This window comes from Macrotis lagotis, chromosome 8 (assembly GCF_037893015.1).
Source record: "Macrotis lagotis isolate mMagLag1 chromosome 8, bilby.v1.9.chrom.fasta, whole genome shotgun sequence".
NCBI lineage: Eukaryota > Metazoa > Chordata > Mammalia > Peramelemorphia > Peramelidae > Macrotis > Macrotis lagotis.
The window spans coordinates 69,698,967-69,843,145 of NC_133665.1; the positions used below are offsets into that span (position 1 = coordinate 69,698,967).

At 35.8% G+C, this 144,179-nt stretch overlaps 1 protein-coding gene and 2 pseudogenes across 4 annotated transcripts; 1 reads left to right on the top strand and 2 right to left on the bottom strand.

The window, feature by feature from the left end:
* Positions 1 to 6,766: 6,766 nt before the first annotated feature.
* LOC141494845 (nuclear ubiquitous casein and cyclin-dependent kinase substrate 1 pseudogene) lies at positions 6,767 to 7,485 on the bottom strand (annotated as a pseudogene).
* A 10,263-nt stretch (positions 7,486 to 17,748) lies between these two features.
* On the top strand, positions 17,749 to 107,264 carry IL33 (interleukin 33). Of its 4 annotated transcripts, none has more exons than XM_074197487.1 (7): positions 17,749 to 17,824; positions 89,379 to 89,523; positions 95,090 to 95,248; positions 99,019 to 99,144; positions 99,855 to 99,899; positions 101,817 to 101,899; positions 105,670 to 107,264. In XM_074197487.1, the coding sequence occupies exons 2-7, from the start codon at positions 89,454 to 89,456 to the stop codon at positions 105,859 to 105,861; spliced, it is 675 nt and encodes a 224-aa protein (XP_074053588.1). In that variant the 5' UTR covers positions 17,749 to 17,824; positions 89,379 to 89,453; the 3' UTR covers positions 105,862 to 107,264. The 4 variants fall into 4 exon arrangements, with proteins under 4 accessions (XP_074053588.1, XP_074053590.1, XP_074053586.1 ...); XM_074197485.1 differs by lacking the exon at positions 17,749 to 17,824 and adding an exon at positions 70,992 to 71,136; XM_074197486.1 differs by lacking the exon at positions 17,749 to 17,824 and adding an exon at positions 77,471 to 77,794.
* An 8,373-nt stretch (positions 107,265 to 115,637) lies between these two features.
* Positions 115,638 to 116,168, bottom strand: LOC141494846 (adenylate kinase isoenzyme 6 pseudogene; annotated as a pseudogene).
* Positions 116,169 to 144,179: the final 28,011 nt, after the last annotated feature.

Consider the following 144,179-nt stretch of genomic DNA (forward strand, 5'->3'; position numbering starts at 1 on the left):
GAGTTTTTATCCCAATAGCTAGACTCTTTGAGTTTATCAAACAGCAGATAACTATAATCATTTCCTGGATTTGCACCTAGTCTATTCCACTGGTCCACCACTCTGTTTCTTAGCCAATACCAGACAGGTTTGATGATTGCTGCCTTTTAATATAATCTTAGATCTAGTAGGGCTAAGCCACCTTCTTTAACACTTTTTTTTCATTGAATCCCTGGAAATTCTTGACTTTTTATTTCTCCATATGAATTTACTTACAACATTTTCTACTCATTAAAGTAATTTTTTGGCATTTTGATTGGTAGGGCACTAAATAGATAGTTTAGTTTTGGTAGAATTGTCATTTTTATTATATTAGCTCTACCTATCCATGAGCAGTTGATGTTTGCCCAGTTATTTAAATCTGATTTTATTTGTGTGAGAAGTATTTTGTAATTGTTTTCAAAAAACTTCCGAGTCTATCTTGGCAAATAGACTCCCAGGTATTTTATATTGTCTGAGGTTACTTTGAATGGGATTTCTCTTTCTAGCTCTTCCTGCTGTATCTTGCTAGTCATATATACAAAAGTTGAGGATTTTTGAGGGTTTATTTTATATCCTGTGACTTTGTTAAAGTTGCTAATTCTTTCCAGTAGTTTTTAGATGATTTTTTGGGATTCTTTAGGTATACCATCATGTCATCTGCAAAGAGTGAGAGTTTTGTCTCTTCCTTCCCAATTCTAATTCCTTCAATTTCTTTTTCTCTTATTGCTGAGGTTAACATTTATAATACTATATTGAATAGAAGTGGTGATAATGGGCATCCTTGTTTCACCCCGATCTTATTGGGAATTCCTCTAGCCTATCCCTGTTGAATATAATGCTTGTTGAGGGTTTCAGATAGATGTTGCTTATTATTCTAAGGAGCAATCCATTTATTTCTACACTCTGTAGTGTTTTTAGAAGGAATGGGTGCTGTATTTTGTCAAAAGCTTTCCCAGCATCTATTGATACAATTATATGATTTCTAATAGGTTTGTTATTGAGATAATTAATCATGCTAACAGTTTTCCTAATATTGAACCAACCCTGCATTCCTGGGATACATCCTACTTGATCATAATGTATTATCTTAATGATAACTTGTTGTAATCATTTTGCTAAGATTTTATTTAAGATTTTTGCAACTATATTCATCAGAGATAGGTCTATAGTTTTCTTTCTCTGTTTTAAAAAGTTAATCACATGATTGATTGCCAAATAGACCATACAAGCAGTAATTGTTAGGAGTTCAGATGATTGGCAGGAAGTCAGAAGAGGATGTCTCCTGGGAGTTCATATAATTGCCAAGAGTTCCCAAGAAAAATGTCTAATAGAGAATTGTTGAATTTCAGCCAGAAGACATGAGTTCAAATTCCATTTGTTTCTTAGAGCCTGTGTAAACTTGGGCCAATCACTTTTCTTGTTTGGAGCTCAATTTTCTTATTTGTAAAATGAGGAGCTTAGTTGGCCTGGATGAGCTCAGATTCCTTCCAACTCGAAATCTATTTATGACCCAACTATCTTGTGATTTATTTATTAAGTATACCTTCTATGTAAGGAGCTTGGGCTAGACCCTGAGATCACTTCACCAGAAGGGCAACTTTTTGTAGCCAAGATGCTTTGGTAAAGAATGGAGAGTTAAAGATAAAATTATGGGCAAAATTCAAAAGTTAGGAAATCATAGAAATATACACCACATACACACACACACACACACACACACACATACGCACACACACAATTTTTTGAATATTCAGAAGTTTCTTTTCTTCTTTTTCTACCATCCTTCAAGAACTAACTTAGATTCCACACACAATCCCTCCCCTTCTTGTGGTACCATCCCTTATTCCTCTGCACAAAAACAACCCCTCTAATCCTCCTCCATCAATCTATATGCTTCTGTTAATGCATTTATAAATCAACTATTTTCCTAATGTCATATTCTTTACTAGATATTAAGTTTCTTGAAAGCCTTATTTATCATATCTGGCAGTGTTCTGTACCTAATATTGAATGAAATTTGAAGTTTTCCTAGGCTAACAAGGTTGGCTAATATTTGAAATAAGAAAAGTAGAATTTAAAGGAAGCTTGTCAGGTCAGAATAATTTTCTTTCTCTGTTTTAACTCTTCCTGGTTTAGATATCAGCACCATATTGGTGTAATAGAAAGTTAGGCAGAATTCTGTCTTCACTTATTTTTCCAAAGAGTTATATAGAATTGGAACCAATTGTTCCTTAAATGTTTTATAGAATTCACTTGTGAATCCATTAGGCCTTGGAGAGTTTGCATTGAACTTTCTTCTTTATCCTAAGACCTTGTGTTGGGGAGGGGTTGGTTCACAGGGGTTTGGTGTTGGGATCCCTAGAGGCTTTACTCACTGAGTGCAATATCTCCAGATGGCCAGTAGGAGGGGTGCTGGTTTCTTTCTCTGGAGTGTCTGTGACCTGGATTGAGGTCCTCTCCCTTGGCCTGGAGAGAGTGGTTGAAACTGTTGAACACTTTTACCTTTAATCAGTGGTGGGCTATACCCTGGTATGATGTATTCACTCTCCCTGTTGACAGCTGAGGTAGTTTGGCTGATCACACACCTGTGCCTAGGGTGGAAGGTGGTCTATAACAGTGTTTGTTCTGGGAAGAGGCTTCAACTGAATTGAAGGCATGGACTCTGAGTTCTTCCAGACCATAGGAGCCTAGGGATCATTGTCTGCAGCTGTCATGTGCGGGAACTCTCCCTCCAACCCTTCCCACAAGCTCCAGATGGTCAGCGCCACAACCAATACCTCTGCTCTCTAGTTGGCTCTGCCCCTGTGGGTGACCAGGCTTTAGCCCACCGCTGATCAAGCCAGTCCTATTCTCAGACCCTCAGGCTCCCTGGTTTGCTGCTAATCAGGCTAATCTGAGGCTAATCCAGGCTCCTAGGCTGGAAGTCCAAATCTATGCTTTAAAAAAAAATATGACAAGTAGTTTTCTGTGGCTTTCCTGAAGTTGGAGGTTGTAGCACTATTTATAAGAAAATGTATAAATTGATTTATAAACTTTGGGGGAAAAGACCATAGATATTAAAGAGATTGGAACTTTCCTCCCTTATTTATTTCTTTATAAATCTAGGCTCTTCTAATTCTTAGCTGAGGTGCCTCTCTTGACAATCTAGACTCCTTGGGATATATCTCCTCTTTTTTCTGCCTGGTATGAAGTACACTTTGGGGAGTTCACCTATAGTAGACCATCTAATTATATACCTTTCCTATGGGCTTCTCTCTGACCTCATTCCTCAATACTTAGTATGGTCTCCTTTTGTACTACTCACCTCAGTAATATTGAATTCCTTGTTGTCAAAGAATAAACCCTCCTTCCCAACCCCAACTCCCCCATTTCCATTCACCTTAACCCTACTCATTCAATGATATCTGATCAGCCTTTTATACTACTTATCCCTTCTATTGTGCCTTCTAGAATGCCTGCTTCATAATTAACAAACTTCTTTTCATATTAAACTTATTTCTCTCTTAGTTTTTCCATCTTCTAGTTCTCACTGAGACCTAGCTGCTTCCCTGACTACCCTTTTTAGCACTGACTTTACTTTTGCTCATACTCTCTCCATCCCCACTTTTTGTCTAACCCTAACTTCTCTTCTAATCTCCAGTCTTACATCTTCACCTATCTAGACATCTTGAACTGAATGTTCCATAGCATCTTGATCTCAATATGTCCAAAACCAAACTGCTTATCATTCCCCCCCCTCAAACTATCCCCTATTCAGCTTTTATTTAACATCACATGAAATTTGTCTCATAGCTAGAATAAGACCACAATTTGCTCTGAATTCTATTCTTAGTGCTAGGTTAACTTCAGGAACCATGCAGATGATCCAACAGATTGTAGTTAACTTCAGAATGTAGTTAACTCCAGAACATCCCATCTGGCTTCTAGTGACAATAGAAATTTTTTTTCCAACTTAGAATCATAGAATTGTCATAGTTAAAGGGAATCTTCAGATTCAGATCCCTCATTCTAGGAGAGAAAGAAATTGAGCCCTCCACTCCTTTTTCATGGTTTTGTGCCTAGTTGGTGGAAGAACTAGGTTTTGATCCCATACTTCATCATTCCAAGTTTGTCAGAGTCCCACATCTTCGGTTGGAAACCTAGAAAATGCAGAAGGTCTCAGAAGGTGCTGTCAAGGATACAATTATGGCTAACTTTGTAACAAAACCCTTGGATGTGTTCTTGTAGTAAGACCCCCAAAATACATCTTTTTCAGAGAAACATATACTATAGGGTAACACCAACTCAGACAATAAAGATAATCTCCTAAAGTCTGACTATATATCATCTATCCCTTGATTTTCCTTCTGTCAAAGCAATCACTCTAGCCACAATCTGAGGGCTTATTTGCTGTCTATGAGGAATCTCAGGGTGGCAGAGAGGTCATTACCTCTAACAGTTCTATTGGTAATAAGGGTTACCTTCTACTCCCACAGATCACCTGGAAAGTTTTTTGTGAAATAGAAGAGTGTTGGGTTTGTAGTAAGAAGAATTCATTTTGAACTTAACTCTTATTATTTTCCATCTGCATAACATTACATAAGTCACAAAATCTTTTGGGACCTCAGTTTATCTGCAAAATGAGAGTATTGTATTAGATCACCTTTAACCTTCCTTCCAACTCTTTAAGTCTATGCCTCCTCAGTCAGGGCAACAATCCTTTGCAGTTTGACTTTTGACCTTATGACTCAAGTGAAAGTACTTTCTCCAAAGTTATGATCTATGATCAGTTACTGTTATTTTCTCATTCCAGATATTTTTTGAACTCTGCTGCATTTGACATTGTTAACCACCTTCTTTTCCTAGATACCCTTTCCCTTAAGTTTTCATGATTCTTTCTTATGGGATATTGAGATGACTCTTTTTTGTTTGAGTAAGTGGGAATGGTTAAGTTTCCTTGGGGTAAGAAGGATAGGTATGTTTTGAAAAAAAAAACCCAAAAGATTAGGCCAATGAGTATTGGGATTTAGATAGATCATCAAACTCCAAGGGGCTAAAATGAATGTGAAGTCAGCCATAGTAGTGGATTAAGGTTGACAGTTTAATAATAGGAGCATTGGAGAACTGATTGACTCAACTTGTATCTACCTAGTTTAGAATTTTCGAAGTAAGAATCCACCCTGCACTGATGTTCTAATATCACTCTGTCTTGTCTTGGGCAGGACAGCTTGGATATCTATTGGCATTTATTCATTCAAATAGTTATTGAACACAATATCTGCAAGGCATTGTGGAAGCATATAAGGATAAATAAAATTCAGACTGATCCCAAATGTTCAAATGCCCGAAGAGATAAGGAAAGAAAAAAATTAAATCAGGATCATGCTACTAAAATTTTCACTGGAATTTTGTAAGATACATGACCTGAAACTTGGTTCATTTCAAATTGAAATCACCTCTGGAAGGCTGAAATATTAGATTTCTGTAATATTATAGCCATGAGGAGATTATTTTCCCCAAAGTGCTAAGGGTTGGAATGTTAATCTATTTTCAAAACCCCAAATAACAAAAATCATCAGAATTCTTGATCATGACTTAATGCTAGAAGGAAGCTTAGAAATCATCTGATTGAAAATTCTTATTTAACTGTGTTCAGTCTGGGGATTAGCAAGGTTAAGAGAGATCACAAAAGTGGCAAGGGTGAGAGCTCAGAATTTTATCTGTTGACTCCAGATCCAATACTTTTTTTTCTATTCCATGTTGTCTCTCCTTTGTTTTTTTTTACTTTCACATTAGCTGGTTCTTTATTGGCTTAAGACCTAAACATTGTCAGTTTGAGAAGAAACCCACTGAGTGTGTGGTAACAGCAATCTTGCTGTTAAAATCTAAATTCCTCTTGATCCTTTGTAAAATTTATTCCAAGAAAAAAGAATAGATACATTTTTATTTTAAAAACATAAACCATGGATATTCAGATCTGAAACAAAGTCACTTAGATTTTGATGCACTGCTGCTCCCCTGATTTGTAGGTTGAGCATCATTTAACTCCCTAAATACCTTAGCAGAAAAAAAAAGGATTTACGTGTTCCTATTCTCTTTGAGATGACCAGGAGTTAAACAGAACAAAACAAAATAATAACAACAAAAACCCCACACCAAAAAGTCATGTGGCCTGGTTGTTCCCAAATGGGGTTAGAGATATGGGATATCTAAGGTGGTGTTCATATACATCGCCTTCTTGTCTAGCCAATGACAGTTTTAGATTCATGATTAAAAAAATTAAATATAAACATTTTTGTCTTTGCTGACGGTGATCAAAAAAAATTCACGTAAATAAAGAACAACCATTTTCATTTAGAATTCATATTGTTTTCTGGATTCCTGTTCACCTTGGTAACTTTTAGTAAAGTTAAAATTTCAATAGTGTTTGCCTCAAATCTTATTGCTTCATGTAGTAACCCTTTCATTTTTCTTTTTTTTTTAAAGTTAGATGGTAAATTCATTGGATATTTTGTCATGGCTTTTATTGGAGACTGGGAGAGGGAAAAGACAAAAATAATTTTAAAAAATGACCATAATCTTCTCTTAAAAAGGGGGAGTGGGGTAAGGAGATGTTGTTATCTCTCACCAGTGCAGGGCAGGGTAAGGAAGCATTCAAAGCCCATGAGTCAAACCATAGTCAAAACCATGTTCTACCCTAAATTAGAGTTTCTTTCTTTCCCTCCCTCTTTTTTTTTTAAATAAGATCTCGCCAAACCATAACTTTTTAATCTTCCCCAGACTGGGCTTCATCTTCAGACCCTTCATCCCCAGATTTTTCTGATGGAGGGCTGGTCGATTTTTTCCTTTTCTGGGGGGCTTTCTGGCTCCTCATCCTCTTCTTTGGGGGAAGGAGTCTTTTCCTTTGCTGCCTTTGATGCTGCAGGACAGCCCACTTTTCCTTTGCCCTTCACTGGACTTGGTGTCACTGTAGCCTTTAGCCTTTAGCCTTTAGCCTTTAGCATTTTCTTTTCTTTCCTTTCAGGCTTGGATTTCTTCACAATCTTTTTGTTTTTCTTTTTTGAACTTCCATAATCACTATCATCATCATCTTCCTCACTGCCAGAATCTTTCTCCTGGAATGGTGCCTCTTCTTCTTGTTGTCCTTCACTGCCCACATCTTCCATGAGCATCTCTCTCTGTTTGGAAGCTGCTTTGGATGCTGCCTGATGCTGTTGGCCAACATTTTTGTGATCTTCCTTTTCATCTTCACTGTCCTCTGGGGAGTGTGAATCATCCTTCTTGGTCTTCACATCTTTTTCTTCAGAGTCCTCACTATCTTCCTGTGAATTTTTCCCAGACTGCCTCTTGTTTTTAGCTTCTCAAGGTGATGATCGGATTTTCTTAGCTGGAGATGCTGAATCTCTTCCATAATCTTCATCTGCATCATCAGATTCTTGAAACTGAATAATCCACCACCTTCCTTTTTCTGACGGGCCGGGACATATTCGCAGCCAAGGCTGCTGAGGCCCGGGCCGTTGGCTTCTCCCGCTCTGCCGCTACCGGATCCAGACCCCCGGGATCTGCCGAGCCCCCCGTTCCCCCGTCTCTTCAAAATGGATCTGTCTCTCCTTTCTTAACATTCATTAAAAAAAAAAAACAGCAACACAAACCAAACCTGGATTCCACATCTTATAACTCCAAGAATCTCTACTCTTGGCAATCAGTTAATTTATATCCTCATTGCTTGTGGTTTTTCTGATTGCTTCACTTCCAACTTTGAATGAATGGAAGAAAGAATAAAAATGAATGAATGACAAAAGCATTTATTAATTACTTGTCAAGCACTGTACTAAATGCTGGGGATACAAATAGAAAAATCAAATCAGACTTGTCTTTCAAGGCCTTTCAAATTATTTGAGCAAGACAAGAGATACAAGAGAATCTGGTTTCCATCTACCCAGAAGAATGCAACTGCAGGATATATGGCAAGGTGCAAAGGTCTTTAGGATGCATCAATAAGCCAGATGCTGAGGGTTTTGCATGGAAGACTGAGGACTCAAAACTCATCAAACAGTGCCAACAGTTAACGTTGCTCTTCTTCTTCTAGCTCTCCTAAGGGATGTGAGCAACAGAGATTGGGAAAGCTTGAAAGCAAAGGCAATTTGGAAGGGTGTCCAATATTTTTTTAACTTTTTCCAGTGCAGAAACTGGGAAAAATCATGTTAATCATAATACACAAATTCTTCTAAACTTATGTATGACACTAAAACAAACATTTCCCCATCAAAACCCCAAACACCCTGATTTGTAGCTTTTAGGGAGAAGACCCCTTCCAAACCTGAGCTGTGGTTTCAGCCTTTTAGGGCTTCTCATTAAGCCATTCCCAGGCTCTGGGATGGTATTATGTTAGGATGGTATGGGGAAAAAAAATCTATCCTATTACATCATCTCACAGTCCTTCAGCTAGCAGGGGGTGGGGAGAATGTAGTCAAGAAATATTCTTTTTAAGGACCTAAGAAAAAGGGGTTTGGGAAAAGGTGTCTTCTTTTTAAGACACAATACAGAAATGTGCTCCCTAGCTTTAGAAAGATGGGTGTTTAGGAAAATCAGATGCTGGTGATGATTTGTACATTGATTTAGGGGGAGTGAAGAAGAGAAAAGGGAAGGAAGACCAAGGGCCATAATTCAGTCCCCTCTGTCCTTCAACCTATTCCCTACTCTCCTTGTAGTTTGGTGGGAAGGAAGGAAGGAAGGAAGGAAGGAAGGAAGGAAGGAAGGAAGGAAGGAAGGAAGGAAGGAGGACATTGGAACAGATGCTCAGAGATTGCTAAAGAGTTAGTGAAGGGTGTCCAAAGGAATGTGTCTTTTCTCCTTTTTAGTTTTTCTACTTCCTAGACTATGGGGTCTATGGTCTCTCTCTGGATCCCACCTGTTGTCTTCATAATTCAGACCCCTTATTCCAACTTTTATTATATAGTCTTGATATGATAACAACTCTCTGGGGAGATATAATAGAAATATTGCCATCTCCATTTTATACCTGGTAAAACTTAGGTTGAAAGAAGAAAGAAACTCAGAAAGTATAAGTTGAAATATAGACATGGGTTGGCAAAAAAAGTTAGTGTTGTTGGGACCAAGATGGCAGAGAGAAGACAGGCACAGTTCTAAAGTCTCCTGATCTCTTCCCCATCTATCACATGAAACAAACCTCTTAAAAGAAATCCAAACTAGGAAACCCAGAAAAAAATGCCAGGAGAGGAAAATCTACCTCAGGATTTGTCTCCCACAGCAGCTTTGGCTGAGTACTGGCAGGTGAGTCTGAGCTCCCAGGGAAGATCAGCCAGACCAACAGCTGAATCAGAACCAGGAGTCTGAGGGCCCGAGAGCCGGACCTGCTGGATCAGCGGTGGGGCTGGACGAAGGGGGCTTGGGTCTGCGGGGAAGCAGAGGTGCTGGTGTTGGTGCTGTCCCCCTGGAGCTTGGGGAAGGGGCTGCGGGGAGAGGTCTGGTGAAGGATAGCTACAGACACCATCCCTGGGTTCCTCTGGTCCGAGAAACTCTGAGCTCAGGCCTCCATTGCACTGAGGCCTCCTCCCAAACAAATGCAAATTACTTCTGCCTCAGGCCCAGGTGTGTGAGCAAAAGAACCAGCCCAGCTGAGGAATCACCTCAGGCCAGGGTAAAGTCCACCATTGATTGAAGGCAAAAGAATTCAATAGCTCCAATTCCCTCCCTCAAGCAAAGGGAGAAGGCCTCACAACCAAGGTCACAGACACCCCAGAGAGGGCAACCAGCACCTCCTACTGGCTAGCCAGAGAAACTGCACTCAGTAAAGCCTTTAGAGATCCCAAGCCCAGGTGAACCAGCCCCATCCAACTCAAGGTCTTAGCATAATGAAGAAGGGTCAGCGGAAAGGTGGATCCATAGAAAAATTTCTGGAAGGGAAAGACCCCAACCTAGAGAGACCTGGAACATCTGAGGAAAATACAATCTGGTCTCCAGCACTTAACGACTTCTTTGAAGAAATAAGGAAAGAGTTTAAAAATTAACTGGAAAATTTGGGGGAGACAATTAATACCTTGCAACAAGAAAACAAAACCTTAGAAAGTAGAATTGGACAATTACAAAATGAGAACAATTCCCTCAGATCCTCAAATGAGCAAATGCAAAAGAAATTAGTTCTCTCAAAACCTCAATTGGTCAAATGGAAAGCTCTTTCAAAAGTAGAATTGACCAATTGGAAAAGGTTAATGAAGAAAACTCCTCCCCCCCAAAAAATAATGGAGTCTACAGAAACTAATGACTCCATGAGACAGCAAGAGTCAGTTAAACAAAGTCAAAAAATAGAAAAAATAGAAGAAAATGTGAAATACCTCATCAACAAAACCACTGACCTCGAGAATAGATCAAGGAGGGGAAACCTGAAAATTATAGGACTTCCTGAAAACATTGAAGAGAAAAAAAGCCTGGACTTAATATTAAAGAATCTAGTGATGGAAAACTGCCCTGACATCATGGAATCGGAGGGCAAAGTAGTTATTGAAAGAGTACATCGATCCCCACCAGAAAAAGATCCTAAAATGAAAACACCAAGGAATGTTGTGGCCAAACTCCAGAACTATCAGATAAAAGAGAAAATCCTGCAAGCAGCCAGAAAGAAACAATTTAAATATCAAGGAGCCACAGTAAGGATCATGCAGGACCTGGCTGCATCAACTTTAAGGGATCGAAGGGCTTGGAACGAGATATTTCCAAGAGCATGGAAGCTTGGAATGCAACTAAGAATCTACTTTCCTGCAAAGCTGAGCCTTCTCTTCCAAGGAAAAAGATGGACATTTAACGAAATGGAAGAATTCCAAAAATTTCTGATGAAAAGACCAGAGCTAAACAGAAAATTTGGATATCAAACAGGAGGTTCAAGAGACACATGATAAGGTAAAAAAAAGGGGGGCAGTAAAAGGAAAAAAATGCAATCCAGCAAGTTGAAACTGGTTATATCCCAGCATGGGGCGGGGGTAGAGACTCTCATAAATCCTGAGAAATGTAACTCTAACAGAGAGAATATACCTAGCCAGAAATGATGGACATCCATGACCTATCCATGAGACTGATATCTAATGGGATGTAACTGGCTTTAACTCCACTGGGGAGAAAGACTCTAATAACTCTCAGGAATTTGGACTCTATTCAACAGAATATACTGAACTAGAAGGGACAGACACTCAGAATTTTCTATGACTTAGATAGAATGATCTAAAAAAAAATACACTACCTCCCTAAAAAGGGGGACAGGAAAGAGATGGGAGGAGGGAGGGGATTGAATGGGACAAATCTCATTACGCTAAGAGGTACAAAAAAACCTATGGTAATAGAGGGGAAGAAGGGAGTAGAGGAGAAGCACCTGAATCTTCTTCTCATCAGTCTTGGCTTAAAGTCAACCTACACATACTCAGTTAACTTATAAAACATCTAACCTTTCAAGAAGTAAAAGGGGAAGAGGGGAGGGGGGACAGAGAAAGGGAAGGGGAGTGGAGGAAATAAGGGGAAATAACAAAAGGAAGGGAAGGGAACAGGGAAAGGGGAAAGAAAGGGGAGGGTGTGATATAGGAGGGCAAACACACTGAAGGGGGTGGTATTCAAAAACAAAATACTGGGGAATATGGATAAAAGGGGGGGAAGGGGGGAAAATACAAACAGAGGGAAGATAGTGCAGAGGGCAATAAAGAATTAGTAATCATAACCTTGAATGTGAATGGGATGAACTCTCCCTTAAAACATAAGCAAATAGAGTGGATTAAAAACCAGAATCCTACAATATGCTACTTACAAGAAACTCATTTGAAGCAGAGAGATACATATAGAATAAAGGTAAAAGGTTGGAGCAAAATATATTTTGCTTCAGCTGAAGTAAAAAAAGCAGGGGTAGCAATCGTTATCTCAGACAAAGCAGCAGCAAAAATAGATAGCATTAAAAGAGATAAGGAAGGAAACTTTATCCTCCTAGGTACCATAGACAATAAAGTCATTTCAATATTGAATATATATGCACCCAGTGGGACAGCACCCAAATTCTTAGAGGAGAAGCTGAAAGATTACAGGAAGACATAAACAGCAAAACTCTACTAGTAGGAGACCTCAACCTCCCACTGTCAGATCTAGATAAATCAAATCATAAAACAAACAAGAAAGAAATTAGGGGGGTAAATAGATTGTTAGGAAAAATTAGATATGGTAGACTTATGGAGGAAACTGAATGGGGATAGGAAGGAATATACCTTTTTCTCTGCAGTATATGTATGTCATGGAACACTATTGTTCTATTAGAAACCAGGAGGGACGGGATTTCAGGGAAACCTGGAGGGATTTGCATGAACTGATGCTGAGTGAGATGAGCAGAACCAGAAAAACACTGTACACCCTAACAGCAACATGGGAGTGATGTTCAACCTTGAAGGACTTGCTCATTCCATTAGCACAACAATTGGGAATAATTTTTGGCTGTCTGCAAAGGAGAGTACCATCTGTATCCAGATAAGGAGCTGTGGAGTATGAACAAAGTACAAGGACTATTCCCTTTAATTTGGAAAAAAAAACCCAGATGTCTTATGGTTTGATCTGGTTACCTCTGAGAATTCTGTTCTCTTTAAGGATATGATTTCTCTCTCATCACACCCAATTTGGATCGAGGTACAACATGGAAACAAAGTAAAGACTGACGGAGTGCTATCTGTGGGGTGGGGTGGGGGGAGGGAAGAAAGATTGGGGGAAAACTGTAAAACTCAAATAATATCTTTAATAAAAATTTAAAAAAATTAAAAAAAGTTAGTGTTGGCTTTTTTAAAGCATCAGATGATTTTTATTTTTAGTTTTTTGCAAGGCAATGGGGTTAAGTGGCTTGCCCAAGACCACATAGCTAGGTAATTATTAAGCATCTGAGACCTGATTTGAACTCAGGGACTCCTGCCTCCAGGGCTGGTGCTCTATCCACTGCACCACCTAGCCGCTCTTCAGATGATGTTTAAAAGCAATGTGGTATACTAAGTAAGATGCTGGCAGTTTATGGGACTATCATTGAGATAGGTCACTAAATTCAAATCTAGTTTCGGACCAGCTGTGTGACCCAGAGCAAGTCATTTCATCCCTGTCTGCTTCAGTTTCCTCACAATATTAAATGAAGATAATAAATGCATCTATCTCATAGGATAGTTGTGAGAATCAAATGAGATATTTGTAAGAAGTGCTCATTGTAGGTCCTTAATACTTTATTTTCCTTAACCAGTTGGCTTCGAAAACTAAAATTCACAAACCTCTAAAAGATTATAAGGATATTGCTACCTAGAATTCATATTAGCAAGATGGTGGGAGATGTATGATAGTAAGGAGGGTTAATCACTCTACCTCTCTGGCTCCAATTTGCATATATGGTAAGTAACTACTCAGTCATTTATGCAGTCTTCCTGAATGTAACTTTCTCTTAAACTCATTCAGTAACTCTTCTGCACCCTGGAGGATGTGGTTTTCCTTTCAAACCTGCCTAGAAATAAGCAAGAGGAAGAGGATCCTCTCATGCCAATCCTAACTCTTCCTACACCAAAAATGACTAGGAAGATATAACTTTTCTTTCTTATTGATAAGGAAAGTAGCAATACACACACACACACACACACACACACACACACACACATATATAATTTTCTTTGGTTCAGTTAAAACCTTTTTTCAGAAATATCTCTTGTTGTAGTTCAGTTTTGAGATCTATTATTTATCCCTCCCCATCCCCATTTCCTTTCCCTTTTTCTGTAATCTAGTTGAGTAACAATGCATAGAGATCAGTAATGCAAATATATTTTGTCTCATGTGAAGAGACTAAAGGAAAGTGGAAATAAACAAACTTTTAAGAAAGGGAGATTCCAGGAGTAGTCACATTTCCCTTAATAAGAGAAAAGAGGAAGGAGTATGAAAGTAAAGAATGGTCATCTTGTCTCATATACAAGCCATGCCAGACCTAGAAGAGCATCTTCTACTTGTTGTCCTTTACCCCACCAGGTTCAATTTGGTGAATGTCATTGCCCAAATAACTAACTCTCTCTCTCTCTCTCCTTCTCTCTCTCTCTCTCTCTCTCTCTCTCTCTCTCTCTCTCTCTCTCTCTCTCTCTCTCTCTCTCTCTCTCATTGTCATAATTTCCCCTTTTTTCTCTTTTCCTTCTAGACAGCTTCTTGTTTCAGTGGATAAAGTGCTGCTCGCAGAGTCAGGAAGAATTAAGTTCAAATTTGACCTCAGATACTTACTTAACCTTTGTCTTCCTCATTTTCCTCAATTGTAAAGTGAGAATCATAATAGCAACTACCTTGTAGGGTTCTTATGAGGATCAAATGAGCTAATATTTGTAAAGTGCTTAGCATAGTGCCTGGTACATAAAATAAATATTTATTTCCTATCCAGAGAGTCATCTTACATAATAAATAGTATTTTATAAAGGCAAAAGAATAAAAAGAGAAAAAATTAGCATAACTGATCAATACATCTAAAAAATCTGAAGATATATGAAATGTCAATACTTATGGGCCTCTTTTGCAAAAGGACAGGGTGGGACCATCTTTACATTATCTCTTCTTTCAAGGCGTGCTTGGTTTTTTTCCCTCAATTTTATTTATTTATCTATATATCTTCTTTCCTTCCTTCCTCCTTCCTTTTCTTTCTTTCCTTTTTCCTTTCTTTCTTTCTTCCTTCCTTTATCTTTCTTTTTTATAGTTACATGCTAAGATAGTTTTCCACATTCATTCTTTTGCAAGCTATCGAGTTCCACATTTTCTGCCACTCTCCCTTCCCTCTGCATGGCAGAAAACAATCTGATATAGGTTGTATATGTATAATTGTATTTAACATATTTACAAATTAGTCAGGTTGTGAAAGAAAAATTAGAACTAAGGGAGGAAATCATGAGAAAGAAAAAACATAAAAGAAGTTTTTAAAATGACCCTGTTTTTTAATATTTTATTTTTCTAATTACATGTTATGAAAGTTTTTCATTGTTCATCCACATGCATATGCATATTTTTAAGTTACAAAATTTCCTTCCTCCCTTCCCACCTCCCCCAATGGTGAATAGTTGGAGTCAGGAGTACCTGGGTTCAAATCCAGTCTCAGACACTTAATAATTACCTAGCTGTGTGGCCTTGGGCAAGCCACTTAACCCCATTTGCCTTGCAAAAACCTAAAAAAAAAAAGTGAATGCAATATTCATTCATATTCTGTAAGGGTTTTTGGATTTTGTTTTTTTATTCCTCTGGATGTGTTTAGCATTGTCCATAGCAGGTCTCCTAGGGTTATCCTAGCTCTCTGAATGCCGAGTGGAGCTATATTCATCAAGTTTGATCAACTCAATGTGTACATTGTCCTCTTGGTTCTGCCATAATATTATTTGCTCTGCCTTCAAGATCAATAGTTTTTTATCTGGATGTGGATGGTATTTTCCATAGGTCCATAGGAGTTGATTCCAACATAGTTGATCATCTCATAAGGTTGCTGTTAATGTATATATGTGTTCTTCTGGTTCTGCTTATTTCACTCAGCATCAATTCAAAGGCATGCTTATTTTTATAATTTTGTAACATTCACTTTTTTGTGTATAGAGTTGTTCTTTCTGTTCATATTGTTATCCACCATTCTGTATATTGTTTCTTGACTTTACTTTCTTCACTCTGCATTAGTTCACATTGATCTTTCCATGTTTTCTTCACCCATCATTTCTTGCAGCAATTACATTAATATACCACAATTAGTTTATCCATTTCCATAATAATAGGCATTTACTTTGTTTCTTATTGTTTGCTATCATAAAAAATTATGTGAGTATGGGAACTATTTTTTAATCAATGATCTTCTTGAGGTATAAACCTAATAATAAAATCTCTGGGTCAAGGGTATGGGCATTTTAGTCACTTTATTTGCATAATTCTAAATTGCTTTCCAGAATGGTTACACTAATTCATAGGTCTACTAACAATGCCTTCAACAAAATAATGTTTTCAACAGCAGCATTTTAATGTGCTTATCTTTCCATAACTCCTCCAACATGAATTGTTTCCCATCTTTTGATATCTTTGCCAATTAACTGGTGTGAGGTTAAAAACAGGTTTGTTTTGATTTATGTTTTTCTTATAATCTAATTTGGAATATTATTTCATGTCATTCTTAATAGTTTGTAATTTTTTGAGACGCATTTGCTTATATCCTTTACTTTTCTATTGGGGAATGACATTTGGTCATGTATATCTATTTATCTATCTAATATGTGTGTTTAAATTTAAAGTCTATTATAAATCACTATCTATATCTATCTATACATGCACACATATCCGTATCTATATATGTGTATCTGATGGTTAGACATTAAGGGTAGGGAATAATAGTACTACATTTTGTTGATATTCAGGGATTTTTAATTGGGTAAAATTCAATTCCCCACTATAATACTGAGGCTCTGGCAAGGCAAAGTGAGGCACCAAATCAACCTCTTTTTTCAGTTCTATTCTAAGAATTCCAGGGTCTTGTCTAGGACCTGGTCACCAGGTAAATATAAGTACAAAAAAATAGTCCTGGTTTAGGAAAGGAAATCCTGATTTGGATTTTGAATGGGACTAAGGTTGATAGCTATGGCTAGATATAGCTAGAATCCATTTCAAACAATGTCCCTGGCCATAATGGGAATGGAATGGGACATTTCCTGAATCCCATGTGATAACTAGATTACAAAGCATCAGGAACAGATGGCCCATGAGATTCCTTCCAGCTCTAATTGTATGACTTCATGAACCATCTGCTTACTCAAAAGGAGCTTTGTGCAAAATAAATAACAATACTAGCATTTAGTTTGTTCAAGGACTAAGTACTGGACTTTTAACTCTTCTGAACTTGTCTCTAGCCTCTAAAACTTTGCTTTAGAGTTCATCATTCACACAGAACATTTTTTGTTCACTGCTTTATATTTTCAAATGTCAAACTTTCATGAAATTTTTCAGGCAATCTACTAGAGTCTAGAATATTCCCTTCCACATAACAGTAATCATAACTTCATTATATTCCACTAGAATATTGTAAGATCTCAGTGATGAACATAAATTGGACAAAATGCACAAAGATATTTTTAATAATCTTCATTTTATTTTTCCAATTACATGCAAAGGTAGTTTTCAACGTTCATCCATTTAAAAGTGTATAGTTCCACATTTTTCTACCATCCTCCCCCCACCCCATGGCAGCAAACAATCTGGTAAAAGTTGTAGATGTACAATCATTTTTAAAAATTATATTTCCTTTTGGGAAATTATTCCTTTTGGGAAGAGGAATTAAAACTAAGGCGGGGGGAATCATGAATAAGAAAGAAAAAAATAATAGAAGTTTTAAAAACTGAGCATACTATGCTTTGCTTTGCATTCATACTCCATATTTTTTTTTCCTCTGGTTGTAGATGGCATTTTCCATAACAGGTCACTCAGGATTGTCTTTGATCACTGAATTGCTGAGAGGAACTAAGTCTATCCTTGTTAATCATCACACAATGCTGCTATTAATGTGTATAATATTCTCCTGGTTCTTCTCACCTGAGTTGAACCTGATAGCTAGATACCATGAAGGCCATTTGTCCTTAGCATTCCTCTGAACAGAAATATATTAACAATTTGAAGTGGGCCAGAAATCCTGGGAGGTCTTTCCCTTTCCTCACTAAAGAGTTTGAGGAGTAGGTAGGACAGTTTGTCTCCAACTCCAGATGGTCACAAAGTCATTGACTTCCCAGAAGTTTTGAGGGTCAATTCTTCGGACAAGGAGCTTCCAAGAAAAGTAAGTGATTTAACTGTTCTTTGAGTATTTCTTGTCTGGAAAGGAACTAAATAGCAATACTGCTCTCTTTTAACCTCTTTTAACTTTTTCACCAGTTCAAATCTAACATAGATACCACAAGTCCATATTACAGTTACCTGTAAAGGTAATATTGCTGACACTGGCACAGGCTAATAGTAAACACAGATGTTTGCTTCAACATAATTTACTCCCCCCCTTCTGGAGGATACACTGAGAAGCAGCTGGAAGACATACAAGATTATAGAATAATAATAAGAATAATGATGATGACGACGACGATGACGACAACAACAACAACAACAATAATAATAATATCACAGTGGATAGAATTGGAATCAGGAGACCTGCTTAGATCCTGCCTTGGGCATTTACTAAGCTTTGTGTCTCTGGGTATAATCTCTCACAGCCTCAGTTTCCTCATGTGTAAAATGGGGATAAGAATAGCAGCCATCTTAGAGATTTGTTTTGAAAATCAAATAAGAACTTATGTAATATGATTTAAAAACCGCAAAGCATAGTAAAGAATTGGAAATTGAGGGGATATTCATCAAGTAGGGAGTAGCTAAATAAGTTGTGGTATATGAATGCAATGGAATACTTCTCTTTGATAGAAAATGATAAGTCTTCCATGTACAGATGCTGAGTGAAGTAAGCAGAACCAAGAGAACATTGTAAACAGTAAAAACAACACTTTGCAATGATTAACTATGACAGACTTAGCTCTTCTCAGCAAAACAGAGATAAAAAAAATTCTAAAAGGTAACATGGAAATGGAAATTCTAAAAGGAATGAGGAAAATGCCATCCATATCCAGAGGGGGAAAACTACGGAGTGACTGTAGATCAAATATTCTATTTTTACTGTTTTATTTGTTTTTTGTTTTTTCTTTCTCATGGTTTTCCCCTTTTGTTCTGATTCTTCTTTCACAACATGATTAATTTAGAAATGCATTTAACATGATTGTGCATGCATGGCTTATATCAGATTGCTTTCTATCTTGGGGAAGGGAAAAGGAATGAAAACAGGGAGAAAAATTGGAACTCCAAATTTTAGAACATTGAAAACTATCTTAACATGTATTTGGAAGAAATAGTAAGATAAAAAATAAAATAAAATAAAATGAATGTTAAAAAAACCTTGAATCTATATAAAAATGCTGGCTATGGTGATGATGATGCTGTTGATGCTGCTACTGATGCTGCTATTGGTGCTAATGATGATGATGTCAGAGAAAACAAAAAGAATGATTAGAGATGGAGGAGTATGGAAGAAGAAACAATGGAATTTAGATAGTTGGAAAGAGTTTCTTTCAGCTGGTAAATCTCTCCTAGTCAGTAGCCAGCATTATTTGACATTTGTGATTTGACTTGGCTGCCTGTCTCTACTTGCATGAAACAAGTAATTATTGAGTCATTTTTGTGAACTCTAGAGTTGGAATTCTTTCAGACCACTTACATCTGGAGACTGTTTAAGGGAAGTGTTAGGGTTATTCAGTTTTTACATCTATGATTCTTCACTTACATCTTTTTTTCTACTCAGAAGTTCTCCCTGATGGCAACTTTATAAAGTTTTGTTTCATTTAAATCCAGTTCATGAGCAAATCAAGACATCACCCACATGATGTCATTGGTTTTCTTCTAGAATGAAAAATAAATTGTGATTTATTATTATTTATACTTTTGCTTTATTGGACCCCTATTCAATATTATCAATTTGATATGATTCCATGGGATGATGATTATAAGTACTGCATATTAGACCCCAGAACTGTGAACAGGAGATTATAAGTTCAATTGCTTAATCAAAGGAAGTTATGGTAACCAAGTCTTATATGACAAAGATGACTCAATTAAGTGGAAAGCTCCCCAGCTGTTTTTGGCACCCCTCTCTCCCTTGCCATTCCTCTATTGCCTAACATGAGGAAATGACTACATGCATTTGACTAATGAGTCACCCTGGTTGTTGGACTGCAGCCTACCCTTCTACCTGCCTGGTGGCCATATTGATATTTTAACATTCCATATCAGCCTAACCCCAGAAACTCACTCATTAAGCTCTGATGAAAAGTCAAGATAGGTCTGTTAAAGTCTGCTCATCAACCTGTTTGTCAGTCAATGGGATTTTATATTTTGAGCAGACCTTCCTAAGGGGTCAAGGTCAAGGTCTATCAACCAATGAGATTCTATATTTTTGGACTGCTTCACCTGTATTTTCCAGATATCAAGTACTATAAAACTAAGGCCCTGGAGGAACTGGGTATCTCAGACTTCTTTAGAAGGAATGCTGAGCCCTTTAATTAAGTGCCATTGGCTCAGAGCTCTGCCTCTGTGGGATTTTTTCCTTGTAGATTAGACAATTTTGAAAATTCTTATAGGACAACGATAAGAACTAATTCAGGCACTTGTTACTTCTCATCTGTATTGTAATAGCCTCCTAATGGGTCTCCTTGACTCTAGTAATTTCCTCTCTTCAATTAATCCTCCATAGAATTGCTAATATTTTTCTTAGGGGTGTGTGTGTGTGTGTGTGTTTGTGTGTGTCTGCATTTGCATGCATGAGTGTGGGGACATTTACACCTATGTAAGATGTGTTTGTTCACATAAGTTTTGTTGTATTTTTTTAAATGAGAAGCATTAATAGAATACCTATGGAATCTTGCTCACCCTTCAGTAGGGAAAACTGCAGTTCCTGCCTTGAAGAATGCAGAAGGGCCACAAGGTTGGTCACTCCTGCAGTCTCTAAGAGAGATAGTGGACTAGAAGTATATCAACCTGTTGACTTAAATATTACTGGTTTATAGACACAGTTTTGATACAAAACAAAAGTTGTTTCCCTGGTCCCTAGGCCTTAGTTTACACTTAATATTTTGACTTCTTCCCACCAGATACTGGTTATGTAACCATCTCAAATAATGAATATTGAGTAAATCCATTTATCTAAGAAAAATAGCAAGCAAGTGATGCTATAGACTGAAATATATCAGAAAACATAATAATGATAATGATGATGATTAAAATATTATTACTAATTATGATAATATAATAGAGAGACTCGGAATCAGGAAAACCTGAGTTCATGAATGAGCTCACTAGATGGGAGCAAAAAAGAGATCTCAGCTCAATGAAGAGAAACTTGGAAAATTCCAAAGGAAAATTCCCCAAAGTCTGTAGAAAAGAAAGTAGGAAATTAGGGATATATTGAAGAAATTTCCAAAGTCCTTTTCTTACTTTATTTCTAGAGCTGATCTCAAATAGATCTGGCTATATAAGACTCTCCAGAAGATGAAAGATTTTTTCCTTCCAAAGTTCTCCCAACACTAGCATTTTTTCTACTAAGTGGAAGTCATGTCTTCTCCATATACATATAAAATGGGCATACAAAATGCCCTGGGTTTAGCTGGAAACCTGGGTTACATTCCTAAAGCAATTTTTTTAGATTTTTCAAGGCAATGGGGTTAAGTGGCTTGCCCAAGGCCACACAGCTTGGTAATTATTAAGTGTCTGAGGTTGGATTTGAACCCAGGTACTCCTGACTCCAAGGCCGGTGCTCTAATCACTGTGCCACCTAGCCGTCCCTTGTATAACTTTTTATGTATAATAGGTATCATATTTCTTGCCTCCTCATTGGGTGGAGAAAGGGCAAGGAAGAAAAAGAATTTGAAAATGAAAATAATAATAAAATTTAAAAATAATTGTATAAAAATATAATTTGATTTCAATTTATGCACCCTGTGTTCCAACCAATCTGATTTATTTACCATTCATCATCCATTCCATGTCCTGTCTCTTTGTATATATTGTCTCCGACTCCTGAAGTGCTTTTCTTTCTCATGAACATCTCCTTACTTCCCTGGTTTCCTTCAAGATTCAGCTCAAATTATACTTTCTTCGGGAAATCTTTTCTAGTTCTTACTTTCCCCACACAGCTAGTGCTTTCCCTCAGATTATATTGCATTGATAAAAAATCTGTATCTGTATATACTTTTTATACATATTTTCATTCATAATGTGAGCTCTTTGAACAGTCTCAAGGAACTGCCTTGAACTGAGTTTCAGAAATTGTTTTTTTTTGTTTTTCTTTCTATCTCAATATTTTGCACTGAACCTGGTACAAAATAAACTCTTAATGAAAGCTTGTCAACTGACTGACTAATGGATAAATCCAAGCATTACTCTCTGTATAAGCCTTTTTTATTTTTGCAAGGCAATGGGGTTAAGTGACTTGTCCAAGGCCACACAGCTAGGTAATTATTAAGTGTCTGAGGTCTGATTTGAACTCATTATAACACTGAGTATGAAATTAATGGGCCATAATTCACATACTGGTAGATCTTGTTCCTGAATAATGCTAGCCAATCAGATTACAGATTTTTTTTTCCTCCATGGAGGAATCATTTACTTTATTGTAAAGGACATCTCAGACAGCAGTCTTTGTTACTTTTATGTGTGAAATGTTTTGGTTTTGGCAGACTGTGTTATTTTGAGTTTAAGAAAATAAATTAATGAAAAAAAATTGTTCTGTTCATTAGCCTACATTGGTGTTCTCCTCAACCCCTAAATTACTTTGTTCATATTTTTCATTTACTGAAAAAGTGCTGTTTTTTCCTGTAGAATGAAAACTTTTTGAATACAGGTATTGTTTTGTTTTTGTCTTTATATCTCCAATATTTAAAACATTGCCTGTCATATAGCAGGGACTTACTACATGCTTATGGAGTTGAATTCAGTTTTAGTTAATACCTACTTGTATAAGTTATTGTGCTTCTCTTGGAACTGGCCCACTGGGGAATGGGTCTAGAACAATGTCTTATCTTGGGTAAGCAATTGGACACAATGGAACAAACATCAATTTGGACCAATCCATTGATCCACTTGTTATTATGCTTATTGTTATTTATAATTATATCAAGTTAAATCAATAAGAATTTATTAGGTTAAGCACTGAGGATATAAAGGCCAAGCTCTGCCCCATCCTTAAACTAAGCCCCTCTTTTAAAAGGTTCATAATCTATTGGGGGGGGCAAGGAAGGACTGTATATATATATATATATATATATATACACATACAGCCATGGACAAACATGTATAGTAGATAAACTGGTGAAAATTTCAGAGGGAAGGTGTATCTAGGAGGACCAGGAAAAGCTTCAAACAGAAATTTTAAACAAACAGGAATTTTAAATGGTGCTTAAAGAAACTCAAAGAACCTAGAAGGTCAAGGTAAGGAGGGAGAGAATTCCAAGCAAGGGGATCAGTCAGTGAAAATGCCTGAAACCAGGTTAATGAATGCACTGTGTGAAAAAACAAATAGAACAGAATCACTGGTGCAGAACTTGCAAGGAAGGAGAGTAAGGAGACAGGAAGTGTAAGAAGAGGCTTTAAAAGTCATATCTTCCTTTTGCTTTTCTAACACTGACTTTTATCATCTTTGCTGTTTTACTGGGTTTGAGCAAAACCTCAGAGTTGTTTCAATGGATATTTCTCTTATCATTACTATTTTGAATAAATCTTTCACCACTTAGTATGAATTAGGAGCATAATTGCATAGAGGTGATATGAATGGTTTCTGGGATCTGAGAGGGATCTTGTAGTATGAAACAGAGAAAATTTGTGCATTTAAGAGCCACAGAGTACCTCAAAAAAGAGTTCCCAATAGTTTTTTGGAGGAAGAGGAGGAAAGGTCAGGGGAGAAGATGCTCATATGCTACTTATACATTATTTCATTTAATCCTTTTAATGATAATGTGAGATAGAAGCAATGATTATCCCACTGTAGAGATGAGGACAAGGAAGCTTCTATAGATCAAATGATTTTACCAAGGTCACAAAGGAGGAATTCAGTCACAGGTCTTCCTAACTTCAAATCCAGTGCTTTTCCCTTGCCCCTTCTACATGACCCTTCCTTTCAATGAGCAGTTTATAATTCTTCAGTATACACACACACACACACACACACACACACACACACACATACACACACACACACGCTGTTTGCATGTATGTTTTGTTAAACACTTGCCAGACAGCAATGTCCTGAATGGAATTCAATTATACAATGTGGCATAATATTATATAGTTCTTTACTCATAATACCACAATAATTAAGCCACATGACTATGGCATAGAAGTACACAGATTTTTACTTAGAATCATAGGAAAACATGAGTAAACCCAGTTACATTAAATACTAAGTACAGGCTGGGCTATCTCCTCAGAGTTCAAATCATTTTTGGAGAATATTGACCAAGAATTAATGGTTTCCTTAGGACTGAGAGTTCAAGGACTTCAATCAATGATTAGAATTCCCTTCAAAAACATATCTGCAGCAGAAAACAGAAAAAAATTATTTAAATAAGGATCAATTTTTTTTAGCCTTTGCACATTTGATTTTTAGACATCAGAACCTGAAAGGTTATTTGGGAAAAAGCAAAAAGCAGAGAAATCCAGTGGTTCTCAAAGTGTGATTTAGAAACTTTTGGGAGCCCGAGAACATTTCAGTGCTGATCTCATTATTGCATGGTTATAAAACCTGGACAGTCTATCAATGCCATGCCAGGAAACTTAATTGCTTCCATTTGGATTGTCATAGAAGATTCTAAAGAACACCTGGCAGTATGGGGTACTGGACCCTGAAGTGTTTTCTCAAACTAAACTGTCAAGCATTCAAACTCTTCTGCAGGGAGAACAACTCTGCTGGGTTGATCACATTGTTAAAATACCAAATGTATACTTGCCTAAAAGACTGAAAGACAAGTACTCAGATGGTAGTCAGAAGAAACAATATAAGGATATTCTCAAGGTCTCTCTGAAGAACTTTAAGATTGATTATGTGATAAGGGAGACATTGGCATAGGACCACCCAGCATGACATGCCCTCATAAGAGAATACGTGAACAAAGCAGAATTGAGATAGCTTAAAAGAAATGTGAGATGCACAAATTTAGAGAATTCACCTCAAATGTTCACGTGATCTATTGTGCCCAACCCATTTGTGCCAGTGGTAGAGCATTCCAAGTTTGCATTGGTCTAATCAGCCATAGTTGAACATATTGTACCTTGACTCTAATGACGTTATATCATTTTAATCCTCTTTGAGAATGAACAACTATCACCACTATGATAAAATGGACATAATAATACCTTTCTCACATGGGAGGTTCAAATTAGGTAATGCAATGTAAAGCATGTAAACTTTAATACATTATTTCAAAGCTAGTTATCAGTATTAGTATTATAGATGGAATTTACTATCTACTTGTAGAGGCAGAGTAGTATAATGGAAAGAGAAATAGGTTTAAGACACAATCTGGGAGCCAAGATGGTGGCAGAAGTACATTCTCTCCTAAGTGCTCTCTCTAAAATATTTCAAAATCCTTAAAATTATGACTATAACTAAATTTTCAAGAGACAAAACCCAAAGAAAGATCCAATGAAGCAATTCTCCAATCCAAGGTAACCTGGGAAATAGTGAGAAGGCTTTGTTCCATGGGGTTTGAAGAGCAGCAGCACACCAGAGTGAAGGAACTTCATCCTCCCAGAAACAGCACCAGGGCACCTGGGACTCCCAGCTCCTGGCAGCAGAAGCAGTTTTCTGACCTGCACCCCAGGGAGCACCAAGTACAGTTTGGAAGATCAACAGAGAGACCTTTGCCAGAGTGAGCATGAAGGCCAGCGTGGCCCTCCGTGGTCCTCAGTGCAGTACAGATCCCAGGAAATGGAAGCAGGCCCACAGAGCCTCCCAGCAGGAACTGCCCAGAAGCTGCTCCCTGAGTGCTCACCCCATGGAAAGTAAAGGAGTGGAGGGAGACTGCTGAGGTCTGTCCTCTGTCCCTGAGATAGGACTCTAGGGTTTTGATCACATTCAGGCTCTGGTCACTGTCTAGGCTCCTTGTAGAGCAGGGAACCCCCCCCCCCCAACCCTGGGGCAGAGGGGTGCACTAGTGGTCATTCAACAGATCAGGAGTACAGTTCAGAGTTTCACATACTGGGGTCCTTTCAGGAGTTTCCCAATAACACTTAAAAGCTCAGAAAGCACCCCAAAACCAGGCACAGGCTGGGGAAATGAGTAAACAGAAAAGGAACCTGACCATAGACAATTACTTTGGTCCCATGGAGGATCAAAATACTGAATCTGAAGATGTGAAAGTTCAAGCTTCTTCATCTAAAGACTCCAAGAGATATAGAAATGGAACTCAGGCTATGACAGAGCTCAATCAAGTAAGGGAGATAGAAGAAAAAATGGGAAAAGAAATGAGAGAGATGCAGGAAAAACATGAAAATGAAGTCAGTAGTTTAGTCAGTATATCCAAAAAGATGTTGAAGAAAATAACATGTTAAAAACTAGCTTAGGTCAAACAGTTCAAAAAGTTATTGAAGAGAAGAATGAAATTGGTCAGATGGAAAAGGAGATAAGAAAACTCTCTGAGGAAAACAAATCCTTCAGATGCAGAATAGAGCTAAAGGAAGCTGATGACTTTGCGAGAAATCAAGACACAATAGCTCAACACCAAAAGAACGGAAAAACTAGAAGAAAATGTGAAATATCTCACTGAAAAAAACAACTGATCTGGAAAACAGATCTAGAAAAGATAATTTAAAAATTATTGGGCTACCTAAAATTCATGATCAGGAAAAAAGCCTTGACCTCATTTTAAAAGTATTTCTACAGGAAAATTGCCCTGATATCCTAGAAGCAGAGGGTAAAATAGAAATTGAAAGAATCCACCAATCTCCCCTGGAAAGAGATCCAAGAAAAAGACAACCCCCAGGAATATTATATCCAAGTTTCAGAACTCCCAAGTCAAAAAGAAAATATTACAAGCAGCCAGAAGGACATAATTCAAATATCATGGAGCTACAATGAGGATTACCCAGAACTTAGCAGCAACTACATTAAGGTCTCATAGGGCTTGGAATATAATATTCTGGAAGGCAAAAGAGCTTGGAATGCAACCGAGAATCAACTACCCAGCATAACTGAACATCCTCTTCCAGGGGAAAATATGAACTTTCAATGAAACGGGAATTTCAAATGTTCCTGTTGAAATGACCAGAGCTGAACAGAAAGTTTGACCTTCAAGTACAGGTCTCAGGTGAAGCATAGAGAGGGAGGATGAGAAGGGTAAATTATGAGGGACTAAATGATGAGCTGCATGTATTCCTGCATGGAAAGATGATACTGATAATATTCATATAAACCTTCTCATTTAATAGAGTAGATAGAAGAAGCCTTTATAGATGAGGCACAGGAGAGCTGAATTTGAAGATAAAATATATGGTAAAAATGGAGTCAATGGGTAAAAGGGGAAATGTACTGGGAGTAAGAGGAAGGAGAGGTAGACTAGGCTAACATTTCATATAAGAGATATTTCATGTAGCTTTTGCAATGGTATGGAAGGGGGGAAGGCAAAGAGGAATGAGGGAACCTTCATTCTCATCGGAAATGGCTCAGAGAGGAAACAGCATACACAACCAATAGAGTATAGACATCTAGAGGAAAAAGGAGAGAAGAGGGACAAGGGAAAGGGGGATGTGGGTGATAGAGGAGAGGGTAGATCATAGGAGAGGACAGTCAGATATAACACATTTTCTATTTTACTTTTTGCAAGGTGGTGTGATTGGGTGACCTATCCAGGACCACGGGGCTGGGTGGTTGCTGGATCTCTGGGGTGGCATGTGAGCTTGTGGCCTCTTGGCCCCAGGGCTGGTGGTCTGTCCTCTGCACCACTCAGCTGCCCCACAGCACATTTTTGAAGAGGGGCAAAAATGAAAGGAGAAAGAAAATATAATAGATGGTAGTGGGGAGGAATGGATGGAGGCAATTACAATCAACAACAGCAATTGTGGAAAAATTGTGGAAGTAACTTCTCTGATAGACTTATGATAAAGAATGTGATCTATCTGAGACAGAGCTGATGGTATCAGAACACAGAGTGAAACACATTTTTTTCTTTTACTTTATTTCTCATGAGATTTTATGTTTTTGTGGGGGCGTATTATATTCACTCTTTTTTCTTTTTAGGTTTTTGCAAGGCAAATGGGGTTAAGTGGCTTGCCCAAGGCCACACAGCTAGGTAATTATTAAGTGTCTGAGACCAGATTTGAACCCAGGTACTCCTGAGTCCAGGGCTGGTGCTTTATCCACTGTGCCACCTAGCCCCCCATATTTACTCTTAAACAAGAATATTTTAGTAATGTGTAAATAAATTAAAGAAAATTTAAAAAAAGACAAGATCTGAATTTGAATCTTTTCTCTGATATGTGTTCTTTAGCACATCATTGGGCCTTGGTTTTCAACCATTTTCTATGGCCTGGAACCTAAGTATTGTAGTTACCGTGTCTTGAAGATACAAAATGTAATGAAAAAACAAGTTTAGAAGGATATCCCCTTATGGGGTGGAGCTTTCTCCTTGATAAACTTGTTCTCTTGTGGTTAAATTCATAGATTTATCTGATTTACTGGTAAGAAAAGACTTTTAACATAGTAAATGAAAATAGGAGAGGTTTATCAGAGAGGTATAGCCTCTCAATTATATCTTTATTGGCTTTTGTCAGGTACAGCTTCACCTTTTCTATTCCATTCTGATCCTGGGAAAAGGGAACAATCATCAGTGATGTAGTAGTCAGTCAGACCTGGAATTGATTTATTATTTCAGGAAATGATCTCAGAGTTGGCTGGTATCTCAGAGGTCATTTGAAACAACTCATATTTGAACAAGAAATCTACCACCACACCCATACCTTTGCTAATAAGGTAGGGCTAGTTCGTTGTTTTGGTAACCCATTCCACTTGGGGATAGCTATGATTCTTATCAAGTTTTCTCCTGACATGAACTCAAAATTTGTCTCTTTGTAACTTCTTCTCATTTCTACTAATTCTACTAATAGGGAATATGAAGGGGATGTCCACAATTTGGATTTGTTCCTATGCAGCATAAATCCTAACAAATTCAGGTTCAAAGTCAGCATCACTGTTGGCTTCTGTTGGACTGGAATCCCAAGTGACCAAACAGAAAAAAATCTAAACTCCTTTCCACATAAAACCCTTCAAATACTTGAAAATATTTCTTAAATTCGTCCTCATACACTCTCCACTCTGCACAGTCTTTTCTTCCAAAACAAAGCATATCCAGTGACTTCAATGTTTTCATATAGTATTAATTTGAGACTCTTAAATGTCCATGTTCTCCTCTGAATACTCTCTAATTTATCATTATCCTTCCTATCATGTAGGGCCAAGAACTGAATAAAATAATACAGTTGTGGTTAGATCAGGGCAGATCACAATGTGATTATTGTTTCTCATTCTAGATATGATACACCTCTGTACAGGCTAAAACTCCATTTGCTTTCTTGGTGATCATTACATTCTGTTGATGTTCCTTAAATTTATAGTTCACCAGAACCACCAGAATTTTTCAGATGAACTGCTTAGGCACACTTTCTCCAGATTATACTTGGGAAACTGTTTTTTTTTTTAATTCACATTTTAATAGATTCTGTCCTGTCTTCCAATATTTATATACCCTTTTGGATCCTGACACTGTTGTCCAATATTTTGATTATTTTTCTCTGTCTCTGTCTCTGTCTCTGTCTCTGTCTCTGTCTCTGTCTCTCTCTCTCTCTCCTGCAAATTTGATAAGCATTCTATATAGTCAGAGTTGCAAATTGCTGACAAAAAATATTGTGTAGCATAGAGGCAAGCATAGATCCCTTGGTGGCTTCACTAGAGATTTCCACTCCAAATGACATAGAATTATTAAAATTATAAATATTTGGAAATGGTTATTCATCTACTTCCAAGTCCACTTAATTGTATTCCCTCTAGATAGATGAAGTCAAATTCAAGTAGAAACTTGTTCCTGGGGACATATATTAGCATAGAATAATTCCAAATGAATAGTATTTATTATATTATATTTATATTTTCTTATACATTTATATTTTCATATAGTATAACAAATATATAATTATAATCATATATCATAATTAATACATAAAATACATTTATTTATTTTGTTAACTATATTACAATTGCATTTTAATCCAATTTAGTCACACTTGGAAATTTGGTGGGCTGTTTACCAGGGGCTGAGAATTTGACACCTCTGATTCTGGTCCACAGCAATCTGATTTTTATTCAAGAACAGCATAAGAGATTTTAATGAAATGCTTCACTAGAATCTAGGTTGATTAAATCCATTCTCCTGATTTCCCAATCTAGTAAATCCATCCAAAAATGAGGTTAGTCTAACACAGGAGTTCTTATCCTTGAGGGCAACTAGGTGGCACAGTGGACAGAGCACTGATCTTGGACTTTCCAAAACACATGATGGCCCAGTGCAGAATGTTCACAAAGTTCCAATCCTTTAGTCTCCCAGAAGCAGATCCCCAGTGTTTTTCGGATGAATAGTACCATCTTCAGTGTTTTAGATATACATCATACCTTCCTCCACCCCTTAATACACACAACCTTTAGGAGTTGCTCTCTGGATTATGATCAGACCTCTCAATGAACCATTTTATATACACACACACACATAAACACAAACACACATCCACACATATACACACATGCATATATAAGTGTGTGAATTGCTAAATGGGAATGTATGATAACATTTCAGATTCTCAGAGTAGGAAGGGATCTCAGTGACCATTTCGCCTAACCCATCAGTTATCTCTATAGCTTCCCTAAAATCTCAGAATGAGATGTTAAGAGAGTTGGGGTGGGATATGATGAGAAAATGAATCAGAAGAGGAAAGAAAAATACTGTATAGCAAGTTTAGCATCTAAAAGGTCAGAAAATTTATATATTATCCTGAAAACCTACAACAGTCATTTCTCCTTAATTCAACATTATTAAACAATTCCTTTAACATGAAAAATATTCCAACCCTCCCACTTGAAATCCTATCAATTCTTATGCACATCACAAAATGAAACTAAATCTTAACAATTTTTGTTAGATAATAGAAAAGGGTTAGTTATATGGCAACATTGTATATCACCTTTCCAAACACCCTACAAGTATTGATTTTTTGAAATTCAATATTATTTTATTTTCCATTCCAAATTTTCTCTCTCACTCTTCTTCCCCAAAACTCAGAGAAAAGAAAAGAAAAACAAAACCTATTACAAATATGTATAGTCATACAAAAAAAATTCTGCATTAGCAATTTGCAAAAAAAAAAAAGATAAAGAAGTATCCTTTAGATAATGATCATTGTTGGAAGGGTTGTGGGAAATCTGGGACACTATTACACTGTTGGTGGAGCTGTGAACTCATCCAACATTTCTGGAGAGAAATTTGGAACTATATCCAAAGGGCAACAAAAATAAACATACCCTTTGACCCACCAATACCACGACTGGGTCTATACCCTGAAGAGATGAGGAAAAAGGGTAAAAACATCACTTGTACAAAAATATTTATAGTAGCCCTGTTTGTGGTGGCAAAGAATTGGAAATCATTAGGGAATGGCTTAGCAAACTGTGGTATATGTGTGTCACGGAATACTATTGTTCTATTAGAAACCAGGAGGGACGGGATTTCAGGGCAGCCTGGAGGGATTTGCATGAAGTGATGCTGAGTGAGATGAGCAGAACCAGAAAAACACTGTACACCCTAACAGCAACATGGGAGTGATGTTCAACATTGAAGGACTCGCTCATTCCATCAGTGCAACATTCAGGGACAATTTTGGGCTATCTGCAAAGGAGAATACCATCTGTATCCAGATAAAGAGCGTGGAGTTTGAACAAAGTTCAAGGACTATTCCCTTTAATTTAGAAAAAAACCCAGATATCTTATTGTCAGATCTTGTTATTTCTTAGACTTTTTGTCTCTTCCTTAAGGATATGATTTCTCTCATCACACTCAATTTGGATCAATGTACACCATGGAAACAAAGTAAAGACTGACAGATTGCTTTCAGTGTGGGGTGGGGTGAGGGAAGTAAGATGGGGAGAAAATTGTAAAACTCAAATAATATCTTTAATAAAAATAAATGGAAAAAAAGAAGTATCCTTTAATCAGCACTCTGAGTCTATCAGTTCTTTGTCTGGAGGGATAGCATATTTCAGCATGAGTTCTTGGAATTATGATTGATCATTATAATAATCAGAATAACTCAGTCTTTCAAAACTGATTATCTTGAGATTATTGCTGATACTGAATAATTTGTTAACCTGGTTCTGCTCACTCTGCATTACTTCACATTTTTATAAAATCATCCTCTTCATTATTTCTTATATCACAATAGTATTCCATTATATTTATATACCATAACTTATTCAAATGGACTCCCCTGAATTTCTAGTTCTTTGCCACCACAAAAAAAGAACTGCTCTAAAAATATTTGTACATATAGGTCCTTTTCTTTTTACTTTGATTTCTTTGGGCTATAGTACTATCGCTAGGTCAAAGTTTTTGCATACTTTATTTACTTGGGAGCATAGGTCCAAATTGCTTTCCAAAATTGTTGAACTAGTTCATAGCTCCATTAATAATATATTAGTGTAGGGCGGCTAGTTGGCACAGTGGATGAAGAACAAGCCCTGGAGTCAGGAGTACTTAAGTTCAAATCCTGGTCTCAGACACGTAATAATTACCTAGCTGTGTGGCCTTGGGCAAACCACTTAACCCCATTTCCCTTCCAAAAACCTAAAAATAAACAAACAAACAAAAATAAATAAATAAAAATGAAAAAATAAATTGTAAACCAAATGTTATTATGGGGTGACTAGGTGGCACAGTGGATAAAGCACCGGAACTGGAGTGAGGAGTAGCTGGGTTCAAATCTGGTCTCAGATACTTAATAATTACCCAGCTGTGTGGCCTTGGGCAAGACACTTAACCCCATTTGCCTTGCAAAAAAAAAAACCCTAAAAAAAATAATACATTAGTGTACCTATTTCCCCACATTCCTGCCCACATTTCTTTATTGTATCAATGTAATGAGTGTGAAGTGGTACCTCAATTATTTTAATTTGTACTTATCTATTAAGTAGTGATTTAGAACAGTTTTTCATCTGACTACTGATAGCTTTTATTCCTTCCTCTGAAAACAGCCCATTCATGTCATTTCATCACACTGATCAGGAAGGAGTTTTTATTCTTATAAATTTCACTCAGTTCCCTATATAATTTTTACAAGACTTTTATTAGAGAAACTTCCGACAGAGATTTTCTGTTCCCCCTCCCCGCCCCCCACACACATCTAGGGTTCTCCCAGTTTTTTTTCTAACTTTATCTATATTGATTTTATTTGTACAATTGTTTTTTAAATTTTATGTAATCAAGATTATCCATTTTACCCTCTATGAACTCTTCTGTCCATAAACTCTTCCCCTGTTTATAGATCTGACAAGTATATTTTTGCCAAGCTCCAATAATTTTCTTTTGATATATCATCTTTTATATAAGGCTTATCTTGTTGCGTGGCATAAGATATTAATCTCTGCCTAATCTCTGTCATGCTACTCTTTAATTTTCTTGACAGTATTTTGTCAATAATGAGATCTTGCCCTAAAAGCTTTGGGATCTTTGTATTAAGTACTAGGTTACTGGGTTCTTTTGCTTCTCAATTTTGTCTAATCTATTCCATTTATCTTACACCTGACACAAACACTATGATCCAGTGATACTGGTTTTTCCATGAACAAAAATATTCCATCTTTTCATTTAGGTTCTTTTTATGACTGTCCCCCCATGCCTGGAATATGATCTCCCTCCTTTACTTCAACTCTTGTCTTCTCTTCCTTTAGACCCAACTAAAATCTCATCTTCTTCAGGAAGCCTTCTTTAACCTCACTTAAGTCCAGGGCTTTCCCTCTTTAATTATTTCCTACTTATCCTATATGTAATTTGAATATTGTGAATATTAGTTTTCATATTGTTTTTATATTTTTTGACTCTTTTTTAAATCTCAAGTGCTTAGCATACTGTTTGACTTATGATAACTTTTAAGAAATGTTTATTGAAAGAATGAATTAATAATTCTACCCAGAAATAAATTTTGATGATTTTGGTTTTGTACTATATAGTTTGATATCTGATACTGCTAGGATCCTTTTTTTTCTTATTTTATTTTTCAATGATTCTTTTGATATTCTTGACCTTTTTTTTCCCAGATAAATTTTATTACTATTTTTTCTTGCTCTATAAAGTAATCCTTCGGAAGTTTCATTGATATGACCCTGAATAAGTAAATTAATTTAGGTAATATTGTCATTTCATTGTAGTGGCTTGGCCTACCCATGAGCAATTAATATTTATCCAATTATTCAGATCTGTATTTGTGTGGAGTGTTTCCTAATTTTATTAACATAGTACCTCTGTATGTCATGGTACTATATATTTTATACTATCTGTACATATTTTAAATGGAATTTCTTTTTCTATCTCTTCTTGATAGGTTTTGTTGGCAATATACAGAAATGTTATTGATTTGAATAGGCTTATTTTGTATACTATAGCTTTTCTGAAGTTTTTAATTCAGGTAGTTTTTTAAATTGACCCTTTAGGATTTTTTTTTCACCAGGCAATGGAGTTAAGTGGCTTGCCCAAGGCCACACAGCTAGGTAATTATTAAGTGTCTGAGGCTGGATTTGAATTCAGGTACTCCTGACTCCAGGGCTGAAGTTCCATCCACTGCTCTACCTAGCTGCCTCCTTTAGGATTTTCTAAAGAAACATTTATATCATTGCAAAAAGTGATAGTTTGGGGTATTTTTATTGCTTAAGTCTATCCCTTAAATTTTTTTTTTATTGCTTATCAAGTACATGATTTAATAATGAATATATTTCTGAAACAAAATTGAATAGCAATGCTGATAGCGAACATCCTTATTTTACCCGAATCTTATGGGTAAGGCTTCTAACTTATCTTCATTAAAGATGATGCTTACTTTTGGTTTTAGAAATTACTTATCATTTTAAAGAAAGCTTGATCTATTTCTGTGATTTCTAGTGGGTTTCTTTTTGCAAGGCAAATGGGGTTAAAGTGGCTTGCCCAAGGCCACACAACTAGGTAATTATTAAGTATCTGAGGCTGTACTCAGGTACTCCTGACTCCAGGGCTGATGCTCTCTCCACTGTGCTTTTAGTCACCCCAGATTTCTATTTAGTAGAAATGATTATATTTTGCTAAAAGCCTTTTCTGCATTTATTGAAATAATCATATGAATTTTGTTGGTTTTGTTACTAGTAGGGTCAATTATGCTTATAGTTTTCCTAATATTAAACCAGTCCTAAAATTCTAGTATAAATCTAACCTGATCATGGTGTATGATGATTGTTACATGATTCTAAAATCTTCTTGCTAGTATTTTAAATTTTTGCAATAATATTCAATTAGGGCAGTTGGTCTATAGTTTTCTTTCTCTGATTTTACTAAGACCATATTTGTATCATAGAACTTATTTGGTAGAATTTCCTCCTTTCCTATTTTTCCAAATAGTTTATGTAGTACTGGAATTAATTTTTCTTGAAGTGTTTGGTAGAATTCCCTTGAAAATTCATCTGATCCTATGATTTCTTTCCCCTTAGTGAATTCATTTATTATTTGATTAATTTTGATTAATTAATTTTTCTAAGATAAGTTATTTGACTATTCTATTTTCTCTTCTGTTAAACTGAGCAATTTATATTTTTGTAAATATTCACACCTTTCCTATTTTAGATTGTCAGTTTTATTGGAAAAATGGCTCCTGATAATTGCTTTTATTTCCATTTATTAGTTGTTAATTCACCTTTTTCATTTTTGATACTGGTAATTTGGTTACCTTCCTTAAAAAACAAATTATTTGTTTTATTGGTTTTTTAAAAAATATTAACTCGGGGCGGCTAGGTCGCGTATTGGATAAAGCACCTGCCTTGGAGTGAGGAGTAGCTGGGTTCAAATCTGGTCTCAGACACTTAATAATTACCCAGCTGTGTGGCCTTGGGCAAGACACTTAACCCCATTTGCCTTGCAAAAAAAAAAAAAACCCTAAAAAAAATAATACATTAGTGTACCTATTTCCCCACATTCCTGCCCACATTTCTTTATTGTATCAATGTAATGAGTGTGAAGTGGTACCTCAATTATTTTAATTTGTACTTATCTATTAAGTAGTGATTTAGAACAGTTTTTCATCTGACTACTGATAGCTTTTATTCCTTCCTCTGAAAACAGCCCATTCATGTCATTTCATCACACTGATCAGGAAGGAGTTTTTATTCTTATAAATTTCACTCAGTTCCCTATATAATTTTTACAAGACTTTTATTAGAGAAACTTCCGACAGAGATTTTCTGTTCCCCCTCCCCGCCCCCCACACACATCTAGGGTTCTCCCAGTTTTTTTTTCTAACTTTATCTATATTGATTTTATTTGTACAATTGTTTTTTAAATTTTATGTAATCAAGATTATCCATTTTACCCTCTATGAACTCTTCTGTCCATAAACTCTTCCCCTGTTTATAGATCTGACAAGTATATTTTTGCCAAGCTCCAATAATTTTCTTTTGATATATCATCTTTTATATAAGGCTTATCTTGTTGCGTGGCATAAGATATTAATCTCTGCCTAATCTCTGTCATGCTACTCTTTAATTTTCTTGACAGTATTTTGTCAATAATGAGATCTTGCCCTAAAAGCTTTGGGATCTTTGTATTAAGTACTAGGTTACTGGGTTCTTTTGCTTCTCAATTTTGTCTAATCTATTCCATTTATCTTACACCTGACACAAACACTATGATCCAGTGATACTGGTTTTTCCATGAACAAAAATATTCCATCTTTTCATTTAGGTTCTTTTTATGACTGTCCCCCCATGCCTGGAATATGATCTCCCTCCTTTACTTCAACTCTTGTCTTCTCTTCCTTTAGACCCAACTAAAATCTCATCTTCTTCAGGAAGCCTTCTTTAACCTCACTTAAGTCCAGGGCTTTCCCTCTTTAATTATTTCCTACTTATCCTATATGTAATTTGAATATTGTGAATATTAGTTTTCATATTGTTTTTATATTTTTTGACTCTTTTTTAAATCTCAAGTGCTTAGCATACTGTTTGACTTATGATAACTTTTAAGAAATGTTTATTGAAAGAATGAATTAATAATTCTACCCAGAAATAAATTTTGATGATTTTGGTTTTGTACTATATAGTTTGATATCTGATACTGCTAGGATCCTTTTTTTTCTTATTTTATTTTTCAATGATTCTTTTGATATTCTTGACCTTTTTTTTCCCAGATAAATTTTATTACTATTTTTTCTTGCTCTATAAAGTAATCCTTCGGAAGTTTCATTGATATGACCCTGAATAAGTAAATTAATTTAGGTAATATTGTCATTTCATTGTAGTGGCTTGGCCTACCCATGAGCAATTAATATTTATCCAATTATTCAGATCTGTATTTGTGTGGAGTGTTTCCTAATTTTATTAACATAGTACCTCTGTATGTCATGGTACTATATATTTTATACTATCTGTACATATTTTAAATGGAATTTCTTTTTCTATCTCTTCTTGATAGGTTTTGTTGGCAATATACAGAAATGTTATTGATTTGAATAGGCTTATTTTGTATACTATAGCTTTTCTGAAGTTTTTAATTCAGGTAGTTTTTTAAATTGACCCTTTAGGATTTTTTTTTCACCAGGCAATGGAGTTAAGTGGCTTGCCCAAGGCCACACAGCTAGGTAATTATTAAGTGTCTGAGGCTGGATTTGAATTCAGGTACTCCTGACTCCAGGGCTGAAGTTCCATCCACTGCTCTACCTAGCTGCCTCCTTTAGGATTTTCTAAAGAAACATTTATATCATTGCAAAAAGTGATAGTTTGGGGTATTTTTATTGCTTAAGTCTATCCCTTAAATTTTTTTTTTATTGCTTATCAAGTACATGATTTAATAATGAATATATTTCTGAAACAAAATTGAATAGCAATGCTGATAGCGAACATCCTTATTTTACCCGAATCTTATGGGTAAGGCTTCTAACTTATCTTCATTAAAGATGATGCTTACTTTTGGTTTTAGAAATTACTTATCATTTTAAAGAAAGCTTGATCTATTTCTGTGATTTCTAGTGGGTTTCTTTTTGCAAGGCAAATGGGGTTAAAGTGGCTTGCCCAAGGCCACACAACTAGGTAATTATTAAGTATCTGAGGCTGTACTCAGGTACTCCTGACTCCAGGGCTGATGCTCTCTCCACTGTGCTTTTAGTCACCCCAGATTTCTATTTAGTAGAAATGATTATATTTTGCTAAAAGCCTTTTCTGCATTTATTGAAATAATCATATGAATTTTGTTGGTTTTGTTACTAGTAGGGTCAATTATGCTTATAGTTTTCCTAATATTAAACCAGTCCTAAAATTCTAGTATAAATCTAACCTGATCATGGTGTATGATGATTGTTACATGATTCTAAAATCTTCTTGCTAGTATTTTAAATTTTTGCAATAATATTCAATTAGGGCAGTTGGTCTATAGTTTTCTTTCTCTGATTTTACTAAGACCATATTTGTATCATAGAACTTATTTGGTAGAATTTCCTCCTTTCCTATTTTTCCAAATAGTTTATGTAGTACTGGAATTAATTTTTCTTGAAGTGTTTGGTAGAATTCCCTTGAAAATTCATCTGATCCTATGATTTCTTTCCCCTTAGTGAATTCATTTATTATTTGATTAATTTTGATTAATTAATTTTTCTAAGATAAGTTATTTGACTATTCTATTTTCTCTTCTGTTAAACTGAGCAATTTATATTTTTGTAAATATTCACACCTTTCCTATTTTAGATTGTCAGTTTTATTGGAAAAATGGCTCCTGATAATTGCTTTTATTTCCATTTATTAGTTGTTAATTCACCTTTTTCATTTTTGATACTGGTAATTTGGTTACCTTCCTTAAAAAACAAATTATTTGTTTTATTGGTTTTTTAAAAAATATTAACTCGGGGCGGCTAGGTCGCGTATTGGATAAAGCACCTGCCTTGGAGTGAGGAGTAGCTGGGTTCAAATCTGGTCTCAGACACTTAATAATTACCCAGCTGTGTGGCCTTGGGCAAGACACTTAACCCCATTTGCCTTGCAAAAAAAAAAAAAACCCTAAAAAAAATAATACATTAGTGTACCTATTTCCCCACATTCCTGCCCACATTTCTTTATTGTATCAATGTAATGAGTGTGAAGTGGTACCTCAATTATTTTAATTTGTACTTATCTATTAAGTAGTGATTTAGAACAGTTTTTCATCTGACTACTGATAGCTTTTATTCCTTCCTCTGAAAACAGCCCATTCATGTCATTTCATCACACTGATCAGGAAGGAGTTTTTATTCTTATAAATTTCACTCAGTTCCCTATATAATTTTTACAAGACTTTTATTAGAGAAACTTCCGACAGAGATTTTCTGTTCCCCCTCCCCGCCCCCCACACACATCTAGGGTTCTCCCAGTTTTTTTTTCTAACTTTATCTATATTGATTTTATTTGTACAATTGTTTTTTAAATTTTATGTAATCAAGATTATCCATTTTACCCTCTATGAACTCTTCTGTCCATAAACTCTTCCCCTGTTTATAGATCTGACAAGTATATTTTTGCCAAGCTCCAATAATTTTCTTTTGATATATCATCTTTTATATAAGGCTTATCTTGTTGCGTGGCATAAGATATTAATCTCTGCCTAATCTCTGTCATGCTACTCTTTAATTTTCTTGACAGTATTTTGTCAATAATGAGATCTTGCCCTAAAAGCTTTGGGATCTTTGTATTAAGTACTAGGTTACTGGGTTCTTTTGCTTCTCAATTTTGTCTAATCTATTCCATTTATCTTACACCTGACACAAACACTATGATCCAGTGATACTGGTTTTTCCATGAACAAAAATATTCCATCTTTTCATTTAGGTTCTTTTTATGACTGTCCCCCCATGCCTGGAATATGATCTCCCTCCTTTACTTCAACTCTTGTCTTCTCTTCCTTTAGACCCAACTAAAATCTCATCTTCTTCAGGAAGCCTTCTTTAACCTCACTTAAGTCCAGGGCTTTCCCTCTTTAATTATTTCCTACTTATCCTATATGTAATTTGAATATTGTGAATATTAGTTTTCATATTGTTTTTATATTTTTTGACTCTTTTTTAAATCTCAAGTGCTTAGCATACTGTTTGACTTATGATAACTTTTAAGAAATGTTTATTGAAAGAATGAATTAATAATTCTACCCAGAAATAAATTTTGATGATTTTGGTTTTGTACTATATAGTTTGATATCTGATACTGCTAGGATCCTTTTTTTTCTTATTTTATTTTTCAATGATTCTTTTGATATTCTTGACCTTTTTTTTCCCAGATAAATTTTATTACTATTTTTTCTTGCTCTATAAAGTAATCCTTCGGAAGTTTCATTGATATGACCCTGAATAAGTAAATTAATTTAGGTAATATTGTCATTTCATTGTAGTGGCTTGGCCTACCCATGAGCAATTAATATTTATCCAATTATTCAGATCTGTATTTGTGTGGAGTGTTTCCTAATTTTATTAACATAGTACCTCTGTATGTCATGGTACTATATATTTTATACTATCTGTACATATTTTAAATGGAATTTCTTTTTCTATCTCTTCTTGATAGGTTTTGTTGGCAATATACAGAAATGTTATTGATTTGAATAGGCTTATTTTGTATACTATAGCTTTTCTGAAGTTTTTAATTCAGGTAGTTTTTTAAATTGACCCTTTAGGATTTTTTTTTCACCAGGCAATGGAGTTAAGTGGCTTGCCCAAGGCCACACAGCTAGGTAATTATTAAGTGTCTGAGGCTGGATTTGAATTCAGGTACTCCTGACTCCAGGGCTGAAGTTCCATCCACTGCTCTACCTAGCTGCCTCCTTTAGGATTTTCTAAAGAAACATTTATATCATTGCAAAAAGTGATAGTTTGGGGTATTTTTATTGCTTAAGTCTATCCCTTAAATTTTTTTTTTATTGCTTATCAAGTACATGATTTAATAATGAATATATTTCTGAAACAAAATTGAATAGCAATGCTGATAGCGAACATCCTTATTTTACCCGAATCTTATGGGTAAGGCTTCTAACTTATCTTCATTAAAGATGATGCTTACTTTTGGTTTTAGAAATTACTTATCATTTTAAAGAAAGCTTGATCTATTTCTGTGATTTCTAGTGGGTTTCTTTTTGCAAGGCAAATGGGGTTAAAGTGGCTTGCCCAAGGCCACACAACTAGGTAATTATTAAGTATCTGAGGCTGTACTCAGGTACTCCTGACTCCAGGGCTGATGCTCTCTCCACTGTGCTTTTAGTCACCCCAGATTTCTATTTAGTAGAAATGATTATATTTTGCTAAAAGCCTTTTCTGCATTTATTGAAATAATCATATGAATTTTGTTGGTTTTGTTACTAGTAGGGTCAATTATGCTTATAGTTTTCCTAATATTAAACCAGTCCTAAAATTCTAGTATAAATCTAACCTGATCATGGTGTATGATGATTGTTACATGATTCTAAAATCTTCTTGCTAGTATTTTAAATTTTTGCAATAATATTCAATTAGGGCAGTTGGTCTATAGTTTTCTTTCTCTGATTTTACTAAGACCATATTTGTATCATAGAACTTATTTGGTAGAATTTCCTCCTTTCCTATTTTTCCAAATAGTTTATGTAGTACTGGAATTAATTTTTCTTGAAGTGTTTGGTAGAATTCCCTTGAAAATTCATCTGATCCTATGATTTCTTTCCCCTTAGTGAATTCATTTATTATTTGATTAATTTTGATTAATTAATTTTTCTAAGATAAGTTATTTGACTATTCTATTTTCTCTTCTGTTAAACTGAGCAATTTATATTTTTGTAAATATTCACACCTTTCCTATTTTAGATTGTCAGTTTTATTGGAAAAATGGCTCCTGATAATTGCTTTTATTTCCATTTATTAGTTGTTAATTCACCTTTTTCATTTTTGATACTGGTAATTTGGTTACCTTCCTTAAAAAACAAATTATTTGTTTTATTGGTTTTTTAAAAAATATTAACTCGGGGCGGCTAGGTCGCGTATTGGATAAAGCACCTGCCTTGGAGTGAGGAGTAGCTGGGTTCAAATCTGGTCTCAGACACTTAATAATTACCCAGCTGTGTGGCCTTGGGCAAGACACTTAACCCCATTTGCCTTGCAAAAAAAAAAAAAACCCTAAAAAAAATAATACATTAGTGTACCTATTTCCCCACATTCCTGCCCACATTTCTTTATTGTATCAATGTAATGAGTGTGAAGTGGTACCTCAATTATTTTAATTTGTACTTATCTATTAAGTAGTGATTTAGAACAGTTTTTCATCTGACTACTGATAGCTTTTATTCCTTCCTCTGAAAACAGCCCATTCATGTCATTTCATCACACTGATCAGGAAGGAGTTTTTATTCTTATAAATTTCACTCAGTTCCCTATATAATTTTTACAAGACTTTTATTAGAGAAACTTCCGACAGAGATTTTCTGTTCCCCCTCCCCGCCCCCCACACACATCTAGGGTTCTCCCAGTTTTTTTTTCTAACTTTATCTATATTGATTTTATTTGTACAATTGTTTTTTAAATTTTATGTAATCAAGATTATCCATTTTACCCTCTATGAACTCTTCTGTCCATAAACTCTTCCCCTGTTTATAGATCTGACAAGTATATTTTTGCCAAGCTCCAATAATTTTCTTTTGATATATCATCTTTTATATAAGGCTTATCTTGTTGCGTGGCATAAGATATTAATCTCTGCCTAATCTCTGTCATGCTACTCTTTAATTTTCTTGACAGTATTTTGTCAATAATGAGATCTTGCCCTAAAAGCTTTGGGATCTTTGTATTAAGTACTAGGTTACTGGGTTCTTTTGCTTCTCAATTTTGTCTAATCTATTCCATTTATCTTACACCTGACACAAACACTATGATCCAGTGATACTGGTTTTTCCATGAACAAAAATATTCCATCTTTTCATTTAGGTTCTTTTTATGACTGTCCCCCCATGCCTGGAATATGATCTCCCTCCTTTACTTCAACTCTTGTCTTCTCTTCCTTTAGACCCAACTAAAATCTCATCTTCTTCAGGAAGCCTTCTTTAACCTCACTTAAGTCCAGGGCTTTCCCTCTTTAATTATTTCCTACTTATCCTATATGTAATTTGAATATTGTGAATATTAGTTTTCATATTGTTTTTATATTTTTTGACTCTTTTTTAAATCTCAAGTGCTTAGCATACTGTTTGACTTATGATAACTTTTAAGAAATGTTTATTGAAAGAATGAATTAATAATTCTACCCAGAAATAAATTTTGATGATTTTGGTTTTGTACTATATAGTTTGATATCTGATACTGCTAGGATCCTTTTTTTTCTTATTTTATTTTTCAATGATTCTTTTGATATTCTTGACCTTTTTTTTCCCAGATAAATTTTATTACTATTTTTTCTTGCTCTATAAAGTAATCCTTCGGAAGTTTCATTGATATGACCCTGAATAAGTAAATTAATTTAGGTAATATTGTCATTTCATTGTAGTGGCTTGGCCTACCCATGAGCAATTAATATTTATCCAATTATTCAGATCTGTATTTGTGTGGAGTGTTTCCTAATTTTATTAACATAGTACCTCTGTATGTCATGGTACTATATATTTTATACTATCTGTACATATTTTAAATGGAATTTCTTTTTCTATCTCTTCTTGATAGGTTTTGTTGGCAATATACAGAAATGTTATTGATTTGAATAGGCTTATTTTGTATACTATAGCTTTTCTGAAGTTTTTAATTCAGGTAGTTTTTTAAATTGACCCTTTAGGATTTTTTTTTCACCAGGCAATGGAGTTAAGTGGCTTGCCCAAGGCCACACAGCTAGGTAATTATTAAGTGTCTGAGGCTGGATTTGAATTCAGGTACTCCTGACTCCAGGGCTGAAGTTCCATCCACTGCTCTACCTAGCTGCCTCCTTTAGGATTTTCTAAAGAAACATTTATATCGAGGGGGCGGAGCCAAGATGGCGACATGAAGGGATCCAGTCTTAGGAGCTCTCTGATAAAACCTCATAAACTAAGGACTCTAACTAAACTTTCGAGAGACAGAACCTACAAAGGGACCCAGTGAGGCAGTTCTCCTACTCAAGGTAACCTGGGAAAGAGCAGAAAGGCTCTGCTCCCCAGAGCCGGAGGGGCGGCCCGCCAGAATTAAAGAACTTCAGCCTCCCGGAGGCAGCCCCAGGGCGCTGGGAGCCTCAGCTCACAGCAGCGGGGGAGTCTCCTGAGCTGCACCCTGGGGAGCACCGGCACAAAGTAGGGGGACCTCTGCCAGAGCGAGCATATGGTGCCCAGCCCTCAGGGCACACAGCCAGCAGCTTGGTCTTTTGGCAGCCTAGACCGGGAAACAGAAGCAGGTGGAGCTGGTAAGCAGGAGCTCCCAGGGCATGAGCCCATTGAGCTGAGGGAGGGGAGTGAAGAGAGAGAGAGACTGCCGAGCTCTGTCCTCTGCCCCTGGAACAGGACTCTGGGGCTCTGACCACATTCAGATCCTGATCCCAGTCTAGGCCCCCTCACAGAACAGCAGCCCCACCACCAGCCCTGTGGCAGAGGGGGGTGCTTATGGTCATTCACACACCAGGAGGGAAGACAGAACCTCACACACTGAGACCCTTGTGGGAATGTCCCAAAAGTTCAGGAACCACCCCAAAAAACAGGCTTAGGCTGGGAAAATGAACAAACAAAGAAACAAGAGGAAGACCATTGAGAAATATTTTGCAAATGAGCCCAAGAAGGATCAAAATACTCAGTCTGAAGATGAGGAAGCACAAGCTCTTGCATCTAAAGACTCCAAGAAAAAACAGAAATTGGGCTCAGGCTATGATAGAGCTCAAAAAAGACTTTGAAAATCAAATGAAGGAGTTAGAAGAAAAACTGGGAAAAGAAAGGAGAGAGATGCAGGAAAATCATGAAAATGAAGTCAGCAGCTTAGTCAAGGAAATCCAAAAAAATGCTGAAGAAAATAGCATGCTAAAAACCAGCTTAGGACAAATGGACAAAACAGTACAAAAAGTTATTGAGAAGAATGTTTTAAAAAGCAAAATTGGCCAGATGGAAAAAGAGACAAGAAAACTCTCTGAGGAGAATAAATCCTTCAGACAAAGAATAGAATTCAGGGAGATTGATGAATTTACCAGAAATCAGGAATCAATACTTCAAAACCAAAAAAATGAAAAATTAGAAGAAAATGTGAAATATCTCATTGAAAAAACAAATGATATGGAAAACAGACTTAGGAAAGATAATTTGAAAATTATTGAAATACCTGAAGGTCATGATCAGGAAAAGAGCCTTGACATCATTTTCAAAGAATTACTACAGGAAAATTGTCCTGATATTCTAGAAGCAGAGGGCAAAATAGAAATGGAGAGAATCCACCAATCCCCCCGAGAAAGAGGTCCCAAAAAACCAACTCCCAGGAATATTATAGCCAAGTTCCAGAATTCCCAAGTCAAAGAGAAAATATTACAAGCAGCCAGAAGGACACAGTTCAAATATCGTGGAGCTGCAGTCAGAATCACACAGGACTTAGCAGCAGCTACATTGGAAGCTCGTAGGGCTTGGAATACAATATACCGGAAGGCAAAAGAGCTTAGAAGGCAGCCAAGGATGAACTACCCAGCAAGGCTGAATGTCCTCTTCCAGGGAAAAAGATGGACTTTCAATGAACCAGGGGAATTTCAAATGTTCCTTTTGGAATGGCCAGAGCTGAACAGAAGGTTTGATCTTCAGATACAGGACTCAGGTGAAGCATGGAGATTGGAGGAGAGGGGGGAAATATGAGGGACTTAATGAGGATGAACTGCATGTATAGAAAAATGATACTGATAATATTCATATGAACCATCTCAGTTAATAGAGCAGGTAGAGGGAGTTTTTATAGTTGAAGCACAGGAGAAAGCTGAATTCGAAGATAAAATATGGTGTAAAAATGGAGTCAATAAGAAAAAAGGGAAATGGAATGGGAGAAAGAAAAAGGAGAGTGGGAATAGTCCAAGCTATTTCACATAAGATTTTTTTTATTACAATGAGCTATTGCAATGATATGGAAGGGGAGAGGCAAGGGGGAAATGAGGGAACATTTGCTCTCATCAGAGATGGCTAGGAGAGGAAACAGCAAATATACTCAATGGGGTATAGACATTTGGAGTAAGAAGGAGGGGGGGAGCAGGGGGAAGGGGTGGGGATGGGAATAAAGGAGGAGAGGATGGACCATGGGGGGACAGTGGTCAGATATAACATATCTTCTTTTTTTACTTCTTGCAAGGGGCTGGGATTGGATGGCCTGCCCAGGACCATAGGGCCAGGTGGATTCTGGGCCTAAGGGGTGGTATGGGGGCTCAGGGCTTCTTGGCCCCAGGACCAGGGATCTGTCTGCTGCACCACTCAGCAACCCTACAGCAGAGTCAGAGTGAAAGGAGAGAGAAAATATAGTACATGGTAGTGGAGAAATAAGAAAGGAGGGAGTTGTGATCAGCAATGGCAATGTTGGAAAAATATGGAAGTAACTTGTGATGGACTTATCATAAAGAATGTGATCCACTCATGACAGAGTTGATGATGTTGGAACAAAGACTGAAACACATTTTTTGTTATTATTATTTGGGGGATGGTCCAGGGCAAGTGGGGCTGGGTGGCCTGCCTGGGGCCACATAGCAGGGTGATCATTGGGTGTCTGGGGCCGGATTCGGACCCAGGTGCTCCTGGCTCAAAGGCCAATGCTCTGTCTGCCACCCAGCCACCCCTACTATTATTACTATTTTATTTTATTTTATTTTGGGTCTTTTTTTTTTTCTTCTTTTTGGTTTTTGCAGGGCAGTGGGGATCGGGTGACTTGCAGGTCACATGGCTGGGTGATTATTGGGTTTACGAGGCTGGATATGGACTCGGGTGCTCGTGGCTCCAGGGCTGGTGCTTCGTCCATTGCACCACCTGGCCATAGCTACAATTATTACTATTATTTTTTTTAATTATAATTTTTTTCTCTCCCCTTTACTTTTTTGCCCAAGCAAGTCTATCTATATTCATGGGGGGAGGGGTATTTTGTTTACTTGTAAACAAGTATATTTTATTAATGTAAAGAAAAACATTTGTACAAAATGAGAATAAAAAATAAATAAAAAAATAAAATGCATAAAATATAAATAAATAAATAAACAAAAGAAACCTTTATATCATTGCAAAAAGTGATAGTTTGGGGTATTTTTATTGCATAAGTCTATCCCTTAAATTTTTTTTTATTGCTTAGCAAGTACATGATTTAATAATGAATATATTTCTGAAACAAAATTGAATAGCAATGCTGATAGTGAACATCCTTATTTTACCCGAATCTTATGGGTAAGGCTTCTAACTTATCTTCATTAAAGATGATGCTTTTGGTTTTAGAAATTACTTATCATTTTAAAGAAAGCTTGATCTATTTCTGTGATTTCTAGTGGGTTTCTTTTTGCAAGGCAAATGGGGTTAAAGTGGCTTGCCCAAGGCCACACAACTAGGTAATTATTAAGTATCTGAGGCTGTATTTGAACTCAGGTACTCCTGACTCCAGGGCTGATGCTCTCTCCACTGTGCTTTTAGTCACCCCAGATTTCTATTTAATAGAAATGATTATATTTTGCTAAAAGCCTTTTCTGCATTTATTGAAATAAACATATGAATTTTGTTGGTATTGTTACTAGTAGGGTCAATTATGCTTATAGTTTTCCTAATATTAAACCAGTCCTAAAATCCTAGTATAAATCTAACCTGATCATGGTGTATGATGATTGTTACATGATTCTAAAATCTTCTTGCTAGTATTTTAAATTTTTGCAATAATATTCAATTAGGGCAGTTGGTCTATAGTTTTCTTTCTCTGATTTTACTAAGACCATATTTGTATCATAGAACTTATTTGGTAGAATTTCCTCCTTTCCTATTTTTCCAAATAGTTTATGTAGTACTGGAATTAATTTTTCTTGAAGTGTTTGGTAGAATTCCCTTGAAAATTCATCTGATCCTATGATTTTTCCCCTTAGTGAATTCATTTATTATTTGATTAATTAATTTTTCTAAGATAAGGTTATTTGACTATTCTATTTTCTCTTCTGTTAAACTGAGCAATTTATATTTTTGTAAATATTCACACCTTTCCTATTTTAGATTGTCAGTTTTATTGGAAAAAATGGCTCCTGATAATTGCTTTTATTTCCATTTATTAGTTGTTAATTCACCTTTTTCATTTTTGATACTGGTAATTTGGTTACCTTCCTTAAAAACAAATTATTTGTTTTATTGTTTTTTTTTAAATATTAACTTGGGACAGCTAGGTGGCACAGTGGATAAAGCACCGGCCTTGGTGTCAGTAGTACCTGGGTTCAAATCCGGCCTCAGACACTTAATAATTACCTATCTGTGTGGCCTTGGGCAAGCCACTTAATCCCATTTGCCTTGCAAAAAAAAAAAAACCTAAAAAAATATTAACTCCTATTTTTATATAATAGTTTAATTTTTGTGGTTAATTAATCTCTTAATTTTCAGATTTTTTGTTATTATTCAATTGGGGAGTTTTAATTAGTTCATTTTCTGGTGTGTTTTTTTTTTAGCTGCAGGCCCAAATTGTTGATATGCTTGATCTCTCTCTTTTACTAAACTAAGTGTTTAGAAATATAAATTTTCCCCGAAATACTGTGATGCCTGCTTTCCACAATTTTTTAAAGTTTTTTTTTAAGGCAATGGAGTTAAGTGCCTTGCCCAAGGCCACACAGCTAGGTAATTATTAAGTGTCTGAGGCTGGATTTGAACTCAGGTACTCCTGACTCCAGGGCTGGTGCGCTATCCACTGTGCCACCTAGCTGCCTCCCACAATTTTTTGGTATGTTTTCTCATTGTTATTAATTTAAAATTTTTTAAATTTATTTATTGTTTCTATAAATTTCTATACCCATCTGTGTGCATGTGTGTCCTTGAATCAATTCAGTTGAGAGATTCATATATTGCTTACTCCCTCCCACTACTACCTTCTCCATTGTGTAAACTTTTTCTTGTGCACCCCTTTTATATGAAATAATTTCCCCCATTCTTCCTCTCTCTTTTGTCCTTTTTCCCATTCTTCTGAGATAATCTAAAATAGTAGCATCACACCTAGGCCATCTTTCTAATTAGATTCTCTCTAAGAACCTTGATTATGATGAAATTCTTAAGCAATTATATTTACTATATTCCTATATGAGAATATAAACAGTTTAACTTTGTTTAGTCCCTTCTAATTTTTTCTTCAAGCTTATCTTTTTATGCTTCTATTGAGTGCCGTATTTATATGCAATATTTTCTCTTTTATTCTTGTTTTTTAATTAGGAATGCCTGAAACTTCTTTATTTCATTGAATATTCATTTATTCCCTCTCTAGGATTGATTATACTCAATTTTGATGGGTAAGTTATTTTTTATTTAAATCCTAGGTCCCTTACCTTCTAGAATATCCTATTTTAAGCCCTTCACTTCTTTATAGAGGCTAGAACTTGTATGATCCTGATTGTAGATCCATACTATTTGAAATAGATATGCATCTATATACATATAGATGTATATACGTACATACACATATACATTTCTGACTGGTTGCAGTATTTTCTCTTCAACCTAGGTACTCTGGATTTTGGTTAAAATATTCCTGGAAGTTTTCATTTTGGAGTTTTAGGAAGTGACCAGTGAATTCTTAACATTTCTATGTTGCTTATGGGCAGCTACATGGTGCAGTGGATAGAATATTGGCCTTGGAGTCAGGAGGACTGGAGTTCTAATTCAACATCAGATACTTGACTCTTACTAGCTGTGTAACCTCACTTAATCCTAATTACCTTGCATCTGAGCCATCTCTGTCCTGATTCATATCTGGCCCCTGGATCCAGAGGATTCTAGAGGAGAAAATGGAGCTCGTGACTTAGCACAGCCCTGCCACCTCACTGAAATCCAATTCAAGTGCTTGATATGGCATCACCCCCCTGATGTCATGGTCTTCTTCAAAAATGAAGGACAAACATTATTATGTTGCTCTCTGACTTTAGAGATGTCTGGGAAGTTTTACTTTGTAATTTCTTATAATATGAAGTCTGAGTTTTTTGTTTGTTTGTTTATGGCTTTTATACCCACGATTTTAAATTATCTCTCCTTGATCTCTTTTCAAAAGTTGCCTTTTCTATATTTCACATTTTCTGTTTTTTTTAGTCTTTTGACCTTGTTTTATTATTTCTTGATGTCTTGTGGAGGCATCAGCTTGCACTTGATCAATTCTAATTTATAGGAAGTCATTTTCTTTAGTAAGATTTTTGTATTCTTTTCCCTAGCCATTAATTCTCTTTTCATAACTTTCTTCCCTAGCTCTCATTTCCTCACCACTTTTATTTGGTTTTTAAAATCATTATTTCTCTTTTAAAAAAAATCTTTTTTCTAATGCTATCTACCTCAGGAGAAAGAATTGATATCTGTATATAGTCCAAAGCATGCTGTTTTCCCCCTTTATTCCTTCCTTCGTTCCTTCATTCGTTCGTTCGTTCATTCGTTCGTTTGTTCCTTCCTTTGTTCCTTCCTTCCTTCCTTCCTACCTTCCTTCCTTCTTTCTCCTCTTCTTCCTTCATTTCTTTTCCCCTTTCTCCTTTTCTTTCTCTCTCTCTCTCTCTCTCTCTCTCTCTCTCTCTCTCTCTCTCTCTCTCTCTCTCTCTCTTCCTCTCTTTCTGGGAAATTTCTGGCCTGTGTTTCTGTCCTCTTATGTACATCTGCCACTTCACAACTCAGTATGAGGCCTGCAAGTTTTTGGTGCTTCCAGAGTGGTATGATCCAAGGTCTTTTTCATTGTCCTGCTGGTCTGAGCTTGGCAAGTTCCTGACCAGGTCTGAGTCTGTTGACTTGTTTCACTAGATTGCTATTGGGCTTAGTCGTTATTAGCTTGTTGGGGATGTTCTGCAGGTTCAGTAACTAAATACCTGGCTCCCCCTTTGTCTGGGACATGACTGCCCTCCACAGGAGACATATACTGGACTATAGATTAGGGCTGAGTCACTTCTCTGCTCTAGGGTTAAGAGCCACACAATAAGTTTAATACTTTGTTTAATATATAGTTTTGTTCCTTGTTTAATTCATAGTTAGAACTTCTTCCCCTGACAACCATTCCTCTCCTCCCTGGAACTAGGAGCCAGTATTTGGTAATGGGCAATAGTGCTGCTTCCAATGTTAGTTCAAGAGTCCTCTGAAGTCCTCTTTCTGCCCTGGTGCTTTGTCTCAGCTCCTTTTCTGCCCCTGGGTGCTAGACTGTTCTTCATCGATCTGTATTCTCCACTGCTATTCTCTTGGTCAGTCCTTGCTCTAGTGTCCAAAGACTTTTCTGTCTGTCTTCCTAAGCTGTCCTGTAAAAATTGTTATTTTTTTTCTTGGGGAAGCTAGGTAGTACAATGGCTAGGGTGCTGGGCCTGAAGTCAGGAAGATTCATCTTTATTCAGATCTGATCTCAGACACTTACTATTTGACCCTGGACAAGCCACTTGATCCTGTTTGCCTCAGTTTCCTCATCTGTCAAATGATCTGGAGAAGAAAATGACAAACCAGTCCAGTATCTTTGCCAAGAAAACCCCAAATGGGGTCATGCAAAAATCAATCTGTGGTTTTTGAGACCACAGTAGAGAAAGTGTGCTGAGTAAGCTGGCAATGCTTCTCTCATTCTGCCATCTTGTCTCTACCCCTTGGCAACCATTTAGTAAGTGTGTGATATGGCCAGGGACTGTGCCAGGTGTTTGGGGATATAAAGATAATATTAAACAGGTCTTGCTTTCAATGAGCTTAAATTCTATCAAAGGGAATAAAAAACATGCGTGCATATAAGTACCATAGGGGAGGATTGGTCAGTGAAGGAAAGTTTTTAAGAGTATTCTTTTTTAAGAAACCATTCCCCAATTGACAAATGGTCAAAGGATATGCAAAAGCAACTTACAGATGACAAGATCAAAGTGATCCATAGTCATATGAAAAATTGCTCTAAATCACTTCTTAGAGAAATGCAAATTAAAGTATCTCTCAGATCCCACCTCACACCTCTCAGACTAGCCAATATGACTGGAAAGGACAATGATCAATGTTGGAAGGGATGTGGGAAATCTGGGACATTAATGCATTGTTGGTGGAGTTGTGAACTCATCCAACCTTTCTGGAGAGCAATTTGGAATTGCGCCCCAAGGGCAACAAAAATATGCATACCCTTTGATACAGCTATGCCACTATTGAGTCTATACCTTGAAGAGATGATGAAAAAGGGTAAAAATATCACTTGCACAAAAATATTCATAGTAGCCCTGTTTGTGGTGGCAAAGAATTGGAAATTAAGTGAATATCCTTCAACTGGGGAATGGCTTAAAGTGCGATATATGTATGTCATGGGAGGGATGGGAATTCAGGGAAGCATGGAAGGATTTGCATGAACTGATGCTGAGCAAGATGAACAGAACCAGAAGAACATTGTACCCCCAACATGGGGGTGATGATCAATCTTGATGGATCACTCCATCAGTGCAACAATCAGGGACAATTTGGGGCTATCTGTGATGCAGAATACCATCTGTATTCAGAGAAAGAATTGTGGAGTTTGAACAAAGACCAAAGACTATTGCTTTCAATTTAGGGGGAAAAAAACCATTATCATGTAATTTTGCCATCTCTTATACTTTATTTTTCTTCCTTAAGGATATGATTTCTCTCTCATCACATTCAACTTAGATCAATGTATACCATATAAAGACTAACAGACTGTCTTTTGTGGGGGATAGGAGGAGGGAAGCAAGAATAGGGGGAACATTTTTAAAACTCAGAATAAATAAAATATTTCTTTTAAAAAAGAGTATTCTTTAAAAAATTTATTTATTTAAGGCAATGGGGTTAAATGACTTGTCCAAGGTCACACAGGTAATTGTTAAATGTCTGAGGTCACATTTGAACTCAGGTCCTCCTGACTCCAGGGCCAGTGCTCTATCCACTGACCACCTAGCTGCTCCCTAGAGTAGTCTTAGTATCTTTCTATATAGGTAGCTAAATGGCACAGTAGATATGTAATGGAAATTTGAGTCCAAATCCAACCTCATACTACTTACCAGTTGTGTGAACTTGGGTATGTCTCTGAATCTCTACTTTAGTTTCTTCATCTATAAAGTGAGAAAAATAATATCATCTACCTAACAAGGTTGTTGTGAGGACCAAATGAGACATTTATAACAAAGTACTGGCATATTGTAGATACTCTATAAATGCTTAATCCCTCCTTCTCTATTTCCCTTCTATCTTCTGCTTGCTACTGATCCATGTGGAAGCCTAATACATTCCTTCTACTGCAGTCTTCCTACTGGCACTTTGTCCCAGTCCCTTGCATTCTTTAATATTCTGAAAGATCAGACATATCTCCTTAACCAGAGTGCATTTCTGTCCTCCTAAACCTCTTTCTGGACATATTCGGAGTCCATTTCTGAATATAATTGTAATCCACTGAGGAGAAGAACAAAATGTGCTGGAAGAAACTTCAACACAAGCCTCTGGATTGGGTGTGCACTCTGCTAAAAAGTGGTTAGTGAGAGGGGTAAGATGGGAAACCAGTGTTGAGTGAGAGTGTTAGAGTTAGCAATCTCCACTGTTGAGTCATAAGATAATTACCTTGTTAGTTTTCTTGATTTCTTGGACTGTGGAGGCACCTGTAATTTTTTCCCCGTTTGTGAATAATTCCTTTATGATTTAGTTTTTCTTTTTTCTTTAAGAAGTTAGTGAATACTGGAAAAAATGTCTAGTCCTTCCCTTTGTTGATCTTATGAACCAGAAGTCTACGCGCTTGTTAAATATTCATGATACATAGGTGTAAGGCCTCTATTTAGTCTACAGGAAGATGTTCCCCCCCATCCTTTTTTTCCATCTTCCCCTATACCTTTATCGAAGAGCCTGAGTATTAAAATTAGTATTTAATGTCTTTAATGCTTGAGTGATTGCCAAATTCAAAAATTTCAGTATTATTTTCCATGACATGATATTCAATTTTTTATTTATCTTATACTTCTGGGTTATGCATTAGCCTTAAATTATTTCTTCTTTTGCTCTTTTTCAAGAATACCTGCTTTGGACTGTAATGAATTCATGGATTCTTTTATGGTTGTTGCCTTTTGATTCTTTTCTACCAAATTTTTTTCTATTTTGGTATTTTTGTTTTACTTATTATTTTCTCACAGAGCCATTTGTTTTTTGGAGAGATTATCCATTATTTATTCAATATTTATCACCCTACATTTTAAAATTCTGCTTTGAGAGCTCTGATTTCCTTTTTAAACCAAAAAACATTTATACTTTCTTCTTTTAAAAGTTTTATTCCTCTTGTGAACCATTCTGGAGACTTGCTATGGTTCCATTATCTTTGAGGAGTCCAAAGAATTCTCTTTTTTCCATATTATTTTGTGTAATTTTTTTTTGGTTTTTACAAGGCAATAGGGTTAAATGACTTGCCCAAGGTCACACAACTAAGTAAATATCAAGTGTCTGAGGCTGAATTTGAACTCAGGTCCTCCTGACTCCAGGGCTGGTGCTTTGTCCACTGCACCATCTAGCTGCCACATATTATTTTGGCTCATCTTACTTAATGATATAATACTTGTTCAGGGTGTTTGGACTCTTCTTATTTTATTTATTATTCGTGTGTGTGTGTGTGTGTGTGTGTGTGTGTGTGTGTGTGTGTGTGTTTCCAACAATGGGAGTATTGTTTGTTCTCAGTTCCTGGAAATGGGCAGAGAAAAGGGTCAGCCTGAATCTTTACCTTGAGTAATTTCTAGGAGAAGTAAACTTAACTAGACACACTCTTTTCCTGTAGTCTAAATTGTCCACTACACTCAGGTCTTCCTCCTAAACCCCTTCTCTAGTTTCTCTTTTAACTGTTTGGTTAAAATCATTGTCTTCCACCACTTTGGAATATTAAGGACCTCGATTGGGTTCATGGAAGAATTTTTTTTTTTTTTTTAGGTTTTTGCAAGGCAAATGGTGTTAAGTGGCTTGCCCAAGGCCACACAGCTAGGTAATTATTAAGTGTCTGAGACTGGATTTGAACCCAGGTACTCCTGACTTCAGGGCCAGTGCTTTATCCACTACACCACCTAGCCGCCCGAAGAATTTATTTCAATTGCATTCAAATCACCCACTGGAAGTACTAGTATTAGATTTTCCAGTGTTGTTTTTATAAGGTGTTCACCTTTTAAAAATATGATTCTATCTGCTTTTCTTATGGATTAAATTTCTGTTACTTTCTGATGCCTGATGTATTTTTTTCTTTTTGTGTTTTTGAGGTTGTTAACTGAAAATTTTCTGGTCATATTATCCATCTAAGAATCCTAAACATTAATTTCAAATCAGGCAGGTGGCCACCTCCACAAAAGGGGAAAATTCATAAATAGGAAAGAAACCTATTTGGATTTTCTTTGGAATCAGAATCTTTCGATTTGAAAAAGAATAGGAAAAATACATTGACTTTGCAATCAATCCATAGGTATTTCTGCAATGAAAACTCTTTAAAATTTTTTAAATTTTACTAAATTTTCATTGGAGATTTTTTGTTATATCCTGCTCATCCATCCTCAACCTCATAGTCCTAACCTCCTTTCACACAGCAGGGCTCACAGTGGTAGAGAGGGACTGAAGCCAGATCAGGAGTTGAGCAGACATAAACCAAGGGCTGAACTAGGTAAAGAACATGGTGTATTAAAATCTAAGGACTGAAATGAATGGAAATTCAAGAACAGAAAGAGATTCAGATTTAAAGGGACCAGATCAGAAAGTGAGAGTTAGGAAATGTTCTTGATCTATTTGTTTTCCTTAGACTCTCTCCTAGGGAGGAGTTAGATGAAATGAGTACTTTGAGTTCATATCCTTTGACAATTTATCTAAAGACTGGGCATTGCCTTCACATATATATTAATAGTTCCTTATAAATTTAAAATAACAAGCTTTTATGTCATATTTTCCATAAATATCACTTCCTCATTCAGGAAGTTTTTTTCCTTTTAATTATTGTTATAGGAAGACATGCTCATTTTATCCTCCAGGGTGCCCATCTCCAACCAAACACCTTAATCCTTCTGCCATAAATGACTTTGTAATTTAAATAATCTTGCCTAATTCCTAGAGAGGGGGAATCAGGGAGATGGTCTGAATTTTAAGACCAGAAGTTCTTAACTATTTTTACATCATGGACCCCTTCTCAGAAAAACGTCTTTTAAAAAAATTCATGGGGCAGTACTGGGGGGGGCACAGTGGATAGAGAACCATCCCTGGAGTCAGGAGGGCCTGAGTTCAAATCCAGACTCAGACATTTAATAATTGCTTGGCTATGTGACCTTGGGTAAGTCACTTAACCCATTGTCTTAAATAAAATTTTAAAAAAGAATAGTACAGCAAACCTTGAAAATAGGGAGGATCCAGTCTTCAACTGACCTGCCTATTCTATTCACCTGTTCTAAAAGGTAGTGAATCAAAAACTAATTTACATTTGTATACAGATGGAGCCTAGTTTATTTAGAAGATATGCATTGGTGGAGGGACAGGACAAGGCAGGTATCTGGAAATCTCTCATGTGCTTTGGTCTAAAACAGTCTCAGGTTCTTTCAACAAATGTTTATTTATAATTTATTTTCCAATTACAGGCAAAGATAGTTTTCAACATTCATCTTTTTGAAAGCTTTAAAATTCAATCATTTCTCTACTATCCTCCTTCCCCCATCCTCGTGACTGCAAAGGATGTGATTGCATATGTACAATCATGTTTAACTTATTTCTATATTAGTTGTGTAGTGAAACAAGAATTAGAACAACAGGGGGAAAAACTTGAGAAAGGAAGAAAAACAATTAAAGAAGTTTTAAAAAATTCAGCATCCCTTCTCTTGAGGAGTTTACATTCTAATGGGTGAGACAAGTACAAAAACAAATATATGCAGCATAAAAACAAAGTGAATAAATACAAGTATGTACAAAATAAGTTTTGGAGATGGAAGGTTGTGAGAAGCAGAAGGGAAGATAATAAGAAGTTGGTTTTTTTTTTGCAAGGCAATGGGGTTAAGTAACTTGCCCAAGACCATACAGCTGGGTAATTTTAAGTGTCTGAGGCTGGATTTGAACTCAGATACTCCTGATTCCAGGGCCAGTGCTCTATCCACTGCACCACCTAGCTGCCCCAATAATAAGAATTTTTTAAGCACCACTAAATACTTTATCAAAATCTCATTTGATCCTCACAACCGAGGGAGATGCTATTATTAGCCCAATTTTCAACTCAGGTCTTCTTATTGTGCAGCCTAGTTGCTAAAATGGAAAAGGCTTCATGCAGAAGATGATGATTGGGCTGCTTGTTAAAGGAAGGGAGGATTTGTGAGATAAAGGTAAAAATTCCAGGCAGAGAGGATAGCCAGTGCAAAGGTATGAAGAACCAGAGGTGGAATGCAAGTCTGTGTGTGTGTGTGTGTGTGTGTGTGTGTGTGTGTGTGTGTGTGTACTAATAGTCAACATTCATGTGCTCAACACTGTTAAATGCTTTACAATCATTTTTCTTTTATAACAGCAATCCTGGAAGATAGATACTATTATTTTCATTTTACAGATGAGTAAACTGCAGCAGACAGAAGTTAAGTGACTTGACTAAGGTCATACAGCTAGTACATTTCTGAGGTTGAAATTCAGATCACTTAACTTCAGACTCAGAACTCTATTCACTATTTGACTGAATTGAAAGCTGTTTTGTCAGGAAAGAGAGTATTATCTCAAGAGGGCTGGAGTTTAAAAACTATTCACTATATTTTCATCTTAGAGGTAACAGAAAACCACTGAAGTAGGTCAAGTGGAGAATTAACATGTCCAGATCTGTGCTTAAGAAAAATTACACTGGTACAGTGTATAAGAGTTATAGAGGGGTGAGGTTTGAGACTGAGGCAAATTAGGAAATTGTTGCAATAACCAGGGCAAGAAGTGATGAGAGAATGAACTAATATGGGAATGTGGAGGAGTCAGAGTGGCAAATGCTGTGAGGATAGAAATGACAATTTTTGTCAGTTGCTTGGACATGTAGGATGTGGGACAGTATAGAGTTCATACTAAAGTTATGAATCCAGGGGACAGGAAGGCTAGGGGTGCCTTTATCAGAAATAGGGAAGTTTAGAAGAGGGAAGGGTTTTGAGAGAAAGATGATAAATTCAGTTTTAGGTAGGCTGAGTTTAAGATATCTCTAAAACATCCAGTTGGAAATTTTCATTAGGGAAATTGATGATAAGAGATGGAAGCTCAATGGAGAGACTGGAGCTAGATATTTTGATTTTGGTGATATGGGGATGATAGCTAATCCCAGAGGAGCAGATGGAATTACCAAGAGAGATTGTAAAAGAAAAGCCTGGAACAGAACCTTAGCTAATACCCACATTTAGGCAGCATGAAATTCGATGTTGAACCAATAAAATAGCCTGAGAGGTAGAAGGTTAATCAGTAGAGAGCAGTGGCATAAAAATCCTGAGAGGAGGTAAATTCCAGCAGAAAAGGGTCATTTGAGAAGGATTAGGACTGTCAGATTTGGCAATTAAGAGATTACTCATAATTTTGATTATATTAAATTAAAAAAGGTTTTGCATAAACAAAATCAAATGCTGTCAAGATTAGAAGAGGAGTAGAAAATTGCAGGGGGAAAGAATTTATAGCATGTATCGGATAAAAAAAACTAATTCTCAAATATATAGAGAATTGAGTCAAATTTAGAAGAATACAAGTCATTCCCCAGTTGATAAGAGGTCAAAGGATATGATCATGCAGTTTTAGATAAAGAAATCAAAGCTATCTATAGACATGAAAAATGCTTTAAATTATTAATTAGAGAAATGCTAATTAAAATAGCTCTGAGATATTACCTCACACCTATCAGATTCACTAATATGTCAGAAAGAGAAAATGATAAATGTTGGAGAGGAAAATTGGGGCAATGATGTACAACAGGTATTGTGAACTGCTCCAACCATTGTAGAGAGCAATGTGGAACTATGCCAAAAGGGCTGTGCACACTTTTTGATCCAGTCATACTGCTACTAGGTCTGTATCCCAAAGAGTTTGTTTTTTAAGGGAAAAAGAACCTATTTGTTCAAAAATAATTATAGTAGCTTTTTATGATGGCTAAGAGTTGAAAATTGGAGGGATGTTCATCAATTAGGGAATGATTAAACAAGTTGTGCAATGGAATATTATTGTATTGATTTTTATAAAATTTGAGGAGCAGAGTGACTTTAGGAAAAAATCTATCAAGACTTACATTAAACTGATGCTGAGTGAAGTGAGCAGAACCAGGAGAATGTTATACAATATAACAGCAATATTGTACAGTAATCAATTCTGAATGCTTAGCTGTTCTTGGCAACACAATGATCTAAGACAATTCTAAGACTTAGAATGTAAAATGTTTATCCACTTTCAGAGAAAGAACTGTTGAAATATAAATGCCAATAGAAGAGCACTTCCTTTTTTGTTTTCTTTTCCCTAGCTTTTTATGAGTCAATAATTTCTTTCACAACATGAATAACAAGGAAATATGTTTTGCATGACTGCACATGTATAACCTAAGTCAAATTGCTTGTCTTCTCATTGAGGAGGGAATGAAGAGAGGTAGGGAAAGAATTTGGAGCTCAAAAATTGTAAACGAATATTAAAAATTGCTTTTACATTGTAACTGGAAAAAAATTAAAACGAACAAAAAAAATTTCAGAAGTTTCAGAGTGAAAGGACCCTATTCTGAAACTGTGCTTAGAATTGTATTTCAGTATACCACAACAAAAACTGAGACGTGTTCCTCCTCACAATGTCGGTGCCATCTTCTGAAACCTACACAAGAGTAGCTGGAAGAAAGACAATAGCAGAGTTACCTGCTACAATCGTGAGAACTCTATCTACCCAGTGGCAAGTGAGGCCATACAAGTTCCTGGGGAAGAATTGTTTTTTTGGCAGTTTTTGTCATTTTCGAAACAGATTTCTGTGGACTCTGATGTCACTTCTTTAATTGACCTATAAATAATTTTTTTTGAACTGGGTGTTTGCAAAGAAAGTAGGTGATAGGAAAACAGGTAGTAACAATTGAAAGTTTGCAGATTTTACAGATAGGAGGAATGGGCAAGAGAAAAATACTAAACCTTTCCAGAGTTTTTGGAGATAAAAAGTTTTTTTTGGAAGCACTCCCTCTTCTTGAATTGAATTTAGCATATAGGATTTTAAAAATTATTGATTATGCAAGATTAACATCACACAAAATTACTAAACTTCTACAGTAAAGAATACTCTAGACCTTTCAACAAAACACTTGACAAAGTGTCTCTTTATCCATGTGGACAAAATAAAGAACTTCAAGCTAGTCAATCCTATAGTTAGGTGGATTTAGAACTGTCTGAATTAGCCAGACAGAGCTGTCTTTAATGAATGATTCAATGTTTACTTGAAAGGGCGTGGGAAGATATCTAATGTAGTGCTGCTCTATCTGCCTTTGGTTCTGTAATGTTACATATTTTGGTAAGTGCTTGCCTGAAGGCATAAGTGATGTGTTAGTCAAATTTGCAGATGACACAAAGCTGAGAGGATAACTAAAATATTGAATAGAATAGACAGAATCAAAAAGGAACTTGGACTAATATACTGAATCTAATAAAAATGAAATTTAACATGGATAAAATGTGAAGTACTGCACTTCAATCCAATGAACAAACTCAGAAAATGGAGGCTGCCTGGACGATTATTCATATAAAATAGATCTGACACACTAGTACGTTATATGGTGAAATGTAAAATAGCTTGCCAAGGCAATCAAAAGAGGCAATAGTTTATATTTATAGTAAAAGGACTGACAATCCTGATGAGCTTGTCTTGACTAGAAACAAGATGGTGTCTACTTGATTTTATGACATTGAAAAGTTGGATTATGTATTATAAAGAACTTGACACCATGTCTTATGAGGTCCAGTTGATGTGACTAAAGATAGTTTGCCTGGAGAAGAAAAGAACTTGGCGGGGAACATGATATATATCTACAATTAATGAAGAATTGCCCCATGGAAAAGGTATTAGATACCTTATGGTTGACTCTAAAAGAAAGAACTAAAAGCAATGATTAGAAATAGTAGTGCTATAGATTTTTTATTTGATAGAAGGAAAAACTAAAAATCAGATCTTTTGCAAGGGACTATCCCAAGTAAAAGTGTAGAATGGAAATGGATAAGTGTTCTGCCCCTTATCAGAAAACTCTGAGAAAAGAATGGGCAACCACTTGTTAAAGATGTCAGCTATGAAATCCTCCCAAAATTATAATTTCGATATTCTCTTATTAACGACTATGTAGATATGAATCATGATTTCTAAAGAATCAAAAATTCAGACAATTTAGAGTGACCATGTAGGTAGGTCTCAGTGCAAATAATGAATCCTTTAAAGTAGTTATTGGAGCTCACACTAATCAAAGTTATACTATTATAAAATATGGTAATTGACTCCAGAGCAATAGAAATAAACAGTGTGGATTCAAATAATGAGATTAATTCAGGGGATTCTTATTGTCATTAATAGGGATTTAGTGTAAATAGGTTGCAATCTGTTACCAATGACCTGTGCATGGGAAGTATCATGAAAGGAAATGTCAAGGATGTATAGACCAGAAAAGGAAATGAGTCAGTCATCTAGTGAGAGTGAGGGATATCAGATGGACACCTTAAATGCTGTGCTATTATCCACAAAACTAAATGAACAAGGAAGTCTCTTTTTTTAAGAAAGATTTTATTTATTTTGAGTTTTACAATTTCCCCCCCATTCTTTTAAACAAGGAAAGCCATTTAACATCACACAAAACAATCTAGACACTTTATAGCATAAGAATTTCCAACACAATAATTTATAAATCAAAGGAGAACTTGAGGAAAATCATGGCTTCCAGAACATCACTAAATAGAATGAAACTCATTGCCTTGCAAAAATAAAGAGCTTAAAAAAAAAAAAAGATGATCATGGCATCAAGGAGGTGAGGCCATGACAAGCACATGATTTGAATTGGAGTTAGGGGGAGCTGTGCTAGTTCACCAGTCTCACTTTCTCCTACAGAGTCATCTGGATTCAGTGGTCAGATATGAATCAGATGACTAGAGATGGTCCTGGATATGAAGCGAGCAGGGCTAAGTGATTGGCCCAAAGTCACACAACTCATAAGTGTTGTGTTTAAGGATGGATTCAAACTCCTGTCCTCCTGACTCCAAAAGCCAGTGTTCTATCCACTGTACCACCTAGCTGCCCACAATCTTCTACCTTGAGTGAATATGTGAACTCTTTATCCATATCTAACCAGCAACTAATCAAGATAGTGTAAGGCAGACATGATGTTGATAATGAAGCTCTTCAATAAAATAATTACAATATGAACAAGTCATTGTCATTCTTCTAACTCAATCTAGAACAGTGACTCTTAACTTGAACATTTTTTGCTGTTTTTTTTAAAATTCTGTTATCCATTTCAATGTGACTGATTTTTTTGTGATCCCAAGTATTTTAATTTATTCATTAAAAATGATTCATTCCAGGAGCTAAATAAAAAAAAGTGCAAAAGAAGGTGGCTTAGCCCTACCTGATCTAAAATTATATTATAAAGAATCAGTCATCAAAACTGTTTGGTATTGGCTAAGAAATGGTGGTGGACCAGTGGAATAGACTAGGTGTAAAAGCAGGAGATGATTATAGTAATCTGCTGTTCAATAAATCCAAAGAGTCCAGCCATTGGGATAAAAACTCCCTCTTTGATAAAAACTGCTGGGAAAATTGGAAGTTAGTATGGAAGAAACTTAGAATAGACCAACACCTAACACTCTTTGCCAAGATAAGATCCAAATGGTTACAGGAACAGAGGGAACAGAGGCAAAATTCATCAGCAAAACCCAGAAGCATTTATTTATTTATTTATTTATTTGCTTTTTGGGGGGGTTAAGGCAATGGGGTTTAAGTGACTTGCCCAAGGTCACACAGCTAGGTAATTATTAAGTATCTGAGGTCAGGTCCTCCTGTCTTCAGAGCTGGTGCCCTATCCACTGTGCCACCTTGCTGCCCACCCCCCCCAGCAGCATTTATTGAGTAAGTATGACAAACACATGAGAAACTGGAGACCTGGTCTGTCTGCTCCAAAGATTGAGGAGGTTTAGAGCATTTTAGAATAGCAGGAATACAGAATAACAGAATCATACCAGATGTGGATGGTATGAAGCAAATTGAGCCAGTCCTATGGTTACTGGCACAGCTGAATGCTCCAGATTCACCCAGTGGACACCACAAAGAAGCACTGGTAAGCTAAATTTGAGCAACAGTCATTCTGCCTCCTTTCTGACTTATTTTGATTTCCAAGTCATTTCACCCTCTTCTGGATAATAAGGGAGCCCAAACAAATCCAAGTGATCAGTAAACTTATTATTCATTCCATTTCTACAGTGAAGGACATCAGGAAGCAGTTTTCTGGATGTGCCATAATGCTCTTGATTCCTTGCTACCAAAGATTAATTCTGCTATACTGAAAACTTCTGTAACATAAAGTCTAAAGCTGAGCCTCAGTTTCTTAAATTATAAAAGGAGAAGGGGTGTTAGACTGCCACGTTGCTAATGTTTCTTGCAGCTCTAAAATGCTGGACTCTTCTGAATTCTTTGGCAAGAGAATATATAACTAAACTAGGACTTCAACATTAGGAGAAGCCAAGCTAATTAACTCACTTGAAGGGAGGACAGACTTGAAGATAATCTCTTGAGTTTTACTTTGGATAATAAAACTATTCATTTCCATTTCATGCCTTTCTCTCCACCTCCCCATCTACCATACTGTTTTCTAAAATATGTTGGAATTCGAAAAATGGCAATATAATACTGCTCAGAATAAGTACATAAAAACATGAAAGCACAAAAACAAGTTACCAGAGGAACTGCTGTGAGAGACCTCTTGAATCATGAATATGGCAATAGAAAATAAATCCTTTCCAGATTATTGAGTTTATTAGAGCCCTTCTAAGGTAAACAATGCCATTGACTAAAGCTTAATTGAAAGAAAAGAGGAGTGTATAGCTGCTATCCATTGTTCAAGATTTAATGGCTTAATTATTGGGAAGTCTTGGTTTTAACTATCCTGCTATAATACTTTTTTTTGTTTGTGGCAATAATTTTCTCTGGGTTATGACAACAATGTGGATTTCATGGAATTCACCCCAAATGTAATCATACTCCTGTTTTGAGGGTTGTCCTCCCATACTTAGCATGGCAGTTTCATTGTGTGGCTTAAAATAAATTAGAACAAACAGTTCTAGTCCACTCTTCTTCCCTTTCTCCAAGGAAGATTTTAATTTCTTCCAGGAAGGAAACAAGATGCTGAGGTCAGAAGCCTGGCCTCCCTATTCTCCTTAGGGAGAAGATTACCTGGCATTATTTCTATCCTCTTAAGCATTATTAGTGGGGATGTGCTTTTTTTTCAAGTTTAATCTAACTTTATTCTTTCACTAATGGGGGAATAGAGAACCCCAAGCTTTATAACAAAGACTTGACTCTCTTCCCACCAAATGCTAATTTCACAAGGAACTTATTTAACTCATTTATTCAAGTTGAATAGCAAAAAATGGAAAATAGAGCAAATATATATATATATATATGTATATGTGAATATAAAACAGGCAATATAGAATGGAATAACTGTTCCATTAGGAGTGAGGAAATAACTCCTGAATTCTTTAGAATCCTTGAAAGAAAAATCTTTCAGCAAAGAATTGAGCAAAATAGATGGGAAAATTTATGTTAAAACCATTCTTGCCTTCAATTTTCCCTTGAATTTCTCCCTGTTAGTTTAAGAATTTACAGAAGTACAATTCACATGTAAGGAAATCTGGAAGTGGCAGTTGAAACCTGGCAAACCTCTCAGCTCTATATACCAAAGTCCTGTTCACTTCTGGCTACTTAAGGCTATGTTGTTAGATCAGATTTAATGTCTCTCTCTCTCTCTCTCTCTCTCTCTCTCTCTCTCTCTCTCTCTCTCTCATTTAAAAAAAAATTCTAAATGATCTCTTGAGATTTCCAGGACCTTCATTTCCTTATACATACTTCATATTTACAGTTAGACTTTTGCTCATAAAGATTATATTTTAAAAGCAGTCCTATTTTGCTCTATAAGAGATTCTAGAAGGTATTAGTCTTTCTCGGGGATCCCTGAAGTCTTTTATTAAAGAGAGTATTTCTTTTTTGGTCTCTGCCCCATTTTTCTTCTCCAATGTCTGTCATGAAGCATTTGGGTTGATCCTTCTAGGGCTAAAAGCAAAATAAATAATATATGAAAGCTTCTTTTTTTTTATTAAAATGGTTTTTATTAAGATATCTTAACAAAATGGCACACCTCTCTCATGGTGGGAGAGAGGGATGGGGAAACCCCAAAATACAAGCTCTTTTATGCAGTTTGAAAGGCTTTGTTCCTGCCCCTTCATGCCAACCATAGGCTGGGGTCACAAATCTAATTGATACATTGGTTCCTATACATTTCCCCCACCCTGGTTATTATATTAATGAGCAAAAACAGATAGATCTTGAGCATGTGCAAAGGAGAAGGTCAAGACTAGGTTACTCTTGATCAGTTACGGACTAGTTCCTTCTAATCTTGGGTTTGTCATCTTTGGAATGGGATTAGGAGAACTCTCCCAGTTTTGTGACTGGCTGGGGCCATTCCCCCTTTGTAATGTATTTCAAAGGGGCTCCCCTCTACCCTATGAAGACCAACAATGCCCTACATTCCTCACAACTCCTTCCTTTTCTTTGTAGTAACAACTTGGTCTTCACACTTCACCAGCATTGTCTTCCTCAAATTAATTCACAATCCTCATCCTTGACAGGGCTACTGACTTTTTCTATCAATATTTTTACCTCTTCATTATTAGAACCATATCCTGTCCTAATTTACTAGTAGAATTTTCTACTATTCGAGTTATTAACTAGATCATTCACGGGAGATACACACGGGTAACAGGATTATCCCATTCAGGGCCAATGGTAAGATACTCAGCAACTGTTTCCACCATGAAGCAATAAACCAATTTATCCAAGTGATACTAAATGGGCATGTCCATGTTTGAATTGGAACATGTGCCAATTTTCTGATATCCCTGGTTATATCCTTTATCACCTACCCATTGTCATCTCTCTTTAGACAACAATTTGATAAATTCAGTTTACCACAGACTCCTCCTTCTTCAGCCAACAGGTAGCCTAATACCAATCTATGTTGAATAATCTTGTTTGCTTGACTTGGTCAACCAGCAAGTACAAGGCCCTAGCTGTTTGGTCATTTTTCCACTACAGCTTGGAGTCTTATTAGTCTATTCAGGATATAAATTGGGGTTCCATAGCCCCAACTCCCATCCTGTGCCCAGACCCTTAAGTCTAGATAACAACTCTCTGACCAACTCTTTGGACAACTGGGTATAGGCAGTAGTCCTACAAATCCAATAATTCTTTCAGGAATATAGTTTCCAACAAATGGATAATACTTTTCCTCTTTACTTCCAAGGGGCCCTTTAAAATAGGTCATATAATAATCATAATAATAGGTACATTTCCAAAAGTTGCTATACCTCCTTCCACTGGCAAGTTTTTATACTTATGTCTTCAGATAGGTCTTCCTGGCTCCAAAATTGATCAAAATAAATCCCTGATTTTATGCCATTGGACCAACCCCAAGAATAGCTAATATACCCAGTAATGTTCCTTAAATTATTTTTCTTGCAAATGGCCATTTCATTACTTTCCTTGCAAGTCCATACTAACTCATAATCACAATTTCCCTTAATAAATGCCCCAGTTTGCACATCTTTACCAGGGATCCAGGTATATCATTATGATCTCACATGTCTCAGTCCACCTATCTCTTTAAATTGTATAGTCCAGATTATATGTGCCCTGCTTCTGGACATGTCCATACATTTTCTACTCCCCAGGAAAATATCCTGGTCAGTCTGTTATAAACAATAGTCACTTTGAACTGACTCAGTCATATGCCACCAGTGTCTCTGTCCTCTGGATCAGAATCCTGTGCTACAGTGCATCTCTGACCAGGGTGGACCCAGGGGTACTGCTACCCACAGCCAATTCTCAAACTGCTCTGGACTACCGCAAGTCCAACAAAAAGAAAGCCATACAAAAAGAAAGACTGGACATTGATTTCTGTCAGCTAGATTCTCCTCCCACCCTTACCAATACTGATTGTCTAAATGTAGGATATAAATCATGACACTCAATATTCTCCCTTTTTCTCTCTCAATGGAGAACACATTTTCATCCTGCCTCCCCTCTTCCTATCCATAAGGAGAAGGGCATAAGTAGGAGTGTCACACTTACAAGAGTCAAGGGGAAGTTACAGATAAACAATGTACACGTAGGCAAGAGATGGAGACAAACTGGACCAGTATCTCCTTCCCTTCCCTTCCCTTGCCTTCCCTTCCGAATGGCTTTTTGTTTTAAAAATATGACTCAGTTCTCTATATATTTTAGAAATGAGTCCTTTGTTAGAATCATTAGTTGTAAAGATTGTTTCCCAATTTACTACATTTCTTTTGATTTTGGTTATAGTGGTTTTATCTGTGCAAAAACTTTTTAATTTAATGTAACTGAAATCATCTAGTTTGTTTTTGATGTTCTCCATCTCTTCCTTAGTCATAAACTGCTCCCCTTTCCATACATCTGACAGGTAAACTAGTCCTTGATCTTTGAATTTGCTTATGGTATTGGTTTTTATGTCTAAATCCTGTAACCATTGAGATCTTATCTTGGTAAAGGGTGTGAGGTGTTGGTCTAATCTAAGTTTCTTACATACTAACTTCCAATTTTCCCAGCAGTTTTTATCAGAGAGTTTTTATCCCAATAGCTGGATTCTTTGGGTTTATCAAACAGCAGATTACTATAATCATTTCCTGCTTTTGCACCTTGTCTATTCCACTGGTATACCACTCTATTTCTTAGCCAATATCAAACAATTTTGATGACTGATGCTTTATAATATAATTTTTAGATCAGGTAGGGCTAAGCCCCCTTCTTTTGCACTTTTTTTTTCATTAAATTCTTGGAAATTCTTGACTTTATTTCTCCATATGAATTTACTTACAACTTTCTCTAACTCATTAAAGCAATTCTTTGGAATTTCAATTGGTAGGGCACTAAACAGGTAGTTTAATTTTGGTAGAATTGTCATTTTTATTATATTAGTTCTACCTATCAATGAGCAGTTGGTATTTGCCCAGTTATTTAAATCTGATTTAATTTGTGTGAGAAGTGTTTTATAATTGTTTTCAAAAAGTTTCTGAGTCTGTCTTGGCAAATAGACTCCCAGGTATTTTATATTGTCTGAGGTTACTTTGAATGGAATTTCTCTTTCTAGCTCTTCCTGCTATATCTTGCTAGACATTATATATGCACTTTTAAAAATTGTTCTGAGAAGTATATTGATTTCACCAGAATGCCAAATATGAAGAAGATTAAGAACCCTTCATTGGGTGATAAACTTTCATAGAATCACAAGAGTCATAGGAGAAAAGGCAACCTACAAAGCTTAAAGAAGGAATACTTCTGAACTGACTTAAAAAGGATTCCAGGAAAAACAAGTGCCTTCTAGAGATTCTCCCAGGATCTGCTTTGGAAAATTAATAATTCATAAGAATTACAATTTACTGCAAATTAAAACAATTCTAAGGTTTCACCTGAAACTTATCAGATAGCTAATATGATGGAGGAACAAAAACGTTGGAGGGTATGGGAAAATTGGGACACTAATGATGCATTGTGAATTGATACAACCATTCTGGAGAGCAATTTGGAACTATGTCTAAAGGCCTATAAAATTGTTCATATCCTCTGACCTAACAATATCACAATCAAACCTGTGTTCAAAAGAGATTTTTTTTTTAAAGGAAAAGGATCTAGTTGAACAAAAATATTTATGGCAATTCTTTTTGTTGAGGCTAAGAATTGGAAATTGAGGGAATGACTATCAATTGGAGAAAGACTGGACAAGTTATGGTAATATATGTACTACAAGAAATGATGAGCAGGATTCTTTCAGAAAACCCTGAAAAGACTTACATGAACTGATGCAAAGTGAAATGAGCATACCCAGAAGAACAATATACACAGTAATAGCAATTTTGTACAATGACCAACTCCGAAGGACCTAGCTATTCTCAGCAATATAATACTCTAATACTACAGACACATAAGTATGAAATTATTTTTGAGTCATTTTGACCCCTTTCCACCTCCAACATTCTACAAATCAAACTGAGCTTCTGGGAGAAGACATGTTGGTAAAGTTATGGCTCATGAATGGATGGATGGAGTGATGAAGATGACTTATAAAGGGCAAATTACCAAGGTAATATGTTTAGCCAATTGTTGTGCCATTTATCAGAAACCTTTGAAGTAATTCTATGTTCTACTTCTACACTTTCATCATAGAGGTAGAAACTGCACTTTTGTTCTGACAGAGAAAAATGAGGATTGCTTTAGTTATACTCTAAAAAGTTTTGCTATATTATTTTATTATAATTTTTTTTGTTAATATGATTTGTTCTTAGTCCTAATGATTTCTCAGACTATCTTATTAGTGTATTTCTCTTGCTATTTTTTCCTTTATTCATCATTTGTTTTATTGTATCATACATTTCTATAGAGTGTTTATTGCAATTGCCTTTTAAATTTTGTTGATTCTTTTATGATCTATCACATGATTAATCTTATAAAAGTGTTATACAGAAGAGTATAATATACAGAAGTGTGTATAATATTTAATATTCCCATTTAGAAGTGGCTGTAGGCATGTTGAAGAAAAATATTTCCGGTTTTAGGCTAGCTTTACTTTGCAAAGAAAGCTGAAGATAATTCTAGATTCATTTTTTCTATCCCTACCTCTTTCAATCTAAATAATAGGAAACACAAAATATTTTCAATTAACCAGAGATTCAAGTAGCTTGAAACCTCAATCAGGTGTTTGGGTTGTTTTATCTCCTTAATCCAGTCCAGGGTTCTTGGCTTTGCATAAATTTGGGGTCATGAAAGCATTCTCATGACCTAGGAAGGGATGGGAACCAATACAAGGTTTAGATTTATAAAGGAAAAAGAATATTTTTGTAAGACATCAAGGAGTTATGAAAGCATTGATGGTGTAAAGTGAATGAAGACTATGTTGATGTTGAGAAATGGAAGCACTTCTACAAGCACTTAAGCCAGATGTTTTCAATCTTGGTGGCAAATAATAGTAAACCATTTGAGTTGAGAAGAGAGGACTGAGATCTTAAGGGGAGAAGTGAAGTTGATAGAATGGCTTGTGAGGGAAGAAGTGACACAGCAGGAAGCTCAAGGACTAGGGATTTAGGGCAATTGTGTCAAAGTCCAGTTCTGCCAAAAGGTAGCTAAGTTATCTTAGACAAATTTGTTTTTAATTAAACCTGAACTCTGAACCTCAGTTCTCTAGTATGCAAAATGAGGAAGGTGAACTAGATAATCCCTAAATCCTCCTTTCTACCTCCAACATTCCATGAATCAATCTGGAAGATTAAATCTCCTGGGAGAAGACACGTTGGTAGAGTTATTGCTCATGAATCTATAGCAGCAGAGATTTTCTTCCTCAAGAATTTCTCCTACTTCCTCCTCCTCCCCCTGCAAAAATAAATATTCCCTGGCAGAGTACAAAAGTGAAGAGAAAAAATGGTAGGTGGTATAAAACCCATGCAGGAAGTTGGAGGTAGGAGAAATGTATGCAAACTTTGAGATTCCTCGACTTTTTTATTGTATTACTGATAATGAGGTGGGAGCGGGAAGGGAGGGGGTAGTTTTATATTATGCAATAGTAAATGCTTACTAAACTGAATGAATTTTCCTAAGGAATCTCAGAAGTTTTTTCAAGAAATCTAAGAATTGGCTGTGAGACACACACACACACACACACACACACACACACACACACACACACACACACACACTTTCCTTGTTTCCTTCCCCCACCCATCCTTACACCACTACTCATGCCTTCCAAAAAAACCTGGCTCTCTGTCAACTCCTGGATAATAAATGTCCACAGTTTCTCTCAGATTTGCAGTACAGCAGAGAAGAAACTAAGTAGGATCTGAAGGTAAGTACTGAGGGATTTGTATAGCTTTCTAGGGGTTGGCAAATAGATTTTGGACTTTTAGGGCTGCCAAATATCTCTCTGAAACAATGTGAACTTCTGCCAAGAATGAGAGGAGAAAACAGACTGATCATCGAGAGGAGTAATGCTTGTTGTTCTGGGGGGTAATGTAGCTTTCACAGATTCAATCCATTTCAATTTAATTAAGCAACTATTTATTAAAATATCTTCAAGGGGAAAGGGGCTATACTTTCATCCTGGGCATCCTTTGCTTTTTTGTGTCTTTAACAGTCTGTTGAAACCTTGGAATCCTTTTTCAAAATAATGGGGAAAACTCATAATTGAAGAAAAATCTAAATTTCAATTGGAGATTAGAAAATAAAGATGTCATATTTTTCCCATTCAAGTTCACAGCACTCCCTTCCCTCCACTTCAAAAATCTATCTATTGATCCTGCTGATTTATATAGAATTTTGGGAGAGAATAATCTTGGCCAGAAATTCTCATCTGAAAAATTTATTCTATGAGATTCCTTATTGTCTTTGAGATTTCATAAAGCAAGTTAGATACAATTACAGTAAAAGTACTATCATGTTTTGAGTATACTAATGATATTTTAAATATTCAGTTATTGCACACAGAAATTTGAAACAATAACAAGGAAGGATAAATAGTTTTACTTCTTTGACTGGAGTAAGCATGCTTTTTTTTTTTAATAGAGGACAAATGAGCAATGAAAAATAGCAAGAAAGGAAACAGAAGAAAGAATTAAATGAGAAAATTAGGACATTATTTTCTAAAAGAGTGCCATGGAAAGACTAGTGATGGTGATGATCTTGCCTGTCAGGGTCTTCACAAAGATCTTCATATCATCTCTAAGATGCAGGATCAGATGGAGGGTGGATTCTTTCTGAGGATTGTAGTCATATAGGGTATGTTCATCTTCTAGCTTGCCTCTGTTGGTCAAGAGGAATGCCCTCTTTGTCTTGGATTATGTGGTGACACATGGAGTTTCTGCTATTAAGCATTTAGTTCCCAGATTAGCTGTGATGATATTTATTGATAAGAAATTCTTCATATGAGATGGAAACCCTTTAATATTGATGAGAAATTCTTCATGAGATGGAAGGTAGAAGGAAAATACATTACAAAGGAAAATTTCTAAATGAATGAGTTTTGATAAACAGCTTTGATGTGTCTGAAAAGAGAATTCCATTTAGGGTTATAGAATCTGGATTTGAATTCTGATTTTGCTACTTAACTTGCTGGGCTGCTTGGAGCAAGTCACCTCTCATCCCTGGGACTTTAAGGAGCATATTACACTTATTTATACAGTATTTGAAAAGTAGAGTACAGGAAGGCTTTTCCTCCTGAGACAGGTCTAGGAAGAAACTTCTGTTTGGTTCTTGCTTATTTTTAAAAATATATTTTTGATGCATTTTATTTTTATATCATGGTCATTTCAACCTCTCCTTCCAGTTCCCCTTGATGAATTTCTTCCATTTTTTGATTATAAACATTTGGGGCTTGGGAGTGTTTTTCTTGCTTATATTTTAATCCTCAGTACTTATCACAGAACCTAGCATGGGCAGCTAGGTGGTGTAGTGGACAGAGGAGGACTGGAGTCTGGAGGACCTGAGTTTAAATCTGATCTCTGACACTTGACGCTTACTAGTTATAGGACCAAGTCACTTAACTCTGATTACCTGGCATCCAAGGCCATCTCCAGTCATCCTGATTCATATCTGGCCACTGGACCTAGATGACTCTGGAAGAGAAAATGAGACTGATGACAGCACAGCAGCCCCTCACTCAAATCCAATTCACTTATTTGTCATGGCATCACCTTCCTAATATCATTGTCTTCTTTGAGAATGAAGGACAAGTATCATCATCATCATTTAGTGAGGGTCCAAAGAAAAAGAAAAAAATAATGTTAACTAATGCCTCTTTCCTAAGGGGCCTTAAAAAGTCATTTATTGATCTGGTATTCTTCTGTTTTCCTGGCACAAATTCAAAGTAGGTAAAATAATCTCCTCAAACTTGTCCAACTACAATCCACTTTTAGTGATTCATCTAGGTACAAGTTTTACTGGAAAAAAGAAATCTTTTAAAAAACAATGTCAAAGATTATGAAAACTTGGGCAAGAAATTAAAGACTTTTAGATCACAGGCAAGACCATAGCAGTCTTTTAGGAAATCATTTCACCTAATTTTTCACTGGTGAAAATATCACTGCTATCCATCAAAAACAAAGGACATCAAAAGAGAAAGGTAGATTCAGAAAGTAAACATTGAGCTATACCATAGGTAATGCCAGGAAGTTCAGAGGCAACAACTTACTTTTCCCAGGCATTAGAATCAATAACTGTGGCTATTGAGATAGTTGGGAGCTATAGCACCAGCTGGTGGATGGCTATTAGTTAATAGTTGGGAGTTGTGGGATTGTAGTCTGACCCACCTGGTACATGCTGCTCCTTGTTTCTCCTGCAAGAGGACCTTGCTACTTCAATTAGAGAGGGTGCATCTTGTGAAAGCAAATGAAAAGAGAAAGCAATTAAACATTTGCATGTCAAAGAGCCTAGTTTAGGTCAAGTATTTGGTATACAAAGCCAAAAATTCCCTTCCTGGGAGTTTATAGTATGTGGGGAGTGATAACATGTGCATATATAGAAAAGGCATATAAAGTGACTAATTGGGTCAGGGCACTCTCTTGGAAGGAGGGAGATCAGGAATGGCTTTTTATTAAAGATTGTTTTTGAACTGAGTTTTGAAGGAGATCAAGAATGCAATGAAGAGGTGATGAAGAATTAGACATGGAAGATAATCCATGCAAAGATGCAAAAGATATGTTATATGATATGTAGAATGGATAATAAAACTGGAAAGGTAGGTTAGGATTATATTGGTTAGGTCCAACAGAAAAAAATGTATTTGATCCTAGAGGTCATAGAGATCTGCTGGACCTCCAGTTAAGGGAGTGACATGATCACACCTATCCTTTAAGAAAATTACATTGTGAATTATGCAGAAAATGTAGTAGAACTGGGAAAGACTTGAGGCAGAGATACTGATTACAATAACAATCCAGGTAAAAATGACATGAAAAAAAAGATAGTAATTTTATCAAGTGGAAGGAAGGGAATCTATTCGAAAGATGTTGAAATAATAATAATAATAATAGAAATAATAAAAAAAAACCCAGCAGGATATATGGAATTAGTGAGAATGAGGAGTTGAGAATGACCCTGAGACTTTGTATCTGGGTGACTAGGTGATAATGACACAGAAGAAATTAGGAAGTTTGGAAGAGAAGTGGGTTTGGAAAAAAAATGAGTCCAATTTTGGTTGAATTTAAGACGTCTGTGAAACATCTAATGTCCTATAGGGAGTTGGTGATGTAAAAAGCCAGAGATCAGGATACACCAACAACACACACACACAAACACACACACACACAAGTGTGTGTGTGTGTGTGTGTATAAATTTGTGAATCATCTGCTTAGTGACAATATTTAAACCCACTGGAGCTGATGAAATCATCAAATGGAGTCTAGAGAGAGAAAATATCCACAGGTAAGAGGCATGACAGAAATGATGATGTAACAAAGGAGACTAAGAGTGAGTAGTAGAATGACAGACAGAACAATGAGAATCATGAAATTATGAAATCTCAGAAAGGCACTAGTATCCAGAAAAAGAGGGCAGTTAATAGTATACAATGATTCAGAGAGATCAAGAAGGATGAGATTTGAAAAAGGTCACAAATATAGGAATTGAGAGCTCAATAGTAACTTTTAAGTTTCAGTTAAATGATATTGCCATCAGAGCATCCAACCAATTACTTGGACAGAAAAAGATAGATGAAGAATTTAAGAAACAGATAACAAACCTGATATAAAGATAAATTATATAGTACTGATGCATTTTCCCTTTGTTTTGCTGACAGTCTGATATCCAAGTGTTCTATGATTTTCTTCTGAGACTTTTCATTTTATTTGAGAATTAAAGAACTTGAGATGTGGAAGGCATAGTTAAAATAATCTAGAAGAAATTAAGACATATATATATATATAATACATAGATATGACTTTTTTCAGGTAATACAACTTGCTTTTTGTTAGAATTAGTCTACCAGGGATGGCTAGGTGGCACAGTGGATAGATCACCGGCTGTGGAGTCAGGAGTACCTGAGTTCAAATCCAGCCTCAGACACTTAATAATTACCTTAGCTGTGTGGCCTTGGGCAAGCCACTTAACCCCATTTGCCTTGCAAAAAAAAGAAAGAATTAGTCCACCAAATCAATTGTCACAGAATCATCAAATCTCAGAGTAGTCCAACTCATAGCAAAATTGATATCCCCTCCAATATCACCATCAATAAGCCATCCAGACTCAATCTAAACATCCCCAATAACAGGAAATGTCAGCTCCCATTCTTGTTTTGAACAGCTCTAATTCTTAAAAGGCATTTCCTTTATAAGAGCCAAAAATTTCTCTCTCTGAAACTACCACCCATTTTTCTAAGTTCTGCCCTTTTCTAAGTTTCTGTCTTAAGCAAAAATTGACTTGGACTTTTACTTTGCCCTTCAGATTTTTAAAGACAGCTATCAATCTTCCCCAGATTATGGACAAGCCAAGAAATTGTTAGATTTAATGGAAAACTATGGTCCAGAAAGTCAAAGTGGTTTGGTTTTTTTGCAGGCTAACATTCCCATTTCCTTCAAGTGAGCCTTATGTTACACTGTCGGCAGTTCTTTCACAATCTTAATTATGGTTCTTTGGATTTCCTCCAGTTTGTCAGAATCCTTATATTTCTGGCTTCCTAGAGTCCACTGCTTCTTCACTCTATATGCTACTTCCTTTAGTCTCCTCTTTTCAGAGAAATGTTATTGAATCTGGAAGCACCTTGAATCTTAAGCATTTGTCTTCATTAGTTAACAATATTTTACTTTCTAATTACATGTAAAAATAATTTTTAACATTAATTTTTTTCAGTTTCAAGTTGCCTAGTCATTCACAGTTTAGCATAATACAATATTACTATTACTACATGCAGTATTCTCCTAGTTTTGTTCACTTTACATCACTTCAAGTAAATCTTTCCAGGTTTTTCAGAAAGCATCTTGCTTATCATTTTTCAATAGTACAATAGTATTCCATTATAACCATATACCACAATTTGTTTAGTCATTCTCCTCTTGATGGGCATACCCTCAATTTCCAATTCCTAGTCACAAAAAAAGAGCTGCTATAAATATTTTTCCCTTCTTTAAAGGGAATTCTTTAAAAAAAATTAAAATTCTTTAAAAAAAATTTCTTTGGAACACAGACCTAGCAGTGGTAGTTCTGGGTTGAAGGTACCTAGTTTTATAGTCCTTTGGGCACAGTTACAGATTGCTCCCCAGAATATTAGATTAGTTCACAACTCCACCAACTTACATTAATGTCCTAATCTTCCTACATCCCCACCAACTTTTCTCATTTTTCTTTTTTGTCATTTTATCCAATCTTAAAAGGTATAAGGAGATACCTCAGAGTTGTTTTGATTTGCAGTTCTCTAATCAGTAGTTATTTAGAGCATATCCTTTGATCATTTATCAATTGGAAAATGATTTGTATTCTTTTAAATCTGACTCAGTGTACTATATATATATATATATATATATATATATATATATATGTATATGTATTGAGAAATGAGGCCTTCATAGAAATTTGCTAGAAAATACTGTTTCTTAGTTTTCTGCTTTCCTTCTAATCTTAGCTGTTTTGGTTTTGTTTGTGTGAAAACTTTTTAATTTAACATAATCAAAATTATTCATTTTATATCTTATGATTTTTGCTTTCTCTTATTTGGTGATAAATTCTTTCCTTATCCAGATCTGACAAGTAAACAATTTTTCACCTTCCCCTCATTTGCTTAAGGATTCATTCTTTATATCAAAATCAAAGTATTAGCTTTCCACATCACTTCACTTTAAGCATACCATAGCAATGGCTATTTCCTCAAAGTATTTCATATTACTGGATATTAGTTCTATTTCTATGTGAACAAGATCGATTTATAATCAAAATCTTTGTTTTACATTTTTAAACATCTACTAACCTGCTGGTAGTTGACTCAGTTGAGCAAATATTTATTATGCAACTATATATACATGCATAGACACATATACACAAAGCAATGCACTGGGAACTTAGGGTACAAAGACAAAAACAAATACAGTCTGAAGGAGCATGCAACAACTGCAAAGTAATTTGACAAGAAGGAAGCAAGCATTAACTAGGGATTTTGGCATGAATCAGGAAAGATTTTTAATAGGATGTGGCCCTTAGAGTAAGTGAATAGGAGGAAGGGAACAAACATTTATTTATTTATAATAAGTGCCAGGCATTTTCCAAATATTTTTTTTTTTTGCAATTTACACAGCAGCCTTGGGAGTAGGAGACAGAGATTAAGTGACTTGCCTAGCCAGAGTCACACAACTAGTAAGGGTTTGTGAAGGAATTTAAAGATTCCTAAATTATGAGGAGAGACTATTTTCCATGTATAGAAGACAACTAAAACAGAGGCATAAATCTGGGAGGTCAAATATGAGGAACAACTAATAGTCCAGTTTGAATGTGTGAAAAGGTGAAATGTGAATTTTCTGGAAAGGTAAGAACCACATTAAGGGGAAGTTTATAGGCCAGATAATCTATTTCAGATGCAGTAGGAGCTACTGAAAATTTTTGTGTGGGGAAGTGATATGGTTAGACAAATGCCTTAGTATAATTATTTTGGTAGCTGTGTCTAGAGGATGGGTTGGAAAATTAGAACCTGGCAATCCAAGGGAAGGGTTATAAAGGTTGGAACTAGGGTGGTGGCCTAGGGTAGTGGAGAGAAATGGAGAGATCATCATCATCATCATCCAAATTTATTTAGTGCTCTACGGTTTACAATGCATTATAAATAAACTATGCTAAAGATTCTGTGGCAGTAGAATGAGTAAAACTTGGTAACTGCTTATATGTAAGGAGTGGGGTAAGGAATGAGTTATGGGTGTGACTAAAGTAACAGAAATGAAGAAGTTTAGATGAAGAATGAGTTTCAAAAAAGTTTTATAAGCATTTCTTCCTACTCACTTTATTTTTAGTTGCTCTAATTGCTAGAAAAGTTAATCATACCCATCCTTCTTCTATTTACAAATCAAGAATATGAGAAATACTCATAGGGTGAGGTTGGCCATGAGAAAAGAGGCATGGGAGGGTGTAGATTATGAGGGTAGATTCCCCTATACATTCAGTGCTGAATAATGCTTCTGTTCTGAACCAATCCCTCTTTTAAAACTTTCTAGCAAAACAGGAAATGCCTACATTTCTATACACAGAAGTTATGTCAAGAAATAAGGAAACTGATTTTCACTAACCACACGATAACTCACCACTTTGTTATACCTTGTATAAGAAGATTTCCAGGTGATGAGTTTTTAATATAATAACAGACTTTTATTAAGCACTTGCTAAAAACAAGGGCTTGTGTTAGTGCTAGGAAATGCCAAGATACCTATGGCACAGACTGTGGTCCCAAGGAACTTAAGTATAATGGGAGATGGAAGGGATTGTATATAAACATTAATAATGACACAATGGAAAATGAGAAGAGTACAAAAGAGAGGTCATATTTGGAGAGAAATCACGAAGTTCAAAGGTCTCATTATGGAAAGTTCAACCTTCAATCCCTAAGCCCAAGGTTGCCCCAAGACTTAGAAGGAATAAGTAGGAGTACTGGAAACAGAAACTTTTACACAAATTAAGGGACAAATTCAGTTAAGTCCAGTGGCAGCAGCATGGCATGGTGGGTAGGGTTCTGGGTTCAGAATCAGGATAACCTGGCTCTAAATTCCATTTTTGACATTTACTAAAACTAGAACGTGGGTAAATCACCAGAGATGATTTTATCCTGATGAAGATGAAGTAGTGGTTGATTTGTGCTACTTTTGCTGCTGATTCTACCTTGGGCATGGTGTTTGTTCCCAGGTTAGGTGGCACATCAGGGACATTTTGCCTTAGTGTCAAGGCAGGTCCCAGCAGAGGAAGGATCGCAAAATCCTGAGGGTTAGTAACCCAGGGGCTGAGTAAAGGAACAGGCTGGACAGATAGCATCACCAAGGTTAATGAGAAAAGAATCACTTTCCCCGTGACCAAACTGGACTGGTTCTATTAGTTATGGCTCCGCTCTCCAAGTCACAATATGGCAGCATGTAGATGGAAATGATTTCTGATTCCCCTGTCCCTACATAACTGTCCTTTTTCATGTGTCATATGGACTGTTATCTCTAAGAGGATCTCGTAATCTTAACAGTGAGAGGATAATCTGATCCTAGACCTGAATATGGAATTCTAGAGCTTGGGAGGAATTTGGAGATTTTCTAGTCTCTTGGGGACTGTTGTATGTGGGAGCACTGTAAACTATCATCATCTGATGTCCTTGAGCATCAGAGCCTTGTTTTGCTAGATGCCGTGGGAGTGGATTAGAGACTGGGGAGGTATTTAAACACTGGTATTTAGTTCAATAAACAGAGACCTTGGAGATCTTGGTGTATAGGGAGAATTTTTTTCTCTTGTCTCCCATCCCTTCAGTGCTCACCTGGGGAAGATGAGGGAGTCCAGAAAGGGACTCAAAAATATGATGTCCAGAAATGGGACTCAACACTAATCCATCTCTGTGTCATTTTATAAATAAAGCAACTGAAGTGACCCAGAAGATCAAATAAGGTGTTCAAATTCTCACAGCAAATCAGTGGAAGAGGCAACGCTTCTACCTTGACTTATAGAACACCATTCTATTCCCTATTACACATTAGTCTTGATCTCTCTCTGTAACTGTTGTTCAAATAGCCTTAATTGTGTTCTTGCCTCCTAATTTATGATGCAACTTGATTTGATACTTTCTATGTAGTGAATCACTGACAGAGTAGCCTCAGATCTGAGTTCAGTTCAGCTTTGATATTTTCAGGAATCTTTAAAGTATGCTAAACTCCATTTACAGGCCTCTGCAGGTACCAAACACTATGGCTGGTGCATAGCAATCAATTCTCCAGTGATACTAACCTTTTCCCCCATGAATCTGTGTACCTGATCATTAACACACATGTCTTCAAAGGTGTGTGAGTCCCTTTAATCTACCTCTTTGTGGTGGCACATTGATCCTCTTCTCTTTTTAACTTGCCTTTATTCAGATTCAGTTTTTTTCCTAGACATTCTTGAAATCAAGTTTCCCTGTAAGCATGTGGTTCTCAGGCATTTTATGGATGCTAGTTATCTTTTGCATTTTATCTTTATTGTATTTGCCCCGGTGTGTCTCATGGGCTCCAGTGACCTCTGTCCCAGATTCAAATTACTTCTTAATTAAGAGTCACAAAACAATCTTCACCTCTGGTTCTCTGTCTTAAACTCTGTTAGGGCTTAATCCTAATCTGGCTCTTTTCTAGTACTTTTTGAGAGCCAAGATGGCAGAGTAAGCATCAAGCACCATAACTCCCATTTTTACTTCTGAGCAACATAAAACAGTGTCCCAAATAAATACTAAACAACAGAAGCAGAAATGACTTGATCCAGAATCCTGCCCATGCATTTGCAGGTGCAGCTCTTGAGAAATATTGGGAAAGTGCAAACACCATGATTTACCCAGAACCTGGATGACTAAGGCAGTATGCTTTTGTGAAAGATAGTACTATCTAGTCCTAGGGAATCAGGTTCTGACACTTCCCCAACTATGGGACTTTGAACAAGTTTCTTTTCATCTTTGAGTTAGTTTCCTTATTTGTTATAATACTTGCACTAGGTATCTCATAAAAGTACTGTGAGAATAGTGTATCATAAACTAGAAAACACTCTAAATACGAGCTATTACTAATGTTGTGTTGAGGAGAAAGGGAAAGAAGGAGAGCCAAGAGCCAGTAACTGGGATGAGGCAATGGAAACTTGGCCCAGGATATGAAATTTAGAGTGCTCAAAACCCCTTACATGCCAGCAGAATAGAAACAAATTTAGTACCTAGCCAATGGAGTATCTAGGTCTCTGTGACTTAAAAAGTCTTCAAGAACTGCCTGAGGAACTAAGTTAATACTTGGAATATATACTAAATAGTCACTGTAAAAAGTTTTGTTCACCTTAAGGTTAGTTATTTTTGTTGTTGCTGTTAATAATAACAATAAAAATCATATGGCATGCATATCACTTAATCTTTCTGGAACAGTTTACTCCTTTAGGACGTGGTTGCAAATAATGCATAGGGTTGATATGAAGATCAGCTAAACTCCCTTTTCCTCTACATATTTGGCAGTGATATTACTAAAGCACATGTTCTTCTCATACTCAATAAACTCCAGAGGCTTCTAATTATCTTAAAAACAAATACAAATTTCTGTGGCATCTTATGTACTTCACAGTTTAGCCACAGCCTGCCTTTCCAGGCTTATTATGTTCTATGGTCTGGCCAAATTGGTTCACATATGAGCAACCTATCTCCTATCTCCATTTCTTTGATCAGGCTATGCTGCATGCTAATCTTCTTTCTTTTTTTTTAAGTTTTTTTTTTTATTTGCAAGGCAATGGGGCTAAGTGGCTTGCCCAAAGCCACACAGCTAGGTAATTATTAAGTTTCTGAGATCGAATTTGAACCCAGGTACTCCTGACTCCAGGGCCGGTGCTCTATCCACTGCACCACCTAGCCGCCCCCAAATCTTCTTTCAAAGAGCATCCCAAATGTCACCTCCTGTAGAAGACCTTTGTTGATATTCCTGGGCACTAATACTTTTCCTTCAAAATAATCTTATATTTATTCTGAATAAAAGACATGCTGTCTTTACTGCTTGTCATTCAAAGGACGTTGTCTCAGACAATCAGAGCCTGGGAAAGACCATAATTTAAAAAAACTACCGTATCCTGGGCCATCTTCAGTCGTTCTAATTTTTCCTTTCCTCCTGACTCTGATGACTCTGGAGGAGAGACTAACGCTGAAGACTTTACTTAGCTCTTTCTCATTTAAATCCAGTTCATGGGAAATTCAAGGCTTCACCTCCACCACCAGTGATGTTATTGGACCCCTTCAAAAGCCAAGGATAAGCTGTAACAAAAAGACTTTCAGAGCAGATGTAAATTAATGCCTTGTTATACCTATTTCTTTCACATGGGAGTTACTACTACAAGCTTAAGCTTAAGACAATTTTCTGTATTTGAAGAGAAATAAACCATTCCAGCCAAGGAATTGAGATGCCAGGCAAATTCCTCCCTTTTGTTTTCCTATAAAATGGAATTGAATTCCACTTAGCTGGCAAAGATCAAATCATACCCTTCATTTCCTTTCCTATGAATCAGCCTATTTCCTGGTTCATAAAAACCAGTTTGTTTGTTTTTTTGACAACCTCTAAATAGTCAGTGCTAAGTGAGTTTGTCTTCTCCTCACAGAAAGGTCCTGATTCTCAATCCACTTTTGATCAATTTGATTAATTTTTCCATTGCAATGATGGTTTTGCACCAACCCATCTAATAATCTTTTTGATTTTAAGCTAGGGAATGACTTCATTTTGGAGACAGCTGACTGGGGTCAAAAGTGAAGTTTATGGCTACGAAATCATTCTGGGTTTGGGAAAAGCACATGACTTGGAAAGATTTGGTTTTCAATTTTTCTCTCTAAGACTTTATTGGTATGACCCTAGATAAGTTACTCTCTCCCTCTGGGAAAGTTTGTTTAATTAATTTATTTAAAACAAGAATGATAATATTTACTTTATATATTTATTGTTCACAGTTACTGAGGAGAAAGTGCTTTGTAAACCTTAAAGCCCTATGCAATTGGAAAGGTATTATAGAGACATAATATGATACAATAGAAAGTATGCAAAACTTGAATTAAGTTTCTCTGAGCTTGAACCTGCACTAGGTGGCACAGTGGAGAGAGAGCTGGTCCTGGAGTCAGGAAGATTCACTTCCTGAATTCAAATCTGGTCTCAGACATTTATTTTCTATGTGATCCTGGGCAAGTCATTTAATCCTGTTTGTTAGGCTCAATTCTTTATTTCATAAAATGAGTTGGTGAAGGAAATGGCAATCCTCTCCAGTATCTTTGCCAAGAAAACCCCAAATGGGGTGATGAAAGAGTTGGACATGACTGAAAAATGACTGAACAGCGAATAAAGGCTGAACAACAAACAAAATCTGATGGTTACTGGCTATGTAAACTAATGGATAACAAGTTACATAATCTCTGTAATTCTCACTTTCCTCATCTGCAAAATGGGCAAAAAATTAGCAGCACAGTGCAGTAGGAAGAGACCTGGAATTGAAGTCCAAAGTCTTGGGATTTAGTTCTAGCTGTGCTTTATCTGTCTTTGGGCAAGTTGCTTATCTTCTTCAGTTCTTAATATCCTCATGTATAAAATGAAGGCATTAGAAAAGATGACTCCCCTCCCCTCTCCAACAATGCAGTCTTACAAGCTGCCTATTTCACAGCATTATGATGCAAATGAGCATTCTATAGAAAAATGAGTTATTACAAAAAAACCAAAACTAACAGTTGCCACCCTGACTGGTATCCTCTGGCATCTCCCAACTGTATTTTTGTAAACTGTCTTCCCTCATTAGATTATAAACTCCTTGATAGTAGGGATTGTCTTTTTTTTCTTATTTGTAGCCCCAGTGTTAAGCGCAATGCCTGCCAAGTACCAAGCACTTAATAAATGTTTATCTTATGGTATCATCTTACTCACAAAAAAATTATTTTCTATGTGATTTTTGTCAGGGAAGGAACTTGGTGTGTGCTACACTAGTGTATACTTGGTGTGCCCCTAGCTATACTCAGCTCCAATTTAGTAGAAAATTTCTTAGGAGCTGTCTGAAGTCTATAAAGAATAAGGGACTTGTCAGGGTTGCAAAATAAATAAGTTTCTTAGGCAAGAGATGTACTTGAGTTTTCCTGAATCCAACAAAACTATGGCAGGCTGCCTCTAACTAGCCATATTACCTCAAACATCAATTGTCCTTTTCTTTCACATTTAGCTGGCTAGCTAACTCCTTCACTTTACCAATGAGGAAACTGAAGTTGAGGTAGGTTAAGAGTTATGTCTAAGTTCATGAGGTTGATGAATATCAGAGACAAGATATGAACCCAAATAATCAGACTCCTGACCCACGGCTCCTGCACCAGACTGATTCCACTTAATGATTCTTGAGGAGTTGCCTGGGGCACATAGATTAAATGACTTGCCCAGGGAAAACTATTTTTTTTAAAGCTGATCTTCGTCTTAACTATGTTAATTATATGAAGTGAATTAATTATTAGTGTCATCAAAATAATTTTAAATGCATAATCATAGATTTAAAACTGGAAGAAAAACTCCATAGATTATCTGATTCTAATTTTACAAATAAAGAAACTGAGACTTATAGGTGTAAATGATTTGCCCAAAGTCACACAGATATCAAATGGCAGAGCTAGGATTTGAACCTGCAGCCACCATTCCAAATCCAGTGCTCTTTTCTCTGTACCATACTTGTGTACTACTCATATAATGCTTTCAGTACATTTGATAAGCATTGGTTGAGTTTGATAGGAGAAGAAAGGGAGTGGGCTGGACTACATATGGGCAAATGTACAGCATTTTTAATGACCCCAGTTTTCTCCTTGGAACCAAAAATCCTTGATTTTTAACAATAGCATTCATCATTTATCCCACTGTTGTCAAGTGGATAGATTGTTCATCATCAGAGTAATGTTGACTAGGGGATAGAGCTCTGGGCTTGGAGTCAGGAAGACTCTGACACTTCACTCTGGATAAGTCTTAATATGTCACAGATAACTTTCTAGGACTTTTCTACTAAATCAAAGTTAAATTGCAATGTGCCTCGATAGAGGAAATTCCCACAGTGGGAGTTCTCCAAGCTGATGCAATCATCATAGATCCTTCCCATATTTGTTTTCTTCTGATCATATCTTACAGCTATGAATCATGAAATATCACAGTTCCATACATTCAGTCACCCAGAGAATAATGAATAGGCATACTGTTGTGAGGATCAAATATGTTAATAATTGTAAAGCACTTAGCATAGTTTCTGGTACATAATAAATAATATATAAATCTTAATTATCATATCAGTTATAATCTTCCTGCCTCCAAGTCCAGTGCTATCCACTGAAATCTGTAATGGTAACCTCTTTGAGGATAGGGAGAATCTCTTATTTATATTTATACCATCAGAACTTAGTATCATGTTTAGCATATAGAAAGCAGTTAAATGCTCTTTCATCTATCAAGAAGAAGGCCCCAAGAGTGATAGTGGATCCTTTATGTATTAGTTATAGAAGGACATGGTGATGTTGCTTGTCCTTGTTCTTGAAAAAGACCATGGCCTCAGGGAGGTGATGTCATGACAAGCACATGAATTAGATTTGAGTGAGGAGGTGCTGTGCTTAGTCATCACAAGGACATGGACCAGAGTCACAAAAGATGAGAAGGCATGATCAGAATCAATGGGAGAAGTATCTACTTGGAGAGATGATAAAGACCTTCAAGTATTGAAGAAACAACTGAAGGATCTCAGGGAGAAGAGTCAAGATGTTACAACCTAATTGAATTCTCCTAACATTCCCCTCCAAACAACTTTAATCAAATTTTGGAGTGGCAGAGCCAACAAGAGGTCAGAATTTTCCCAACCTCAGCTAACTTAAGATATTAGCAGAAGTCTGTGACTCCAGGTGGGTGTTGGCCAGGAGCCCAGCAGCAGCACTAGTGGTAGATCTTTAGGAATTCTCAGGGGAAAGGGGGATTTGGGGGACAACTGGTCGAGTAAAGAGTAAAAGGGACCTTTTGCTGATACTAGGTGCAAAACTAGGGCTGTTTGACAACTCTATCATCTATAAGCAGGGTGAAGAAGAGTGCTTCTCATTTTACACAAGAGAGCAGAGATCCTAGGTCCAAGGTCAAAAGGAGAACTAACAATTTGAAGGGCTATAAACACGGATATCCTTTGACCATTACTAGATTTGTACCCCAAAGAGATAAAAGAAAAAGGATCTGTTTGTACAAAATTATTTATAGTAGCTCTTTTTGTGGTGGCAAAGAATTACAAAATGAGGAGAGGCTTATCAGCTGGGAATGACTGAATAAGTTTTGACATATGCTTGTGATGGATTACTATTGTACTTTAAGGAAGGTGGGGTGGAGTCATGAAAAAATAGGATAGGATTTATATAAATTGATGCAAAGTGAGATGATAAGAATCAGGATATCACCATGATGACCAACTATGAAACACTTGTTTATTCTGATTAATACAATGATCCAAAACAATTCTAAAGAATGCTTGATAAACAAATTCCATCCATTTCCAGTGAATTTTCTCACTTTCTTTTTAAATTTTTTTTGCTATTATAGTCTAGTATGCAAATTCATTTTTCATAATTTCTTAAGCATGATTAATATCATTTTTTCCTTCTCTTTATGTTGTTGGGGTAGGATGAGAGGTAGAGAATTTGGAACTCAAAATTTAAAAAGAAAAAAAGGTTAAAATAAATGAAAATAAATTTATTTTTATGAGAAAAGGAGGAAAGAAGGAATGAAAGAAGGAAGTAAAAGAAAGAGGAAGACCCATAGGATGGGGTATCTGAAGATCTGAGTCCCAGCTAAGTCAACTAAGTTGCATAAATTTGGTCAGGTCATAACCTCTCTGAGTTTGTTTTTTCTGTACAAAATGGGAGGTTGGATAAAATGACCTTTAAAGTCATTTCCAACTTTAATTGTCTGTTACTACAAACAGCACCTTAAAGGTAAAAATACTTTTCTCATAGCAACCACTGGACCATGATAATCATTATAATTCTCATTTTCAAGATGAAAAATCAAACATTTGGAGAAATTAAATAACTTGTCCAGGATCCCCCAGTAATGAGTTTTAAAATCAGGTCATGAAGTAAATTTATAACTCCAGGTCCGAGGCTCATCCATGATTCCCTACTGTCCTGACTATGTCTTCTGTCCAGGTCTATTTTCTAGAAACAATTTTGATATCTAACTAAAATAAAATGAAATGTTTCATTCCTCAGGAATCCAAAGATAGTAGTAGTAGTAGTAGTAGTAGTAGTATAGAATTTAGAACTGAAAGAAGGCTAAGAACTCATCCAGCCTATTCAGAGCTAGGCTTGACTCAGTCTGGTCTGAATATATCTAGATAGCCCTATCTTTGTAATCAGCTTTCTTTATATGAAAAACTCAGTGTAAGGGTGGACAGTGGGATGAGGTCAGAGTTTCCTCTCCCAGGACATAGATATTTCCTCCTAGGAATTCTCACTTCCTGGCTGGCTTCTCATTCCTAAAAGCTCATTAAACCACTTCCTACATTCTCCCCACTCCTAACTTCCCAAACAAAGAAGTGGGAAATAAGGGGAAATTTAGCAGATTTAGAAAATTTTTTAAAAAAAGAAAAAATATCTCTTTCTCACTTTTGCAATGAAAGGACAATGACTGTGGAGTGTAAAGCTGATTAAATGAATATAAATATTGTGAGAAAAGATATGAAACATAAACATTTTCCAGAGCACCTGTTTTAGAATTTGATCCATCAATTTCCCATTAGGAATAATTTCTACAAACTTGTATATGATATGCTAACTTTCAGTTTCTAAACTCAAATATATCTTTTGAGTTCCTTTCAAAGATAATAAGAGCAACAATAATAATAATAACAATCATAATAACTTATTTAGTGTTTCAAGATTTGGAAAGTAATTTACCTGCATTATCTCATTTGCTAACTAATAATAATGATAATTGTTGACATTTATTTAGCTCATAGTTTACATGTGATTTCTATAATATTATTTCATTTGATTCACACACAAGAACCTGCTTTATTTTAGTGCAAAGATTAACATCATCATTTTTCAGATAAGAAAACTGATTCTCTTGGGGGCAGCAAGTTGACACTGTGGATAGAACAGTGACTCTGGGAGTCAGGAAGACCTGAGATCAAATGTGGTCTTAGTCACTTAATACATACTTAGCTGTGTGACCTTGGGCAAGTCCCTTTAACTCCATTGTTTGCAAAAACCAAAAATAAAAAAGGAAACTGACTCTCACAGAGGGAAGTGTCCAATTGGAGTCATTTCACTAATAAGTAGTGGATCTGAGAGGGCCCTAAGATCATTCCAGTAGTGTGCAGAAAAACTATCAAAAAAATTTTCACCTAAAAGAAATGAAGGCAAATACAATTTGATATTCTAAGAACACATGAAAGATGAGTATTAATGTAAGTGCTAAAACAATAAAGGGAAAGACAAAGAATAAGGAAATTAAAATGGAATTAATGTTGCCAGGTTATGACTGGGAGTTTTTGGAAAACTTTCTGTGGCTCCCCAATGCCTACCAAATAGATTTCAAACTCCTCTATTTGTTATTCAGGATCCTTCCCACTCTGGCATCACATTTCCATTCTTGTCTTGCTTCATGATAAGTTCCTTTCCAATTCAACTGAACTTCTTTCTAATTCCTGAAACTTTCTATCTCTGGGAGAGTCTCTACCCTTGTCAATCCCAAAGTGATAGCTTATAATATCCTCCCTTTGCCTCTTCATTTGTTAATTCTTAAATTCAATGAAGGAAACTTTCTTTGATATCCCTACAGAAATAATCTCAACCCCATCTTGACCCCCCATGGTTTGCCTTCTGCGATACACTAGTCAAGTAATATGGGTTTGAGTTATCTGTGTTTGTAACTTAACTCTTTACTACACTATAAGCTTCAGGAAGAATGGGACCATGATTAATGTAAATTTTATATCTCTCTTATCCCTTAGCAGTTCATAATGTGCTCAATGCATTTCTCTCAATGCATAAATATTTGTTTTATGAGTGAATAAATTAAATGGTTAGGGCAGCTAGGGCACAGTTAGGGCATAATAGATAAAGTGCTAGGTCTTAAGTCAGGAAGATTCATCTGTCTGAATTCAAATCTGTCCTCATACTCTTATTAGGTATGTGACTCTGAGTAAGTCATTTAATCTTGTTTGTCTCAGTTTCCTCATCTATAAAATGAACTGGGGAATAAAATGGTAAATTTGCTAAGAAAACCTCAAATTGAGTCATGAAGAGTTAGCCATAACTGAAATGACTGAACAACAACAACAAAATTAAATAGTTACTGATTTCTTAAACGTTAACACCTACCAGAAAGGAACTCTAATTTCCCTTTTCTCTCCTACAGAACTATAGTCAAAAAGATTTGACATCATTATATAGCTTTTAAACTCCAAAGAAACCAAAACATTTTAGACTGAGGATGAAACATCTAACTGGAAAGCAGAAAAATAACAAAAAACAACAAATGAAGAAAACTCCCCAGAAACCAGGTAAGGATGGTTTATTTTCTAAATTAATATTTTTATCTTACCTGTTATCAAAATATTTACCACCCCTTGTCCACAATGAGAAAAATGATTATTTCTTTCTATATTAATAGCCGATTTTGTATGTGGGACCCAAAGATCCTCTTTTACCTTTCTCATTCAAAGACCATTCTCTCATTGTTGTTCTCTTTAATGAAATTATTGGTTGATTCTGTGATTTGTTTTCTGACTCATCCATTCTTTTTTTGTTTTTTGTTTTTTTGATTTTTGCAAGGTAGTAGGGTTAAGTGACTTGCCCAAGGTCATATAGCTAAGTAATTATTAAGTGTCTGAGGTCAGATTTAAACTCAGGTACTCCTGACTGTACCACCTAGCTGCTCCCAAAGCACAGTCTCTCAAGGACATTTCTAACCTCATCCAATAATTTATCCCATACTATTTTATCTAAGTGTAATTCTTATGAGAACCTCACCACTGTTTGAATTAAATAGGACTGGGTAGAGGATAGATTCTTTAATATAGATTGCTGGAATAAAATGATCTGGGATTGCTGACATGATCACATCCCAGTATCTCATTAGAAAAAGCCCATCTCTATCATAATATTCATTCTCTCATTAATTGTTAATGAATCAGGGACAACCACTTTTTCAAAGGTATTTAAGCATTCAGTGACATCTATATGGCATCTTTGCTTATGAGAGAGACCATTGGCCTCAATTTATTGATTAAATTACCCAGAAACTCTCTCTTAGACTTTTCATTTTTCTCAATACAAATGCTGCTGTTACTCAAAGGAAGCATGACTACAATACTTACAATGGATAAGAAATCCATGGTTATGCATGATGTAGCAGTTGTAGGTTTTGAATTGATTGTATTCAATCAAAATTGGATTCTCTGGAAGCATTCAGATTTTGTAGATGCCACCTTCTCCATGAGTTTTCCATAATTCCTTAAGCTAAAAATGACTTTTCATTTCATAGCATTTTGTTGGTACATTAATTATGTATTAACTTCTTCTACCTCATTTTATGATTATTTGAATGTTTCTTCCCCAACTAGATCATGAACTTCTTCAGGAAAAGAGACAAAGAAATTTGTCTTTGTGTCTCACTTCTCCTTACCCATATATTGTCAGATGACAATACACATTTGTCAATTTTTATTTGCATTTGAACTATATTTTGAAGTATATATTTGAAAATATAGATTGATTTTGAAAATAATTCAATTCCACTAATAATCCCTAAATTTAAGTAGACATTCATTGAAAACTTCCTTTAACCAAATTGTTCTTCTTAAAAAATAAGATTAATAATTTTTAAAATTTAATTTATTTAATAATTTAATAATTATAATTAATAATCTTTCCACTTCTTTCTAACCTTGTTGTAGAGCTCTCATTGAGCAGTCAAAAGGCCTAAAGATATATATATATATATGTGTGTGTGTGTGTGTGTGTGTGTGTGTATAAATATATAAATATATATATATATATATATATATCAGTCTCTTGGTAATGGGGAATTGACTGAAAAATGAAAAAAAATAATGAAGAAGGTCTCAAACCTGATGGGTCCTTGGAATCAGTTGATTTAAAAAACATACACACAACAACAAAAATGTGGCATCTGTAACTGATAGATTTGTTATTCAGTTGTTTGTCATGTCCAATTCTTTATGACCCCATTTGGGTTTTTTTTTTGCAAGGCAAATGGGGTTAAGTGGCTTGCTTGCCCAAGGCCACACAGCTAGGTAATTATTAAGTGTCTGAGACCGGATTTGAACCCAGGTACTCCTGACTCCAAGGCCAGTGCTTTATCCACTATGCCACCTAGCCGCCCCTGGGGTTTTCTTGGTAGAGATACTGGAATGGTTTGTCATCCCCTTCTCTGCCTCATTTTAAGAATGAGAAAACTGAGGCAAGCAGGGTTAATTGATACTTGTCCAGGGTCACATAGGGAGTTAGTATCTGAGATCAGATTTGAACTCAAGAATATAATTTTCCTGACTCCAGGTCCAGCACTCTGTCCACTGCATAATCTTCCCTGTAGTTCTATTTTATAGTGACCATTTTATAGAACTGTCATTTTTTTTTTTTGGTCTTTAAGGATCTACTTAAAAGCAGTACCTTTTCAAATAAATTGAGTTGATGATGAGTAGAGGACCTGGAGGGGGTTATGTGAATGAGTAAGGAGAATGAAGAGATTCCTCATAAATAAAACATTGTCAGGAGACTTCAAGTGGTTGTAAATAAAGTAACAAAAATAAATAAGAGAACTGAAATATGATTAGAGGTCTTTTTGCTTGGAATGTAGCTGAATCCTGCTTCTGGGTTTGAATCCTGCATTAGCTGTGTGACCAGTGGCCTTGTCTGAAAAATGGGGATGCTTCCATTATCAACCTCATAGGATGCCTATGGGAATAGCACTTTGCAAATCTTTTTTTAAAATATTTATTCTCATTTTGTACAAATAATTTTTATACATTAATAAAATATTCTTATTTAAGAGTAAATAGAATACCCCCCCATAATATAGACTCACTTGAGCGATAAAGGGGAAAGAAAAAAATTAAAATTAAAAAAATAATGGTAATAATTGTAGGTATGGCCAGGTGGCGCAATAGACAGAGCACTAGCCCTGGAGCCACAAGCACCCGAGCCCACATCTGGCCCTGTACACCCAACAATCACCCAGCCATGTGACATGCAAGCCACCTGAACCCTACTGCCCTGCAAATCTTAATTTGAAAATTGTAAATTAATATTATTTTAACTCCATTTTTCTCCACCAATATTCATAATATTAATGAATACCTATGTAACACATGATAATTTCAAGTTTTGAAAGTCTGATATAAGGATTAATCATAAAAATTCTATAGTATGAAATCTTTCTAGAAAGAACATTTCTTGTAGCATAAGACTCTTGAGAAATTAGTGTCATTTAGAAATTAACATATAAATTGAATTACAAACTAAAATTATCACAGGAAAAATTTAATATGACAAAAAATCCTTACCATCTCATAACGAACCACTTCTTTTGATTGTTGTTCAAGAGAAGTGCATTTAAGTATCCTTGTATTGAATGCATATTTGGTTCATGAAATTAATTGAAAGACCTTTTTTGGAAACTTGGTCAAATGAGTCTCATGATAAAATGAGATGATAAGTTTCTGCTACTTGAAGTCATTCTTATTCAATTTTGGGTCCCTCATGTACACCTAGAAACCACAGTCTATTTAGTCCTTCTGTTCATCTAAATACAGCCCAGGAGAAGAAAGGAATCTGTGTGTCAATATCTAAAATTTCACTTAAAGCAAAAATACATTTTGGTTTTTTTACCCATACTTTTATAGAAAACATTTGACTCTATGGATACAAGTGGATCTATAGATGACTTCTTGTTGGAAGCACTTGAACAAAAATTTAAACAATACATTTGATTGAAGAGAGTAGTTGACAGAAAAGCACTATGTTTTAGTGTGAAAAGAAAGGAGATATGTCAGGTATAACAACTATTGGATGTATGGGTGAGGAAGAGTTAGTAAGAGAGAATAATACTACAGTTATGAACCAGGGAACTGAAAGGATGATAATATCCTTAAATGGAAGGATCAAAATGGAAATTGGGAAACTTAGATGAAAGAAGAAAGGAATCATAATGAGTTCATATGTGCTGTTTGTCTGTCCATTTGATCATAGGATGATCTAAGTTCAGAGAGAATCATTTTCAAAGAATGTGCTATGAGGGAACCAGGTAAATTCACGAAGACCCTCTATTGGTTGACATAGGAAAGAGGATGGTTGAGGAATTAGAGACAATTTGTATCAGAGGAGTATTTACTTCAGCAAAATAATGAATTATAGAACTATTACTGTATTCAGGATCAGTAGCTTCTACAGATGGTCCTTTATTCTACCTACATATGCAATCCTTTAAAGTTGGCATCTTCTTCAACCTTTCCAAAAGCAATAATTGCCATTGATTATTCCCAAAACAAAAGGTAAAAAGGATGGAGGGAGAAGAGTTCAGGGATTATGTGTGTGGTGATGGGACAGATGACAAGATGCCAGAATTTGAAGACCTAGGTAAAACCCAGTTCTGTTTCTTATTCCTAAGTGTGACATCGAGTTAGATCAGATGACCTTCATGATCCCTTCCAACTCTAAATGCTCTGATCCTTGAACTTAAAACTGAGAGACATTATCTAATTTGCCCATGATCAAACAGATAATCACAAAGCTGGAGGTAGAATATAAATTTGACTTCCTTTGTTCCTCTCACTATATCCAATGGGTTTAGGGTGGAGGCACCAATAATAAAACTCCAATCATGTTAATCCCAGGTACAAGTAATGGAACTCTTCATTCCCAAAAGGGAAGATACTTCCCTATAGTTACTTGAGAATATCTCTCAATGTCAATCATTCTGTAATTCAAGTTAAGTCCACAAGAACCTTAAGTGCCTTCTCTCTGAAGTCTGTCTGCTGAGCACTATCATTGCAAAGAAAAGAAGAGTGAGGGAGGACCTGACCTCAAGGACCATCGTCTAATAGAAAAGAATAATTCAAACAACTATGTACAAACAAGATATATACAGGATAAATTGGAGATATCTCAGAGGGAAGATACTAAGGTTAGGTATTGAACTGGAGAGCAAAGGGCAACTGCCTCCAGGCTGAAATTTCTTTGCACAGGAGTCATAGGGACCCATTTTGGGGAGACCTGCCTTCAAATCCTGGCTCTGTCACATATTCCCTCTATTATATTATATTATTATATTATATTATATTATATTATATTATATTATATTATATTATATTATATTATATTATATTATATTATATTATATTATATTATATTATCATGCAAATCACTTAACTTTTCAGAAACCCAGTTTCCTTGTCTAAGAAATGAGAAGATTGGACTAGTTAACTTTTCAGATCCTTTGCAACTGTAAATCTCTGATCCTATGTGTCATACATTCAAAACTGTGCATTTAAACAGGTTTTCTATCTATCTAGATTTTAAGACTTGTCAATATTGAATTTCAACCTACTAGGGTGGATCCATATCTATCACTCAGAACAAGTAAAAATGTTATGTGGGTTAACAGAGTAATGATAATAATAGTTCACATTTCACTAGCATTGTAAGGTTTACAAAGCACTTACTTTACAACTCCATGAAAGGGATTATACGAGTATTTTTGTCTCCACTTTTCAGATGAGGAAACTGAGGCTTATAGAGGTCAAATGACTTATCCAAGGTCACACAGCTATTATGTCTTAGAACTAAAATATGTTCTTTCCCCTCTGGACCACTATGATGATGTTAGTTTACTTGGGCCATCAGAGATCTTCTCAGTGTAGGAAAAAAATGATTACTTTTTTGGCATCTACTTTCTTGACCAAAGGAAACACACACACACACACACACACACACACACACACACACACACACTAGCTTGCAAAATGATTAAAGGAGATTGAATGGGTGTAAGGATGGGGTTGTTCACTATTGTGTAATAATAATACTTCCTCCCACACTCTTGTGTAGGATTCTCAAATTCTCGGAAAAACAGTCAGATCAGAAACAAGAATTTGCGTTCAAGGAATGTTGTGATAAATGAAAGTATCACACGTTGTATGAGAAGTTCCATGGTGGAAAACAGACAGTCTACTGATAATCAAAATACACTTAACACTGCTCCTGCAGGTATGTCCTAATTTTCTTTCAATTATTTGTTAATTTGGGGATTCTGTGCAGTAATGGAGAGACTACTTGGTATGGAATCAGAAAGAATAAGTTTGAATCTGACCTTAGGTAAAAGTATTTTCCCACTCCTTAATCTAGATAATGAAAGAAGTTGGACAAAAATATCTCTATAGTCCCTTCTAGCTCTCTGAATTATGAGTAAAATTTGGGTCTTCTATCATTTCTTCTTAAGAAAGTGATTTTCTGTCCAGAGAGTAATAAGAATGCAAAGGAACGCCTCCCTTAATTTTGTTAGAAAAAAGAGGGGAAAAAAGCCCAGATGGATAAACACAAAACTTAATCATTCCAGCTGTATCATTGCCATAGATTCAAAACAGATGAAGAAAGGTGATAGAAACTACCCTAAGATGTTGGCATTTTTGAAAAGGCAACAAAAGTTTTAAAAAATGACTCCCATGAGCATGGTTAAGACAAATTAAAGACAAATCAGTGGAACTCTAGATGTAAAAACAGGGGACCCCGGTGCTAAAATGTATAAAATTAGGTGCTAAAAAATCTTCCTTTGACTTTTCAGTCATGATGAGCAAGTGGGTACTGAGGTGATGATCATTTTGGGGAAAGGGAGTCTGAATTTTCTCCAAAGGTTTTTTTTTTAAATTTCCTCCTCAAAAATGATAGGAGGGGGAATGTTAAAGAATAGTCAAAGAATGAAAAAAATTACTCTGTTCAACTTAGGGTCATGTTACTTGGAACTTAAACTTGCCTTTTCGGTTCATGGAATTGGAATGCAGAATAAGAAACACTGACTGGGCTGACTCTCAATGCTTTTATTATCAGAGGTTTGGCACTTACAGGAAACTAATCTCCCATTGATGGAGAATATACTAAACACAGCTATTACACATAGGATGTTTTTAGAAGAAAAAAAAGAAATACTGAAATCCTGTTTTCTCACATAGATCCATGCTACATTGGAGAGATTTCTCCTCAAATTCAGACATAGACATATCCTTCCCAAGTCTAGGAGGTTTATTTGGAGTGGATTCTTATTCTGCATATATTCCATTTCCTATATCATGTATACAATTCTTTAAAGTTTTCAAAAGTTTTTCTCATGACAACCTTTGAGGAGTAGAGAATGCAAGCATTTTTATTCTCTTTTTTTATAGTAAGGAAAATAAATATCTGAGTTCAAGTAATTGCCCATGAGACTAGAGCCCAACCTTCAGACGGCAAGAATAGCTTTCTTGTTCACATTGGATATATGTGTGTAGTAAGCATCCATTCTAAATTGTCCCGGGGTCACTAACCCCCCCCAAATGACTCCAGACTCATAGAGATAGACTATAGTCCCTTCTGTGGACAGACTACAGTACAAGAACTTTCTGGATAATTCAATTAGAAAGTTCTTACAGAAAAGAATGGCAAAGTTGTAAAGAGAGTCACTTCAGACACTGATTTCAGCAGATGTACCTGTTCTTTACAACCATTACACAAAACTAGACTTTACAAAAGCATTGTGATGGTTCCATAGTTATTGAGCACCTATAGTATTATATAATCATAGGATAGAGGGGGAGAAGGCACTACCCCTTTATTTTAGAGGTAAGGTAGGGAATTTGCTTGTTATCTTTATTTACTCACATCCCACTTAATTCTCAATCTTTTGAAGCCAGGCTCTCAACTTAACTACTCCACTAAATTGCTCTCTGAAGTCATATGTACAAGATTTTAATATGGGGTCAGAACATATGTCCCCTTGGGGATCAGAACACAAATGCATCAAAGTTATACCAATCAATATTGAAGGGAAAGTGTTCTTGATTTCCTGTGCTGCTTGAGGAAGCATAACTCAAAATCAGTAAGCTTCAATTGCTACCTCTGACCCAAACTAGACAAGTTACTTAACATCTCAGCTTCTGGGGCAACTCTCATAAGTTTATAAGTTGTAGAACAGTGGCTGAACTGCAATCATCATCGGGAGTGCCTTAAGACATAAATTCCCCTTCTCCCTAAAAATATTCCCAGGGATTAACACAGTACCTTGTATATATAAGACGCTTAATAGATGTTTGTTCCCAAAATAATATAATATCTGCCTCACTGAAAAGTGCAGTGGGGCTTAATATATTGTTCTGATCTTAGAATCTTAGAGGAAAAAGAGTAGATAAAAAATGTAGATTATCCAGATTGTGATAAATATTCTGTTCAGTTTACAAATAGTTAAAATTTATGTAGCACTTTAAATTGTGCTACATATTATCTCATTTTATCTTCACAACAATCCTGAGAGATAAGTGCTGTTATCATCCTCCTTTTGACAGTTGAAGAAAATGAAGCAGAGGTTAAAAGACTTGATCAGGGTCGCATAGCTAGGAAGTGTCTGAAACCAGATTCCAGATCTAGCACCCTATCTACTATACCACTTAGTTGCATCATTTGTGTGTGTGTGTGCGTGTGTGTATCTTGAGCGGTTACTACAAATGGACAAGCCAACTCCAGAACTGAGTAGAAAGAAATTGATTTGAAATGGAAAATTTTTACTGTGTGTTTTCACTATTAATAATATGATCACAGAATTCTATTTCTTTGACACTAGTCTCCTATTGACATTACATAGCTAAAACCATAGGTCATCACCTCCAAAGAATCACCACAAATAGTAACCTTACAGACAATGGAAAGAGTGTAGTAGGCATAAGATTATACTATGTTTCCATAATTGACATGAAGTTGAGAAGTGGCAATATTAAAGACATTAGGGAAAAAAGAGGTTTAAGCAATATATGAATATTCTAAACTGTATTGGCACCTCTAAAATATTAAAAGGACAAGAAGGGGTGCCCAACACACTGGGGAGAGGATTTGGGGAAAACCAAGGAGAATTGTTCAATATGAAAAAGAATGGAGAGATTGTGATCTCCAATTGTAACTTAGAGTGTTGTATAAATGGTACTTTATGTGAGTGATTATTGTTATGTTAATTAATAGAGGGATCTAGGTTACATTTTCAGTGATTTCATTGGTCACCAATAAGAAATATTAGTGATCCGGGGCGGCTAGGTGGCGCAGTGGGTAAAGCACCAGCCCTGGAGTCAGGAGTACCTGTATTTAAATCCGGTCTCAGACACTTAATAATTACCTAGCCGTGTGGCCTTGGGCAAGCTACTTAACCCCATTTGCCTTGCAAAAACCTAAAAATATGTGTGTGTGTGTATATATATATATATATATATATATATATATATAAATGATCCATAACCAAAAAAAGAAAAACAATCTATCAAAACAGGAATCAGCAAATTATCAAACTTTTTACCCTCAAGATAAAGTTTTGTCAGCAAATGATAATTTTGCCTATAATAAGCAAACAAGTGAATAAAGAGATAAAAATTAATCTTGCTTGAATTAAGGAAATCGAGGTTCATAGAAAGGAAATGAATTGCCCAAGATCGTATAACAAATAATTGCTAGAATTGGGACTTGATATCAGCTCTTCTTACTTTATATCCAATAGTCTTTCTAAGTAGGAGCCCCAGGTGAATATCTAGGGACTTTTGGGTCAAGGAAGACATCTTTACAAGGAAGAGAGTATGTAATCTAAATTTATGTCAGTAACCTTCACTGCCTACTAAGAGTTCAAGATATCCACCACTGGCTGACAAACTGCAGATAAATTTGCAATACGCCTATTAATTTTCAAAAGTAAGAAAATTATCACACATAAGAATAATCCGTGGAACTAAATGATTTTTTATGCTTAATTGCAGTGGTGTTTAGGAGTACAGAGTGCTACACTGGCTTAAATACATTCAGAGATAAGGCTGTCACTTTTCTTTTCGAAAATGGATTCTATGATATCTTTGTTGAAGACTTACTTGGGAATGAAGAGCGAGGTACAGTGTCTTCTTTTGTCCCGAATTAATATTATTGTGATGATTGATTTCACACACACACCCCCTCTAAAAATTTTTATTGAATTGCAAAAATTGGATCTTTACTAGTCCTTCCCATATTTTACAATATCATCCAAGTACAATATGTTACACCATGAGAAATCACAAAACAAGTCAAAATTTATGCTTGTTAAGAAATACTATCCATTGTTAAGCATGATAGAAGATCATATGCTTTTGTTTTCCTAAAATGTAAGCTATTCAATCTCTGTTGAAGATTCAAACAGGAACCACAAAGAAGATGAAATGGTACTTTTTGTCCAGAATTGACAAGGCTCTCACTGCTTATTTCTGCCACCAAAATCTGCCAAATCATAAAAATTACATCACCTCTTCAACATATGCTTAACAATATAACCAGTGCTTCAAACTCTAAAATGAAAATGATATCAATTCTATGAGTCTTTCAATATTTCAATAACAATTAAGTGTTTAGGAGACTCATAAGCAAAACTCATATAAATTATTAAGGAACTATTTCCCAAATTCATATTATGATTCTCAGAACCATAAAATCTTTCTCCTAATTACTGGCACCCAAGATATTGGGAGGACTATCCCCTAAGACTTTCTCATGGGGTTTGAAAGCTAAAATTTTGATTAATCACTAAAAGGATTGTATTGTGTTTTTTTTTTAAATTCTCTTTCAGGTTTGCTATTAGTAGACTTCTTCAGCTATAAAAATTCAAAAGAAGGTAAACATATAATATATAGGCAAAGGAAATGTCAATGCTTTTCTTTCATCCAATTATTTAAGTTGTTCTTTATTTCTTTAAAGAGCACTCAGTAATTGAATTTATACAATTGTATACTTTGGGAGGTTTAGCCTCAAATATTTTATGCATTTGGTAGTTATTTTGAATGGGATTTCCCTTTCTATTATTGCTTCTTATATTTTAATACTTTTAAATATTATAAATTATAAAAACACTTTAAATTAAGCACAAAATTATATTTTTTCATATTATTGTATAAATATTATTTATTTGTAAAATATGTTTTATATTACTTATAGAATATAAATTATAATATAGAAATGTTACTTTTTAAGATTTATTTTATAGCCTTAAATTTTGGTGAAGCAAAATTGTCTCAGTATCTTTGCTTATTCCTTAGAATTTTTCAAAGTAAGCTACTTACTGTCAACAAAACAAGGATAGTTTTATTTCCTTTTTATCTATATTTATTCCTTTATTTACTTTTTATTATTTTATTACTATTCCTTGCATATACAGAACCATATCAATGCCTATCCTTACTTCACTCATAATAATTAGAAGAGGTTCTTTGTTGCTGTTCATTTGTTTCATTTGTATCTTGACTCTTTGTGACTCCACCTGGGTTTTGTTTTCTGTGTTGTTGTTTTTTTTTAAGCAAAGATGTGGAGTAGTTTGCCATTCCCTTCTCCAGTTCATTTTTACAGAGAGGAAATTAAGGCAACCAAGGTTACATGACTTGCCCAGGATCACACAAGTTTGAGGCTGACTTTGAACTTCCTGGCTACAGTCCCAGGGTTAGCCCAAACTGTGATTATTGTGATCCCTAATAAATATGATATTTACTTTTGGTTTTAGATAGATGCTTTTTATAATATTTTTAAAAGTTCCTCTACATTGATAATGTTTTTATTTTTAAGAAATACAGTAAAGATAAATCTAAAACATTTCCCTGGAAGAAAAGGTATAGTGGCAAGTGTGGATATGCCCTTGATGGGAGGTGTCTCAGCTGCTGAGACCACCATACTGGCCTCTTCAGTAGCACTATTCGGAGTCAGACCTAGAAATGGGAGATGGAAGGTGATAGGGAAGCATAAACATATTGTTCTCTTTCCTCTCTGTCCTTGTCCCCTACCACCACTATCACCAAGTACTTGTTGGAAATCTCTATGTACCATCAAAATTATAGAAATTTATCCTTAAAGGGGCCCTAGACATAATGATCATAAAAGCATTTTCCCCATAGTAACCCTAGACGGTTATTAGGTAACATGATAATAATCACTAGCAATTACATGATACTTTAAGCTTTGCAAAGAGTTTTTACATGTAATCTCATTTGTTCTTCATAACTTTATGAGATAGATGAAGATTCTGAGGTTGAGTGAAATTAAGCATCTCTTGATCAGAGTCACACAAAAAATGAGGGTCTGAAGCAAAATTCTAACTCAGGTCTTCCTGATCCAAGTTCAGCACCTTATCCATTGTACTAATATTTTTACCCATCTTCTACAGATGAAGCGATTAAGATGCTCAGAGGGCAAGACCCAAAATCACAGAGCTAGGACTTGGAAGTGTTGCAGCCTAAACTCAAACTTGCATCTTCTACTCCAAATCCAACTCTTGTCCCCAAAATGATCATTTTACGATAGGATCAGAACCTTTTACTTGGAAAAAATGTAGTTTTTGAAGGGGGGAGGGGAGTAATGATGAGAGGTATAAATAAATTTTTACACTGAATTCAGGACTCCAATGCAACAATTCCAGAGCCATGTGTTTGTTTTCAATGTCTCTCCATTTTTTCCCTAGCAGATGTAATTTATAGAAATAAAAGGAAGTTATAATTCTTAAGTCTGTGTTATTACTACTTTTTTTTAATGTCTCTCTTTCTCAAAGGAAAACTGCCCTTAGTGATCCTGAGACCTCGGCCTTCTAACATCGATCTCCACTTGCATAGCAATGGCCAGAATGATCTTGAGGTAACAGAAATATGCTTCTAGTGCTAATGATGATATATACATACCAACAAATGCAGTTTTCTATTATCTGTTATAAGAGGGGTGGGGCATTACAATAGAGGGCATTGTTCAAAAACCCTTTGTCTTTAGTTTTGGAATAGAGTTCACATCTTTAGTACATTAAACTTTGTCTAAGCAACCAAGTGACACAGTGGATAGAGATTTGGGTTTGGAATTAGGAAGACCTGAGCTCAAATTCAGTCTCAGAAACTCCACCAGAAAATGAAGATATTACTATCTACCACTCAGGATTGATTTGAGAATCAAATGATAGTATTTGCAAAGCTTTTTGCACAATGCCTAACATACAGTTTCCCCTCCTCATAACAACCCCATGAAAAGTGTATTGCAAGACTATCAAGCCCATTTTACAGATGATTTGTAAAAAAAGGTTAATTCAATACAAATGGGAAAAACAAAATAAAACAAAAGTTTATTTTAAAAAAACATAATTCAGTGAGTGAAATTATTTACTTGAGGTGACCTAGCTTGCTGTAGTTGTTGTTCAGTCATTTTCAGTTATGTCTGACTCTTTGTGACCCTATTTTGGGTTTCCTTGGCAATGATACTGGAGTATTTCCTGTTCCAGCTCATTTTATAGATGAGCAAACCAAGACAAACAAGGTTAAGTGACCTGCCCTAGATCACCCAGTAAATGTTGGAACCATGACATGTACCTGTCATGTCATCTTCTCTCTCTCTCTCTCTCTCTCTCTCTCTCTCTCTCTCTCTCTCTCTGCAAGGCAATGGGGTTAAGTGACTTTCCTAAGGTCTCACAGCTAAGTAATTATCAAGTGTCTGAGATCAGATTTGGACTCAGGTCTTCCTGACTTTAAGTCCTGGTGCTCTATCCACTGTGCCTAGTTGCCCCATCTGTCAACTTCTGACTGAAGAACCAGTGGGTGTTCCACTATACCTAAGCTACCATACCATTTTAATTCTGTCTAATATTAAATCAAGTTTGAAATCTTGAGTACACATGAGTGAAAGGGTCCTAGAAGCCTCTTTGGTGTAGTCATTAAGAATTTTCCATAGGGGTGGCTAGGTGGCACAGTGGATAGAGCACCAGCCCTGGAGGCAGGAGTACCTGAGTTCAAATCCAGCCTCAGAGATTTAATAATTACCTAGCTGCGTGGCCTTGGGCAAGCCACTTAACCCCATTGACTTGCCAAAAAAAAACCCCTAAAAAAAAGAATTTTCCATAGATGCTCATGTATTAGTTATAACCAAATAACCAGCTCTGGATAAATGAATTGACTCTGTGGAGTTTCTTTTTTATTTTTTCTTTCTTTTTTAATCGGGGAGAAACACTTAGAGTTATAGATTGTTCAAACTGGAAAGGATCTTATGGATCACCTTGTCCAATGCCTAAATTTTATAAAACAGGGAATTAAAGTCCAAAAATGTACCATTGATTTGTTCAATTATATTGATTTGATTGATACATCTTCAGATATATTACACAGAAGCATGTGAGGTTTGGATTCAGGTCTTTTGACATAGAATTCAGGCCAAACAAGTAGTCATCTATCCTCTGCTAGAAGATCTCCATGGAGAGGAACTGATTACCTCTTGAGGGAGCACATTCTAGTTTGGGATAGCTCAAGTTATAATGGAGAGGTTTCTCATTTCGAGGTGCAATTTATTGCTCTGAAACTTTTCTGCCTTCTGTAACACAGAGACTATGAAATACCAGCACGTATGAAAAGTCAATGAAAGTGGCTGATCAGTTATCTGTGAACGTCAGCAAATCCTACTTCAGCATCTGATCTTCCAGTGAATAGTCTAAATTAATCTTTTTTTTTGGTGTTAACTTATTTGATTTCCTTATCTGTCCAAGGGACTCAAAAGTTCTGATTCTACAGCACCTGAGTTCAGTTCTCACAGGCATATTTTGCTATTGGAAAAACCATAGCTTTGAATAAACAGACCTTTTTTTGACAAGGTGCTATCTCTGCTTTTCAGGATACTGTCCAGATCTATCATACCTTTCTTCCAAGAAGCAAGTCTTTTAAATTCAAGATTGTAGTCACTATCTCCAGTGATCTTTGAGCCCAAAAATATAAATTCTGGTACAGCTTCCATTTCTTATCCTTCTATTTGCCAGGGGGTGATGGGACAAGCTGCCAAGATCTTAGTTTTTTTGTTTGATGTTCAGCTTCAAGTCAGCTTTTACACTCTCCTCTGTCACCCTCCCAAAAAGGTTTCTTAAGTCTTTTTCACTTTCTGCCACCAGAGAAGTATTATCTATATCTATGATTATTGATGTTTCTCCCGGCAACCTTAATTCTTAAATAAGACAGTTTACAGCCTTGTCATATTCCTTTTCCAATCTTAAACCATTCAGTATTTCTATGTTCAGTTCTAAATTTTACTTTTTGGCCCACACACAAGGTAGCTCAGGAGACAAGTAAGATGAACTGGTACTCCCATCTCTTTGAGTATTTGCCACATTTTGTTGTTATCCATACAATCACAAAGCTTTTAGTTTAGTCAGTGCTTTCCCTATAACCCAGTGAATGTTGGCAAGTTGAACTCTAATTCTTCTACCTCCTTGAAAACCAATCTGACTCTTCTGATACTTCTTGGTTCACATATTGCTGAAGCCTGGCTTACAGAATCTTAAGCATAGCCTGGCTGGGATGTGAAATGAGTGCAGTTGTTCACTTATTTGAACATTCTTTGGCATTGATTAGGATTGATACATAAACTGATCTTTTCCAATCCAATGACCATTGTTGAGTTTTCCAAATTTGTTGGCATGTTGAATTTAATAGCATCATCTTTTAAGATTTTAAATAGCTCAGATGGAATTCCATCATTTACATTAGTCATTATTAGAAATGTTTTCTAAGGCTCCACAAGCTGGAGACTTCATTCTCCAGACATACAATCATAGTTATTGGTGATGATAAAATCTTTATTGTATTAGTGATGATAAGTATATTTTTGCCACTTCTCTTTAATACCTTTTTAAGTCCCTACCATTTTTCCATGAAATATTCCCATGATATCTCTAATTTTCTTAAAGAAATCACTTGTCTTTCCCATTGTATCATTTTCTTTTATGTCTTGGCATTGCTCACTTAAGAAAACCTTATCTCTATGAAGGAGATAGAAAGAGTAATTACTAACAACTTGGGTGTCAATGAACTTAAATGGATGGGAATGAGTGAATTTAATTCAGGTGATCATTACATTTACTATTGTGGGTAAAAATTCCTTAGAAGAAATGAGAAGGTGTCAGCTAGGTGGTGTAGTGAATAGATTACTGGTCCTGGAGTCAGGAGGATCTGGGTTCAAATGTGACCTCAAACACTTAAAAAATTACCTAGCTGTGTAACTTTGGGCAAGTCACTTAATCCCATTGCTTTAAATAAAAATTTTTAAAAATGTAAAAAAAAGAAGAAATGGAATAAAGGAGGATGGTAATATGTAGGACATTCTATTGGAAAAGATAGGAGGGAATAGGTCGGTAGATCATTGTAGAGGTGCTACTGAGATCACTCAGGGACTGAAAGAAAAGAGGAGAATTGGGGGATGTTACCGAGTGTTGTTAAATGTAGAGGACAAAGGAAGCTGGGGACAATGGCCTAATTTGGGAGGTTTAAGAAAAGAAGTGGAATTGATGTCAAAGAATATCAGATGACTTTGCCCACCGCAGGTACCAAAGAAACATTTCTTCAATTGAAGTGAACTAAAATGTCTGCCTTTCTATCTTATTTTCGTAGCTTCACAAATATGAAAATCAAAACTCAAACCAGGGAAAGAAATTCTTCATTCTGCATTCAGAAGGCCCTGGATTTGTTTCATTTGAGTGTCTCTGTCCTCGAGGATTATACATTGGTGTAAAGCAAAACCGTCTAGAACTTATGACGAAGAAAGAAGATGATGAAGCTTTTATGTTTCGGCTCACTAAGTAATTAGACTTCAACCCCTTTGGTAGCTTCTCAGACTATGGAAGGTTAATTGAATAGAAATCTATGATTTTCTGAGTAAGTGGTCTAAAGAGATATCCTGAGGAGTCTGAGAATGCTCACCATTCAGCCAAGGGACAAAGAAGCATTCCAAAAAGGTCAAAGAATTCTGTTTAATAGGTTCAGAATGAAGGGACCAGTCCAACCCCTTCAGCTGATAGGTTCAAACAACTTCTTCTTAAAGTCAGATTTTTATTAACGTGTTCAAATAGTTATAAAGTTGACCTTTTAAAAAAATTTACAAGAAGGTTGTCCATTAAAAGTATTGTTTCTATGCTTTATAGCTTCAAGCCTTTTTTTAATCATCACAAAAGGCTAAGACCAGAAACTCAGTATCTTTCATCATTTCCACTACATTAGCCACAAAAAAATTCCACTTGACAAATTTCAGAAGCTCATTCCTCCCAAACAGCAAGGGTTTAGTATCTTTTCTACTGGACCAAATTAAATTCAGTTACCCTCCCTTTGGGCAACTAGGTGACACAGTGCTGGGCCTAGAGTAAGGAAGACCTGATTTCAAATCTGGCTTCAGATACTTACTAGCTTTATAAGTCACTTGATCCTATTTGCCTTAGTTTCATCATCTATAAAATGAGTGGGAGAAGGAATACACTTCAGTATCTTTGCCAAGAAAACCCCAAATGGGTTCACAAAGAGTCAGACAAAACTGAAACAACTCAACAAAACTATTCACCCTTTACATAGAATGAGGTCTATTTTGTTTTATGCAATAGATGGATTCCTAAAGTAGAATATGGAAACTGAGTCAGGACAAAGATGTAATTTATGGGGCAGTGTACCCTGGTGGAAGATGAAAAATTCTTCATAGTAAAATGTTCATTCCCTAGCTTTTTTAAGTTCTAATTTTTATATGTGGAATTTCATTCAAATGATACCTACATCATATATCATATTACCTAGAACTAATAAAAAGAATTATTTTTCAAAAAATTAAGACATAAATATTTACTTAACTAACATAGGTTTTAAAAAACATTTACTGGCAGCATCTACACATACTGACACACTTCTCAGTCTCAGTATCTTAAAAATACTTATACTTTAGAGACAAATATAAAAAGTATAATCTATATTATTTGCTTAATAAATCTGAGGCCTAAAAATTGCTATATAGTGTGTGGTTTAAAACAATTACTCTTTAATAACTGTATTTTTGTTGAATTGTTTTTTATTTTAGTCTTCATTATATGGGATGGTTCTCTGGGAGGGGAAGGGATATTAAATTGGGAAATGTAGATGATGTGAAAAACAAAAATAATAAATTGTAATCAATAAATTTGTAAAAACAAAAATAAATAAAATATCAATAAAATTCATTTAAAATAAAATCACTAAATTTGTTATCAGTGATGCAATATGCCATGTTCAATAAACTATTCCTAAAACTGGTTTAGACCATGATGATTTAGGCCTTAAATGACAATGTGCTAAAATTGTTTCAGAGATCTATGGGAGTTCCCTTCACCAGCACAGTTCACAAATTCAGAGTTGATCAAGTGAGTCTCCTAAGGATAGGTCTGACTACTCATTTTCTTACTCAATAAACTAGTGACTAGCCTACTTGACTCTAAAATAAAGTATTATTTCATCCTTATGCCAAACTTCCAGAAAGTCTAGTTTTTGTGTTTTCTACTGTGAATAATTATTAGCATAGTAGTATATATATTTTATATAGACATAAAAATATAAACATATTAAGAGAATGCTCCAAAATTTTTATTGATAAGGATACATGATAAAAAAGAAAGAAAGAAAATGATATGGTTGAGAGCAATGCTTCAAAAAAATCACTTTGGCAGTTTTGCAGAAGACTGATTAGAAAGAAGGGAAGTCTGAAGCAGGGATAACAATTGGGAGCCTATTACAAAAATCACGAGAGAGATGCTAAGCATCTGCACTGGAGTGATGGTTGTGTAAATCATGAGGTCCTTTCTTAATATTGGAAGGCCCCAGAAGAGGAGGGGTAATTCACACTCCAGCATCTAAGTATGGAGCAGTGAAAGTGGAATAATACAGGAGTATTAGAGAAGTCAGCCAACTCTGGAGAAGCTTAGTATCAGAGGTGAAAAGAATGAAGAGGAAGCATTCATAGGTGGGTCCTCAGGTAAAGGTAATGTAATAGAGAGGAAAGTACATTATATTTGAAGTCGTAAGACCTGGTTTAAACCATGGGCCTCCAACTTATTAGCTAAATTACTTTAGACAAGTTTGGATCTCAGTTTCCTCTGCAGCAAAATAAGGAGGTTGGATTAAATTATCATTCCAATTCCTTCTGTCACTGAATCCTATCATCCAGGGTTAGTTCCAAATAAAGTATGTAAGTTGCCAGATAGTATGTTCCTGGGTTGAAGGGAAACTGAGTATCTAGAATATTCCAATTACTTTTTTATAATATAAAAAATTATTCCCCCACCAAATGTCTAACTATGGATTTCTCAACATTTTTGGTTAAAGCAAATCACTTCATTTCTCTGGGTCTCAATTTCTTCATCTGTTAAATGTGGGGAAGAATTATATAGTCTATAATGTGCCCTCCAATGTGGTGGTGATCTAATCCAATTCCTTCATTTTTACCAATTAGGAACCAACATTAATTTGACCAAAGTCACATAGGTAGAACTAGGAATAGAGCTATGTCTTAAACCCAAATCCTCTAATTGTAAATTCAGCACTCTTCAGTGTGCCACACTGCCTCCCAACTTAGTGACCCGGTGACAAAAGATTGAACTTGGTAATTGAAACCATACAGAAGCTAGGGAATATAGTAGATAAGATTAAAAGTCCTGGAGTGAGGAAGACTCATCTTCCTAAGTTCAAATGTGGCCTCAGACAGCTTCAGATGGTAGCTATGTGACCCTGGACAACAGACTTAACCCTGTTTCTCTCAGTCTCCTCAAATGTAAAATGTTCTGGAGAAGGAAATGGCAAATTACTCCAGTATTTTTGCCAAGAAAAATTCAAATGTAGTTATAAAGAATCACACAACCAAAAATACAACAATTCAGACTTGCAGATGACTTCAGAGTTTTGATTGAGAGTGAGGGTGAATGATGGAAGAAATAGGGAATTTGGGAAGAGAAACAACTTGTTTCTAAAGATTATGAGTTCATTTTATTTTAGGTTTTTGCAAGGCAATGAGGTTAAGTGGCTTGCCCAAGGCCACACAGCTAGGTAATTATTAAGTGTCTGAGACTGGATTTGAACCCAGGTACTCCTGACTCCAGGGCTGGTGCTCTATCCACTGTGCCACCTAGCTGCCCCTATGGGTTCATTTTAGAATGTGCTGAGTTTAAAGTGACAATGGTCCAAAGAGTAGAAATATTCTATGAGTACTTGGAAAGATAGGATTGGTACTTGACTGAGAAATTAAGACTGGAATATAGATTTACAAGATATCATTAGAAAAGCAATAGTTACAGCTATGATAAGGGATGATTTCTCCAGTTCAAAACCAAATAAAAAGTTTTGGGACTTTCAGAGATGCCTTGTAAATAGAAAAATAGAATTATAAATGATCTGGTCAAAAAAGAATTAATGACTTCTGCAACATTTCCAACAAGTGATTATCACTTGAAGACCTTTAAGAATAGAGAACTTCCATAATTTCATTTTTGTTAACTTTAGATGTTAAAGAATTAAATTCAGAGAGATGGAGGAAAGTCATGAGTGAGAAACATTTCAGTAGGAATTAGGAAGTAAGGTGGGAGAGGCCTAAGGCAGGTAGAGGGGAGATGAAATGTTAAGCCTAGAAAATAACTAATAGGCCACTTAAAGACAAAGTGAGTGAAAGCAACTAATATGAACTGTCTGGAGATAGCTGAACAAAGAAAAGAGAATGATGGTGTCTGAATAGCAGCAAGGGAAGAGAAGAGAAAGAATAGGTGAAAATTGTCTGAAAGTTAAATTTCCTCTGAAGACCTACCCAGTAACTTAGCTCCATATTGACTCTAGGGTCAAACATGGTCTTCTGTCTGGCATTAGAAGTTCTTCCCAATCTGTCCCCTCTCAAACATTCTAGTCTTCTTAGACATGACTTACTCCCTTCTGTGTACTCTATAGTCTAGTAATATGGGTCTATTTGCTGTTCCTGAAGGAAGGTAGAGATTCTAAAATGTAGAGGTAAGGAGGGTGGGTATTCCAAGCATAGGGGATGTTTTGTCCTTCATTCTCAAAGAAGGGAGATGATGCACAACAAGCACATGAATCGGATTAGAGTAAGAGGGTGTTATCACCAGCTGGAGCCATCTGGATCCAGTGACCAAATATGATTCAGGACGACTAGTGATGGCTCCAGATATGAGACCCAAGGTCACACAGCTAGTAAGTGTCTGAAGCTGAATTTGAACCCAAATCCTCCTGACTTTAGGGCTGGTGTTTTGTCTACTGTGCCACCTAGCTGCTCCCTCTAGGCATGGGTAGGGCATCTCAGAATCCTAGGATTCTTTTTTTTTTAAGGTTTTTTTTTGAAAGGCAAATGGGGGTAAATGGATTGCCCAAGGCCACAAAGCTAGGTAATTATTAAGTGTCTGAGACCAGATTTGAACCCAGGTACTCCTGACTCCAGGGCCGGTCCTTTATCCACTGCACCACCTAGCTGCCCCCTAATCCTAGGATTCTTAAGACTCAGATCAAATGCTGCAGATTTTTCCCAGCAGCTCCTATCATTCCCTTTAAGTCTACCATATATATATATATATATATATGGTAGACTCTTGGGTCCCTCTGAGCTCCAAATCTGTGATTCTAGTAATATGGTTAGCTATCTTTCAGGTATTTGAAGGGATATCATCTGGTAGAATTATATATATATATATATATATATATATATATATATATATACACATATATACTTTGTAGATAAAGATACATGTGATGTATTATGATGTATGTATACTTCTTTGTGGTCATGTGGTTCCCTCCATTAAAACAAACTCTTCAAGGGCAACATCTATTTTTGCTTTTCTTTGTATCCTTAGCATTTAACACACCTAGTAAATGTTTAATAAATGTCTGCTGATTGACTGGAAAAGACCTTTCCTCCCACGTAACAGTTGAGGTTAGTCACCGTTTGCTTTGTCAGAAAATTGCTATTTGCAACTGGATCACTGAAAAAGGTGTAGAGAGAGACATTGAAAAAGAAATAGCCAGAGGAAGGTGACAAGGTGACAGGATTGATAAGAGGGCTTGAAGTCATTCCAAATGAAAAAAAAAACACTAGGGTGTGTGTGTGTGTGTGTGTGTGTGTGTGTGTGTGTGTGTGTGTGTCTTTGTGTGCACATATATACTTACATAGACATACATAACATATAATACATATATATACATAGATATTATGAATAGAGAGAGAAAGAGAAAAGAGAAGAAAAGGAAGAAAGAAGAAGAAGAAACAGAAAAAAAGAAGAAAAGGAAGAAGGAAGAAGGAAAAAGAAGAAGAAGAAGAAGAAGAAGAAGAAGAGAAAGAAAGAAGAAGAAGAAGAGGAAGAAAGAAGGAGAGGAGAAGGAGGAGGAGGAGGAAGAGGAACAAGAACGAGAACAAAAACAAGAACAAGAAAGGAAGGAAGAAGACCCAATAGCTGCATTCAGGTATTTCAAGCCCTTTCAACTGAAGAGAGTATAATAGTACAAATCTAGCAACAACCATGCTGACTGAGGTCAATTGTAAATCAAATCAAATCAATTTCGTTCATCACTTCAGCTAAATGTAAGTCAGATAATTTCTGCTATGAATATGCCAAATGTAAATCTTATCTAATTGAGGGGAGCAGGATGTTTCAAACAAACCCCATCCTCCTGGCTAATTACAAGTATAGGAGTTTTAGTCCCAGACAAACTCTACCAGGTACTCTAATTGTAAAGTAGGAGCTCTGGAGGCTTTTCTCCTTCTGGTGTCTGCCTTGCAGATTCTTTATTCAGAGAGACCAAAGGAATGCTGAGGAGGCTTGGAGGAGGCCTTTTTTAATTGTACAACCTTGGTGTTATCAGGAGGCCGCAGGGTCAAGTCCACACATAAATCTATCTGCATAGGCCAAGTTTGCTTATCAGTCCCCTAAGTTCTCCCCTTTGTCAAGTCTGCTCCATGTCAGCCACTGCCCACTCCACTCTGCAAGCTGTTGTATGCAAGGATGGTCTGTCCCCTAGACTGGACAGTTATGGGGCCAAGGAAAAAGCCAGCATCCTGCCAAATCTAAGACTTACCTGGGTATCATAAACTATAAATAAGATGGGTAACTGAATAACTGGATCCATATCAGGATCTCCTGCTTGATTGTACAACTCCTGTTAAGTGAATGTCCAAATATGGGCCTTATTCAGTATAGCTGGAGCACTTTGTGAAGGGAAATTCCTATTTCAACCTGGGTCAAATGGTTTACTCTACAAATGGGTCACACAGAAGCAAATTACAGCTAAAAGCTAGAAGAAACATTTTAACAATTAACTGTTTCAAGTCACATGGGGAATGAGCTGCCTTGGAAAATATGATTTCCAAATCATTGGATCTCTTCTAACAAAGGCTAGTTGATGTATAAGTTATACTAAATAGATTCTTTAATCCTTTACAAATATGAGAATCTATATATCCATAATGACTGATTAAATTTGACTAAACTTTGCAAACCTCATTATTTAAACATTAGTTATTATTACTGTTGTTATTGTTATTATTAATAGTTCCCACCTTGCTTTCCACCTCCCTTTTATTTTTGAGTTACTCCCTTAGCATATAAATTCCTTGAAGTTATGAACTGTCTTTCCTTTTCTTTATATTCCTACTCCTAGTGCTTAGCACATTGCCTGTCACATAATTAAAGGAGTTAGAGAAAGGAAGCAAGCATTTATTAAGCTTCTGCTATATCCTAGCCACTGTATAGATATCTCATTTGATCCCTTTTTTAAGTGCAAATTTTAATTTTATATATGTATGTATATATATAGCTATACACACATATATAACACCTACAAATTAAATAAATATATCTAATCACACACGTATACATTCATATATGTAAGATCATACTATGCTTATTTCCATTTTTCCTCTGTGAATTTATTTCATAAGTCTAAGTCTTTCCATATCTTTCTAAAGCACCAGTTCACTTCCTATACCACAGTAATATTCTAATCTTATAGTGTCTAATTATTTTAAATAGTCTAAAATGATTTTGATTAATATGACTGACAATATCGTCTCCCAGTTTTTCTCTTTTGATTAAATCTGTTTAGCTTTAACTTTATCTAAGATTGTGGTTAATACTCCTGTTTGGTTTTCTACTCTTGATCTTTATGTTTGTATGCATCTCTCATTTTTATAGTACTTCCTGATAGTGACATATCGTGAAATTCAAATGTTTAATTTGATATCTATTTCCATTTTATGGGCAAATTCATCCAATTCACATTCTTTTTTTTATATTTTATTTTTCCAATTATATGTTATTAGAGAAATGCAACATTCATCCACTTGCAAATTTATGTTACACATTTTTCTATGGCCTTTCCTTCCAATCCCCCCTTCCCCTCAGCTACAGTCTGATAAAAATTGTACATGTCCATTTATGTTTAACATATTTACATATTAGTCATTTTGTGAATGAGGAATTAGGGCTAAGGGGAAAAGAAAGAAAATCATTGAATAAAAAAGGGAAAACATCAGATAAATTTTAAAAAAGTGAACATAGTATCCATTCAGATTCTGCGTTTTTGTTTTGTTTGTTTTGCTTTGTTTTTTCCTCTGGATATTGAAGACATTGTCCATAACAAGTCTCTCAGGATTGTCCTAAATCTCTGAACTGCTGAAAGGAGCTGCTTCCATCATAGTTGATCGACTCACAATGTTGTTGTTAATGTGTACAATGTTCTCTTGGTTCTGCTTCCTTTGCCCAGCATCAATTCATTCCATTCTTTCCATGCTTATCTAAAGTCGGACCATTCATGGTTTCTTAATGAACAATAATACTCCATACCATTCATATACCATAACTTGTTCAATAATTCCCCAGTTGATGGACATTCCCTCAATTTCCAATTCTTTGCTACTGCTATAAATATTTTTTGAAAATGTGGGATTTGTCTCATTTTTTTTGTTATTTCTTTTGGATAAATGGGTCAAGGGGTATTATAAGTTTTATTGTTCTTTGGGCATACTTGAATATTGCTCTCCAGAATGGTTGGATTAGTTCACAACTCCACCAAGAGTGCATCAATGTTTCAATCTTCTCACAACTTCTCCAGTATTGCTCATTTTTCCTTTTTTGTCATCTTAGGCAAATTGATGGATGTGAGGTGGTACCTCAGAGTTGTTTTAATTTGCATTTCTCTATTCAGTACTGATTTGGAGTATTTTTTTCATATGCTTATATGTACACACACACACACACAAACACACAGTTTTAATTTCTTTGTTTGAAAACTGCCTGGTCATATCCTTTGACCATTTATCAATTGGAGAGTGACTTGTGATCTTATAAGTTTGATTCAATTCTCTATATATTTTAGAAATCAAACCTTTGTCAGAATTATTGTGAAAATTATTTTCTAGCTTTCTGTTTTCCTTCTAATCTTGACTGAATTGTTTTTATTAGTTCAAAAGTTTTTCAATTTAATATAATCAAAATCATCTGTTTTGCAATTTATAATGTATTCTTGTCTGGTTATAAATTTCTCCCCTTTCTTTAGATCTGACAGAATATTTCTTTATCTGTTAATTGGTCTATGGTATTGCCTATTATGTCTAAAACCTGTACCCATTTTGACCTTATTTTGATATAGGGTATGAGATGAGGGTTTATGCCTTGTTTTTTGCCATACCATTTTCCAGTTTTCCTTGCAGTTTTTGTTGAAGAGTGAGTTCTTAACCCAGAAGCTAATATCTTTGGATTATTATATTCATTTACTACTGTTTCTTTTGTACCTATTCTAATCCAATACTCTATTTGATCCAATACTCTATTTCTAAACCAATACCAGGCAGTTTAGATGACCACTGTTCTCTAATAAAGTTTTAGATCTATTTCAACTAGGTCATCTTTCTTTGTATTTTTTCATCAGTTCCCTTGATATTCTTGACTTTTTGTTACGATTTTGTTACTATTTTTTCTAGCTCCGTAAAATAGTCTTTTAAAATAGTTACAAAATATTGTAAAATAGTTTGAATTGTATGGCACTGAATAAGTAATTCAATTTGGGCAGAATTGTCATTGACATTTTCCCAATTGTTTAGATCTGACTTTGTGTGAAAATTATTTTGTAATTGTGATCATACAGTTTCTGAGTTTGTTTTGGGAGATAGATTCCCAAGTATTTTCTATTGACTACAGTTACTTTAAATTGAATTTTTCTTTCTATCTCTTGCTGTTGGGCTTTGTTGTTCATATACAGAAATGCTAATTGTACAATGGGCTTATTTTATATCCTGCTACTTTGCAAAAGTTAATTGTTTTAAGGAATTTTTTAGTTTATTTTCTAGGGTTCTCTAAGTATACCATCATATCATCTGCAAAGAGGGAAAGTTTTGCTTCCTCACTCCCAATTTTAATTCCTTTCATTTCTTTTTCTTCTCTTATTGCCAAAACTAACATTGTAGTGGTGATAATGGGCAATCTTTTTTTTTCAATTCTGGATAGTAAAATTTGGTGTATGTTGTCTTAATTCCTATTGCATAAGGAGGAAGAAGTCATCAAGAAAATAATTTGTAGAACATCTTGAAAATCCATGCTTTGCCTTCAAAGTTCAATTATTATCTTTCATCCACTGTTCAATCCATTTCATTATATGATCTAAATTACTCTCTAGTTCTTCTGGTACATTGCTTGGCAGCTTGTGCACTATTTCATGCTTGTAGGAGGCCATGGCTTCTTCATAAAGAATTTGGAAAATTTCACACTGTATATTGTTCTGTAGTTTCTTTACACTGTATCCCCTCTTTTCAAGTCTTGAATATAACACAGAATTATCTGTTTGAAGAACAAAAACAATCATTCAGGAAAGAAGTCACAGCCATGGTAATCAACAATAATTCCACTTTTGGTCATTTTATTTTCTAACTCATCTACTACTATGTCTTCATCCACAATAGGACATTCATATTCTTCATCAAAGCCATCATATAACTGTCCTTCTTGTGCTAAATCGCCCACATCAATATATTTCAGTCCTGTTCTTGATGCAAGTTCTTTGCCTAGTGTGGTCTTTCCAACCCCTGGTGTACCTGTGAGCAGGATGTTGGGCAGCCTCATGGCGGCCACAGCCCTGACTCTGCCCCAGAGCCGGCCCTCCGTGAGGGAGCGGCCGATAATGGGCAATCTTGTTTCAACCTTGCAAAATCTTACTGGAAATTCTCCTAGTTTATCTCCATTACATATGATGTCTGTTGATGGTTTTAGATAGATACTGCTTGTTATTTTAAGGAAAACTTCATTTATTCCAATGTTCTGTGGTGATTTTAATAGGAATGGATGTTATATGTTATCAACAACTTTTTCAGCATCTATTGAAAACACCCTATGATTTCTGTTGGTTATGTTATTACTATGTTCAAATATGTTGAGTGCTTTCCTAACATTGAACCATCCCTGCCTACCTGATCATATGTATTATCCTAGTAATAACTTCTTGTAATCTCTTTGTTAAAATTTTATTTAAGATTTTTGCATCAATGTTCATTAGGGAGATCGTTCTATAATTTTCTTTGTCTGTTTTGGCTTTTCCTGGTTTGGGTATCAGCACCATATTGGCGTCATAAAAGGAATTTGGCAGCACTCCTTCCTCTCCTATTTGTTAAAATAGTTTGTGTAGAATTGGAATTAATTGTTCCTTAAATATCTGGTAGAATTCACTTGTAAATCCATCTGAACCTGGACACTTTGTCTTAGGAAGTTTATAGATGATTTCTTCAATTTCTTTTTCTGAAATGGGTTATTTAAGTATTTTATTTCTTCATCTGTTAATCTGGGTAGTTTGTATTTTTTTAAAATATTCATCCATTTCACTCAGGTTATTGGCATATAGTTGGCAAAATAGCTCTTTAATTCCTCTTCATTGGTGATAAGTTTACCCTTTTCATTTTTTGGTACAGGTAATTTGGTATGCTTCTTTCTTTATTTTATCAGATTAACCAAAGATTTATCTATTTTGTTGATTTTTTTCATTAAACCAACTCTTAGTTTTATTTATTGGATCAATGATTTTCTTGTTTTCAATTTTATTGATTTTTCAGAATTTCTATTTTGGTATTTAATTGAAGGTCTTTAATTTGTTCTTTTACTAGCTTTTTTTGTAGCATGCCCAATTTATTGATCTCCTATTTCTCTATTTTATTCATATAAGCATTTAGAGATATAAAATTTCCACTAAAAACTGCTTTGACTACATCTCATAAATTTTGGTATGATGTCTTATTGTTGTCATTTTCTTGTTGAAATGGTTGATTATTTCTGTGATTTGTTGTTTGATTCACTCATTCTTTAAAATTAGGTTATTTAGTTTCCAATTAATTTTTGGTTTACTTTTTCATGGTCCTTTATTGCATTAATTTTATTCATCATGATCTGAAAAGGATGCATTTATTATTTCTGCCTTTCTACATTTGATTGTAAGATTTTTATGCCCTAGTACATGATCAGTTTTGGTATAGGTGCCACATACTGCAGAGAAAAAGATAAATTCTTTTCTATCCCCATTCAGTTTTCTCCAGAGGTCTATCATATCTAAGTCTTCAGAATTTTATTCACAAGGGGCGGCTAGGTGGCGCAATGGATAAAGCACTGGCCCTGGAGTCAGGAGTACCTGGGTTCAAATCTGGTCTCAGACACTTAATAATTACCTATCTGTGTGGCCTTGGGCAAGCCACTTAACCCCATTTGCCTTGCAAAAACCTAAAAAATATTTTAAAAAATAGAATTTTATTCACATTCTTAACTTCCTTCTTGTTTATTTTATAGTTGAATTTATCTAATTCCAAGAAAGGGAGGTTGAGGTCTCCTATTTTTATAGTTTTGTTGTCTATATTTACTTGTTATTTCTTCTTCTCTAAGAATTTAGATGTTATACCACTTGGTACATATATGTTTACTAATTGTATAACTATTGCCTATGGTGCCTTTTAAGAAGATGTACTTTCTTTCCTTAGCCATTTTAATGAGATCCATTTTCACTTTTGCTTTGATTGAAATTAAGATTGCTATCCCTGATCATTTACTTCCATTGAAGTATAATATATTTTGCTCCAGTCTTTTCTCTCTAACTTGTGTGTATCTCTCTGTTTCAAATGTGTTTCTTGTAAAAACAAATAGGACTCTGGTCTTTAATCTATTCTGCTGCTTCCATTTTATGGGAGAGTTCATCCATTCACATTTACAATTAAGATGACTAATTCTGTATTTTCCTTTAAGCTATCTTTCCCAGTTTACACTTTTCTCTTTCCTTTCCTCTTAATCCTCCTCAACTATGTTTTACTCCCTTTCCTCTTTAACTTTTCCTTAAAATTTTAGCTTTAACTTTTCTTTTACTTTTTCCTTTGCCTCCCTTTTTATCAGTCCCTTCTTTCTTTCCCTTAACCATACCCTCAGCATTTCCCTGTAAGGAAGAATAGATTTTTAAACTCAAGTGAGTATATATGGTATTCCCGCTCTGGGTCAGATTTATAGAGAGTTCACACCCACCCTTCTTTCCCTCTACTATAACCTGGTGTTATTTATCTACTAATGTCAGGCCTTCTCTTAGAAGAATCATTGTTTTATATCTTTATTGTTTTGATCCTGTCTTGGATACAACCTCTTTATCAAAATATACTCCTTTTATCTTTCCTGATAGAAGTTCCATTCTCAAAGAGTGATTGATTGATCGATAAGCAGCATTGCCTCCTAGTTACTAAGAACACTCTCCTTTTCTGCCTCATTAGAAATATGCTTCTCTAGAGTCATAAATCTCATCAAATTATAATTGATTTGTACCACCCTCTCTTTTCAAATACTTCCATGGACACATAATCCTCATGAGTCAAAGCATCTTGCAAAATCAAATAATTTCTTGAACTGTTTATACCTCCCCAAACCCACTCCCTCCAATTGTACTAAAAGCATTAAGCAAAGTAAAGGCACTTCATGATCTTTTCATGTCCATTCCCTCTAAGTATACTCTCTCTTCATCTCTATAATACTCCATCCATAGCCCTATAACTCTCCCCAATCAAAGTATCAGGTACACTCTCTCCTTCTGTCCCTTTAGTACTTCTACCATTGCAATATAATCTTTGTTAACTAAAGTATGGATTAATGCAAGATCACTTTTGATCCTTCTAAATGCATTCCCACTCTCTGTCCCTATTGTTCTATAACTCTCATTAACAAAAGTAAGGTAACTTCATGATTTAAGTATGTATAGAGTCTCTAAGTCCTCTCCCTCCTTCTATGACTATAGGAAATACCAACCTCATAATATTACTTCATCTCTCATTTATATCCATATCTACTAATTATAATACTTTCAACTATTTTCAACCCTTTAATTGTCCTAAGAGAAATACAAATCTCAAGAGTTACAAGTGTTATCTTCCCATAGAGATATGTGTATAGTTTAATGTTCTTGACTAGTATTTTTTTATTCCCTTTTCTGTTTATGTTTTTATGAATTTCTTGAGTCATGTATTTGAAGAATATCAAATTCTGTTTTGGCAGTCCTCTATTTCATTGAAAGAACGTCTTTTCTCCAGATAATATACCAAATTTTGCAGTAGTTAATTCTTGGTTGTAATCCAAGGTCCTTTGCCCTCTGAAATATAATATTCTAGGCCCTCTAATCCTTTAATGTTGAAGCTGATACATCCTGTGTAATTCTGATTGTGCTTTTTTTTTGACTGCTTGTGGTATTTTCTCTTTTTAGCTGAGAATTCTGGAATTTGGCTATGATATTCCTTGGAATTTTTATTCTGAGGCTATAGTTGTTCTGTGTATTCTTTTTTTTTAGGTTTTTTGCAAGGCAAATGGGGTTAAGTGGCTTGCCCAAGGCCACACAGCTAGGTAATTATTAAGTGTCTGAGACCAGATTTGAAGCCAGGTACTCCTGACTCCAAGGCCGATGCTTTATCCACTACGCCACCTAGCCGCCCCGTTCTGTGTATTCTTTCAAGGTATATTTTGTCTTCTTGATCTAGTATATTTTCCTTCAATTTTTTCAGTCTTTTGATTTTGTGTGATGGAATCTTGGTCTCTCATAGAGTCATTAGTTTCTATTCATCCAATTCTAATATTTAGAGTTTTATTTTCTTCAGTTAGCTTTTGTGTTTCCTTTTTTTTTTTAGGTTTTTTTTGTAAGTCAAATGGGGTTAAGAGGCTTGCCCAAGGCCACACAGCTAGGTAATTATTAAGTGTCTGAGACCAGATTTGAACCCAGGTACTCCTGACTCCAGGGCCGGTGCTTTATCCACTGGACCACCTAGCTGCCCCCCCACAGTGTTTTCTTTTTCAATAGGTTAATTTTACTTTTAAATGAGTTGTTTTCCTATTCCAGTTGGTTGATTTTACTTTTTGATAAGTTTCATTCTTTTTCCAGTTGTTCATTTTTACATTTAAAGGGGTTGGTTTCTTCATGAAGGATGGGATTTCAGAAAAGTTTGAAAAGACCTGTATGAATTGATGCTGAGTGAAATGAGCAGAACCAAAGGAACATAAAGCACCTGAACAACAACATGGGAGTGATGATCAACCATGATGGACTTGTTCATTTCAGCAGTACAATAATCAAATGCAATATTAAAAGGTTTGTGATGGAAAATACCATCCATGTCCAAAGAAGAAACTGTGGAGTTTGAATGAAGGCCAAAAATTAATATTTTCCATTTTAAAAGTTGTCTTATCATTGTTGGTAGAGCTGTAAACTCATCCAACTTTTCTGGAGAGAGATTTGGAATTATGCCTAAAGGGCAACAAAAATGTATATACCCTTTGATCCAGCAATACCACTACTGGGTCTATACCCTGAAGAGATTATGAAAAAGGGTAAAAACATCACCTGTACAAAAATATTCATAGTGGCCCTGTTTGTGGTGGCAAAGAATTGGAAATTAAGTAAATGTCCTTCAATTGGGGAATGGCTCAGCAAACTGTGGTATATGTATGTCATGGAACACTATTGTTCTATTAGAAACCAGGAAGGACGGGATTTCAGGGAAGCCTGAAGGGATTTGCATGAACTGATTCTGAGTGAGATAAGCTGAACCAGAAAAACACTGTACACCCTATCAGCAACATGGGGGTGATGTTCAACCTTGATGGACTTGCTCATTCCATCACTGCAACAATCAGGGACAATTTGGGGCTGTATTCAATGGAGAATACCATCTGTATCCAGATAAAGAACTGTGGAGTTTGAACAAAGTTCAAGGACTATTCCCTTTAATTTAGAAAAAAAAACCAGATATCTTATTGTCTGATCTTGTTGTCTCTTATACTTTTTGTTTCTTCCTTAAGGATGTGATTTCTCTCTCATCACACTCAATTTGGATCAATGTACAACTTGGAAACAAAATAAAGACTGACAGATTGCTTTCTGTGGTGGAGTTGGGGGGGAGGGAGGAAAGATTGGGAGAAAAATTGTAAAACTCAAATAAAATCTTTAAAAAAAAAGAATTTAAAGAGTTCTCTTGTGAGAGAGGAACTAGACTTCTTTTGATCCCAGAAGGAAAGAGGCAAATTTAGGTTTAAAGCAGAAGGGAAAAGTTTCCTAATAATTTGAACTGTACAAGAATGAAATTAAATGGACTGCTTTGGGAGGCCTGGATTCCTCATTATTGGAAGTTTTTGAGTAGAGACTGGGTTAGCCTTAGTCTGGTAGGTTATAGTAGAGATTCCTTTTGGGGGGCATGAAGGATATGGGTTGGATTAAATGGACAATTTCCAAATCTTTAAATTCTGTTATTCTCTTAACATACATATCTGAATGATTATACACATTTGCTTTCCTTGTTCATCCCAAATAACCCTTTCACAGGAACAATTTTTTACATCCTCTTAGAATTTTTTATTCCACTAATACCTGGTTCATAGTTCTGGTAGATGACAAATATTTTGGGGAAATTGGAAGCTTCACAGGTCAAATTGCAATCCTTTAGAGGTGGCTACATCAACAGATAACTTTCTGACGGCATCACACCTCCCAATAAAGTTGGAGTTCAAGCTTACCTGGCTGCCCAGACCCATCACATTGTCAAACTGACCCAGGCATATATTTTGAACAACATAGTCAGGCTTCTGGCATTATCTGCCTTGCTCTGCATTGTGTATTTATGTTTTTGTTATTTTAAAACTGATGCTTTTTTAAAATTTGTTTTTTCCTCCTCTGAAACAAACAAATGCCTGTAGATAAGAGAAATCAATACATATTTGAAAAAAAATTCTGTTTAGCTCTGGTCTTTTTATCTGAAAATTTTGGAAGTCCTCTGTCACTGAAAGAGCATCTTTTCCCCTGATAATATGCCAAATTTTGCAGTAGTTAATTCTTGGTTGTATTCCAAGGTCCTTTGCCCTCTGAAATATAATATTCTAGGCCCTCTAATCCTTTAATGTTGAAGCTGATAAATCCTGTGTAATTCTGATTGTGCTTTTTTTTGACTGCTTGTATTATTTTCTCTTTTAGCTGAGAATTCTGGAATTTGGCTATGATATTCCTTGGAATTTTTATTCTGAGGCTATAGTTGTTCTGTGTATTCTTTCAAGGTATATTTTGTCTTCTTGATCTAGTATATTAGGACAGTTTTCCTTCAATTTTTTCAGTCTTTCGATTTTGTGTGATGGAATCTTGGTCTCTCATAGAGTCATTAGTTTCTATTTATCCAATTCTAACATTTAGGGTTTTATTTTTTTCAGTTAGCTTTTGTGTTTCCCTTTTTAATAGGTTAATGTTACTTGAGTTGTTTTCCTATTCCAGTTGGTTGATTTTACTTTTTGATAAGTTTCACTCTTTTTCCAGTTGTTCATTTTTACATTTAAAGGGGTTGGTTTCTTCATGAAGGATGGGATTTCAGAAAAGTTTGAAAAGACCTGTATGAATTGATGCTGAGTGAAATGAGCAGAACCAAAGGAACATAAAGCACCTGAACAACAACATGGGAGTGATGATCAACCATGATGGACTTTTTCATTTCAGCAGTACAATTATCAAATACAATTTTAAAAGGTTTGTGATAGAAAATACCATCCATGTCCAAAGAAGAAACTGTGGAGTTTGAATGAAGGCCAAAACTTAGTATTTTCCATTTTAAAAGTTGTCTTATTATTGTTGGAGCTGTGAACTCATCCAACCTTTCTGGAGAGAAATTTGGAATTATGCCCAAAGGGCAACAAAAATGTATATACCCTTTGAACCAGCAATAGCACTACTGGGTCTATACCCTGAAGAGATCATGAAAAAGGGTCAAAACATCACCTGTATAAAAATATTCATAGTGGCCCTGTTTGTGGTGGCAAAGAATTGGAAATCAACTAAATGTCCTTCATTTGGAGAATGGCTTAGCAAACTGTGGTGTACGCATGTCATGGAACTCTATTGTTCTATTAGAAACCAGGAGGGATGGGAATTCAGTGAAGCCTGGAGGGTTGCATAAACTGATGCTGAACGAGATGAGCAGAACCAGAAAAACATTGTACACCCTAAAAGCTACATGGGGGTGATGATCAACCTTGATGGACTTGCTCATCCCTTCAGTGCAACAACCAGGGACAATTTTGAGCTATCTGCAATGGAGAATACCATCTGTAATCCAGAGAAAGAATGATGGACTTTGAACAAAGACCAAAGACTATTACATTTAACTTAAAAAAAATTATCTTATTATGTAATTTTGCTATCTCATACTTTATTTTTCTTCCTTAAGGATATCATTTCTCTGTCATCACATTCAACTGAGATGAATATATGCCATGGAAACAATGTAAAGACTAACAGACCACCCTCTGGTGGGGGAAAGAAAATAAATAAAATCTTAAAGTAGGAAAAAAAGTTGTCTTACGTATTATGTATTTTTCTCTAATATTTTCTTTCTTCCATTTGGATCTGATTCTTCTCTCACAAAAGGTTCAGTATTGATCTATGTTTAGCATGGTTATAAATATAGAGCTTATATCAGATTGCTTTATGTCAGGGGAATGGGGAAAATAGGAGGGAGGGGAAAATTATAAAACTCAGAACTTTGCAAAAATGATCGATTAAAAACTACTTTTACATGTAGTTGGAAAAACATAAATAAAATATTCACATTTTTAAAAAATTAAAGAAAAAAGAGTTGATTTCTTTAGTTAATTTTTCATAATTCTCCTGCATGATTCTCTTTTCTTTTTTCCATTTTTCTTCTTCCTCTCTTCTTTTACTTTTAAGATTTTTTTAAAGCTCTTCCACTAGGTTTAGGATCTAAGTCCAATTCATGAAATCATGTGATACTTCTGAAGGTGGCAACATGTCACCATTTTCTTTTTCTGAGATGGCCTTTTTATTATCTCTTTCTGAAAAGTAGCTTTCTTTGGTTAGCACTCTTTTTGGTATTTTGCTCATTTTGATAGCTGAGCTCTATACCCGGGGAATCATATAGTCCTGAGATTTATGTGCTGTGACTGAGGTCTTTTACCTGGCTTATCACTTGCCAAGGTGTCGCCTACACAGCCCAGGATGTGTTTGTTTCCTCCTTTATGTCTAAGCTTTGCTTATGTAGTAATTTGTTCTGCACCCAGTCCTGTATGACACCCAGTGTTCTCAGGACTCAGACTTTGTCTGGGTTGGGACCCTTCCTGCTGGCCTATTATCTAACTGAACCTGGACTTGGGCTCCTGTGTAATTGCTGGGATAAGGGCTTCCCTGTGACTAGAAGCCTCCCGCTTTCCCACTCTCCTGACTTTCTGGGCTACATTTCCCCATTTCCCTCAAAGAGATAAAATATCATCAAAGATTCTCCAAGATGTCTAGAGTTGAGAACTTATTTTGCTCATTTTTAATTTTTGTTGGAATCTGTAGCTTTAATGTCTGTATAGAGGCTTCATTTAACATTATGTAGGGAAAAACTTCAGTAGCATGCTAACTTCACACCACCCCCCTTATTTGATCCTTAGGAACTTAATAAATGCATGTTGTCTTGCCTTCCTGCCTCTCAGAGGAAGATTATAACTAACTAGAGAAGAATTAGTGGGGTCATGATAACTATCTTTAATAATCTAAAGGGCAGGGGCAGTTAGATGGTACAGTGGATAGAGCACTGCCCCTGGAGTCAAGGGGACCTGAGTTCAAATTTAGCCTCAGACATTTAATAATTACCTAGCTGTGTGACCTTGGGTAAGTCACTTAACCCCATTTCCTTGCAAAAAAAAATCTGAAGGGCTATCCACCTAAAAGAAGGATGATATTTGTTCTGTTTGGGGAAGAAGGGAAGAGATGGTAGGAAGTTACAAAGTCTTAATATTTAAGTTTTCTGTCAAGAAAAACTGTCCTAAAAATTGGAGCCATTCAAAAGTATATTGAGGGAGCCAAGATAGCAATGTCAGGTCAAGATTTCCCAGAAGCACTCTTCCAAAATATTCCAAAAATTTTTAAATTATGATTCAAACTAAATTTTCAAGAGGCAAAACCTCACAGAAAGACCCAGTGAGGCAATTCTCCAGCCCAAGATAACTTTGAAGATAGTGGGAAGGTTCTGTTCCATGAGGTTAGAGGAGGCAGCAGCACAGACAGGGTAACACCAAGCAAAGGAGCTTCAACCTTCTGGGAACATCCCACCAGATGTGTGGGTCCCTGGGGGCCCCAGTTCATGGCAGCAGAAGCAGTCTCCAGACCTCCCAACCCAGGAACACCAAGCACAACTTGGAAGATCAGCAGGGAAACTTCCGCCAGAGTAAGTGCAGAGCCAAGGCCAGTGTGGCCCTCAGCGCAGCTGTGCCCTCCACACAGCCCTGGCTCCAGGAAAAGGAAGCAGACCTGAAAAGCCACCCAGCAAGGAGCTGCCAGGCAGCTGCTTCCAGAGTGCTCAGCCCACAGAAGGTAAGGAGTTGGGGGGGAAATTGTTGAGATCCCTCTTCTGTCCCTGGGGCAGGACTCTGGTGCTCGGTCCAGACCCTGGTCTAAATGTGGGGGTCCTTTTTTGCCACAGCAGAATAGGGACCTTTCTCATAGCTCCAGGGCAGAGGGGAATGCTTGTGGTCATTTACAGACCAGAGCACAGCAAGAAAGCCGTCAAAGGCTCTCATAAGACTTTGAAGGAACTGAGCTCCTTGTGGGGGTGCCCCAATAACACTCAAAAACTTGGGATGTATTTCAAAACCAGGGCTGAAGAAAAGACTGAGGAAATGAGTAAATAGAAAAAATTAAACCTGAGCATAGAAAATTACTTTGGTCCCATGGAGGATCAAAGCACATACTTTGAAGATGACAACATCCTAAAATTTCAGTTATCTGAGCAAACTACACAAGATATCTAAGCTGTGACAAAGGCTGAAAATGGGCTGAATAGCACTCATGAGGAGTCACACCTTTATCTGCCACACATCCTAAAATTTCAGCTGTCTGAAGATGACAAAGTTCAAGCTTCTGTATCCAAAGCTTCCAAAAAAGATTCTGAAAATCAGGTAAGGGAGGTAGAGGAAAAATTGGCAAGACAAATGAGAGCAATGCAAGAAAATCATGAAAATCAAGTCAGCAGCTTGTCAAGGAGATACAAAAAAAAGTGTTAACAAAACTCGTTAAACCAGTTTGGTCAAATGGAAAAAGCAGTCCAAAAAAAGTTAACAAGAAGAATACCTTAAAAAGCAGAATTGACTGGATGGAAAAGGAGATAAATTCTCTGAAGAAAATAACTCCTTCAAATGTAGAATAGAGCTAAGGAAAGCTGATGACTTTATGAGGAATAAAGAAACAATAAAATAATACCAAACAAATGAAAGACTAGAAGAAAATGTTAAATGTCTCATTGGAAAAACAACTGATTTGGAGAATAGATACAGAAGAGAAAATTTTAAAATTATTGGGCTACCTGAAAGTCATGACCAGGAAAAAAAGCCTTAACTTTATTTTTAAAGAGTTTCTACAGGAAAATTCCCTGATATCTTGGAAGCAGAGGGTAAAATAGAAATTGAGAGAATCCACCAATCTCCTCCTGAAAGAGATCCCTCCCCCAAAAAAACCCCAGGAATATTATCACCAAATTCCAGAACTCTCAAGTCAAAGAGAAAATATTACAAGTAGCCAGAAAGAAGCAATTCAAATATCATGGAGCTACAGTCAGGATTACACAGGATTTAGCAGCATCCACATTAAGGACTCATAGGGCTTGGAATATAATATTCTGGAAGGCAAAAGAGCTTGGAATGCAACTGAGAATCAATTACCCAGCAAAACTGAACATCCTCTTCCAGGGGAGAAAGATGGACATTTATTGAGATAAGGGACTTTCAAACTTTCCTGGTGAAATGATCAGAGCTGAACAGAAAATTTGTTCTCTAAGTACAGAACTCAGGTAAAGCATAGAGAGGGTATATGAGAAAAGCTAATTATGAGGGATTTAATGATGTTGAATTGCTTGTATTCCTGCATGGGAAGATGCTACTGATAACTCATATGAGCTATCTCAATTAATACAGCAATTAGGAGGAGCATATTCAGACAAGGCACAGGAGAGAGCTGAATATGAAGGTATAATATATTGTAAAGATGGAGTCAGTGGGTGAAAAGGGAATGTACTGGGAGAATGGGAAAGGAGATGTAGAATGGGCTAAGATATTTCATATAGAAGAGTCAAGAAAAAGTTTTTTCTATAGAATGGAAGGAGGAAGGCAAGGGGGATGAGTGAGCCTTCAATCTCATCAGAAATGGCTCAGTGAGGAAAAAATATACACACTCAATAGGGTATAGAAATTTTTTACTCTAGAGGAAAAAGAAGAGGAAGGGTATGGGAGAAAGGGGACAGTGAGAGGAGCGGGGAGTTTAGATGATAGAGGAGAGGGTAGATCATGGGAGAGGGTAGTCAGATACAATACACTTTTTTTATTTTTTGCAAGGTGATAGGGTGGTTGGCCTGCCCAGAACTGCATGCCTGAATGGTTGCTAGGAATCTGGAGTGGGATATGAGCTCTGATCCTCCTGGCCCTAGGACTCTGTGCTTTGTCAGCTGAACCACTAGCCCCATAGCACACTTATGAAGAGGGAAGAAGTGAAAGGAGAAAGAAAAATAAAATAAATGGGAGTGGAGAAGAATGGTGAGAGGGAATTACAATCAGAAATAGCAACTGAGGGAAAAACTATGGAAGTAGTAACTTCTCTGATAGAGTTATGATAAAGAATGAGATTCACCCCAGAGACAGAGCTGATGGCATCTGAACATAGACTGAAGCACATTTTTTCCCTTTCTTTCATTTTATTTCTCATGAGGTTTTTTAAAATTTTTGTGGAGGGAAGGAGGATAATGTCTACTCTTACAACAAGACTATTTTAGTAATGTATAAAAAATAAAAATGTAGATTAAAAAAATTATACTGGGTTGCCTAAGGAAATAGTGGGGTTTCAAATTCCCACCTCCAGTCTTCAAGCAAAGACAAAATTCTCACTTATCAGGTATATTAAATGGAAAAAATTTTAGGTGTGATTTAGATATGATGGCTGCTAATTTCTATTCTCAACCTAAAGTTCTATAATTCTATGAGAAAGCCAGATTCTCAGATTTAAAGGATGTTCACAGTTAAGTAGTCTTGTTAAGCTACATCTAGGCCTGTACGTATGATACAGTAAATAATCAGCTCTATGATTCATGTAGATTTCTAAGATGGAAGCATCTAGGCTGTGGTACAACTGAAAAATTCATGAGAACTTGAATATTGCTGCCCAATATGTCTCTACCACATAGGCATGGGCAGCATCAAAGTTCCTTTGTTTCATGAATAATAGAGGGCTTTGGTGACAAAATCCCAGGCTTCCTCCCCTCTCAAAAAAAATATGCAAAGTATCAGAAAGAAGAAAAGATGAGGACCACTTCTTTGTCACACCTGGTGGCATGTCCACTACCAACTAGATCTCACCATGTTCTCCCCATGAAGAAAAAGTGAAAAAAAATTTAGGAAGTCTTAGTGCCCCTCAGACTTTTCAGCATGGATCCTTGCCTTATCTTTAGTAACTGTAAGTAGAACTCCTTTTAAAACTTTGCTCATTAAATTGTGAGTTCCAAATTAGATTATGAGTTCCTTGAGGCCAGGAACTATTTTTGCCTTGCTTTTGAATTCTCAGCCCTTAGGCAATGTGTCTGGCACATAGTAGGTTCTTGATAAATATAATAAATATTGACTAGATTTGACTTACTTGTATCAAGTCAATCATTCATGCTATTTTGTTATGAGTTTCCCTAGCCATTTAAAAGAAGAATAAAATAAGGAAAACAGATTTGTTTTTGAAAAAAATGTTGGGTGGAACATCTGGAAAATAAACTATTATAGAAACCAAGGAAGGAAAATGTTTTAAGAGACAAGATCTAGCCTGTTATGTTTTGAGAAAAATCTATTGAATTTGGCTAGGATAAGTGTGATGGAACTAAAGGTGTCTCTGTTACTTTTGGAATGCTTTTAATATCTGAAATAATAATATCATCATACCTGTTGGCAACATAGTATAATGGAAATACCAATGAAATCAGAGTCAAAGGACATGAATCTAAGCCCTGATATTCCTCCAGTACTCAGTTTCCATCTCTATAAAATTAGTCAATTGGACTAAATGAGCTCTAAGGTTCCTTCTAATTTTAAACTAGTGATCTTTTTTTCATCCAGTATACATACAGTCTCACTTTTGTCCCCAGTGTCAAGGACTGTGGTTATTACTTAGCACATATTTAACAAATATTTGGTGCATTTCATTGAAGGCATTTGGATGAATCCACGACAGCAGAAATAGAAGTGATATTTACATGAGACCACCAAACAGAAATAAATAATAGAAACTTTCAGGAAATAAATTAAAAGGCTAGCAAGGAAACAAGAGAGGTAATGTGGTATGGAATATAGTTAGATGTAAATTTAAGTTAGTTACAAATGTAAGTAATATTTGTATTGTTTTGCAACTTTAAAATGCTATAAAATGTTGCTACTGTCATTAAGCATTAGACTTGAAGTCAGGAAAACCTGGGCTCAAATGCTGACAACGAATCTAGTTTTATAAGCCTTAGAATATCACCTCATCTTTATGAACTTCAGTTAGAGAGTGAGATCATATCACTCACAGGATTATTGTGAAAATCTGAAGAGAGTGCTTTGCAAAACTAAAAGCAATATATAAACATGAGCTAATAGTAATAATAGCTAGGGACTTCAATCATCCAGATGTTGGGTGGAGTATCTGTTTCTGTCTCTTCTCTCTCTCTCTCTCTCTCTCTCTCTCTCTCCCCTTTTTCTCTTCTTCCTTCTTTGTTTTCCTTTCTTTTTTTCTTCTTTCATTCTTTCTTCTTCTTCTCTTCCTCCTCCTTCTTTTCCTTTTCTTCTCTTTCTCCTTCCCTCTTCTTCTCTTCTTCTTGTTCTCCTCTTCTTCTTCCTTCTTCCTTCCTTTTCTATTCTTTCTTTTTCTTCTTCCTCTTTCTTTCTTCTTTTTCTCCTCCTCTTCTCTTTTTCCTTCTCCTTCCCCTTCTGCCACTCCTTGTCTTCTTCTCTCCTTCCACTCCTCTCTCCCCTCCCCTCCTCTGTCTCTTTGTCTTTGTATCTTTCTTTCTAAGAGTCCTATCCTTACCTCTCCCTGTCTCTCTATCTCTATCTCTCACAGTGGAGCAGCCAACAATTTATTCCCTTAAAGACAATTTTATCCTTCAAAAGATAGAACAAGCAATATGAGGAATTGCTCATCGGCATTTTATCCTTACCAAAAAGACAGAAACAGTGCCTGGAGTAGAACCTTAGATAAAAGCAACAACTTCAATTAATAAGAGAGAAAAACCAGCCTTAGACTGACATACAACCTAAATTGAAAAGGAGATTATTTCCAATGGTGAAAAGGAATGAAAGCACAATAGGTCATACTCATGCTGGAAGATATCTGATATGCATTATTTTATTCTTGAAGGGGATTAATAGTTCCCAGACTACTGGCAAAAATAAAATTTAAGTTGTTTTTTCTAGACTGTTATAGAAAAACTTGGTAAACACATACACAAACCCACAAAATCTTCACTGTGGGCAAAAAAAAAGTATTAAGGGCAATTTTAGAGTCTAGACAATTAATTTGAAGTTTTCAAAGCAAAATAGATGGTAAGGTAAAATATTTATCCTTCCATTTGTATTTTGATACTTTATCTATCTATACTTGAATAATTCTTTTATTAACAGCTTAACCATTCAATATTCTAATAACACAAACTGAAGTAATATTTTTGGGTCCGGCATTATTTCAGTTTAAAAACCTAAGAAAGCCCATAATTAAATAGGTCATGAGTATGGAAACATTTTGAGTAACCACTACAAAGTATCCAAAACAAAGTCTAAAGAGAAAAGCATGAATGATTAAAAATTTGTTTTTAAATTTTCAACTTAATAAACAACAAATAAATTAATATCTCCATACAAGTAGAAGAGGTAAAAATGGATTTTTTACATAAAAATCTGAATATCTATTATATACAGTTTACTTTTCTATTTAAGTGTATAATATATTCATCATGTAACTTTCAAAGCTATACTGCTTGGAATCAATTCACAAATGAGGTAATATATCTTATAAACAGAAAAAACTGTCATCAGTTTGATGAACTAACCTATTCCCTAAGGTCATAGAAAAGCATTTTTAATAATAAATAAAAAATATTTCTAACAAATAATAATAAACAATTATTTATAACAACAACAATTATAAAACATTTTAATTACCTCACAACAGCAACAGTTAAGTAGGGAATATAAATTACTTCATTGTAACACAAAAAGTAAATGGAAAGAATAACGGCAAAATAGTTGAAATTAAATATTATGAGATCATAATGAATAGGCTTAGACCCAAAGAAGAGAGAGAGGAGAATTCACCTCACCCCACTTCTTTGTAGAAGGAAAAGAGGTATGACTGTGGAGTGTAGCATATAATGTCAGACTTTCATTTGCTTTGCTGAACAGTTTATTTTTTTTATTCTCTGGTATAAGGACTGTCTGGGAGGAGAGTGGGAAAGCCATATGGAGAAATATAAGTGATGTAAAAATTAAAGATATTAAAATATTTTTTTAAAAACTATTTGCTAGGGGGCAGCTAGGTGGCACAGTGGATAGAGCACCAGCCCTGGAGTCAGGAGTACCTGAGTTCAAATCTGGCCTCAGACACTTATCACCTAGCCATGTGGCCTTGGGCAAGCCACTTAACCCCATTGCCTTGCAACGCCCCCCCAAAAAAAAGAAAGAAAAAAAAAGAAAAAAATTATTTGCTAGATCTGTTAATTCATTGGTGAGAGTATTTCTTCCAAGAAAACAGAAACTGAGTTATCTATATTTTGCAAGCCTGTGCACCTCTATTTATATTCTACCCTAAATTCTAAAGCTTCATCAAACTACTTAAAAAGATTAACCTTAGAAGTCAAATATCATTTACATGTTGACATGAAGGATAGTAAAATATGGAGCCTTTTCAGAAAGCATTGTTTGTCTTTTCTCTTCTCTATACCCCTTAATTACCTTCCCTTTCCTACAAATATGTCAATAGATCTGTGTGGATATTTGCTGGAGGTGACCAGCCAGTCAAGCTTCACCAAACTGGATAATGCCTGTCAAATTCCTCCAATAAATCCTTCATAGAAGGTTTGTCCACCATACTGAGAACGTTTCTCTGATTATCCCTTGCTCTCACCACATGAATTGCTCGTCTTCTGTCCCATTGCCCATCTCTCTGATGACATCCTTTAATACCATTTCTCCTGGATAATTCTTTGATAGTCATATGTTGCAACCTATTTATGCTCTTTATATACTACCCCCATGGCTACTGTTATAACCCATGGATTTACTTTAGAGATTGTAAATTTCATGACCTATATACATTTAAAGAGAATATTTGAGAGAAAATGAAAGGACTACACACTTCCCAAAGACATCCCAGTCTACTTTCCTACTTCTTAGTTTCAGATCTAATTAATAGAGCACCCATACTATGTTTCCAAGAGATATATATTGATAGAATATCTTTCTGGATTATCCATTCAACTATATATCAAAATCTGGAAAATGGGAATTTTTATGTACTTGGTTTTGCCTATATGACTGGAGAGGCAGAGTGATGTTATTTAAGAGGTATTGCTGTGATTTAGGGCTTGATATATTAGCCCAATGGATCCCCAAAAAAGGAGTTATTTGGAAGATCTCACCATCAATAGGGAATCTTTCTTCCACTTGAACTTTGCATTGTACATTTTCTGTGATCATTCTACATACCTTTTAAACAGAATTTCAGACTGGGAAAAGACCTCATTGGACAAGATTGAATGAACTATTATCAAACTATGCCTTCTCCATCTTGTAATTGAGAAATTAATTTTTGAACCCTAGTTTGAACCCAAGATATTTGTCAGATTACATCTTATCTGATTCGGTCCAATAGTCTAGCCTGTCAAGATCTTTCTAAGCTAGAATACTGAATTTGGAATCTGGAAAGATTGAGTTCCTATCTTGCTTCAGATAATTTAGCAGTTGTATGTCCCTGGGAAAGTCACTGAATCTCTCAGTCTTACTCTTCTCATCTTCAAAACAGTCATAATAATAGTACTTATCTTATAGATTCTTCTGAAAATAAACTAAGATAAAACTTATAAAGTGCTATTAAAAATTTTAAAGGGTTATTTAAATGGTAGCTATTTTTAACTTTTTTAGGAATTCTTTTTTGTCATCAAATATAATAGCTATATTTCCCATGTTTGTGTCATCTAAAGTTTGATAAGCATGTCATTTATGCATTTATACACATAGGTGATAAATATATGAAATAGCATTGTGCCAAGCACAGGTCCATAAGACATTTCACTAGAGTCCTCTTTCTAAACTGATATCAAAGTTTAAACTATAAAAAAAATTAAAAAGAACTAAATTGGTATCTTTAACAGATATGGCTAGGGTATGACTTATTAAGTAAACCTAGGAAAAAGGCTATTGCAAAAGATAATATAATTTTAATTATATGAAATTGAAAAGGTTTTGCATAAACAAAATTAATGCAACTAGAATAAGAAGGAAAACATTGGGTAATATTTGCATCAAATATCTCTGATAAGAATCTGATATTCAAGATATATAAACAGCTAACAGAAAAATATAAGTTTAAAAAACATTTCCCAATTATTAAATGGCCAAATGATATGAATAAACACTTCTTAGAGCATGAATTAAAGCTACTAACATCCATATGAAAGTCTCTTAGAAATCATTAATAATAAATGTGTGAATTAAAATAAACATGAAATTTCATATCATATCCTTAAAATGTACAGAGATGATAAAAGATTAAAGTAGTATTGGAGGGCTAATGGAAAGAGAAGTATATTTATGCTCTATTGGTGAAGATAGGTATTGATCCTATCATTCAGAATGCAATATAGAATTATGCCTAGAAAGGGATTCAAGTATCTTGATTTTATTAATCAGTTTGTACACTGCTAGGCATTCATATACCCTAAGAAGGCAAATGACAAAAATAAAATCCCATATATACCAAAATATTTGAATATCCTTTTGAAGAAACAAAGATATGGAAATAAAGTAGATGTCTATCAATTGAGAAATAACTAAATATGTGGTACATAAATGTAATAGAATATTAGTGTACTATAATAAATTATGAATACAGAGAAAACTCAAAAGGACTTATATGAACTAATGCAAAATAAAGTGACCAGAGTCAGGAATAATAAAAACAAATAATAAATAATCAAAAATCAAAACTGAATGTTGTGAAATTATAATAATTAAACTTGGTCTGAAAAGAAGAGATATTTTTAAGGTACCAATCCCCATTTCTTTGCAGAGGTAAAAGATGGTGTACTGGAAAACTATATATCAGATTTTTTTCAAATATGTTGATTGGTTTTATTGAATTGGTTCCCTCCTTTTTTCCCCTTCTAAATGATTATCTTTATGACAGGATGGGGGAAGGGAAAGGAAATTTGAGTGATATACAAAAGCAATAGATATCAATATAAAAAATTTAAAGGCAAAGGACAGACTTGTACTACCCCAAGTAGTAATTTAGAATTTTGCTTATCACCCATGGAATAAGCTATACTTTTGATCATTTTAGAGAGAAGCAACAATAGTAGGCTTTGGTCCCAGGAAATGATACAGTGACTGACCACCATGGAAAATTTCTTAATTTCCTTTGTTGAGATACTTCAACTTCTAGGTGACTATCTTTAGTAATGATTTTAACATATTATGACAAGGAAGTTTATGTAATCCTGTGTCACAGCATCTCACATAGCACTAAAAGGCTTGGTGTATCTGGGGGGAATTTCTCACCTCTCTGGTTTTCCTCCCCCAACTCAGTCCCAAAAATATCTTTGTAATACATTATATGACATCTCCCACCACATTTTCATTAATGTATAAGAGCAAGTATTCAGCTCCCCAAAATAAAAATTGATACTTCAAGCAAAAGAAATAGACTTTACTATAGAGTTTATAGAAAATAAAGACAACTGCAGCAAGCAATTTTCTCTCCAAAGAACTATGTAACCTGGGACCTATTTCAAAAGCATGGTACTCATAAAGAACAAAAATTAAATCATGGAAACTCCCCAACAAAATCTCTTTGGTTTATTCCCTTACTCAGAGTTCTTAGGAATATTTCAATTTGATGCTTTTGCCTCCAACCAAAGTTTCTTCTAGGACTATCAGAATTTGACCCTTATATCAGTAAGAGTCCTCAGTCACCTAGTAGCAAAATTATAAATATAGGTTCGATTTTACTTAGATCAATAGAAAATAAGGAAAGCTCTTAGAATCCATAATATCAGAGGTGTAATTAAACATATTATTGACTCATAATAACTTCATCATCCACCAAAGCTTCTATTGGATAGACACTCAAGTCCTAAAAACAATGAGGAATAAGGGAAGATCAATGATTATAACTAGAGATCCCCAGTTAACATTCCACCTCTAATGTTTACCATCTAATTGGCTTAACCTATTTGGGCTACAATTAACTCATATTGCTTTTCCTGATGTTCATTTACCATCACTTTAATATAATACTATTTAACAATGACTAGGAACACAGAAGGTATTTGAACTTCTCTGTTCCCTCATCTCTTCTGAAAGGAAGTAGAACTAAATCACATCTAAGCTTCAGCTGTTTCCATCCTTGCCCCTTTTCTCCCTTAAATAGAAAGACAGGATTTAATGAATCATATTTATTATTGTAACTAACTCACTTTTTCCTTTTACAATATGATGGCTATTAGGTGTAATCAGCCTCTAAGTTAGCAAAGTGAACAGAGTATCAGACTCAAGGTTAGGAAAACTCAGTTTTCTGAATTCAAATCTGACACAATAGCTGTGTGAATCTGGGCAAGTCATTTAACCCTGTTTGCCTTAGTTTCCTTATTTGTAAAATGAGTTGGAGAAGGAAATGGCAAACCACTTCAGTATCTTTGCCAAGAAAACCTCAAATGGGGTCATTAGTCAGACACAACTGAAAAATAACTCAACAACGACAAAAATATGATGCCCTTCAAGTTCATGTAGAGCCTTCCTCTGCTGTTTGATGGAGTTTGCATAAAATGAAAAGTTGGTAGTAAAATCATAATAGCTCAGAGCCCCCAGTTAAGCAAATTCCTAATATCAGATAGTTTTGGCTCTTTGTAATAATTTAAAGTTTTAGGTATCTCTAGGTAACCTTTAGTCATTTTTTTATTTTTGAGGTTAAAAAAAATCAATATACATAACCACTTAGGGAAAGAAAACAAGTAGAGTATCTTATTTATCTATCCCGGACAAGAACATAGAGGGGAATTTGGGGAAAGAGCAAAACTTTTTGGAAGAAATTCCCTTAGTCCTTAAAAAGGGTGAGAACAACTAACACTTTTAATCCAAATTTTCTCTTCTGAGATGTTTTCTCTCTTTTCTGTTGTCATCCTCAAACCTCATTCAAGGGTTTCCTTTTCAGTTTCTTCTTTTGGATGGTGTCCTGTACTATCAATTCTTTCCCAAGCAGGACTGGGGACATCACTTTCCTATTTTTGTTTCTGTATTTGGTAATTGTCTTATTTTTTTTTCCTACCAGTCTGTCTCTCATTTACTGTTTGTCACCTTAAAGACTTCCAGATAAGACTCCTAAATCTAGGCATTTTAACATATTTGGAATTCTCTTATTTATGTTTGGAATTCTATCCTTCTTCATCTCTGACTTCCTTCAAGTCTCAACTAAGGTCCCACCTTGGAGAAGAAGCCTTTCCCCATCCCCCTCAAAACTTCCATTTTTTGATTATCTCCAATATATCTTGTATGGACCTTAAATGTAGATAATTTCTTCTATGTTACTGCCCCCATTAAATTGTAAACTCCTTAGAGGCAAGGACTGTCTTTTGCCTTTCTTTGTCTTTCCAGCCTAGGACATAATTTAATAAATACTAATTGACTGATTGATTCATTGATTCATGTCTGTTTTCTGATCCAAAGATTCAGAATCCCAAATCTACATGAGAATTGAAAGAATGATTGCCCCTCTGAACTACAAATCCCAGATGTCTATCAGTTTTCAAACTGCATCTATGAGATTTCTAAAAATCAAAGTCAAACTCAATGAATTGGACCTTTGGAATGCATACAACCCGGTCTCAATGCAAAAGTCTGAAGCAAGATTTTCAGTTATAATATAGTATATCCGAATCCTGAGATTATGCTATTAGGGTTATACAATAGCAACCCCACAGGTTTTGGGGGTTTATTAACTCTATATTTTAAGTCCACTAGATCAGAGGTCAATGAATTATATCAAGATTTCCTCATCTCCCACAATTCTAATACAGTGAGAAACTTGTATGTATCCCGAACAAAGATCTTATTGCAAAAAACACAAATGACCAACTCAAATTTCTCAGCTCTTTCTCTCAGGTAGAATAATCTCACTATTTTATCCTCAGGTTTTCTGAGTTATCCATGCCTTTCTCTTAACTACTTGAAGAACTCCAAGTCTTTCCAGTAGAAACTAGAAGCAGAGGACACATTTAATTACCTGAATATCTCAGTAATCCCCACTCCAGTATTGGCTTATTTGGATGTGTGTGTCATTAAGATTGATGCATTCAAAAATCAGGTAAATTTCCCTCTCAAAGGCCATACCACCCTTCTTTATATCTTGGTTCCATGTGTACCTTTTATGCAAGTTGGCCTAAACAGAAAAGAACAGTGTGATAAGAAACTATATTAAGATATTGAGGGAACATGGTACCTCATCATTGCTTACACTGATCATAAAACTAGAACTCCTCCTTTTGGTCTGATAATTTAATGTCAAAACTAGAAATATATTACTGAGTATAATTTTATAGTTGCTTCAAATTTATTATCACCTATAATCAAAACATCACAATATAAAGATAGAGGACTCAAATTTAGACATGACAGATGAATTATTGACAAGTCTTCTACAGACCACAGACTTCACACAATAAACTTTAACCAGAATATAATCAAGTCAAGTCAAACTAACAGTCATTTATTATTGCATTACAGGTACTATGCTAAGTGCTGGAAGATACAAAGAAAAGCCAAAAAATAAAGTCCTTGGGATCACAATCCAATGGAGAAAGATAATAAGGAAATAGCCATTTACAAAAAAGATATAGACAAGATAAAGTTAGAAGTAATCCCAAAGGAAAGGCATGGACATTGAGGGACACCAGAAATGGCTTCTTGCAGAGAAAACTGAGACTTTTAACTCAGATTTTAGCTGAGACTTAACAAAAGCCATAAAAGTCAGTAGGAGGAGCTGAGGAGGGAGAGCATTCTAGCCATAGGGAGTTAGTCAATGAAAATTCATAGAGAAGGAAGAACAGCAAAGGGGTCACTGTCAATGGAAGAGGGCAATGAAAGAAGCCTAGAAAGGTAAGAAGGGGACAAGTTATAAAAGGGTTTTAAAAGCCAAACAAAGAATTTTACATTTGGTTTAAGAAGTTCTAGGAAGTTTAATAAATTTAATGTGTTAACTGGAGTTATTGAGTTAAAGAATGGTTACAACTCTGCATTTAGGAATATCCCTTGGCAGCTGAAAAGAGGAAGTACCACAGTGGGAAGAGGCTGAAGGAAGTGAGATTAGCTAGAGGTGGGTGGGGTATGAGTGCAGCTAGTACTGAAAAGGGTGGTCAGGGAAATTGGATCATCAGGAGGGAAGAGGTCTCCCCAGAGTGTAACAAAATAGAAGGAGAGGAAAAGGAAAAGTTTTCAGATGAAATCTTATTTTGGAACCATTATTCCAAAGAGCATAATGAAAGGTATGGGAAGAGCTGGAGTGAGATACAGGGAAGAAAGGATGACATTGAGGGGAGGAATTAGGGAGCAAACAATAAGAGTCTGAGAATATGGTTTATATAATGTCACCTAAGGGTTTGGAAACATTGGGACAGAAGAGTATGAAGGGGTGGTGTGTGGGGTAAAGCTACCCTGAAAGAACTTCTCAGAGACTTGGTCTGAACAAAAGAAAGTTGTTTATTTACGGGGGGGGGGGGGGGGCTCACTCACAGAGGGAGAGCCTAGCTGAAAGTTCAAGTTTGGTTTTTATAATTTCTAATTGCAGCTCCCTGAGTACTCCCTAACCCCCTTCCCCTTCAGTCTATTGGTTGGGTTTTTTAGGGGTACACTATTCACAGAAATCTATCCTAGCAACAGACACAAAGAAAGGAATATAATATTTTCAAAATATGTTTCTCACCAGATGGTGGGGGTTACTGAGTCCTAGTGACCTCGTATAATTTATTTTAACTAGGAATAGGATTAGTAATAACAAAGTTTTCATGGTCATGTTGTTGTGCCTCAGCAAAACAGTTTTATTGCAAAAGGATGTCCCAGGTCACTTGGAATGCAAGGTGTTTCTTGACATAAAGATTTCTTTAACCCTGAGGAAATTTCACCAGAAATTTTCCACACAGTGGGAATATGCTAGCCACTGAGGAATGAGTCTAGGCGGGTTATCAGTGACCAGAGAGAAATCATTGAGGAGGGAAATGAGGACCCTCCATTGAGATTCAGTCTTATGGTAGGTGGTGAGTCTGTGAGATCCATGAGACCACCTCACAGTAGGTAGGAGTAAACAAAATTATTGGAGAGGAGTAAATCCAGGTATTAACTGAGAGAAACCAGGGAAGACTGAGGAGTGAAGAGACCACACATGGGTGGGCTGAAGCCAAGCCTCTATGGGAATTCCCAGGGACAAAGAAACAGAAGTCTCAAACTCAGCTGGATCCTAGATCCAGCAGTCCTCTCTGAGAGTGATAATGTTTCCAGTGAGAGGGACAGCTGTGGTTTACTTAGCCAGGAAATCATGGAACTCTTTGACTCAGGGAAGTTAAAAAAAAGGCTTTAGATTTTAATTCACAGATTGCACAAACGGTTTTAAATTACCACAAAAAGTCCACAAACTACTATAAAAAGTTCACATTTTAGGTCCTTTGGAGAAGCAGTAAGATAATGAGTTTCTTAAAGAACAGGCTAATTAGCAGAAGTTTAGGGAAAGAAGGGCTGAAGTGAAGGCAGGAAACCGTGATCCTTAATGAGAGTCATGTGGGATTTAAGTTTATGTACTTCAACAAGGTGAAGAAGGTGAATTTCTGAGAAGATAATAAGGTTAAATAAAAAGAGACAAGTATAAGCTGAGGAAAAAAAGATAAGTTTTTAAGGAGATAGTCAAGTTAAAGAAATAGTTACAAGCTTCAAAAGGAGGTGAGTTTCTAAGGAGCTAAAGCAGGGAGGGTCTAGCTTAGAGAAAGGAAGGGGAGAAGAAACCCAACAGCAGCTGCCCAGTCAAGTCAGTAGGAAAAAAGAGGGCAAACCAGGGTGGAACCTTGCTTAAATAGTTTTCTGTAGTGGGAAGAACAAGGGGGAATGGCATTTAAGGAGTGTCAAAGTCTACTGCTCACACTCTAATTGATACCTAGTGTAAGGTTGCATTTTATTGTGCATGAGTGGTATCTACTGTATTCCATGCATTCATGGTGTCTGCTATGCCTGCACCTAGGACATGAGTGAGGTCAGACATGAGACAGCCCACCAAGTCCAGACAGAGGAATACCTGGAGGTGGTTTCTAAAAGCCAGTTTAACAGTAAAGGAAAATTACAAGATTTGTTTCCAATACAAAAAAGGTTACAACATTTCTCTGACCCCAGTGTTTCCTTGCTTCAATAATATTAACTAGCATTTGTACATATACATATCACATATGTTATATTAAAAAACATATCTGTAAACTTATATCTACATTATACAAATATTATATTATAGTCATATCAATATCATTTATTTATCATATAAACATTATATTATATATTTAATATTTATTTACTTATATAAATATTGTTATATAATTAAATACTGGAGAAGACTAGATCCAGGTATTTATTATATAAGTATCATCATATTTTATATTATATGAATTTATGCTTATAAATTTATATGTAATGTCTATCCTTCATTCTTGAAGAAGACCATGACATCAGGGAGGTGATGACAAGCACATAAATTCGATTTGAGTGAGGGGTGTTGTGCTAAGTCACCAACCTCACTTGCTCCTCTAGAGCTATCTAGGTCCAGTGGCCAGATATGGATCAGGACAACTGGAGATGACCCTGAATGTGAGGCAAAAAAAGGGTTAAGTGACTTGCCCAAGGTCACACAGCTAAGTAAGTGCCAAGTGTCTGAGACTGATTCAAACTACCATTCTCTTCACTCCAAGGCCAGTGCTCTATCCACTACACCATCTAGCTGCCCATTTTCTGCATTATTTATGTATAGCATATATTTATAAATAGTATTTTAAGATTTGTAAAGTTCTCTACAAATATTATCTTATTTGATCTTCATAATAATCCTCAGAGATAGGTACTATTACTACCCCCATTTTACAGAAACTGAGGAAACTGAGACACAGAGTAGTCCAGTGACTTGCTCAGGATCACATAGCTAATAAGTGTTTAAAGCTGAATTTGAACTATGGTATTCTTGACTCTGGATCCAGCACTAACTCTCTAGTAAATCTCAGAAGAAAAGATAGAGGCCATAGGTCAGGCTGGTTGGAATTGAAGCAGGTCAACTTTGGAAGAACCAGAGACAGAAATAGAACTTTCAGCACCTTTCACATCAGCAGTAGGAATGGAATTATTCTCAGGTCCACTTATCTGCCCTCCAAGCTGGAGAAAGGCTTACACCTGAAGGAGAGTTGAATATTAAGGTAGGCTCCTACACCTCCACTCCTACCTGTAAATTCAATGAACATAGCTCCTCTCTTCCATGTCTAACCAGTGGGAAATTAGAGGGGCTCATTCAACATACAAAATTACTCATGATTTCTGGTAGCATTGACTATAATGTGATGTCAATCAATATACCCAGTCATGTGAAATAATATATGATAAAGCTAAGAAATGAGCTGGAAAATGGGAGGTAGGTATTGCCACCCCCATCAGTGTTCCTCCATCCTTAAATGATATCATTATAAGAATTCATCTCAGATCAGCCTCTTTCCCAAGGGTATGATTCTGCCTTCTATTTAAGTGGTAAGAGAAACCCTGACCATAATAGTTTACTTCTTTTTCTGTGCCAGGCCTCCCACCACAAATGAGATTACCTTCTCTTTCTAAAAAAAAAAATTGCTAACCACAGTCTTTGTTTTAACATGTTCTCCAATATGTTTCTCCCACATTTCCTTTCTGTTCTATTGAGAGCTTCCAATTCTTAGAATCCCTTTCTTCCTTCTGAGCTCAACCCAAGGGTAATTCTTCCTTGAGGTGGTGAAATGGATAGAACCCAAGCCCTGGAATCAGGATGACCTAGTTCAAATGGTCTCAGACACTTGACATTAACTTAGCTGTGCGTGTGACCCATTTGAAGGAATGAATCCCTTCACAAGCATTCCTCATTCATTATCTTTGTCCTTATTCCCTTTCCCAATTTATACTGAATATGTTTGTAGCAAAGTGCTCCCAAAGTTGGAGTGGGGAAGAGGAGGAATATTCTATTGTAAATTTGAGTACTCTTTTAAAGGAAATGGTTTTGCTCAAGCTGATTTTATGTAGCTGTGGGCAAGTCACTTGATCCTGATTGCCCTGCTTCTGGGGTCATCTCCAGTCATCCTGATTCATGTTTGGCCACTGGATTTAGGTGGTTCCAGAGGATGAAGTGAGACTGATGACCTCCCCAGCCCATCTCACTTAAATGCAATTCACTTCCTTGTTATGGCATCACCTCTCTGATGTCATGAATGAAGAATGAAGAACAAACATCACATCACCCACCTACTTGAAAATGACTTTTTATTTAATTTTTAAGTTTTGTGTTTACTTCAGTGTCATAAATCATAGATTTAGAGCTGGAAGAAATCTCAAGGGTCCTCTAGAACAACCCCCCTCCATTTTACAAATGAGGAAACTGAGACTGAAAGAGGGGAAGGAACTTGTTTTAAAGTCTCTTAAATGTAAGCATCAGAATTTGAATCTAAGCCCTCTAACTCAAGATCCAGACTCCTTTCCAATGCTTATCCCCACTAGAATATAAACAGCTTGAGCAGGGATGATTTCAATTTTCTCATTTTGTCCCTAAATGACCTTTCAGTCAATGGTTCAGTCATTCAGTCAATAAACATTTATTAGGCACATTCTTGTATCTGACACCATGCTAAGTATTAGAGATACAAAGAGAGGCAAAAGACAGTCCTGGGGGTGGCTAGGTGGTACAGTGGATAGAGCACCAGCCCTAGAGTCAGGAGTACCTGAGTTCAAATCCGACCTCAGACACTTAATAATTACCTAGCTGTGTGGCCTTGGGCAAGTCACTTAACCCCATTGCCTTGCAAAAAAAAAAGACAGTCCTAGAATTCAAGGAATATAGTAGACAACAAACAAATAGCTATAAATCAGCTATATAAAACTTAAAAAGGAAATAAGTAAAGTAATAGCTTTCTATATCATATAACCCTTGTTAAGTATAATAAGATTCTCAAAACTATAATCCTAGTAAAAAAAGATTGATTAGAAGGTACTCAGGCCTCATATCAGTAAGAAATTAAGACTTCTGCATGG

Coding starts and splice junctions, on each gene's coding strand:
- IL33 (XM_074197487.1), top strand. CDS start 89,454: ATGAAACATCTAACTGGAAAGCAGAAAAATAACAAAAAACAACAAATG. Junction 89,524..95,089: donor GAAAACTCCCCAGAAACCAG/GTAAGGATGGTT, acceptor ACTCTTGTGTAG/GATTCTCAAATTCTCGGAAA. Junction 95,249..99,018: donor ACTTAACACTGCTCCTGCAG/GTATGTCCTAAT, acceptor GCTTAATTGCAG/TGGTGTTTAGGAGTACAGAG.